Raw genomic sequence first — 123,050 nt, 5'->3', positions numbered from 1 at the left:
GCTTTTTAAAATTACTCGTTTGTTTTAGAAATGTGCTATTATTCTAATCAGCATCCTTGAGAAGTCAGACAAAGAATGCTGAGCTGATCTCGTTTGCTGCTCCTTCCTTCCTTCAGCCCTGCATCTATTTTTTATATTACTCTGAAATCAAGGACTTGAAATTCTTTTAAGTGGTCTCTCACAATAATTGCTCGAAGCTGCCCTCAAGTTCCTTAGCTAGAACTGGTTTCTCTCTGTCAGAAACCGCACGAGCAGCAGCACGTGGACGGCGTCGGAGCCCGTGCTCTGAGTTCACCGGAGTTGTTAAGACTTGCCAGGTGCTAAGAAGCCTTCTGATAACATGCGGGTTTTAACACTCGAAGCAAAAAGATCAAATTGGGTTTCTTAGAAAGTCGAAAGAAAAAAACAATTTTGGTAGTTAGCTTTAGAGTATGACAGAGCCACAATCCATTTCATCAACAACTTTTACTGTTACAGTGATATGGAGTGTCTTCCTCTGCCAAGATGGAAAGACCATTTGGAAGCGCCACACAGCAATGTTTATGCTCCAGCTCCCTAGTAGTTAAAGAAGTGCTAACTACTACTTGAAACAATTGTTTACAGATTAGTGACAGGCCTATGGTGGGCACCCCCAGAACACAGTCCCTGCTCTTCCTTACTCATGTCCAGCTGTGGGCTTTTGTGCCAACATGTCTCAGTAATCTGTGTTTTTATATGTGATTTCTACTTTTATAGGCTCATTTTAAAATAAAACACATTTTTATAAAATGAGTGCTTGAGTTACTTTGTATCTCTTCTTTCTGCAGTCAGTCATTAACTTTAGAAAGCATCCATTCGGGTTGCCAGTTGGGTGAGATACAGTAAATTTTCAGCCATGCGTGCTACCTGTCCACCTGTGCGCATTGTCACACTGAGTCCATAATGCCTCTGGGAACTGTTAAATACAGCCAACCCTAATGTCCTCTCAAGGATAATGACATTTATAAGATATTTGAATTTTACCAACTAGTGCAACGCTGGAAGAATCTACTGCATCAGCCCACTGATTCCTACGGCCGTGGTTTAGACAGCACATGCCAGAGCTGCCAATAGCTCAACCCATTTGAGCCTTTCTAGTCAAACGCCAGGCTGGGAGTTCTAAACCATCCAGGCTTACTGCTTCTTTTTAACAGTATCATAGTTCTAATGTTTGCTTTTAAATGATGGAAAATGTGAAATATGTACATAGGGGCCTCATCATCTCCCCGTCAGCATCCTAACTCCTGGCCAGACTCATTAGGCTGACTCATCCATTCCCTCATATGAAGACAATTTTAAAACAACGCAGACTTGTAATTTCATAGATACCTCAGTATACATATAAGACAGCGATTTGGCATTAGTTCTAAGCACTGAAGGCCAGGACGGGGCTGCAGAGCCGTCTCCCAAGTGTTTCCTTGTTCTTGCCACAAGCTCATCATGTATCTCACACTAAGTTCAAGATGGCTGTGCTGCACTAGATGGCCTTGAACTTAGGGTCCTCCGCCTGTCACGTGCGGGGATGACAGGTTTGTGCCACCATGCCCAGTTTAGTTTGATCAGTCTCCTTAGTGGCCCACATGTTGCATTCAGTAATTGTTTTAAAAGTTAAGCTTTGGCTTTTCTTTCATCCCTGGAAATGTATATATTAGAGATAAAATTTATACACTGAAGACACTGATTTATATAAAGATAGATGTATGTATTCTGTATTCCGCAATTGGTTTTAGTGATATCATCCTTGGGGGGGAAAAAAAAAACTGCTTAACAGGGTTAGCTGCCCCGGGCACACTGCTCAGCAGGGCTAGCTGCCCCGGGCACACTGCTCCGCAGGGCTAGCTGCCCCGGGCACACTGCTCAGCAGGGCTAGCTGCCCCGGGCACACTGCTCAACAAGGTAAGCTGCCCCGGGTACACTGCTCAGCAGGGCTAGCTGCCCCGGGCACACTGCTCAACAAGGTAAGCTGCCCCGGGTACACTGCTCAGCAGGGTTAGCTGCCCCAGGCACACTGCTCAGCAGGGTTAGCTGCCCAGGTACACTGCTCAGCGGGGCTAGCTGCCCCAGGCACACTGCTCAGCAGGGTTAGCTGTCCCAGGCACACTGCTCAGCAGGGCTAGCTGCCCCAGCACACTGCTCAGCAGGGTTAGCTGCCCCAGGCACACTGCTCAGCAGGGTTAGCTGCCCCAGGCACACTGCTCAGCAGGGTTAGCTGCCCCAGCACACTGCTCAGCAGGGCTAGCTGCCCCAGGCACACTGCTCAGCAGGGTTAGCTGCCCCAGGCACACTGCTCAGCAGGGCTAGCTGCCCCAGACACACTGCTCAGCAGGGCTAGCTGCCCCAGACACACTGCTCAGCAGGCTAAGCTGCCCCAGACACACTGCTCAGCAGGGCTAGCTGCCCCAGGCACACTGCTCAGCAGGGCTAGCTGCCCCAGGCACACTGCTCAGCAGGATTAGCTGCCCCAGACACACTGCTTAGCAGGCTAAGCTGCCCCAGGCACACTGCTCATTGTCATCAGCTGGCAATTAGATCTAACTCTGTGCAACAAGAGGCATTTGGTGGATAAGGTTTGATGTAGTGTTAAGCATCAGGCTCCACTGTGTGTGTATGTGTCTGTGTGTGTGCGTGTGTCCATCTGTCTGTCTGTCTGTGAATCTCTACAGGTAGCTGGAGGCCAGAGAGTAGGTCCCATGGATCTAGAGTTGCAGGCTGCAGGCCAAGAACCAAACATGGGTCCTCTTCAGGTATAGTACTTGCTTTATCTTTAGCTCCTTATCTACTCAGTGATTTTCTTTAAAATACCTTGAAGTCCACCTGTACAACGTAGCCTTCCCATTGTCTTATGCCCTCTAATCCCTCATACATAAAGTAAAAAATAAACAGCATTTAACGTAACTGAAACATTGTTTCGGAGGTTCATTTTTGTGACCAGATATATACATATTCCAGTCAGACTTTTAGCCCACAATTCTTACCCCACCTCCAGAGGGTTGGGATTACAGTTGGGCGGTGTATTTACTCTTATCCTCTCACCACTATAATGTCATCCTATTACTTATTTTATCCCCGGGGTGGTTTTAGTAGCCTGAAGTATAAAGATATAGATAAATAAACACCGTGGCTCCTAGAGATCTAAATTCTAAATTTGTATTATTCGTAGCCTGCCAGTCCGGCGTCCTTCCAAAGACTTTTTATCATTGTTCTGTGTGTGGTATACACGCAGGTGTGGTGGGTGCTGTGTGTGGTATACGCGCAGGTGTGGGTGGGTGCTGTGTGGTATATGCACAGGTGTGAGTGGGTGCTGTGTGGTATATGTGCAGGTGTGGGTGGGTGCTGTGTGGTATACGTAGAGGCGTGGGCGGGTGCTGTGTGGTATACGTAGAGGCGTGGGCGGGTGCTGTGTGGTATACATGCAGGTGTGGGCGGGTGCTGTGTGTGATATACGCTCAGGTGTGAGTGGGTGCTGTGTGGTATACATGCAGGTGTGGGCAGGTGCTGTGTGTGATATACGCTCAGGTGTGAGTGGGTGCTGTGTGGTATACATGCAGGTGTGGGCGGGTGCTGTGTGTGATATACGCTCAGGTGTGAGTGGGTGCTGTGTGGTATACATGCAGGTGTGGGTGGGTGCTGTGTGTGATATACGCTCAGGTGTGGGTGGGTGCCTCAGGAGGACATCAGGGGCGCTACTTTATCATTCTTTACCTTACTATTCTGAGGCAGTCTGTCACAGAACCTGCACCTAGACCAGCAGCCTGTAAACTCTAGGAATTCTTTCTCTGCCACAATGCCCTCCTCCCTGGCCCTCCAGCGCTGGTGCTACAGTTACCTTAATGTGGGCAAAGTGTCACCACAGCCACTTCTTTAGGTCTGGGGATTTGAACTCAGGTCTTCCTGTTTGTGCAACAAGAGTTCTTAAATGCTAAGCCATCTCTCCAGCACCTGTAGCCTTAATTTACTTGACACTTTCAGTCAAGTGAATATTTTATAATTATTTGTGTCATTCTATTTACATAAAAATTGTTTTATACAAGAAAACTATCCATTCAAGAACATAAAAACATAATGGAACATCAAAAATACTAAACTAGGTTGTATTAAAAAACGCGTTTTGAATTCAGCGTTTGCCCTCTGAATAAACAGATCATCATTCTGTCAAGGAAGGGTAGCGAGACAAGTCTACAGTGCAGATTACATGCCTGTGGGAGAACGTCTTGAAACACGGTGTTGGGGGAAACTTATTTTTTTGGGGTTTTTGTTTGTTTGTTTTTCTTTTGGAAACTTGGTTTTTATATAGTGATCTCATAATAATTTAGTAAATAAGAAACAAAGTAAAAAAGGAAGACAATGAATTAATTTTATTTGCATACATGGTTATTAAAGGTTAACCCATTCAAAAAGACATTTTTGCTATTCCAACATCGTCTGCCATTCATCTTTTACAGGCACATCCCTGCCTGCCACAGAGCAAAAGGGAGGTTGCAGGCGGAACAAAATGAGTAATTTCGGTACTTTTGCAGAATAGCTTATGAACAGTTCCACACAGCTGGTTACCTGTTAGCGGTACATGTTAATAGATCTGTGAAAAGTCGTGGACAACCAGATTTCCTAGATGTATTAAGGACGAGAGTGCCAAGGTTTTTTCTAACAAAGTATTTTAAGCCTTTTAGGGTAATTTCTATAGTGTGGAATTTAGCTTCCATATAAAGTGATATCTTAAGTGTATCATTTTTTTAAAAAGGTAAACCAGAAATTAGACTTGGCTCAGCAAATACTGCAGATGCTCAGGGAAAAGTGTTTAGGATAAACACCAAAACCTAGACAGATCTAGATCGCCTTGCACACTGACATTTACTTTCCTAATTGTTAAGAGCAGCATATTAAGTTTGGCAAAGCTAAGAGCACTTGATCAATCATGCATCTCAGCTTTCAGTTTTTACTTCTGAGCTCACTAGGCTCAAGTTCCATAAACAGTCTAGATTGTGATCGATGGCACAGAATGAGTCTTCAATAAATACTATGTCAATGAAAAAACAATCTCACCCACAAGTGAGAAATACACAACTCTGAATAACAGACATGAGAGGTTTATCTCATTAGTCAGCGATGGGAGCTTTCTGTGAAAACTAGTGACTTTGAAGATCAAATATTAAATGAAAATAGTTTCTTCCAAAAATACAGTGGCTTCCATACTTGGGAGAAGGTAAGCTCTGATGTTTTATCCTACAGAGCGAGTGTTTAAAATTTGGAATACAGTGAATAAAAACCACAATCCTAAAGTAAGGCAATTCCAAACTATGTCTTGGGTATTAATTTATTAAAGAGTCCATTCCCTTGCTGACAACCCTAATAACAAAGGAAGGCTTGTTTGAACATCTTCCTGAACTAACAGAACATACTCACTGGTTAGCCTTCTAACCTATGCATTTACATTCGAGATTTGAAAAAAGGAAAGGGGCTATTGGACTCAAGTTATCTTTCAAAAAAAAGTCTGAACAATAACTGCTATGGAAAATTAATGCAGCTACAAAGCATCATAGTTTGTCCCAATAAGTGTATTTCTTCTAGCATTGCTGACATTAACCAAAACGAGTCAGAATTCATGTACAAATAATTTTAAAAATGATTCCATTTTTTTCAATCAATGGTGATTTCATCATTGTTTCCTGGATTTAGAAAATTCTTAGCATATAGAAAACACATTTACCAACTTCAGTTAAGTCAACATCAGGATTTATCAAAATTCTCCATCATCAAAATTTTTAAAAATCTTTACTTTTACAAACTATAAAAATAATGTACTAATCAAATGATACACATGGCCAATTCCATAAAGTTAGGAAGAAAATAACACTTGTACAGTTAAGTTTCCAATCCTAGATACTTAACCCTTTACTTTCCCTGCCTCTCTAAAGAGTGTCGGTGGCCCTGGTTACCAACTGTAAGAGGACAGGAATTTCACCTACGTAATTCCAATCTACCCAGTCCACCCGCCTGTCACGCAGTGAACAGCATTTGTTTATGAGAGCGGAGCACAGCAGCAGGAGGGCCCGCTGCCACTTTGACTCTATGGGTAGCCAGTCAGTAAGAACCAGAGTAAGGTCGGTCTACGGCTGCTCATCTGTATCTGCAGGAAAAAAGCTGCCTTCTAGTGATCAAATCCATCATCTGAGGAAATCCTTCACTGCTCTAGAATCACAGTTCGAAGCTCATCTTCTTTATTGATCATCATCGAAGCAATTGCTCCGTCGTTAAACTCAAAAGACGTTCCTCCATCCACAACCATGCAGGCATCCCAACACCGAGACCGAACAGAGACTCTAAGCAGAAGGAGACAGCTCGTTAGGTATCAAGCACTCTTACCCGAAGTAATCCGCAGCTTATTTGGCCTTCATTTTAAGATTTTAGTTGCTCTCTGATTTGACAATCAATGACTTTAAACAATGTGGGTACACAACATCTCAAGTTCAAAATTCAAGAAATTCAAGAAAGAACATTCACTTCAGCATTTATCAGTGGAAATAAAGTTAGGCTCTGTGGGGTGGCCAGGCCACCTTCATGTCAGTCAATGCAGCGGCCTGGCTACCTTCATGGAACCTCCATTACAAGGATTTTAAGTACTGATCAAGAGTGCATTCTCATGGAAAATGTTCCTGACAGACTGTGGTGGAGGCAGAGGAGAGGCACATGTGCCTCAGTGGACACAGCACCTTTTTCCAACTGTTGCTCCTGCCCTTCTCAAGTACACCCACTCGCCATTGCTGTGGGCGATGTCCACTCTGGAACTTTATTTCAGCCACGCTGGTTGGGGGGAGGTCTTCATTCCCCAAATGAATAAGGTTAATCATTTCTTTAGATGTTTATTAAATGTGCCTTGTGAAATTTCAAACATCTTTGGCTTTTTATCTTTTAATGCATTGGCTGTCTTTTTCTGATTTGCAAGAATGTTTATAAGTAGGCTGAATAGCCCATAATCAAAATGCTTAGCAACAGAAATATTTTAGATATATATATATATATGAAATGAGGTATCTGGAGATGAAACTCAAATCTAAACAAAATTCCCATTTCATGTACACTGTGCATTCACGGTGCACACACCCTCAAGTAACTTACCACGCTTTGCAGCAGACCTGCATTTTGACTGTGACCACATGAATTCCACGTGTGGCGCTGTGTATATGCTCACCAAGTTTTGGCTTCTAGAACAGTCATTTCACATACTGTTCTCACACACCTCGAGATAAGCCAGGTGTCCATTGCAAATATCTTTCTGTGTGCCATGCTGCTTTGTGATATTCTTTGAGGTTCTTAATCCTGGTGTAGAGCAGCTTACCAACCTGGGATGTTTACAGGATCTTTTTCCAATCACCTATGCTATGAAGCCTTTCTCCTAATTATATTAGCTAACATTCTAACACAAAACATTTAAACATAATAATACAGACAAATGAGTTTAGATTTGTAAATCTAGTTAACTCTTAATTGAATAAAGCGAAGGCTACAATGTTTATTCCAGGGGAAGAATACATTTGTCCCAATAGTTCAAAAAGAAAAGGATGGTTTCTGTTTGTTTGCTGGGATGCAGGGAGTGACCAGGATGCTTACTTTGAGGAGAAACAACGCTGACGGCTGCTTGAGAAAACCCTGTTTGCTATTGGCTCTCGAATACTGAAAAGTATTTTTGGTTCTTCTGGACTGTAGAGCAGTGATTCATTATATTCATTTGTTACTAGAAGGGAAAAATAGCAGGTTTAATAAAGGATGGTCGCATCTGAGAAGCACGTGACAAACGTAAGCTTCCCGGCTTAAAGCACGTGGGAGCGCATCTCTTGGGAACTTGGATTGCATACTCTACCATAAGAGGCCTTAGAAATAAATGACTACTAGGTCCACAGAGAGCATTCATCACCCACAGCAGAGAAGAAATAGGTACAAGTGGGGGAAATAAGGAGAAACAAATACTACAGAGCTGGGAATGGAACAGTAGGATAAACTCAGAATTGAAATCCAGCTGTCAAGTTCCTTCACGGATCACAGGAGAGTCAGGAACAGCAGAGCACGCAGTCTCAGACCACAAAGGCAACCAACTTTCCAAGGTATCTGTAGGAACTTTTAGGATCCCTATGCTGGCTGACAGAGAAGCACCTGCGCTTGGCAAGCAGAACATAAGCTGACGGCAGCCATGCAAGCCCGGCGAGGCAGCACATGTCTACAGTCCCGCCACTTGAAGGCAGAAGGAGGACTTAAGCTGGAGAGGAATTTGAGGCCAGCCCGGGCACCCACAGATTATTGTCTCTTTAAAAGGAAAAGAAAAAAGAAAAGAAAAAAGGAAAAAACATTAAAAGACAACTGTACAGGAAAGTTAAAGTAAAAGTACCGCATTAAAAATAAGTAAGTATATTTCACTATGTGACTTATTTGTGTAACTATTTTTAGAATTTATATGTGTGTATGATCCTCAAGTTGCAATGAGGTTATTATCTCTTAAATCCATCATAATTTGAAAATATTTTAAGTTGAAAATGTATTTAGTACTCATAGCTCTGAGTGACACTGCAGCACAGTACACCAGAGAGTCCTGTGTGCTGTGTGCCTTCTACCCTGTGGCTGACGGGCCCCTTGCCCTGCCCAGGGGCCCAGGAATCACTTCACAGCAATCAGGGATAAGATCAACATTTAAGCTACATAGCTTCTACTAAAAGTGTCATTTTTAAAAATCCTTTTTAAGTTTGAGAAAGCATATTTGGTTCTTTTAAAAAAAATCTAAATGATAGTAGCTGTGAAAGAATCTCACAGGAGTGGTTCTAGAAATGACTGTGACAACAACTGCCTTCCAGTTTCTGTAGCTAGCTCAATAAAGAAGTATCCATTCAGTAAAGCCTTTACACGTTATTAAAGGGCCACGCCAGATCCTGGTGCAACTTCAGTAGAGATTATACACATTTCAGCTGTATTATGTTTACTGTGTTGAGGTTTGCGCCTGCCATAACATCAGTACATTATTGTACACAGCCTTGTACATAAGGCACAGACAAGGTGGTTATCTGAATCCTGCATGCCCCAAAGGGAAATCACCCAGGACACTCAGAACATGCACCATCTCTATTGAGTTCTCACGGTGTTTAAGCTAAGTTATATAACTAGAAATTACACGTGCCCATTTCCCTTTCCTTGATAGCAACTTAATGCTAATGCTAACTGACAAGCCATGGTTGAAATCTTTTAAGTCTCTAACTGAAAATAAACAGAATCAATTTGATAGTACAAATACCAGGAAAAGCAGGATCATAACTATGGAAAAACTTACTGGAGCAGAAGAAATGTAGATTTGCATTTCCTACTTAAAACACATAACCATTCTACCACCCAGGATGTATTTACAGTTGTAGTATATTGATACATGGGCTGTATTTCATGGTGAACACAAATGACAGTATAAAACTCCAGCTTGAGGACTGGCAAGATGGCTCACAGGTAAAGACGCTTGCCATCACATCTAATGACTTGAGTTCAAATCCCCAGGAGGCAGCCATCCTCCTGCCCCCAATAGGTAAAAAGAACCAACTCCTGTAAGCTGTGCTCTGACCTCCACAAGCACCAATGCTCATACATACACTCACACAAAGTAAATAAATAAATAAATATGTCACTTAAAAATGTTTTCTTCGAGGCCCTGCTACATTTAAAAAGATGGTGCTATAACATCTAATTAAGCAGATGCTTGTAAACTGTCCTTTCTGAAAGCCGACAGAAATAAGCTATCTGTGACTAATGCCATGTGATACCAACCTTTTTCTACCAATTCTTTGTTCAATGGAAGAGTCAGATTTCCTTGTTGTCTTGCTATTGACAAAGGAAAGACAGAAAAGGCTTCAATTACTGTCATACACCACACAATAGCAAACACACAACATGTACATCACATAGTGCGCAACAACTCTGTGATACACAATAGCTGTACTCACCAATATTTAAAACATCTTCAACGGCCTGAGCTGCAACCCTGTTAATATTGAATGACCTAGAACAAAAAAAAAAGCAAGCACATAATTCTTGTGTTGGTCCTAAAAGCACACAAACAATGGGAAATGGGTGACATGCTTAACATTCTTAAAATTAAGACAACTATAAATCAGTGGTTAAAAACAAAAAATATAAAGGCGTGAGTATGAGGAGAAAAGTACCCTTACATTTGATAGGAATACAGAAGACGCAACTGAAAAGCAATTAAACACTGCAAAGATTTGAAATTCACCTGTTTCTCAATTCTACAAAGACTCCTAATTTGGTACACTTGGTAAGAATCCAAGTGTATGTCCACACATATATATGCAGACCAGAAGCTGCTTAAGAGGCTAACTGCTGCAAGTCTGGGTGGCACAAACATGTATCACGTTAACCAGGACTGCTGAGAAGAGACACTGCACATGCTAAATTCTACAGTCCCCAAGTCCTCCTCCTGTGGGAAAATGTCTAGGTTTGCAAACACGAGCTCTCTTCAAACACTTTCTGCCCACACACTTTAGCCCCCTCAGGATGACGTCACTAAGTACCATTTAAGGGAATCCTCAAGCCTGGCTGACCTGCCCCCCCCCCCCCCCCCCGGGAACAGCCCATCTCTTCCTTCTTCTGCAGCTCAATACAGTGACCTTTGTCACCAAGGCAGCAAACAGCAGAGCACCAGGATGGCAGGAGCCTTCCTCCCCGAAAAGGTACTAAAGGACAGCCACCTGTCAATTAGGAATGCCCACACTGGCCTTTATGAGAATAAGAAATAAGCTTTTAATGTATTAAGCTTTTCCTCTTGCAGCCACCAGCTTACCCTGAGTCAGACATCTGCACACATTTCATATGCAAAACAAAAAGCGCTATCATATAATCTTTTTTTCCTCTATCAAGAAGCCTAAGAGCACATGAAATAGTATCTTGATCTTTCCCTTCATACGGCAAAGCTACTAAGTGGTTTGTGAAGCTATCCCGACTCCTGACCTGTACTGCAGCCCTGGCATTATGCCCTTTTGCCCTTTCTTATAGTGAACGCTGTGGAAGAGAAAGGACAGACTCCCAGGATGCACTTTTAATTCTCACTTTGAATTTCAACAGACATGCTCCCCATTTTCAGGTGAGAAGATGTTTCTCTGATCAATGAGAGCTGTTCACCGTCGCACCCCAATGATGTCACATATCAGATGATTACAATTATCCTTCAATGGGGTGGGATGGGAAGTACACACACACTGCCACACACATGGAAGTTGGTGTAATGTGTTTGGTGGCAAGTGCCTTTATCCACTGAGCCTGCCGCCAGCCTAGCTCATGAACAAAATGAGTGACGTGTGAGAATTACTACAGAAGAGTATGGAGGAGTTAGTTACTCAAGACCAGTGCACAAAGATGACACAGGGCATGGACTCATCCCTGAACGGAGTTCATGGGGATTTGTAGCACTAGGTTCTCTCTGTCTATGACTATAAACTCTACATTACACAAGCCCAACTTAAAAGTGACGTTTGATAGGGGACAGTATAAATGTTTTTGTGAGGCAGCACTATGTAGCCCCCGAGAGCTTCAAACTACCATCCTCTTGCCTCAGCTTCCCAAGTGCTGGGATTTTAGGCATGCTACCACATACAGCAAGGACCACAGTTTAGCAAACATTGTGTGTGCTGTTTTCGAGAGCATCCATTTATTGAAGAAAGATCCGAGTAGATATGTTCTAGGCACTATGCCTACTACATACAAAAACTGAACAGGATTAAAAACAAAAACACTAGTTACCCTCTCAAATCCCTCAAAATGCCAAACTCGCTGGGTACCATGAATACGTGAGACTATGGTTAGACTAGGTGCTACGCCAACACGCAGAGAAGGTGCTGCAGGGCAAAGGGCCTATTCACTGTGCTTATGAAAGAAACGGAGGTTCATGATGCCCTCCTACAGAGAATGGCATTGGAAAACTGGATGCTTTCACCAGTGGGCGGAAAGTAGAGTGCATTCAGAAACTCAAAGCAGGAAGATGAATTGAACAGAAACAGAAGGCTAACGGAGAGCAAGGTGTGTGCTGAGAATTACAAGCAGCCCATGTCTCCAGAACCCTGATGGGGAGGGAGAGGGAGCGATGGCCATGGCTGTGTTCTAGCAGGGTATTCGGGTCAGCCTAGGCAGGATATACACAGCGCCAGACAGGGTTAAAATAGAATGGGCATTCTCAACATGTATTTACAACTATCGATCTGCACTTCACAGCGATTTCTCTGCTGATGCTGTTTAGCTGACAGCCAGGAGAGAAAGAGGCTGGACACAAAGAATATCTACCAAAAACCTTGACCACGAGAGCAGCAGCCCAAGTTGAGAAAGTTGGCAAAGACCTGAGAAGGGCAAAGAACAGGATGGTTGTGTGGAGGGGAGAGCAAGGGATGTCAAGAATGAAAGGGTGATTTTAAACAGTGACGGAGGTAAACAGTGCACAGCAGAGAGGAAACTGAAGACAGCAGGTCAGCACTGGATGTGCTTAGCAGCAAGGTGCTGCCCCTGTTGATGAGAGGACTCAGGCGCGTCCATGTAGGATACCAAGCAAACTTTGTTCCTTATCGGAGCTCACACACCTTGACAGGCAGCACCCCGAGTTACTTACCAGGCCTTTGATCCTGTTCCAGTACATAAGTTGAGCCCTGAACTCTTCTGCTTTTCCCAAGGGCCGTCATCTACTGAAATCTCATAGTAGGAAGCCCTATGAATTGAAAACAGAAAACTGTCCGCTGATCTGTGTGAGGTACTCAAAGCTCATGAAATCTAAGTAAGTCAGCTTGACCCAGACACATCTGACTTAGAAGACAGACATCACTGTGCTAATTCCAGTACTGATTAAGTGAAAAAATTAGAAAGGAAAAAAACGTTTGCTTATTTGTGTGCCTTTCTGATCTTAGATGCCCCCTTCCTATCAATACATTAGTATTCAGACAAGGCGTACATTTTCTGTCACTGTTGCTTCCGCTCTTTTGGAATTGAAAACACACAGCGCTTCCTTTCAGAATTCAACCAATTTTATCCTTAGTTGGTGTCATTCTTGGCCTCTATTCCCTGACATAACATCATCTAATTCTTTGTGCAAAACTCTTATTTAAGCCATATGTTAGTATACCATTTTAAATGGTAGTGAGCTAACAGACAAAATCCATAAAGAAAAATTTCAACCAATTCTATACCAGCAGACAAAAAGCAAAATCAAAAGTGTAATGTGTGGAATAATTAACATGTTTTAGAATAGTCTATAAATATGAAATCAAATCAGTTTTTTGACACCAGCAAACATGACACTATTCTTAAACACCGAGTGGATGACAGAAATAACTTCTAAAATATGTAAAAACCTACTATATAAACTCTATCTTAAAACATTGGTGTCACTGGCAAACACGAGACTGTTTCTTCAGCAAATTAAGAAGTTGAAGTCTTAATAAAATATAGGTTTTTCAAAGTTAGTTACTGAACATCCCTGGGACACTGACACTGTGGAAATTTATTTCTCAGCCTAACTCCTTCAACTTCTCCAAGCTCCTAATCAGTTTTATGCGATGTAACTTCTTTTCACGTTTCTTTCACTACTGTTTTTATACAGAACAGCAGGCCTACTAATCACCTTTTATCTATTTCAGAGGTCAGTTATTTCTTCCTCGAAAGAGCACATTAGAAGCCTACTACGCACAGACAAGCCAGCCAAATCCCCAGCAATGTCTGCTACTGTGCTAGAAAGAAGCGGAAGTGAGGAGAGGATCAGACTGGAGAGGATCACGGTGAACGGGAGAAAATTATCGCCAGGTGAGAGATGTTGAGCCCAAAATGATGAGCAAATTTAGTGTCATTCTACATGCAGGTTTATTGGGGTTAGTTAATTCACACAGATTTTGTTTGGGGGAAATTATTTTTAAGGCAGCAATACAACTCACAGTCCCTTTAGATTGGGTATATTTCTTCTTAAATTGTCCACTGCTACAGCCCAACAATAAGGCATTCTAGGTTAGAACAGACAGAAAAGAAAAAAACATGGGCTTTTAACATGTTCTTCAATCTAAGAACATTGAAAGTGAGGCAGAGAAAACGTTGCTGCGTTTCATCCTTTCCAAGCAAAGCCTGTAAGGTTCCAGAGCACAGTAAAGCCTCACTCCCCACAGCTAGCGTCTGGGGTCCAGAACAATGAGCTCAGATAACAGTTTTGCTTCTACATAATTACGTGACCTATACAAATTATCTGACCCTCTGGATCTCTCAGCTCTCACTGACAAATAGAGCTCCCTTCCTCGGGAGGCTGCTACAGCACTAGGTAACAGACTACAAATCACACAGCTTGACACTTCATGTGTTCGTGTCCTGCCTAAGGGTCTAGCCAGAGTCTTTAAAGCCTCTCCAACAGTTACGCCTTGTTCAACCACCACAAAACTGAACCACTTCTTGCTGAGCCTTCTGAAGATCTAAGGAGACACAGCAAAGAACAAGCAGCAGCAGCAGCAGCAGCAGCAGCAGCAGCAGCAGACATCACCCTGAACAACTTCACTGACTCCCAGGCTGTTGTCTGGCCTCAGTTTCCCTCCTCTTCTACATTATCACTTTAGTGAATACAACATATGCAGCCACAGGTGACAGCTCGCTGCAGCTAGCCACACCTCCTCTAGAAAACACATAGTGAACATGGACTCCTAAGTCTTTTTAACTTAATGAATGCTCTCGGGCGCCTCTCTCATCCTCTATACATCACAAAATCTATTATCATCTCCATAGTGTGTGAAATTTGGCATGCAGTATGAGACAAAACGTTCCAAATAGATCACAGTCCTTACTATGTTAAAATAAATACATTTTACACTTAAGTATTTTATACATTTCCTGTAAATATTTTTTAAAATAATCAATATCCTGAAATTTTTTAAACTTATGTTTGTACCAACTTCCAAAATCTTAATGTGCCATTACCTTTTTAATACATATCATTGTATCCTTAGAGATTTACACATGATAGGTAACAGGCATATAATGTTTTTATTGGATAAATATTATATAAAATAAAATGACCAAAATAATTCTGCCTCATTAGCTATCACCATTTTAATGTAAACTGGATTTATAAGAAAGCTATTTACTCTGTATTAGCTGGAATGTGGGTGTCACTTTTGGTGATGGTGACCCTCTCTCATAAGCTCCTTGTTAAAGGGCAAGACTTGCAATCAGGAGAATTAGCAAAGGTCCATAAATTACAACTAGGGATTCAGTGACACGGTTCTCGGAGAGTTGTGTGCTTCTGGGAGCAACACAGTAAGACATGATTCAGCTCCTGTTTCTGCACCTAATCTACACAGTCGCCAAGACGGGGAAACTAAGCAGCCAGTGCTGCCAGGGAGCTGGCTGTACCCCACGGTGGCACTTCACAGGGACTGACCACACGTTTAAAGGTTGGAAAAAATGTTGGTGCTTCAAAGCTGTTCTATTTAGGTCTCAAAAAAAAACACATTGATCAGTCATAAACTATATTATATTAATTAATTAATTAATTAATTTTTGCAAACAATGGTGATATATACTTGTGTGCGTGCCTGCACTATTGGAACTTAAACCTGAAGAGCCCCACACGCCAGGCAAGCGCTCTGCCACTGAGATTATCTCCTGCCCTGAATAAAGACATTAGCCTTGAACTGTCAATACACTTGCCTTATGATCACACTAAACGCAGAGCAACTACCACATAGCAGGATCAAAAGTGCCTTATCTGAAGTTTCTGCAGTAAACGTCAAGCAGACATAACATAAGGGGTGTCCTGCAACCAACCAGCTCAGACTAGTCAAAAACATTAGTACCACAAATGACAACCGTGAGTTAAGACTACAGTTATTATTAACTTTATAAGCATTAGGCTGCAACAGTAAAATTCAGTGTGTGATTCATAATTGGATCCTATAGGAAAACAAGAAAACAAGCAAATCAGCCTTAAAAACACTTATAAGTGGAGACATGTTTCCCTCTACTGGAGCATGTGTGTATGTTTATGTGTATGAGACAAGGGGAGAAACACACGTGTGTTGTAAGAGAAAACTGTGTGTATGTGTGAGAGAGGAGAATGTGTAAGGGGTGTGTGTGTGAGTGTGTGTATGAGAGAGGATGTACACACGTGAGAGAGAGGGGGGCAGGGGAAAGGGGGAAGGAAGGGAAGATGGAGGTGGGAGAGAGCCAGGAGGATGCTAGGCTTTCGCTGTGTTGCCCAAGCCGTGGCCTGGAGCTCCTGGGGCTCTGCTGTTAGGAGGCCTCCTGTGCAGCTGGAGTTTAGGAATGGGCTACCATGCTCACATTTAGAAGAGACATTTAATACAGCCTAGCTGGGAAACATGTGGTCCCTACAGATGTAGCCTAGTAGTTCACTCTCTGGGCCTTTAGAGCATCTTTAAGATAAAGGCAGTGGGAAGCAGTGCAGTAGGGGCTCTGAGGAACCACTGACTGTGAGTTTCATAAACCTTTTCCTCAAAGAATACTGTACTCCCTTAGTTATCAGCATGTATGATGCTTTTGGAAAGAACTGTATTAAATAATTAACTACCATTCCTTATAGTATAACTTCTACAAGCCAGGTTGTAGAAACCACTGAATGCCACATTCAAAATCACAAGCTACAAGGTACCTGGATGACAGACTCTCCCCAATGAAGACTTCATTGAGTGCTCTCACTGGCAAAAGCTGAGGTCCCGAAGCCTCGGATCCTGCAGTAGAAGGTGAGAGAGCCAAGAGAGTTCCTTGAGTTTCAGAACTATTAAAGCAACAAGTTCATACAACTCCAAAGTTTTGAAAGCATCATATTCTTTACTGCTAACCAACACAGTCATCTTCAGTTTTTTGGAAGATAAAACCTAAGTCACCTTGCCTATGCCAACAAAACATGCTTCTGCCTCTCCAAAGCACACTTTAACTCAAGTACATATTAACTGAGTTTTACCTGGAAACCATCAGTGGAGGAACACACCCAGCAAGTGCAAAGAAGCACCATTTTAGACTCAGGTCACAATTTACCTGCATGGCTCACACCGGAAACCAACCCCGAAATACCCAGTAGTGTCAGAAGCCACACCTACAATGTCTCGCTAACATGTCTGTGACACAGGAGCTGAACAGGACAGCCACAGCCGCCTGAGCTGTGCAGGAGAAAGCCCACGGAGCCCAGCCTGGCAAAGAACCCCTGGCAACCAAGGCATGCTGGGAGCCAAGAAGCTGTCTTCTCCAGGGAAGAGCCCAGCAAGTGGCTATCCTATCCAATCCAATCCTATCCTATCCAATGGTCAGCCCTGAAAACATCCACACACGTAACATTATACAGACTGGGCAGGCTACATTTAAACATACATGTGCACATATATATATACCAGCCAATAATGGAAAATGAGGCCATGAATCTGGAAAAGAACAAGGAGAGGAACATGTGGAGGTTTGGAGTAAGGGAAGGGAAAGCACAGAGGGAGGGGAGAGGGAAGGGGGAAGGAGAGGGGAGAGGAGGGGGGAGGAGGAAAACAGTAGATTGTTTTTTCTATGAGAAAAATCTCACAAATGTTTTTAGGAATGTCAACATTAGAAAAACATTAGCACACCTTCCTTTGAGATCTGTAAAACCCCCCATCTTCTGTTTAATCTGTACCGTTTAAATAAGTGTCTTCATCACTACAACAGGAAAACCCTGCAGTATTTTCAGTATTGGGGGTGGGGGGAGGTAAACTTGATTTTGTCACCTTTAAAGAGTTCCCTTCACTTTTTGTCCTTTATCAATTTTCAACTGGAAATGCCAGCCACACCCCCTCCATGTCACTAGCAGCATACTGAAGTCCAGTGTCTCCCACCTAGGAAGCATTATGGAAAAGTTCACTGGTCCCTTCCTTCCACACTTTCCCCTAAGTCAACGCTATCAAGTCCCTCCCAGTTTATGGCAGGCAGCCCCCTGGGCTCTAGTTACCGCTGCCACCCCAGAGTCCCACCCTTCACATGTCCCATTACATCACAGCAGAGGTGGGGTAGACAGCCAACCGGATGCAACAACAACGCTCTCATCATGCACCTACTCCAGAGCCCAGGTCAGAAAAGACACTGTCCGTCTATCTTGCGCTCCCCCCATCTCCCCCTTCCTCTCCCTCCCTCCCCCTCTCCTCTCACTCACTATGGGGTGCGGCTGTGAGAAGCAGCAGGGAATTCTCCAGTCCTAGTTGTACCTTCAAGTTCTGTTATTCTGCTTGACAGCTCAAGTGTCACATCCTGAGGGAGTCTAAACCCAACTAACTGGTTAAGAGGTTCCTGGGCTCTGAGCTTCCCATCCTGTGAGGTGCTGAATGTGTGTGCCTAAAACACTCGAGACTGGAGTGACTTGTTATATAGCAATAGAGATCTGACTCACGTTTGAGAATGAACACACTAATGACCCACATCATCACCAACACGACCTCTCACCTCTGAACTGGCTTGTTGTGTCAGTCTGTGCACACGTTTATCACACCAAATGAGTACTTTTTCTCATTTCTTCTGTATTTTATCCTCCTACAGGGAACTAGCTATTCCTTCAGCTATAAAGGGTTTCTGTGACAATACAAGAGTTCTTTGAGCATTTGTTATTTGCCTGCTTTGTCAGCTCCACAGAACAAGCCTGATGCACCAGCACACCTGGCCCAAGAGCCACATTCAGAATATTCTGGCTTCACTAAATGTTACATATGCAAGACCATAATTCAGCTTACCTTTTGCTATTACCCCATTTTGATTCATAATGTACCCACAATCTCACTGGACATAATGTACCCACAATCTCACTGGACATAATGTACCCACAATCTCACTGGACATAATGTACCCACAATCTCACTGGACATAATGTACCCACAATCTCACTGGACATAATGTACCCACAATCTCACTGGACATAATGTACCCACAATCTCACTGGACATAATGTACCCACAATCTCACTGGACATAACATACCCACAATCTCACTGGACATAACATACCCACAATCTCACTGCACACAATGTACCCACAATCTCACTGCACATAACATACCCACAATCTCACTGCACATAACATACCCACAATCTCACTGGACATAATGTACCCACAATCTCACTGGACATAATGTACCCACAATCTCACTGGACATAATGTACCCACAATCTCACTGGACATAATGTACCCACAATCTCACTGGACATAATGTACCCACAATCTCACTGGACATAATGTACCCATAATCTCACTGGACATAACGTACCCACAATCTCACTGGACATAATATACCCACAATCTCACTGGACATAACATACCCACAATCTCACTACACATTATGTACCCACAATCTCACTACACATAATGTACCCACAATCTCACTGGATACAATGTACCCACAATCTCACTGGACAGTTTGACAAATGTACAATGCTTAAAAACGTGTTGTTTGGATCATTTTTCCTTAAATAAAATAATTATTAATGGATATTTTCCAGATCTCCTCTATGGATTCTCCACAAATGTTCAACTAACAGCAGATATTCAACAAATATTATTAGTAAATATGAACTCTTGCCATCCGTGTCGTTTTCTTTAATATGGACTTAACTTTCTATTTCAGTTTCTATTCTCTGTTCCATGGCATATTTGTTTGAAAGTTGGGTTTGTTTTGCTTTGGAGACAGGATGAGGTGGTTTGAATACGTGTGGCCCCATAGGCTCATGTGTTTGAATGCCTGGCCCATAGAGTGGCACCATTAAGAGGTGTGGCCTTGTGGGGGAAAGTCTGTCACTGTGGTGGAAGGCTTTGAGGTCCCTTTCTTAAGCTATGCCCAGTATGGCACACAGTCTCCTTCTGCTGCCTGCTGATCGAGATGTAGAGCTCTCGGCTCCCTCTCCAGCACCACGTCTGCCTGCACGCTGCCATGCTTCCCGCCATCACGGCAACGGACTAAACCTGTGAACTGTAAGCCAGCCCCAATGAAATGTTTCCTTTATAAAAGTTGCCAAGGTCAAAAAAAGGGCTGGGCAGGCATGGAAGCACACTCCTGTAATCCCAGCACATGGGAGGCAGAAGCAGGCAGGTCACTGTGAGTTCAAGGCCAGCCTGTCTACAAAGTGAATCCCGACAGCCAGGGCTACACAGAGAAACCCGGTCTCGAAAAACAAAAGCAAAAAAAAAGAAAAAAAGAAAAAAGAAAAAACGAACAAACAAACAGAGTTGCCCTGGTCATGATGTTTCTTCCTAGCAACAGCAAGCCTGACTGAGCCTCAGGGCCCTCAGGCTCTCTCCTTACAGCTTTGGCTAGCTTGGGATTCACCTTAAACAGAACTTAAGTTAGACATCAACTTGAAATGGCCCTCACCCCTAAAATAGTGCCTCAGCATAGTAGCTACCCTGCCCTAATCACAACAGTGATGCTACTAACTGCAGTGACGTCAGTGTCCGATGCGGCTCTGACAAACCTGAGACCACCCTGATTCCAGATCCTTTATAAGGCCCCAGCACCCCAACGCGCCCTTTGGGTCTGCAGAATGACGATCACTGCTTACAAAAAAGATATCGAGTTATTTCAATTCAGATTACTGCCTAAAAGTTTCAAGGTATTTTCTTGGATTCCTTTTTACTCAGGCCATTTCTTGTTCCTTTCCCAGCACTGCCATTAGGCAGATGTCCGTCTGGATAGCAAGCTCCAGCACACTGAGTGTGAAAAACTGGTTTCTAGGTATGAGCACTGGGTAGCTCTTTACACTCCCCTGAAGAGGTAACTACTGATGGGACGAGCTGATGCGCCATCTTCTGAAAATACTGGTGCTTTTCATGGTGTGGTGTGCTTACAAGTGTGTATCTCTGATGTGTGTGAGCAGGTGCTCGCACACACGTGTGCATTTGGATATGCATGTGGAGGCCTCAGTTTGGTCTCTCTCTACCTGGCTGACTGTGGTAAACTCTCTCAGCTGAAGCAGAGCACACTGATCCCAGGCAGGCTCGCTAGTGAGCCTGTGCTAGGATTCCCATCTGTACTTCTGAGGCTGGGATTAAGGGGGTGTCCCACCTGCCTAGCTTTTCAGTGGCTCCTGGGGACCCACACTCTACTCCTCACACGTGAACACACCCGCTTCCTCTCCTGGGCCATCTCCCTGATCCAGTTGTAGCTTCTTCAGTGAAGGATAAAACGGAATTTCTAGCTACAATTATTAAATCTTACCTAAACTACTAAAGCTTTTCAAAACTAGTAATAGAAATTCATGTACATCTAATATCTCAAAAGATTTATAAGAGCAAATGATTTTTTTTTAATGGAAAGAGAATCTTTCCAACAGACATAAACTCAGACTTCAGAAAGGGAGGGAACACAGGGGGAGGGAAGGGGAGAGGGAGGGAGGGACTGGGAGAAGAGGAGGGAGAGGAAGCGCCAATGGAGATGTAAAGTAAATTAATTAACTAATTAAAAGAAAATGAAACATGCTAATATAAAGCTATCAAACACAGTGACAAAGCAGAAAATTTGTGGGGTGGGGGTAAAAAGCTATTCCTGAAGTTTACCCAGAAATATTTCAAAAAGAAAAATATCTTTCTAACAGTCTATGAGCCGGGTGTTGTGGCACACTTCTTTAATCCCAGCACTCGGGAGGCAGAGGCAGGCAGATCGCTGTGAGTTTGAGGCCACCCTGGTCTACAAAGAGAGTCTAGGACAGCCAAGGAGAAACCCTGTCTTGAAAACAAACAAACAAACAAACAAAAACAGTCTATGAATATTTCTTTGGGAATTTTTATACCATTTAAGTTTTAAAGTTACTGAAAACAATAAAATTATGACAAAATAAAAATTCATCAGTTAGATCAAAACTGAATACTCACTTAAGCCCTCATACAGCACAGCTGCCAATTCCATCTGCCAGGGTTCTCTTTAGTCTACTTCAAACAGAAATCTCAAAGCTGGGATGCAACATTTTCCAAAAGAAAGGTTTTACTCATCAACTACAGTAAACATGGGTAAGCACACAGAGTGAGAGAGTCAAGTGTGTGTGTTAACACTTATGAGAGTCCCACAGCCAGCTCAGCCAATCTAAAGGTCTGTCCCTACATGTCAACTATCCTGCAGGGTATTTAATAATTCATCCCTACTCAACTAGTTTCACAACTGTCCTAGAGATAGCTCATCTTGAAACACGTTCTACTTCTTTAGACTTTAATTATAACAACAACAAAACTTAAAGCAGCAAAAGTATTTTCTTAACAGTTACTAGCGGCACTAAAAGCAAAGTAAAGGTAATTTATCATTTTTAAAACTTAGCAATTAAATAGTGCCCACTCAATGCTAAGTCCTGTCCACTTACTTTCGTCATCAACTCTTTTGATGTTAAAGGCTCGGCTGTGTTGATTCAGGCTCAGCTGCTGTTCATGAAGGTCCACGGGAGTGGGGTTTATGCCGGTCCCTTCCAGGTACAACCTGATGCGCTGCCTCCATAACCACCTGAAAGTGAGAAGACGGGAAGTTACACCAAGCCAAACGCACTGAAGTCAGGGTGAGACATTAAAGTGATCTCAGGAAATTCAAACTCGTACATCAGAAGCTAGTAACAGGTTGAGCACAGTGGTATATATATGTGTGTCTTTAATACCAGCTCTGGGGAGGCAGAGGCAGGCAGAACTCTGTGAGTTGGAGGCCAGTCTAGTCTACACAGCTAGTTCCAGGACAGCCAGACCTACATAGTGAGACCCTACCAAAAATGGCTAAAAGAAGGGGGGAAAGCAGCTAATTATTCCATAAATAAGTTACAGCAGAAACACCTAGAGCCCACAGATTCCTACTGAAGCACGTGTGTGGATGTTTACCTCTTTCCAGCTGCTGGTAATGTCTAATAAGCTTATGTAAGACCCACAAGGTAATCTGAATTAAAATCTTAGTAATAACCCATTAAAATCCGTGAGGGCTAGACATAAGCATGTGTTGGCTCAGCAAAATCTATCACAGAAGGCAAACAGTACCCCATTAGGGTGAATGTATTAGATGAAAGCCCCCCCAAATTCTCAAAATCATCATTGTTTTTAAATAATAACAGAAAAGGAGATTGCGAAGCAGCAAGTGTCAGCTAAGAATTCAAAACTTCCACAAGCAGCCCCAGCACCCACACCTACAGCTCTGAGAAACATGTTTCTAAAAATCCCATCCCACTTCTTAAAACACTTCATAGGCCGACGAAGACACTAGGAACCACAGCCTGCTTGGAATAAACATACAATCCTTCATTCCTTACTAGATATAAGTACAAATATAAAACTGAATCTTCAGTTTTACCAAACAGCTTGAATTACATCTCTCTACCAAATGCTGGGAACATGTATTAATAATAAGACTTTTAAAGCGGAGGTGACATCACTCTTGCTGAGGGAGTAAAATCTTCATTTGCAACTATTGGCCACGTAACATTTGCCACGGTTTCTCTACTTTGTCCTAACTGGACGAGGAGAAGGCGGTAGACAACATGACTGGTTCCTTGCACTTTTCGCGGCCACTTTTGTTAAAATGAAGTGTCCCAGTTTTCTGCTTGTCCTCTTTTTGAACTGCAAAAGTATGTATTTAATATTAAAGAATCAAATAAGAATGAGAAATTCCTACCTGAACTCACCACGAGAGAACTTGTGTAAGGCTTCAGGGAAGCAATGTGTGTACCGGACAGGCAGACATAAGTGACCTTCAGACCTGTGACGTGAAGGATGTTACAGTGCACAGAACAGAGGGAAATGGGTAGAGGAGAAAAATTCAGAGCATCACTAAACAATAAAAGTGAGAGACTGATTTTTCTAAATTTCAACCCTATATATCATTTCTGCCACAAATTTTATATCCACTCATTTTTTACACAATATTTACTATATAGTAGTACTTTCAACAACAACAACAAAAAGACAATTAACTTAATCAACTATACACTCACCCAGTGGTAGAACTTAAGTTAAAACTGCTTATCTTTTTTTCTTTCTTTCTTTTTTTTGGTTGTTTGAGACAGGGTTTCTCTGTGTAGCATTGGCTGTCCTGGACTCACTTTGTAGACCAGGCGGGCCTCGAACTCACAGCAATCCGCCTGCCTCTGCCTCCTGAGTGCTGGGATTAAAGGTGTGCGCCACCATGCATGTTCCCTCTAAGTCACTTAACTATTAACTTCAGCTAAGTCACCTTAGGATTGTTGCCTTTTTCTCAAACTGTGATAAACCACCAGCCATGCAGGGCTGTTCTGAAGACTCAAACTGTGAACTGTGTAAACTGTGAAAGCATGTCAAAGCAGCTAAGATACCCTTCAACAAAAGAAAAGGCTGGAGAACGCTCATCTCCAGATCGCCTGTCACTTACTGAAAAAAAACATGTAAAGATGAACTTCAAGAAAATTCCAGACTGATGTGGAGGAGAAGCTGGGATGAGCACTCATAGGCTGGAGGAATGGCTCTGGGGCTCATGGTGGGTACTGCTCTGTAAAGCACCAGAGTTTACGTCCCAGAACCACACGGCTCACAACCAGCTCACAACCAGCTGTGATTCCAGTTCCCGGGACCTGTAATTCCTGATGCAGATGGCCATGAACTCACATGAATATATCCCACACAGACACACATATGCATATACATAATTAAAAATAAAATCTGTAAAACAAAGAATTAAAGATTGAGGCTGGAGAGATGACTCAGTAGTTAAGAGCACTCACTGCTCTCCCAGAGGAGCTGGGTTCAATTCCCAGCACCCACACGGCAGCTCACAATTGTCTGTAACTCCAGCTCTGTGACACACAGACAAACATACAGGCAAAACACCAATGTACATAAAATAAATAAATAAATCGCCAAAAATTAAAAATTACAGAGTGGCAAGGTTCCTTTTAAGTTGCTACAGGACAGTGGCAAAGTATGATTCTTAACAATACCCAGAGAATGTCATTATCAGCATTGCTACGGGGCTCTAGTCCTGAAGGAGTGGCTGAGAGTAGACCTGGCAAAACAAAGTCTTGATAATAAATTAACAAACTGTAAAATGTAAATCAATGAGTAGAGAAAGTGTTTGCAAAGCACAGTTAACAAATTTCTCCACCTACAGGGGTCAGGATCAGGTGGGACCTCATCACCCACCCACCCACCCTTTTAGGCAAAGTATCACAGACTGCTTATAACTCTGGGTGCTGGGTCACAAGCCTAGGCCATTTAAAAATGTTGTAGCCACTAATACTTCATACAATATTTATTATATAAAAGGTCATTTGAGAGAAATTACCTCCTTAGGTCCAGTACAAGTCTAAACTACTGTCCACAGAAGGTGACACTCTCTCATGAGGTCAGATACCTAGGGCTGTAGGTATCTGAAGGCCTCACTTAGGCTATTAGATCCATTCCCAAGATTGCTCAAGGCTAAAGCCACTGCCAGCTGCAAACAGCAGGTCCCGGTCTCTCTGATGTGAGCTCTTCTTCACAGGGATATACAGTGAGCTCAGTATCGTGGTAACGGACCAGTTAAGGAGCAATCCGACAGAAGCTGCAATGTGTCCCACAGAAGACGCTTAGACTTTTCGGCGTCACACCAGTTCACCAGCCTCACTGGCCAGCCCTGACTGAAGCCACACAGGGTGGGAATGCTAGGATGCTAAGGGAGGCTGACTGCCAGAGCACTTGAAAGTGAATCATTTACCAGGCTCAGCAGACTCCATGCAGAAGACGGAAGACAACTCAATGATATTTTTAGTTCAGATGAAGCCATGTGAGCAAATCATCTTAAAGCAGTGTTCTGTCTCGCATGAAGCCCTCAGATGCCTGCAGTTCTCGATGGCCTCATAACAAGGAAGTAACACAGCCTTCCTTTCTTCTATTTTAAAACAAGAGATTTAGAAGTTCTCTGTTTTGTCTTCTGGACTCCATAGGGAGATCTAAGGCCTCATAGTTTGTTCAAAATCTGACAGGTTTATGACTTAAAAGCCAGTTGGGTATTTGTTGTTGTTTTGTTTTCTGTTTGTTTGTTTTTAGGGAAATACAGTTCAGCCATAAAAGTCACTTAAGTTAAAACTGCTTATCTTTTTTCTTTTTTTTTTTTTTTTTTTTTTTTGTTTTTTTTTGAGACAGGGTTTCTCTGTGAGGTGTTGGCTGTCCTGGACTCGCTTTGTAGACCAGGCTGGCCTCAAACTTATCCACCTGCCTCTGCCTCCTTAGTGCTGAGATTAAAGGCATGCACCACCATGCCCAGCTACAGCCTCCTATCTTGATACTATAAAAACAAGTTACTAAGGATTTCTAAAACCTACATGCATCAACACTGAAGAGAATCAAAGGTTAATTACTAACCTAACGGCCTCACTTCTTGAAACTCAGAGGACATGAATTCAGCCAGGCCTGCTCCCTACAATTTTTTAGTTGCATACATCACTCAGAAGTTTCCTGAACACTGTGTGTAAAGCCATGTTAATGTTAGAGAAAATAAGGTATAAGGTCCACACTCTAAGGAATTAACAGTGTGACAGAACAGACAAGGAGAGAAGACCAAGAAGATAGGCACTGAGTGGCGTGTGTGCGGGGCGTTTCGGAGGCCAGCAGAGGCAGCTGAGGCCTGCCTGATAAGAAGCACAGCACTGCATCTTTGCACTCCGTCTTGAGCTTGGCATGAGCACAAGCACACCCATGGCAGAAGAACAGGAAGTGGTGAAAATGGCACCGGCCTTCTGGAGAGCGGCCTCATGCCCTGGAAGCACCCACTACCTCCTATGTCACCTAAGCCTCCTGCCAGAGCCGCAGCTTCCTCAAGTGGGTCTCCAGCCACAGAGTGAACAGATGTCACGTGGCTGGAGGTCACACTTCTAGAGGCCTGGAACTATATGAGGAGAAGAGAAAAGCAGACAAGCAACAGTATATGATAGCTAAGACATTTGCAATGTGTCCTGAAGATCATAAGGAAATTATAAAAGATTGTAATGAAAGAGTAACTATAGTCAGACTTGCGCTTTAGAAAAAGACCGTGAGTTAGTTTGTGTAAAATGTCCCCCACAGGCTTCTATGTTTGAACTCTTGAGCCTATGAAGGCCTGAGCTGTGTTTAGTAGCAGTGAAAAGGGTAAAAGATGAACTCAACAGAGCCTTCTGGGCACAGCAGGTTGGGGACAAGGCCCAATCAGGAGTGGGAGAGGGTCGTAAGCCCTAGCTTTAACTCAAGAGCTATGGAGAGTTGACGGCTTCTGGGGAAAGCAGAGTCAGGTTTCTATTAGTGGCTCCTGGCGGATCAACTACACTTCAGTGGAGAGCCTCATACCAGGAAGTATATGATGAATAACAGATTGAATTGAATAAGGTATTTTTAAAAAAAGAAGCTGTTAAAGGGGCAAGGAAGTGAACGTGGATTTGGGGGGAGTTAAGGCAAATTTGATAAAAATTCACAGTATGAAATTCCCAAAGAATTTATTTAAATTTTTTGACGTAGAATCAAAGATAATTCCTAAAATTTATTACCAGTTGAGGGAATAAGGAAAATGTCACAACTTCATCACAGGTAATGGTTCCACTTATCAAGAAAGACACAGCAGAGAAAAGCAGTGATCATTTGCAGACATGCTGGGTTTTTTAATGCATCTGACAAGAGGCCAATTTGCTTAAACAGCATGAAAAAGGAAGAAAGTAACAGGAGATTAGGGCAGAAGACGCCAGATAACGAGTCTTGTGACTCAGTGAGGGTGACCGCCTGTGGACTAGTGTCCTGGAAAAAGGGGTCTAAGTGTTAAAACTAAAAACACCAGAGGAAAGGCAGGGCAGGTCGGCCATGCTAACCACAGTTAGCGTTAGAGTTCCTAGGGAGGGGTGGGTGTCACTGAAGGGCTTTGAGAGACAGTATGAAGCGTCATTGTCTGCAGCAGGCGCACTGAGGATGAAGACAGAAGCAGAGAGTGTTCTAGACAACAAAGGACAAAAGGACCCAAAATATGGTCTGTGACACCACCACTCTAGAACACTGATACGGTCTATGACACCACCACTCTAGAACAGTGACCAAAAATAAGTTCCTTTAAAAGAAACACAGATGTAGGAAAAACAGAAGCTTATAGATGCCAACAGACGAAGGGAGAGCTACTCTTAAACCTCCAAGTCAAGAGAGACAGAAACTACAGTGTCTGCTAGGGTCAGGATGTCACTGGCCTCAGAGGAGTGGGAAAGACAAATGCAGAAAAGGCCACAGATCTGTGGGCTCAATCGAGATGCAGTGCAGCAGGGAAGCACAAAGGAGTCTTGGAAAGGCACAGTCCTGCGTGAGCCTGCAGGCGAGAGGGAGGCCAGGGACAGGCAACAACTGACAGGAGATCCTGTCTTCATTTCGCCTGTGAACGTGGGGAGAGCTTACTCCAGGGAAGGGAGGATGCAGACGCATACAAGAGCAGGCAGCCCTGGCTGTGCACAAGCCCAGAGCCCCTGGCCTGGGAGAGTAAGCTGGAGGGACTTGCAAGCCCTTCCAAGCTTCTATGATTTTTTTTTTCTGGAAGATTTTTTTTTCAAGCATAATATAAGAATATAAAGGATAAACAGGCCAATCTAGAATTGAACAGAAAGATAATGACTTACAAATATTTAAGGAGCCATCAAAGAAATAAGTAATATGAAGAAAATAGAGGAGACCAGAGCGCGGCTGTGGGGGTGAGGGGAAAGACGGCACTGAGATAAGAGTGTGTGTTTCTCGAAATGAGACTATGACAATGGGAAAACTCCGCGTGGATTTTATAAAGTCTGGCTATGGCTATGGCTCTAAATGTCTGGAATAAAGAAAAGCGCAAATGTCAGTAAAGCTGGCCAAGAAAAGCCAAAGTTTCCACACAAAGGGAGCCAGCGCAGAAACTCCATCCAGGCCCAAGCTGTGAAAGGCAGAGGGAGGAAGGGTGGACGCCACCAGTCTTCCCGGGGCTTGGCAGTCACTTGCTCAACTGCCCATTCTCTACTAACTTGTTTTGGGAATATGTTCTGATGCTCCCGGTAGCCAGGGACAAAAATGCTTACACTTTAACATCATGCACTATGGTAAAATCCTTGAAGCAACAGAGCCCCACATAATGACTAATAGAGAAAACACAGAATAGCTTCAAAGGCTTAAGATTCATCAAAAATAGGCAGCAACACACAAAACAAAGTGGAAATGTCCACACGTAGAATACTTTTAAAAACTATTCTTACAAACCAGACACATATTCTCACTTACCGTTCCGGATCAGTGTTGACCCCAATGACAGGTTTAAGTCTGTCCAGAACTTTACTCGCAGCCAGAAGCATCGTGCCGTCACCTAATGCAGAGCACAAGACACACCCAGACCTGTCTCATAAAGTAGCTTTGACGTCATTTTCAAAACTAGTAATTTTCCTTTAAGACCATACCCTCCGAGCTGACTGCCACAGCTTCCCCTCCACCTATGCCTGTTGTGATGCCAAGCCTCGTGTACAGTGCTGCACCCCTTATACTGTGCTGTGGCTGTTATGTTGTGTTGTGCCTGTTATATTGTGCTGTGCCTCTTGTACTGTGTTGTGCTCATTGTACTGTGCTGTGCCTGTTGTACTGTGCTGTGCCTGTTGTATTGTGCTGTGCCTGTTGTATGTGTTGTGCCTGTTGTATGTGTTGTGCCTGTTGTACTATGCGGTGCCTGTTGTATTGTGCTGTGTCTGTTGTACTGTGCTGTGCCTGTTGTACTGTGCTGTGCCTGTTGTACTGTGCTGTGCCTGTTGTATTGTGCTGTGCCTGTTGTACTGTGCTGTGCCTGTTGTATGTGTTGTGCCTGTTGTACTATGCGGTGCCTGTTGTATTGTGCTGTGCCTGTTGTACTGTGCTGTGCCTGTTGTACTGTGCTGTGCCTGTTGTACTGTGCTGTGCCTGTTGTACTGTGCTGTGCCTGTTGTACTGTGCTGTGCCTGTTGTATTGTGCTGTGCCTGTTGTACTGTGCTGTGCCTGTTGTATGTGTTGTGCTTGTTGTACTATGCGGTGCCTGTTGTATTGTGCTGTGTCTGTTGTACTGTGCTGTGCCTGTTGTACTGTGCTGTGCCTGTTGTACTGTGCTGTGCCTGTTGTATTGTGCTGTGCCTGTTGTACTGTGCTGTGCCTGTTGTACTGTGCTGTGCCTGTTGTACTGTGCTGTGCCTGTTGTACTGTGCTGTGCCTGTTGTATTGTGCTGTGCCTGTTGTATTGTGCTGTGCCTGTTGTACTGTGCTGTGCCTGTTGTACTGTGCTGTGCCTGTTGTATGTGTTGTGCCTGTTGTACTGTGTTGTGCCTGTTGTACTGTGCTGTGCCTGTTGTACTGTGCTGTGCCTGTTGTACTGTGCTGTGCCTGTTGTATTGTGCTGTGCCTGTTGTACTGTGCTGTGCCTGTTGTATGTGTTGTGCCTGTTGTACTATGCGGTGCCTGTTGTATTTTGCTGTGCCTGTTGTACTGTGCTGTGCCTGTTGTACTGTGATGTGCCTGTTGTACTGTGCAGTGCCTGTTGTATTGTGCTGTGCCTGTTGTACTGTGCTGTGCCTGTTGTATGTGTTGTGCCTGTTGTACTATGCGGTGCCTGTTGTATTGTGCTGTGCCTGTTGTACTGTGCTGTGCCTGTTGTACTGTGCTGTGCCTGTTGTACTGTGCTGTGCCTGTTGTACTATGCGGTGCCTGTTGTACTGTGCTGCGCCTCTTGTACTGTGCTGTGCCTGTTGTATTGTGCTGTGCCTGTTGTACTGTGCTGTGCCTGTTGTATGTGTTGTGCCTGTTGTACTATGCGGTGCCTGTTGTATTGTGCTGTGCCTGTTGTACTGTGCTGTGCCTGTTGTATGTGTTGTGCCTGTTGTACTATGCGGTGCCTGTTGTATTGTGCTGTGCCTGTTGTACTGTGCTGTGCCTGTTGTACTGTGCTGTGCCTGTTGTATTGTGCTGTGCTTGTTGTACTGTGCTGTGCCTGTTGTATGTGTTGTGCCTGTTGTACTATGCGGTGCCTGTTGTATTGTGCTGTGCCTGTTGTACTGTGCTGTGCCTGTTGTACTGTGCTGTGCCTGTTGTACTGTGCTGTGCCTGTTGTACTGTGCTGTGCCTGTTGTACTGTGCTGTGCCTGTTGTATTGTGCTGTGCCTGTTGTACTGTGCTGTGCCTGTTGTATGTGTTGTGCCTGTTGTACTATGCGGTGCCTGTTGTATTGTGCTGTGTCTGTTGTACTGTGCTGTGCCTGTTGTACTGTGCTGTGCCTGTTGTACTGTGCTGTGCCTGTTGTACTGTGCTGTGCCTGTTGTATTGTGCTGTGCCTGTTGTACTGTGCTGTGCCTGTTGTATGTGTTGTGCCTGTTGTACTATGCGGTGCCTGTTGTATTGTGCTGTGCCTGTTGTACTGTGCTGTGCCTGTTGTACTGTGCTGTGCCTGTTGTATGTGTTGTGCCTGTTGTACTATGCGGTGCCTGTTGTATTGTGCTGTGTCTGTTGTACTGTGCTGTGCCTGTTGTACTGTGCTGTGCCTGTTGTACTGTGCTGCACCTTTTGTACTGTGCTGCGCCTCTTGTGCTGTGTTGTGCCTGTTACGCTGATTCAAGATGTCAAGAGCAACAGGACTGGCAGAAAAATGTTTACATAAGAAGACTGTCCACAGGCTATCCTGCATATTAGAACAGTTGGCAGAATTTCTCACCTCAACAACCCTTTCAATGACAATAATGCCACTCACCTAGACACCATTGTCCAGGACTGGGCTCTAATCCCAAACATCTCCTTCCCTTTGAGCTATAAACCAGTCCAAAGACTTATGATATTATACTAAAAACATACCCAGCCATGCCCAAATTTAGTATGTTCTCACCAACAACCACTTTCAATTTAAAGCTGGAAAAATGGTCACTAATAAAATTTAAGAAAACGTACATTTTGGCATATTGGAGCCAAATAATGGTAACTTCAATAAATTATTACCAGTGGCTCTTTATTAAGACACCATAATTAAACCAAAATACACTAACAAATCACCTTTTGAATTTAAAGACTAAACACACAGAGAATCTCACAGCATCGATAATTATAAATTAATATTAACCAAAAAATACAACAAAAGACAAAAAAAAAAAAAACCTGTCTCGAAGGATTTGAAGAATTCAGAATAGCTGGACTCCAAGAACCCAGAAATGACAGCACTGGAAAGCACCCCGTCCCCAGCACCCTGTCTGGAGGCAGCATTACCTCCTGCAGCGATGACGGCATCCGCCCATCGCACAGTCTCCTCGTCGTACTCCCTCCGCTTTACCAGGCGAACCTCAATCGCTGCATCCCTAGGGTAAGAAGTTACACATGTTGCTCCATTGGTGACACAGCTAAGACACACACATTTTCTAAGAGGCAGATTATTACCAAAATCAAAATAAAATAAAAGTCTTTGTTGTAGAAGCAAATCTAGGTGTAGTTTGTAAAGTTAGCATATAAAGCCAATTAACTACAACAAGTCAGGAAGCAAATAAAGGTGACAACCAACTCTCCATGTGCCTTAAACAAATTTTAAAACCACTGATGATATTGATCAGAATTTCACTTTCCTGTTTCTGATGCTGAAATTTAATATAAAAATATTTTATATTCATTATATAACACAATGTATATCCATTATAAAACCAAACAGCTGCTACCTAAAGCTCAACTACCATGCACCGAGTGGCAGGCACTCCAAGCACTTGGTGATTAGCGCTCTCCGATCCCTCTTTGAGAGCCCTTCAACGTGTTCAGTTGCCAACTGAAGAAGAGTCTACAACGGTCATTCTTAGACACACAACACTTAATGAACAGCCGTATTTGTCACTCTGCTCTGAGGAAATAAGCCTGTTGCGTACTGAATTAACGGCAGAAAGGGCACTTGCCAAGAAATATTTGAATCTTAAGAATAAGACAAGAGGATCCAAGATGGCGGCGAGCAGTGTGGACCGCGTTTGGAGGCTCCAGTGAACAATTCAGGGAATTGCACAGATTTCTGAGCCAGGAACACCGAGGTCCGAACATCACGGCAGCGGGAGTGCTCCACGGTTCGGAGGGACCAGGGTGCGGAGGACCTGTGTGCCCCTGCACACGGGAGGAGTGTGGTTTTTCTCTGATCGGAGCGGCAGCGGCAGAGGCAGCAGCACCAGCGGCACCAGCAGCGGCGGCTGAGGTTTGCAGCTCATAGCCTTCCGGTGGAGGCGATTGGTGTGGTGGCTGGTGGGAATTGCTGCGGGAGAGGGGACTCGGGGCAGGATTTGGGTCGCGTGGAGCCTTTGGACCCAGATTGGACTCGGCGGACAGTTCGGCCCCAGAGTCCCGGGTATTGGCCCGGCCCAGCAAACAATTCTGCCTGAGGCACTAACTCAGCGTGGCCATAGCTCCCCTGCTGTGGCGCAGGCTTAGTTGAGCACGCTGCCCCACACTAGGCACTACCTCAGCTCAGCAGCAGCTCCCCTGCGGTGACACAGTCTGGGCGGAGCACTTGGTTTCACCACAGGCGCTAACTCAGAGCAGCCGCAGTTCTCCTGCTGTGACGCAGGCTTGGTGACGTGCTCGGTTCCATCCTAGGCACCACCTCAGCTCAGCGGCAGCTCCCCTGCGGGGACACAGTCTGGGCGGAGCACTTGGTTTCACCACAGGCGCTAACTCAGAGCAGCCACAGTTCTCCTGCTGTGGCGCAGGCTTGGTGACGCGCTCGGTTCCATCCTAGGCACCACCTCAGCTCAGCAGCAGCTCCCCTGCAGGGACACAGTCCGGGCGGAGCACTTGTTCCACCACTGGCGCTAACTCAGAGCAGCCACAGTTCTCCTGCTGTGGCGCAGGCTTGGTGACCTGCTCGGTTCCATCCTAGGCACCACCTCAGCTCAGCGGCAGCTCCCCTGCGGGGACACAGTGCGGGCGGAGCACTTGTTCCACCACTGGCGCTAACTCAGAGCAGCCGCAGTTCTCCTGCTGTGGCACAGGCTGGACAGAGCTCTCGGTTCCACCAGCTCTAAGACTCTGGTTGGACACAGTGTACAGTTTGAATCCAGAATTCCTGGCTGAGATTGGTGGTCAGTTCGGGCCCTGAGTCAATAACTGACCACAGCACGCACTTTGGGCCAAAGGCCCTAGTGGAGCTTGGTGCGTAGTCCCAGCCCAAAATTCTGGCTGGGCCCTGTGTGCATTTTGGGCCCAAATCCCTAGCTGAGCTTGGCAGACGGTTCTGGCCCTGAGAATCTAGCTGAGTTCTGCCCGTGGTTCGGTCCCAGTGCTCCTGGCTGGACTTGGCAGGGAACACAGAAGGCTGTGGATACCTTGGCCTGACCCAACGCTCATTCAGAGACCCAGAACAATTGCAGAATCCACAGCAGAGAGGGACTGAGGATCACTGGCTGTGAGAGACCAGAACAACAGGGCTAAACCTCCTAACATCCACACCAGTGAAGCTTTGAGCTCGCAGCCTAGGGAAATCGTAAGAAAACAAGTGAATCTATCATCAGACACCCTCCATTCAACTCTGGAAGCTACCCAACAAAAACAAAGACGGCAAGATGTCTAAAGGACAACGAAAAAGCATACGCAAAAAACCCCAAAACAACATGGCGTCTCCAGTTCCAGCTATCCCAAAGAAAACCACCCAGAGAACTCAAATACAACGGAAATACAAGAAAATGACCTCAAATCCTTAGTAATGAGGATGATAATGGAGGAAACAAATAAAATTCGTAATCAAATGCAGGAAGACGCAGACAAACAGGTGAGAGACATAAAAGAAGCACATAGAGTGGAACTGGAAAAAATTGCAGAAAAATGCAAACAACCAGATGAAAAAAATAGATAAAACGGTTCAAGCTCTGAAGAACTATAAAGAGGCAATGGAAGAAACTCAGGAATATACAAAAAATCAGATGAAAGAAATCAAAAAATCAGTTCAAGATCTGAAAATGAAAATGGATTCAATGATAAACACACAGACAGAAGAAAAACGAGAACGTGAGACCTCAGAGAAGAAGGCGAGCAACACAGAGGTGAGCTTTTCTAACAGAATCCAAGAGATGGAAGAACGAATCTCAGGGCTAGAAGATACAATCACAGATATGAATCAACCATTAAAGAAAATGCCAAATCTGGAAAACTCCTGACACAAAACATCCAAGAAATTAAGGACACCATGAAAAGAAGAAATTTGCGGATAATAGGCATTGAAGAAAGAGAAGACATCAGACTCCAGGGCCCAGAAAACTATTCTCAACAAAATCATAGAAGAAAATTTCCCCAATCTAAAGAAAGAGATGCCTATAAACATACAAGAGGCCTACAGAACACCAAATAGAATTGACCAGAAAAGAAAAAACTGCCCGCCACATAATAATCAAAACACAAAACATGCAGAACAAAGAAAAAATATTAAAAGCTGCAAGGGAAAAGGGCCAAATAACATTTAATGGTAAACCTATCAGAATTACACCTGACTTCTCAGCAGAGACCATAAAAGCCAGAAGGGCCTGGACAGAGATCCTGCAAACCCTAAGAGAACACAGATGCCAGGCCAGACTACTTTACCCAGCAAAATTATCAATAACCATTGATGGAGAAAACAAATATTCCATGACAAAAACAAATTCAAACAGTACCTATCCACAAACCCAGCTTTACAGAAGGTACTAGAAGGAAAACTCCATCCCAAAGGGTCAAGCTACAACCAAAACTACCCAGGAAATAGATAACTATCCCATGGCAAAAACACAACTACACAAACGCTCGACTGGAAACAACATCAAAATTAAGACTCTTAACAGTCACTGGTCATTAATATCTCTCAACATCAATGGCCTCAATTCTCCAATAAAAAGACACAGACTAACCGAATGGGTACATAAACAAGACCCAACATTCTTCTGCATCCAAGAAACACATCTCACCCATAATGAAAGGCATTACCTCAGGGTAAAAGGGTGGAAAAAATATTCCAAGCAAATGGTCACAAGAAGCAAGCAGGTGTAGCCATTTTAGTATCGAACAAAATAGACTTTCAACCAAAATTAATCAAAAGGGATGAGGAAGGACACTTCATACTCATCAAAGGTAAAGTCAACCAAGATGACATCACAATTCTGAACATCTATGCTCCCAATACAAGGGCACCCACATATGTAAAAGATCTCCTAAAAAAGCTTAAACCACACATCGATCCCCACACAATAATAGTGGGAGACTTCAACACCCCACTCTCACTGAAGGATAAGTCATTGAAACAGAAACTAAGCCGAGAAATAACATCATTAACCAATGCCATGGGTCAAATGGATCTAACAGATATCTATAGAACCTTTCACCCAAACAAGAAAGAATACACCTTCTTCTCTGCACCCCATGGAACCTTCTCCAAAATTGATCACATCGTAGGTCACAAAGCAAGCCTCAACAGATACAAGAGGATTGAAACAATACCTTGTATCCTATCAGATCACCATGCTCTTAGGCTGCAATTCAACAACAACAGAAATAACAAAAAGCCTACACGTTTGTGGAAACTAAACAACTCTCTGCTAAATGACACCTGGGTCAGGGAAGAAATAAAGAAAGAAATCAAGGAGTTTCTGAAATTCAATGAAAATGAAGAAACAACATACCCAAATTTGTGGGATACATTGAAAGCAGTGCTAAGAGGAAAATTCATAGCACTAAGTGCCTTTAAAAAGAAATTGGAAACATCGCACATAAGCATCTTAACAACACAACTGGAAGCCCTAGAAAAAAAAGAAGCAGAAACACCCAAGAGGAGTAGACGCCTGGAAATTATCAAACTCAGGGCTGAAATTAACAAATTAGAAACTAAGAAAACAGTCCAAAGAATCAACAAAACCAAAAGCTGGTTCTTTGAGAAAATCAACAAGATAGACAGACCATTAGCCAAACTAACTAAAAGGCAGAGAGACAGTATTGAAATCAACAAAATCAGAAATGAAAAGGGAGACATAACAACAGACACTGAAGAAATTCAAAGAATCATAAGATCCTACTTTGAAGGCATATACGCCACAAAATTTGAAAATCTAAGGGAAATGGACGATTTTCTTGATCAAGTTCACTTGCCAAAGTTGAGTGAAGAACAGATAAACAAGTTAAATAGTCCCATTTCCCCTACAGAAATAGAAGCAATCATCGATGGTCTCCCAACCAAAAAAAGCCCAGGGCCAGATGGTTTCAGTGCAGAATTCTACCAGACCTTTAAGGGCGAGCTAATACCGATACTCTTCAAGCTACTCCAAAAGATAGAAATGGATGGAAAATTACCAAATTCATTCTATGAGGCCATAGTCTCATTGATACCTAAACCTCACAAAGACTCAACAAAGAAAGAGAATTTCAGACCAATTTCTCTTATGAACATAGACGCAAAAATACTAAATAAAATACTTGCAAAACGAATACAGGAGCACATCAAAGATATCATTCATCATGACCAAGTAGGCTTCATTCCAGGCATGCAGGGATGGTTTAATATACGGAAATCCATCAATGTAATCCATCATATAAACAAACTGAAAATAAAAAACCACATGATTATCTCCTTGGATGCAGAGAAAGCATTTGATAAAATTCAACACCCATTCATGTTTAAAGTTTTAGAGAGATCAGGGATACAAGGCACTTTCCTCAACATAATAAAGGCTATATACAGCAAGCCAATAGCCAAAATCAAAGTAAATGGTGAGATACTCAAGGAAATTCCTCTAAAATCGGGAACAAGGCAAGGCTGCCCACTCTCTCCATATCTCTTCAATATAGTACTCGAAGTTCTAGCCAGAGCAATAAGACAACAAAAGGAGATCAAGGGTATCCAAATGGGAAAGGAGGAAGTCAAATTATCCCTCTTTGCAGATGATATGATAGTGTACATAAGTGACCCTCAAAACTCCACCAGAGAACTCCTAAAGCTGATAAACACCTTCAGCAAATTGGCTGGATACAAAATTAACTCAAAAAAGTCTGTAGCCTTCCTATACACAAATGACAAGCTTGCAGAGGAAGAAATTAGGAAAACCACACCCTTCACATTAGCCACAAGCAATATAAAATATCTAGGAGTTACCCTAACTAAGCAAGTGAAGGACTTGTATGAAAAAAATTTCAAAACTCTGAAGAAAGAGATTGAAGATGACCTGAGAAGATGGCGTGATCTTCCTTGCTCATGGATCGGGAGAATTAACATAGTAAAAATGGCCATCCTACCAAAAGCAATCTACAGATTCAATGCAATCCCTATCAAAATAACTACACAATTTTTTAAAGACATTGAAAGTTCAATTCTGAACTTCATATGGAAAAACAAAAAACCCAGAATAGCTAAAACAATCTTGTACAATAAAAGATGCTCCGGAGGAATCTCCATACCTGATCTCAAACTGTACTATAAAGCAATAGTAATTAAAACAGCATGGTACTGGCACAGCAACAGGCTGGTTGATCAGTGGAATCGAATCGAAGACCCAGATATGAATCCACACACATATGGTCACTTGATTTTGACAAAGAAGCCAAATCCATTCAATGGAAAAAGGATAGCATCTTCAACAAATGGTGCTGGTCTAACTGGAGGTCTATGTGTAAAAAAATGAAACTGGACCCATATTTGTCACCTTGCACAAAACTCAAATCCAAGTGGATTAAAGACCTCAACATAAAACCAGAGATACTAACTCACTTAGAAGAAAAAGTGGGAAAGAGCCTGGAACATATTGGCACAGGAGACAACTTCCTGAACAGAACACCAACGGCCCAGGCCTTAATGTCAACCATTAATAAATGGGACCTCATGAGGCTGAGAAGCTTCTGTAAGGCAGGAGACACTGTCAAGAGAACAAAGCGACAGCCTACAGACTGGGAAAAAATCTTCACCAACCCTACATCTGACAAAGGTCTAATATCCAAAATATATAAAGAACTCAAGAAATTAAACACCACCAAACCGAATAACCCAATTGAGAAATGGGGCTTGGAACTAAACAGAGAATTCTCAACAGAGGAGTATCAAATGGCTGAGAAACACTTAAAGAAATGCTCAACCTCCTTAGTCATCAGGGAAATGCAAATCAAAACAACTCTGAGATTCCATCTTACACCCATCAGAATGGCTAAGATCAAAAATTCAAGCGACACCACATGCTGGCGAGGATGTGGGGAGAGAGGAACACTCCTTCATTGCTGGTGGGAATGCAAACTAGTACAGCCACTTTGGAAATCTATCTGGTGCTATCTCAGAAAAATGGGAATAGGGCTTCCTCAAGACCCAGCTATTCCACTCCTTGGAATATACCCAGAAGATGCTCCAGCACACAACAAGAAAATTTGCTCAACCATGTTCATAGCAGCCTTATTCATAATAGCCAGAACATGGAAACAGCCTAAGTGTCCCTCAGTAGAAGAGTGGATAAAGAAACTGTGGTACATATACACTATGGAATACTACTCAGCTATTAAAAACAAGGAATTCCCGAAATTTGTGGATAAATGGATTGAGCTAGAAATGATCATAATGAGTGAGTTAACCCAGAAGCAGAAAGAATCAAATGGTATATACTCACTTATATCTGCATACTAGCCCAAGGGGCATGTCCCACGAAAGCCTTCACTTACCAGGAACTGGGACAGAGGGGAAGGCATCCTATTGGGACTCTAAATGAGAGACGCATGGGAGAACAGCAAAATAAAAGGATCCAGAGGGTCCTAGAAATCTACAAGTAGAACAATATGATAGGCAGATTTGGGCCCAGGGGTCCCGCTCAAACTAAGGCACCAGCCAAGGACAATACAGGAGGTAAACTTTAAACCCCTTCCCAGATCTAGCCAATGGTCAGAATATTCTCCACAGTTGAGTGGAGAGTGTGATACGACTTTCTCACATACTCTGGTGCCTCACATTTGACCATGTCCCCTGGAGGGGGAGACCTGGTGGCACTCAGAGGAAGGACAGCAAGTAGCCAAGAAGAGACTTGATACCCTATGAGAATATATAGGGGGACGTAATCCCCCTCAGGAACAGTCATAGGGGAGGGGAATAATGGGAAAATGGGGGGGGGGAGGAATGGGAGGATACAAGGGATGGGATAAACATTGAGATGTAACAAGAATAAATTAATAAAAAAAAAAAAAAAAAAAAAAAGAATAAGACAAAAGCTTCCTCAGAAAATAATAAAAATCGGGTCTTTTAACTTCAGTATAATTTTCTGGAAGTGTGGTATTTTTAACTAAGATTCTAAGAATTAGCTGCCAGTACAGACAAGATCACAAATCCTGAATATAAAATCCCCTCACAGCTCCCCCCACAGACTTACCGCAAACTATCGACGATATGCTCTACGTTTCTGGTGTGGATATGATGTCGCTCAAGGAGCCCGCTATAGCTGGAACCTTTCAGTGCAAGCTGCCGAAACAAAGGAGACGCCAGTTTACATCAAACGCTGCATATAACAGAATGCCATCTAAGGATCTATTTATTTATTATTATGTGTACAGTGCTCTGCCTGCAAGTGCACCTGCACACCAGAAATGGGCATCAGATCACATTATAGATGGTTGTCACCCACCATGTGGTTGCTGGGAATTGAACTCAGGACCTCTGGAAGAGCAGTCAGTGCTCTTAACCACTGAGCTGGGCGGTGGTGGCGCACGCCTTTAATGCCAGCACTCGGGAGGCAGAGGCAGGCAGATCATTGTGAGTTCAAGGCTAGCCTGGTCTATAAACCGAGTCCAGGATAGCCAAGGCTACACAGAGAGACCCTGTCTCTGAAAAATCAACAACAACAATAACAACAACAACAGAAAACAAAATAGAATGTCATTTAAAAGGTCTACATAAAATAAACAATTGTAAAGGTACATTTTAGTAACTGTCTATGAATTCAGCTGTCTATGAAACTAAAGGCCAGGTTTCAGAGCATCGTCATTTGATTTTAGTAACAAACACAGCATTAGGTTTTTTGAATCATGCAGCCGGCAGTTTCCAAATGGCACCTTCTATATGGCTTTTTAAATGGCTTTACCAGACTACATGTGGCTATCCAGAGGCCACAGACAAGCTGTCACTGCTGAAGGCCGTTGGCTGACCTTTAGTCCACTTGGATCCGCTGCTCCTGTGTTCGCATTTATGGACCCTATCTGGAATTTGCCCTGTGTCGTGTAAACAAAGGTCTAGAAAGGTCTCTGCAGAAGGGTACCTTCCAGCCCGATGGTCTTCAGGCATTATTCTTCCTAGTTGTCTGGAATTATATTTTATATCCATCTTACCATTAATGCTCTAAAGACTTAAATAATCAAAAAATAAATAAAACATAAAGTATGTGTCCAGTATAAAATCTAAACAGTACCATTACTTAATTACAGAGTAAAGCTAACTACTAAAAAACGTAATATGCATTTTTACTTTTGGGACTGGCTGAATCATGATCTCACTGTGTAGCAGAGGCTTGCCTCAACGTTAAATTTTTTACTCAGCCTCCAAGTATTTATAGTGCAGTGTGTGCCTCCAAGCCCAGCTTGTATTTCTCTTTTATAACTGTATTTTGCTTTTGCAAGATTACAAACATACCACTAATGTGGAAGGCACTTATAAAAAATAAAATCAAATACCTTATTTCTTAAGAATGATTACTGGTCATATTTTGATGCCTACCATACCAGTCTTTACAAATACAGGGTTAAGAAATTTTTAACGCGCTTTTCTTTTCTTTTTACCATTTAAAGAGTACTGTATGGACCCCAAAAGAAAGAGTACAGGAAAACATTTGGTCATTGTGAACATTAATAGATGGGTGCTAAATTATATCAGATAGCCATACAAGCTGAATTGCTATCCACTAAAATCATTATATCCAGGCCAAGTTAGTAACCTGAAAAACTCTTCACTGACTTTAACCAAATGACCAGAATTGCTTGTTTCTGGTTAAGGAAAATCACAGTGCTCACCTTTAGGTTTCTATCCCTCATTACTCAGATCTAAAACTTCACTCAACCACCTTTCAAGCCGTGTGAACAAAGGCCTCTCTTCTCTACCCTTTCCCTCCATGGCTTTAAAGGAAGTCTGTGTATGAACAAGGATTCCCAATTGCTTCCTAGGCTCTAAGGAGTTTGGGCTCCACACGAATTGGCCCACATGCCTACTTAGCATCTTTCTTTAGATGGCTCACAGGCATCTTTTCATACGTTCCAGTGAAGCCCTGATTTTCCACTCTACGGACTCCCCAGCTAGAGCCTAAGTGGAGACTAGAGTCACACTTGAGACCCCTCTTCCCCATCCTCATGTCCCATTACTAAGTCACAGGCATCATCAGTGCATGGCTTTACACTCATCACTTGCACACCTTGACGCTCATCACTTGCACGCCTTGACGCTCATCACTTGCACGCCTTTACACTCATCACTTGCACACCTTGACGCTCATCACTTGCACACCTTTACACTCATCACTTGCACACCTTGACGCTCATCACTTGCACACCTTGACGCTCATCACTTGCACACCTTGACGCTCATCACTTGCACACCTTTACGCTCATCATTTGCACACTTTTACACTCATCACTTGCACACCTTGACACTCATCACTTGCACGCCTTTACGCTCATCACTTGCACGCCTTTACGCTCATCACTTGCACACCTTTACGCTCATCACTTGCACACCTTGACGCTCATCACTTGCACACCTTGACGCTCATCACTTGCACACCTTTACACTCATCACTTGCACACCTTGACGCTCATCACTTGCACACCTTGACGCTCATCACTTGCACGCCTTTACACTCATCACTTGCACACCTTGATGCTCATCACTTGCACACCTTTATGCTCATCACTTGCACGCCTTTACTTTTGACACCTTGACGCTCATCACTTGCACACTTTTACACTCATCACTTGCACACCTTTACACTCATCACTTGCACGCCTTGACGCTCATCACTTGCACGCCTTGACGCTCATCACTTGCACGCCTTGACGCTCATCACTTGCACGCCTTTACGCTCATTACTTGCACGCCTTGACGCTCATCACCACCACTATGGAGACAGATGCACGGACCTCTGTCTGGCCCCCTAGTTCAGCTCCCCACACAGACATCCACTCACTCTGACACATCTGTAAGCGCACAGCTGTAACCAGCACCGAGTCACCCACTCTTTTCTTGGCACTTGCAGGAATGCTCTCCCCCTGCAACCTAACCCTGGCTCTCCTCAGCCTTGATGTGTGATGACAGCCTAACCCCAACATAGCTGAGACCTGGAAATGCTTATCACTCACCAGTTATTTTTGGGGGAATAGAGCCAATTAGTCCATCCCAAAATCTGTTAGTTTCCTTCACTGATTTTGCCATGAGTGTATGTTTTTAAAACCTGTTTGCGTCCCCTGACTAGAACATACCTAACACAGGGCAGTGGTCTTCTCTTGCTCACCAGTGTACCCTCAGGACCAGGCTACTACAAGCGTCCATTCATTTGTTCATTCATTCATTCATTCATGTTTTGGCCTTTGGGGGAGCACTAGGAGGGGGAGGAGGGGCTGCTGAGGTTGCATGTCTCAGAAAAGCAACCACCGTGCATAAGCTGATGCCAAAGACGTCAACTTGCCTGCAAAGCACTCTCTACCTGTTTAGGACCGAGAAGAGGCCAAGAAATAGAGGGAATATATTATTTTGTTCCAGAAACACCACACACATGACTTCACTGTAGGAGCAAACATTCTGCAAAGCTAGAAATTACAATTTTAAATAATGTTTGCAAATATCTGAGCACACAACTATTATTTGTTTAAATAGTAGTTGAGCCCAATCAAACTTATTAAATGGAGACTACAAATAGCCCAGGAAGATGAGATGACAAGTATTTAGAATGTACAATAAATCTTTCAGAATACTGTCATCAAATGTATTGTTTCTTATTTGCTAGAAATAAATTAAGGGTATCTAACGCAGACTTCAATAACCTGTCCAAATATTGGCTCTTCTGATACAATTTTTGGGTTGGACCATATGAACACACACTCTTGAACAAAAGACATAAACAGGCTAAGAAACTTATGTTCTTACTTCCTGGTTCTCAGCAGGCTGCAGGAAATTAAGATAAAGATTAGCAACAAAGTCTTTATCTCAAATTTCACCCTTGTGAAAACACTCCCTCTACCTTAGGGTCAACATTTACTTAATTTAGAAACATCAACTAGACTATCCTGAGCCACCATGTAAGGAGCACTCACTCACACCAGTGTAAAACACGAACTGTGATAGCTATATCCCTGAAAATAACATGGCTGCAAACACCTACAAACTCACCTTAATCAGAAGAAAATCAAGCGTAGTGAATTATTGTAAAATGGTTTACAATTAAAAAGTTAGGAAAATTTAGAATTCATTCTCAACTTTGCAATGTTCCATATTACAACTTTTTAAAGCTTGCTTTACCAGTCAGTCAAGTGTTATTACAGTGAACTCTTCAATTTCCATGAAAGGTCAATAATTACATTTCAGCACATATGAAGTGCACAATCTTGGGAGGTAATAGAAGTCAGTAGGTATAACTCAACAATCCTTTTACACACTTAACTAGGTGACTTCTTACCCAAATTTGCCTGGAAATTGTGTGTGGCACCTTTTCAGGCCCCCAGCACCACCTTGCGCAGACGTGTCTGGTTGGACGTGACTGACCCTGCCTTTCCTCTTAGGTCCTCACAGCCCTTCCCCACAGACGCCTAGTGCAAGGGCGGTTCTGTTCATGCTGCTTATGTCCTCCCTGTCTGCTGGTACCGTGACGACTCCACCTTTGGATTCCTTAATCAGCTCTTACTTCCTTACACTGAGTCATCTCCAACCCAGGCTCCTGGCTTCCAGAGTAAGGGTGAGGAATGAAATCTGTCCTGTCACAGATAGACTCAAGTTTTCAAACGCCTTCCCCTGCACTCCGCCCAGTTCTAGTTCTCACCCTAAATATCTAAACAACTCCATCGTCCCACTCTCACATGTGCTCTGAGAGTCACATGCCCGTTAATAAAAGCATCCGTTCTTTAGTTACCTGAACAAACCCAGATGCCACCCTGAATTCTTCTCTCACTTTCATCTCCATAGCCAGCTTATATATTCCTGTGCAAAAACTTTTTCCAAGCTGTGTCATGCCCTGCCACACCGCCAGCTTCAGCTCTGCACACCATCAACTCTCACAGAGCTGAAGGTGAAAGCCTGCGTCTGGGTTTTCTAAACTAATGCCTTACAAGTCTGATACACTCTCGCCCCCATCCTAGCCATCAAGACCAGAGCAGCCATCTTCATCCTATTCCCAAATACTCAAATAAAATCACACCTTTATCCACTTCACTCACTCCACTGCTATGAAGACAGCCAGGCCGAGTGCATTCTACTGCCAAAAAAGGTCTGGAAAGCATTAGCAGAGAATGTCAACTCTTAGGATTACACTTAATAATATCTGTCACATCCAGTGTACCTGGGTGGCCTCAATAAGTTTATGGCTGAGCACTGACCATGCCCTGCTACCTTATAGTGAAACAGCCAAAATGCCAATTAAAGAGAAAATAAAACACAGTATACTTAATTAGATTAAACTGTTTCTGCTAACATCTTACTACAATTAGTACTGAGTCACGATGTAAAGTTTTTGACTGAATCAAAGTCTCAGTTTTTGTTAGCTGTAAGGTGAACGTCAGGGCTGGAGAGATGGCTCAGAGGTTAAGAGCACTGGCTGCGCTTCCAGAGGTCCAGACTTCAATTCCCAGCAACCACATGGTGGCTCACAGCCATCTATAATGTGATCTGATGCCCTCTTCTGGTGTGAAGGTGTCCATACCAGCAGAGCACTGTATACATAATAATAAATAAAATCTTTAAGATGAACTTAATTCTTTGTTCTCTTCTCTTCACACAAATTCTTCCATCTGTCACTTAATTAGTAACATCTTAAAAACAAAAGGTTATCATTTCACTCTATAATTTGGCAAAGTAAGTGTTAAGACTTGCTAAGTGCCTGGAGTGATGGCACACGCCTGTAATCCCAGTGCTTAGGGAGGCAGAGGCAGGCAGATCACTGTGAGTTCAAGGGCAGCGTGGTCTACAAAGTGAGTCCAGGAGCCAAAAAGCCTTGCTAACTGCTGGTACTAATTTTTAGATTAGGGGACTCATTCATTGAATGCATGTGAAAAACTTATTTTTACTTAGAATTGTCCTTACTAGTATGAGAAGTGGACTAGCAGGATGGCGAACCACGCAACGACAGCTATCTGTCAAGGCTGAGGACCTGAGTTCCATTCCCGGACCACATGAAAAGATGGAGGGAGGGACCCAGCTCCACCGAGCTGTCCTCTCACCTTCACCTATATGCTGTGACACACGTACCCACACACACACACACACACACACACTAGTCAGACTTTTGAAAGTAAAATAGAGCAACTGCAAACGACCTACAATTATCCCCAAGAGGAGTGCTGCATAGCAACTATTGCATATTGAATTCATTTGTATCACTACAGACAACTTTTTAAAACAACAGCAAATAAGAAATGCAAATTTGTAAAGACCAGGTGCATATCCTAAAGCCTACATCATTACTGCAGCATCTTAAAGATGCATAAGATTGTCATATCTATCTGTGGAGAGTCTTATCAATATAAAACCATTGGCCTGATAATGGTATATACCCAACACCTTCAAACTGGCAGAGATCACCCTTGGAAAGACACTAGCTAAGTGGGCAGGGCCATGCTTCCAATAGTTACCATTCTTACAAAAAAACAAACCAACAAATCTCAAGCAGGGCAGGGACCGATCATTTGGAAAAGCATTTGCTACATACACCAGCATGAGCACCGAATTCAATCCTACCCTGAGCGCGCTGGTCCTCACTTAGGACCCCAGAGCTGGGGAGCAGAGGCCGGCAAAGGATCGCTGGCCTTCCCACCACCCAGTGTGGCCTAACGGATGAGCTCCAAGCCAGGAGACACCTCCTCTGAGAAGGAGCTGGGAGGTGTTCCTCAAGTTAATCTCCCAAGGTATCTTCTGGCCCAACTCCTCGTCCCTTTAAAATGTTCTAGAGCAAATATGGAAAAGCTGTATCTACACATGGCTCTTGCTACTGTGAAACTCTCCTACAGGCATGAAATACTTCATAACTGAAGACCGTAACACTGAACACGGCACCCAAAAAAGTTTATTTAAAAGTTGCAAAATAATGGAGGCACTCAGAGGAAGGACAGCATAAGGCTACCAAGAAGACACTTGATACCCTATGAGCATATACAGGGGGATGAAATCCCCCTCAGTCACAGTCATAGGGGAGGGGAGAAGGGGGAAAATGGGAGGGAGGGAGGACTGGGAGGATACAAGGGATGGGATAACAATTGAGATGTAATATGAATAAATCAATAAAATATATTTAAAAAAATAAAACTAAAAGTTGCAAAATAAAATAAATCAAGGGTCTTTCCCCTGCTTATCCCCATCCTTCCCAGTGAGTCTCCTCCTTTTCTGATGTCCACGGACCACTTTGTCTTCAGGGTTAGAAGACCATGGAATATATTTCCCCCAAACACTGGATACTGGTTTTTGGTGCCTGGTTCAGTACAGGCCTGGTAAATAGCTACTAATCAAACAAATTAAGTCAGGCTGCTGGGCCGCTGGGCCGCTTAGAGGGTAAAGACATCTGACTCAGCCTGACGACCTGAGCTTGACACCCTGGACCATATGATGGAAGGAGAGAACATTCTGCCAACTGTCCTCGGACTGTCACGCCTGTGCCACACCACTAAATAAATAACATATGCACTAATAAAAAATATGTAGAGAACAAATTAAGTCAACTGTAAGGCCTTCTGGATGCTGGCGTCTCTGCATAACAACTACACCTAGCATGTTTCTATAAATAGAAACAATGGTTACAGCTGCATTTACTGGTCGTGTGCCACCAATGCATGCGGAAGTAGAGGACAGCTTGAGGAAGCTGGTTCTCTTCTTCCACTGTGTACCTTGGACATCACCCTTGGGTCCTCAGTCTTGCTTTCCCCACTGAGCCATCTGGAAGCTCTGGCAAGTACTTATTACATAGACTTTTACAAACATGCTTGGTGAAAGAGGCAGCACTTCAGACCTATAGCTGCCTCAACCCAATTACTTTAAAAGAAAAAACAAACAAAAGCCACTCCGTGTGGCTGCGGGTGGCTGTGGAGTGTAGCTTAGCGGCAGAGCACTACACAGCATAGACGAGGCCTGGGTTTGATGGCAGCAATAGAAATTTAACCAATGACCACTTCACAAGTGTTAAACACAACTCGACTTAGTTCATCTCAGTGATCTTAGAAAGGCAACTTCCTTTGGAATGACCAAACCATTCTCACTTCTTCAAGTATAAAACTTTCAGCTGGGTGACCTGTCCTTGCTAGAATACAAATACGTTGTAAAACTTGGTCTAATTTCCTAGACAATGCATATCTGGTTCATCACAAGGAAAAAACAAAATATAATTTCTCTAAAGCATGAAGTAACTGTCACACTGGCTAGTATTTAAAATTATGTGCTTCTGTTACATAAAGTCAACTTCAACTTTTCTGGTTATGACACAAACATGCATCAATAAACAAAACATCTGCATCTACGCAGAACTTCCTTCCCACACTTCAGAGCACAGAAGAGCAACCAGGGTTTGGAAAGCAAAGCCAATGGCACCTGTGTGGTTGGCCACAGGCTTGTAGTTAACATGTTCCCAGGCAACTCCGCTAACAGTGGAGACTGAAAAACATCAGGGCATGTCAGCTACTGTGACATTCAATCTTTCTCTTTTTGAAAGCTCAGGGACAATCTTGTTTCAGTTTAGCTGACAACCCACAGGGCAGGCAAGGTGCAAATCATGGCCGCGACCCAGGGGACAAAGATGGAGAAGAGGAAAGTAGACTGTTTGTCAGTCTTTTTTTTCATGCAAATATTTATGGAATGAAATATACTCTCAGCCTCTCTTTTCAAAATTATGTTCCACAGAGCTTAAAATCTTTTCTGACCCAAAGTCATCATTTGTTTAATTTGTTCCTCAAACACTGTAGCCTGAAACTCCCTTAAAGATCCCATGTTGGCAATCACTCGCTGGCTTACAAGCTAATATAGAATACTGACAGATGGTGATAAGCCCAGGATGGGGGGGGGGGGGCTGGTACCACCCTCAGGAAGAAACGTGAAAAGTCATTCTGGAGGATGTGAGAATCACTTCCCCAAGATCCCAATGGCAGTTGGAGGGTAAGGAGAACACCTGCCCCTAAACAGCTGACAGTCTGCAGAAACAATCACAGACGCCATTTTTCATCAGAGCATCCTAATATTTAATAATGGTAGGCAGAGATATAGCAAATTCAAGGGTTTCTGAAAGGGTTATGTCTGAACTTGACCTCAAAGGATGAACAGAAATTGGAGGACAGAAAAAAACAAACAAAAAACGAACTTACCAAAACAACAACAACAAAACAAAGAGGGCTGCAAACTTAAAAGACACCAACAGATGATGCAGATTCAACCAAGTGAGCAAAGACACAAATGTTTGATAAACTATGGATGAAAAAGTAGGTACTCTCATACACTACTGTGGAAAATAAACATTGTGTGTAATGACAAATAAATAAATAAATAACTTGAGTAAGGAATGGTTCATTCTAGATGAAGGTTTAAAGGGACACAGTCCGTTCCGGTGGGACAGAGGTGGCAGCTGGAGTGTAAGCTGCTGCTCCCTTCGTGTCCACTACCCAGAAGCAGTAAGCGATGAGTGCAGTGTTCAGCTCAGCTTCTACTCTCTCCCTTCTGACTCAGCCTGGGACATTAGTTGATGGCATGATGCTACCCATGTTCCTCGGTTAACCAACTCAGGGTACATACGCCCTGGTACACATTCTCAGAAGAGTGTCTCCAGAAGATTCTAAGTCCAGTCAGTCAGGATAGAGACGGAGCGGGCCATCATGTATGGGTGCAGTCTCTGAGAGGCGACATGAGAGGTCTATGAGAGAGACCTATATACATGCCTTTCGGTTCTTCCACTTTCAGGTCTCTGTTCTAGAACACGTTCTCATATATACGAACACAGGATTATTAATGCAGTAGTTGTATTTGACAGACAATTTAACCAACCCAGGAGCTAAGTAAGACATTTGCACAAAATGAAATGATACAGCTGTGCCGTTAAATGACAGATTGAGAACGCTCAGTGTGAGAATCTGAGAAATACCGCTACGCGAAAGAGAAGCTTCAGGTGAGGCACAGTAAAAGCCCTTCTCTGTTCTGTTGCAAACAGAGGTGATTACCAAAGGGAAACATAAGAAACAAACAAGTTACTTGCAGGGGCCAAAACTGAGTAAGAGGTGACAGGAAGAAGGAAAGACTGTTACAGCATGGCCAGCACAGCTAATGGACATTAAAGTTGTTTAAGACTGGCAAAATGCGGAGTTCTACAAATACTAAGGAATAAGCCCTTGTTTAGGAAAAGTACTGAAATGTGTTTCTTGGGGTATCACCTGGGAACCACTCAAAAACACAGGCAACGGGTGACGGAGACAGACAGACAGACAAGATCTCTGGGCTTCATTCATAGTAATTTTAGGAAGCCCTTGACAACACAGGGAACTGGTAATAAACACACACACACAGATATATGTAGGTCTTTGGGGTTGATCCAGTAATTTTAGGCATATGGTTCCAAGAAGCAAAGTATAGGAATTCTTTACACTGAGCAGGAAGGCTCAGGAATTTGTATGTCAGTAAGTCTCCCGGGTGAATAACGGCACCTCTGGGTGCTGACACACAGACGAGCCAAGAGCCAGATGGTCTCCCCTAGATAGAGCACGCTGGTGCCTGTGGCGGGGAGATCTGACAGCACCAGGCTCAGCGTAGCAGGCCCTGGCAGCACAGCAGATCACATCCTTTAATCCGGTAACTACTTACACAGCCGACTGCCCATATGTGGGAAAGAATTATCTGCCCAGGAGCTACTTACAACGTAAGCCACACCATATTATTTTTTTCAAACAAAAGGGAACAAAAGCAAGGCATTACATCTCCACCTAAGAACCAGCTATGAAGACAATAAACAGAAATACTGTAATCAAAAAGACATGTCATTAAGTGAACTTACTTTACCCTACTGCATGTAAAAAGGGAAGCCATTAAAAACGGTCCCTCTGAGGCAAGAACAGAACCCGTGAAAGCATCTCTTAGCTGAATTCATACAATTATGTGTTTTAAATAAAGCCTTTACTTTGGCTAACAAAGTATGGTTTTGGCAAGAATACCCTACCCTAGCCAAATCAGTTTTGTTGCATCTAAAGTCTACTGTGCGACTGTCCAGGAGTCTGGTCACTAGCTCTGCCTCTCCCACCAGCTTCACCTCTTATGGCACAAATAGGTTTTAATAGAGGTTGATGTCTTTGCAAGATCAAGAGACTTGAGAACAAAACCCTCAGCTGAAGTCTTCCATTCCCAAGGTAAGTCACTAACCAATCAACAGGAAGAAAGACGAGACTCCAGGATAATGCATTGCTACCAGGGAGAGTAATTAACTGAAAGTCAAACTTTCGCCCCAGGCTGAAGGATCTAACCGTGTTCTTGTACATGCTTCTTCAGCTAAAAAGATACTTCATGTAACTCTTTACCTTTCTACAAAATCAGAAAGCCAGAGGCTCCCCGATAGAAAACTTCACTGCATTGTTACTTGTTAAAGTACCCCAAATAGAGAACTATTTTGCACACACACACACAAAAAAGCAACCAATGTAATAAAAGAGAACGTTTTCATATAAAATCATGTTATCATGATGTTACGGACATAGTAGTCAAAGTACCAGTGACATGAAGCAAACACTTGGTCATTTTCTTTTATAACCAATTCATATAGCTTAGTAAGTTTTACCCCAACAAAATATGTGTGTGTGTGTGTGTGTGTGCGCGCGCGCGCATGCGCGCCCCTGTGCTATCTATCTATCTATCTATCTATCTATCTATCTATCTATCTATATATATATATATATATATATATCAAGCAATGTCAAACTCTTTCCATTCCTACCTTCTACAATTTCATGGTAGAACTTCACACAGCCTGGCATCCCTCAGCTGTTCCTATCCAAGCTATCCCTAACGCAATCTCACTGCAAATATTGTCTTTGACATCAATGCAAAACCAGCTCCCATCAGTAAGGAAGGAATTGCAGCGACAAAATCTATTCCGTCTCTGACTCTTGGTGAATCCGGTCCAGCAGTTATATTTCAGAGCTGTCCCGTTCTAACAGCGTCACCAGGTGACAGACAAATACTAAGAGATTTCCCTCCACTCAAAGACACCAGTGACCTCTACATCTTATGAGATTTCCTTGGCGGCGACCCAGTTCAGAAACGCAAGCGTTAACCTCAGTTCGGATGCCACCCGTTTTCCAGAGTCCTTGAGATAATTTCAAAAACGCCGACTCCAGAAAGGGCCTTGGAAGCGATTTAGCCCAACCCATCAAGAACTGGGTGAATGAACTTTTGAAAGCTAATATTACAGTTCAAAAGTTTGATTTCACTCAGGAAGTCCAGAGAAGTTTAAAAAAGAAAATAAAGAAAGAAAAAGAAAAGGGGGGGGAGGGTCAGGGCCTTGCGCTCCCAGGCGACAACCCCACCCTCTGCATTGAGCACTTGAGTAGCAATCCACCTTAGCTGTTTTTCTTTTTCTTGAGTGTACTATTTTAAGTCCAGAAGGCTTAGACCAAAATTGTGTGGGGCTATGCATACATGGTATTTCACAATTTCTAAACGGTGAACCTTGCAAAGTTGGGCATATAACCACAAAGACACACCTCTTTTTCCAAAATAGAAACGAAGTACTCGCCCTGGCCAACGGGTCCCCCACCTCACTGCATTCATTTCACCCTAGGACACAAACCACCCAGGCAAACTGCGGATTGTCTCTAGTACTGCAAGAGTTTTCTACAAATACTTTCACACACTTGGGGGAAAGAGAAAACTGTGCGCACTGCCTTCTTCTACCAAGTGACCCCTCCTCTTTAATTTGTCAGTCAATCAAGACTGACAAGATGCAGTAGCTAAGCAAAACATTGACAACTTGTTTCCCGTATGTCTAAAAAGAGTAAAGATAGGCATCACCAGGTTTTTAGAATAGGCAGTCTACCTATTCTTGTACATGAATAGTGGTTATATACTAGTGACTCTAATGCCTTAGACGTCTAGAGTCAATAATTACACATAATGGTTTGGTTTTGTTTGGGTTTTTTTCCCCCTAGATAAATTGCTAACAATTTCCCTAAAGTTACTGGGTAGCACAAAATCAAAAATTTCAAAAACGGGAAAGCTCAAACGCACACACACATACACGCATGGTTTTGCACACCTGGCAAGGCGATCAGGAAACACAGCAAATACGGTGTATCTCGGCGGCCCTGATACTTCAGAGGCAAGGGCTCATCCCTCCATCCTTCTTACCTACCCCTTATTCGACCTTCCTACTCATCTCAGGTCAACTTTCCTCCCTCCCTGTCCAGGGACCCTAGACCGGCGACCCCATTCCAGCAAGGCTTTCCCCGGCCAGGCCTCGGTCCCCGGGCGTGAAGGGGGTGTGACCGCGGCACCTCGGCCCGCTCTCCGCCGCTAGTCACGACGCATGAGACTTTTCTTTCTCCCGGCGGCCTAGGGAGAGGACCCCAGGGCAAACAGGGCGAACAACTTTCACCTTCTCAGCGGTCAGGGTCTGTATTCCCGGATCGAGGGAGAAGGGACACGTGGCTTCCCAAGTCCCGGTCCCAGAGGCCCCTCCAAGGCAGGCTCGGGGCGCCCCACTCCCACGCTCGAGGGGGGGCCCACAGGCAATCGGAAGGAGGATGTCGGGCTCTGAGGGTGCCCGGTGGCCCGCGGGGTTCAGTCGCACCCCCACCCCCACCCGTCCCCGCCAGGACCCACCAGCTGCTTCAGGTCCTCCTCCGAGAGCTCGGCATAGCGGTACCGCTGCTGCTCGAACTCGTAGCGGGTGGTTTTCGCCACCACCACCACCCGTGAGGGGCGGAAGCCGCCATCGGCCGGGCTCCCGCCGCCCGCCAGCTCGCGCGGCTGCCCGTGCCCCAGGTGCCGCCGCCCATCCGCGCGCGTGCCCCGCAGAGCCGCCCGGCCACCCGCCACGCGCCGACAGCTGCCCAGCAGGAAGCCCCGATAGCAAGTCATGGTCGGCCGGGCTACGGCTGCACGATCGCGCTCCCCGCCGCCTGCACCGCGCCGGGCGCGCAGAGGTTAAGTGCGGGGACGTGCGCGCGACGCGCCACTCGCGGGGACGTGCCCGGACGCTGGCGCGGGCTGGGAGCCCAGGGGGGGACCGGGGAGGCGGGGGGACGGGGCCGGGCTGCGGGTGGTGGGTTTTATTTGTTTGTTTATCCGTTTCCTTTGGCGCCTGCGCAGTGGCCTCCCGGTCCGGCCCCCGCCACCTCCTTCCCCCACCTCTCCACGGAGGCCTCTCTGCTCCCGCCCCCAGATCAGATCTGTCAGCTAATCGGAGTACGAGAAGGTTCGGGAGCCCGAGAGGCTGAGGGGATTGGCTGTGGCCGGAAAAGGGGAGGAATTCTATTTGGCGTTTGAGCTGCCAGAAGAAATCCAGCTGCAACCGGTCTGAGGCGGCGTAGCGGGTGCGGGCGGAGTTTTGAGCGCCTGGCGGGAAAGCGAGTTCCTTGCGCATCTTCCCGTGGGTGCTTTCTGAGCAGTTGCCATGCTTGTCTTGGGTAAATTTTAACCAGTGTCTGCTGGATGGCTGATGTGCCCACCGCTGGAGTAAGAGCTGAGGGCGCTGACCTTGTTCGAAGGGCCATTGTTGGCGGGTCTATTGGCAAACGAAGATGCCGAGCCCTTTCTTGAAAAGGAGTTACAGATGCCAAGAAGGATCACAGCGCGTTAGCCGGAGCTCGGAGGCCCAGGCTGCACGTCCTTGGGACCGCCAAAGACCACCAGCCTAGAGAGGCAGTGCTGTCAGTGAGAAACGTGGAGGATAAAGAGGGAAAGAGGCATGTCTGGTGGCGCATGTCCATCTAGACGAGGAGATGTTAAAGTTGGAAAGTTGGGGAGAGCCCAGACTGAATGGCTAAGAGCGTTCGCACTTTGCACTTTGTCCTTTGCGGCCCGCAAAGAAGCAGGTTCAAAACTGTTTGATTATTATTGATTTGGCTTTGGAATGTCGGGTAGTCTTGGAAGCCAGAGCCCGCGGGGGCGGGGAGGGGGGGCTGCCAGAGTCTGTGGGAACAGTTACACAACCTTAGAGATCTTGGCTGATTAAGCATAGAAAGGGACGATATTCTGGAGGAAAAATCATAAGAACGCACATCCTAGTGCGCGGCTCATGCCCCTGAGGCCCTTGCTGTGGCACCGGCTTTCCTCCTGGCACTCCAAGTAAATGGTCTCTAGATTCCAGGCACGCTTTTTTTCAGATACCTGTGAGCCGTCTGTCGGACCTATTTTCTCTCCACATCACAGAAAACTACAGTTTTGACTCCCACTTCCAGCTAGAAACATCTCAGTGGGATAACCTTGTCAAGCCTTATTTTAGATCCTTCATTGCTTCATTAGGCCATCCAGATTTATCTTGAATTCTCTCTCCCCCTGCTGGATTTCCACTTCAGTTCTTAAACATACCCATGTCTATGACATTTAAAACTTAAAAGAACCTTCCAGGTCCCAGCTGTTTCCTTGTTCCCTGTCTCCCCTTTCAGAGGTTCTCAATCTGTGGGACGAGACCCCTTTGGAGGGTCACAAAACATATCTTACATATCAGATGTTTACATTCACTATTCATAAAAATAGCCACATTACAGTTATGAGGCAGCAACAAGATGGCTTTCTGGTTGGAGGTCACCACAACATGAGGAGCTGTGTTAAAGGGTTGCAGCATTAGGAAGGTTGAGAGCACTGATACAGATTCTGGACAGAGTAATCTGTTGATCAGTCACCAGTACATTCATGCCACCAACATTTTCTCTTTTTTTTGTAGGGAATGGGGCTTGGAGGCGTTTAGTTGTAATCCATCAGTGACCAACATTTTATTTTCTCCCTGTGTTTACTACTGTTTCCAAAGTTACCAAACGAGCAGATGGAAGCTAAGAAGATACCGTTCAGTCCTTAAATCACTTGGTTTTGTGAGTCAGTAAAGTGGCTGCTGTTTCTCAGCACACCAGTGCCCAGCGGTGGTCCTTCCACCTCTCGGTCCCCATCTGGGTTCTTCCTAGGCCCGTCTCTGGATTGTAGCTGCTGCCCTTGACTCTTCTGTCAGTCCTCCTCTACTTCCTCCCCAATTCCACTGTCCTTGGTGAATCCATCACTCTGTGTAATGAAGAATTTGGGCCTTGAAAGACTGACTCTAATCCCAGTTTAAGTGGGTGTTTACTTTGTGGAACCTTGAACTAGTTGCTTAACCTTTCTGAGACTGTTTTCTCATGTATAAAGCAGCTGCCCTGTGAAGTTCATCGATGAATACCTAACACCCTGTCCGCTGTGAATTAGACCCTACACATGTTAGCCCCCTTTGCCTTAAATGACCTCAGCTGCGACCAGCATCGTTAGCCCCCTATCTCGGTCTCTTGAACTTCAAATCCTTATTTGTAGCTTCTTACAGGATGATGTCTCTTCATCCTATGTACAACATGTGACCAGTGGACACTAAATGATACTTGAATCGAACACCCTAGCAGTGCTGGAACCTGAATGATAAAGAGTCTTTGTTCTTGAAGTGCCTAAAGAGTATGCAGTGGTAGAATTGTACAGACTGCTTTATAAGAATTAAGAGGAACGGGTTTGGAAAAAGATGTCCTGGAAATGTCTTGAATTAAAACATAGTAAAATATTACTGTCATCAAGAAGGAAAAAGGAAGAAAGGGCATGAATAAATGTGTGGAGACCCAGTGGAGCAGCAATTCTGAGTTCCTTGTCAATTGTGAGCAGTTGACAACACTGGGAGGCAATACAATGGGTACAGGCAGGGGAAAGCCCATGGCAAGCGTTACAGCCACACTAAGAAACTTGACTCTTTTGCTGTCTACTAGAAAGCAACAAAAAGGATAGGAGGCATATTTAGATGTGCAAAATCAAAAATCCCAAAAGAAACACATGAAATAAACCCCTGAAAAGAATGTTCAGTCATATTAAAAACGAGAAAGATACAAATTAAGGTCAGAGTAAAATTGTTTTTATCCTCTAGTTAAATAGAAATTTAAAAGTCCTAGAAACATTCTAGTTAGAAGACTGTCAAACCGTCAAGACCTTATTAGGTTAAACCATTCATCAATCATTTCAATAATTCCACCATTACTACAGTTTACACACACTGTCTTAGAAGTTCTAATATAAGGCCAAGGGGCATGTGCTATGAAAGCCTTCACTTACCAGGAAAGTGGGACAGAGGGGAGGACATCCTATTGGGACTCTAGGTGAGAGAAGCATGGGAGAATGGCAAAGTAGAAGGATCCAGAGGGTCCTAGAAACCTACAAGAAGAACATTATGATGGGCGGATCTGGGCCCAGGGGTCCTGCTCAAACTATGGCACCAGCCAAGGACAATACGTCCAGTAAACTTCAAACCCCTACCCAGATCTATCTAGCCAATGGACAGGACATTCTCCACAGTTGAGTAGAGAGTGGGGTCTGACTTTCACATGATCTCTGGTGCCCCATATTTGACCATGTCCCCTGGATGGGGAGACCTGGTGGCACTCAGAGGAAGGATAACAGGCTACCAAGAAGAGACTTGATACCCTATGAGCATATACAGGGGGAGGAGGTCTCCCTCAGTCACAGTCATAGGGGAGAGGAGTAAGGGGAAAATGGGAGAGAGGGAGGAATGGGAGGATACAAGAGATGGGATAACAATTGAGATGTAATATGAATAAATTAATAAAATATTTTTTTAAAGTTCTAATATATTCCATGATAACTACAAGTCTGACATTTTTAAAAAAATCAGTATAATACAGCATATATGGTAGGCACAATCTGACAAATGAAAAGCACAAAACTGCTGCCATTCATTGGATGGGGTATCAGTTTCATACACTCTCAGACAAAAAGGAAATTTTAAAGTTGCTGAATTTCAAATTCTAACCTCAGTGGTATAACATGGCAAAGCCAATGTGGTTTTCTAACGAATGACCCAGGCAACTACATGATACCCACACCTCAAGCAAATATTACTGTTTCTAACATTTTATGAAAACACTGTCACTAATATCTATGGTTTGGAGAATTCTAGAGGTCTTAAGATGCACTCTTTCTAATGTCTACAACACTCATGTATTTGCAATTCAGGAGAAGATACATACCCTCTCTATAGCATTCATATAGTCTAGGACTTGTATAGATGTTTCCATGGGGCGAAGGGGACTTTGCTTTGGAAATAATGGATGTGTGTGATGGTTTGAGAAATGTTCAGAATTTGCACACTTAGTCTCTGCTTGCTGACACTGGGATAGGTTACAGAACCTTTAGGAAGTATGTCCCTGGGGTTGGGCTTTGCAGGTTTATAGCCGGGTCCTACTTCCTGTTTACTTTTCTGCATGTGGTTGGAGATGTGGCCTCTCAGCTTCCTGCTCTGGCTGCCTGCTGCAGTGCTTCCCCACCACTGTGAATTCTCCCTCCCTAGGGAACTGTAAACCCAAGTAGACTCTTCCGACTGTAAGTCCCCTTGGTTCTTATACCTTATCTAAGCAATGAAAAGTAATTAACAAAGGATGTAAAATAATGTTTTGTAACAGAACATTTAATGATTCATAATTAAGCTAAACAATTGGAATAAATACTATTGACAAAGAACGCTTAGATTATCTAAATAAAATTATATAATCGGTTATAAAATTAGATACATATGTTATATATTTGGAGACTATCATCAGATTTTAATAAAAATAGCTTATATGGAAACTCAGAATGTAAGGTTAGCAATCACCTGTTTGAATAACATGAAAATAAGTATTATTGTATAATTGATTACTTCACACTGAAAGGAGACAGAGGATGTAGAAAACCCAAAAGAGGTGGGGGCTAGATGAAGATATAAGAGAAAGAAAAACTAGAAAATGTTTCTTTTAATCACAATGGAGGCGTCGTGCACTGTGTATCGTGTTTCTGCTCTTTGTCTCTGTCCCATGATCCAGAACTTTCTTGGGGGTCTCCTGGTATTTCTACATAGGTCACAAGTCTGTTTCTCCTTCGCCATCTGTACAGAAGACCAAAGGAAATCAACCAATTCAACTTATATTAAAATAGTTGGGACACGGAAAAAAAAATGTTGCTCCGTTTCCTTTCCAGTATGGGAACAAGAAGGAGCAAGCGTAGAGATAGAGAAGGCCTGGTCTCTGCTCGCTTCTCAAGTCAATGTACGCCGCACAAGTCAACGTACAGCCGCACAAGTCAACGTACAGCCGCACAAGTCAACGTACAGCCGCACAAGTCAACGTACAGCCGCACAAGTCAACGTACAGCCGCACAAGTCAACGTACAGCCGCACAAGTCAACGTACAGCCGCACAAGTCAACGTACAGCCGCACAAGTCAACGTACAGCCGCACAAGTCAACGTACAGTTGCACAAGTCAACGTACAGCCGCACAAGTCAACGTACAGCCGCACAAGTCAACGTACAGTTGCACAAGTCAATGTACAGTCGCAGCGTTCCCACAAAGGTCGTACAGGCTAACCGGTACCTCCGTGTCTCCTTCAAATGCTTTCCTGATTATGACATTTTTCTAGTACAAACTCTCCACTAATTTGTATTCTGCACCTGAGTTACATTTATGAACGAGAGTAGGGAGAGAAAAAGTTTACTCTATCCCTTGATGCTGCCTTTTTCTCTTCCCTGACTTTTTTTCTCTTTCTCTGAACATATTAATTAAATCCTTTTCTAAAAGACCTTATTCAGCTGATGTATGCTAAACTTTCAGAATCGAGCTGAGGTTTGATGAGTAAATATGTACATGTGGATGCTTTTGTTGTTGTGAAGGCAATAAAACAATGTTAGCTTTTAAAATATATATTCACATGTATACTTCCAAAGAATCTTTTCTTCAGTGGACCAGTTTGTAACATTACACCTTTATTACAAATGTATCAGGGTTCAGAACATGTTCAAAAACCATGTAGGATCGTGACTCTTTTTCATGTAATGAGATTGTTTATAGCTACTAATAACTAAGACATGGCCCTAAGAACTGAGTCTGATTTTCATTTATGATTCATAAAGTATCTCTGTAATATCAAAAGGGCATAAAAACATCTGCTAAAACTTATTGAAATTACTATACCATAATGATGGAATTTGAGATACTCATTTGGCTGTATGTAATGCATTGATTATAAAAGGGCTCCTATGTAGCCATACTTACTAGACTATTAGTGACAATCACATGAATAAAGCAAGCACGTTGGTATTTGACTTTTGTATATTTTTGACACATAGGTAATATATTACATTTTGTTCAATTATTCAACAACTCTTGTGAGCTCACTTTGAGTCAAATACATAAGATGCAATGGATACAAGTCTACAAATGGACACTTTTGTAAAGGAATTCTTACTTGAATATATATTAGAAAATTCAAAGCATAAGTGAAATGTTTCTCAGAAGATAAACATAATTTAATAAAGTGACTTGCAGTGATAGTAATTTTAAAGATATGGCTGTAAATTTAGTAAAATATTTGTTCTGTAATCAGATAATGCATAACTAAAATAAATACTTTGGTTAGATATTTATCAAGGACAAATTTTACTTTTAATTACTATTTCATCAATGTGATGAGTAGTCCAAATTAGTTATCAAATCCTATTATAGATTAATCCACAAAATGACGTTTTTTTAATCTTCTGAAGTTCATTTCTCAAATTCTGCCCACAATAATCAAAATGCAAAACATAAACCCTGTAATTACAAGAAATTGTATTTCTTTAATTGAAGAAACCTCTTCAAGGTCTGGGTAGAGTCTTGTCAGTTGGAATGGTCTGGCCTTGCAGTAGAGTGGCTGTTCTTTCTGTAGATAGCATGTTGACTGTAGAGCATGCTTATGAACAGACGACTGACTGTCTGTGGCTCCACCTAGAAGAATCTGTGATTAAAATATTTTATTACATGACATTATATTTAGACTTAAGCCACACAGCAGGGCAAGCAGTAAAACCTAAACATCTGTTTACTCCCAGTTCTGCTTCAGCCTTAGTTCATTTGTGAATGCTGACACAATTTTAAAGGGCAGCAATTTTTTTGTCTTACTCAAAAGAAGACCGTGCTGTTACTGCTTATACTATTTAGGTGTTTCTCAAGCAATCAAATTCCAAAAGGAGAATAAATAAGATTCTCAGGACTCAAACTAGACTTGCCTGCATCCCTAGTGCATACGGCTTTAATTCCAACCACTACAGCCAAGAATAGACGGGAGCAAGAGGGTGGCAATGTAATACCTTAAATTGTGAATATAGTTTTTTGTGGAATTTACAGGCAAATGACTTATGAGTGTTGCAGGCAGGCTAACTTGAAGTCAATTTGTAAAACACAGGTTTTCCCAACCCACTCCTGGATCCAAACAGACAAGCTCCGAACACCACCCACTTAAAACAACCAGTTTTACTACCAAGGAGCCCAGTAAGCGTACCAAGCTATGCCTGCAGTGAGGCTCCCAGGCTTCTGGCCTAACAGCGCAGGAAGTATTTACCTGATCCATTCTTTGTGACTTGTATTAGGTCATCGTCATCTTCATCACAGCTCTCACAGCTGAACTGCGGGAGGACCACATCCGACTGGCTTTCAGGTGGATGACCACCATCACCCTGCTTGCTGAGGCTTCGAAGAGCAACAAGACGGTGGTGTACTGCTGCGTACAGATAGCCTATGTCTTTGGCCCTAGCCTTCACAAGAAAAAGTAAGTTGTTAAGACTATAAGTAATGAATAGGTGTAGCCGTGTTTACATATTTGTGATCTCTCTCTGTTTATAAAGGAAGGAATTCTACGTAAATCTGGAAGATAAAGAAATGCCTATAGCCCAGCGTGTTAAAAAGTAAAGCAGATTCATTTTATACCAAACCATATCCCAAAGTGAGTAACATTTTGAGAGTTCAACCTGTACATTGTAAATTGAGAAAATACAGTTTTGTAATTTAAGAACCTTGTTTGAATTTAAATCTTTAAGACGGGCCTTCCTCTGTTGCCTTACACTGTAGAACCCTGTGGGTTTAAGAACTTCTGTTTCCTTCCATCACTTTACCCATCCCTCCAACCCACCTAGCTTCGTGGAGAAGCACATCTGAGGAATCGGTGACACTATCAGACCCCATACTTCTCAAAACCCTTCCAAGCTAACTTTCGATTGCCACTAATATAAAATTGATGGCAACAGTAGCTCAATATTGGTAGAACATTAGCTGTTGTATTTTTATTACATTACATTAGCCCAAGCAAGTACTACAGATATGTTCAGCCCTTTCCCCTTTACAAATGAGAAAACTGGCTGAGGGGGAAAAAAAAAAAAGGACATGTCTAAGTTACAGCATCAAAGCACTCGTTTACATGGAGAAAAATTGATGTTTTGACCTTATTTTAGCTGTTTAATCTCTGCAGCTTTATTAAGTATATTGTTGCTGCCTTCATTTTGCATGTGAGTCAGCTAAATAATCATCTGGAGGTCACATAGTCTGTACAGTGCGACGTATGTGTGGAAATGTATGTTTCTTTCCTGATTTCATAATATTTACACATACGCAATTTTGTGATGGACTGCAAGCCTAACCATAGTATTTATTTATGGCTCATATACACCTCACATACGTAACCTGTAGGAAATTCTCTACAATATTTTTAGTGTGCCTGTGTGTTGGCTGGGACCCATCACACAAGGTCAGGTGTGGAAATTTCCATGTTGAAGCTCAAAAAATTTTGGAGTTGGGAGCATTTTGGATTTCAAAATTTTAAGTCAGAGATGCTTAACCTATTAGTATAATACAAAAAGTGTTGATTTTGATCACAACAAATGATTTTGTTTGGTTAGGTTGTCTCTTGTGAATATGCCACAGTTTAAAAGCCAGCATGAGTCAAGAGTTGAGCAGCAGTCTGGTGATGGTGGGCAGAGGCAGTCTCAGCTACTGCTGTAACGCTTTATTTACCCTCTGAAAACCAATGAGAAGGAGTGTTAGGTCCGAAAGTGATTGATAAAGAGGGGTTGTTGCCTTATTCTAACTCCTTTGCACTGCTGCCGGTTAATACTCAAAAAATCACTAATACCTGACAAAGTACTTTAAGCTAATGCAATATTTAGGTTTTGTCACATCCCAATTTTTTCCTCTGTCAGCCTATCCACATAGATTATTACCTACTCCAATATCATTTGGGTACTCATATTTTTCAGGTCTTTCAGATCTCAGGACATGAGGAAAACCCAGCTAGACGTAGGAGGTTGGGGTTGGCAGGAGGAAGGCTTTGTTCTTGGCAGCGCTCTTGTATCTGTATCTTGTATTTGAGGCCAGGCATTCCTGCCGCAGGGAACAGCTCAGCTGTGTTTCCATCCCGTTACCCTGGAGATTTACTCATGTTCAGAATTGGAATTTGCTGTTGGACTGGTTGTAACGTGCTGTTCCTGTGCTTTTCCATTCCTCGCTGGCTCCTTTGCAGTGCTCACAAAAGGCTGCCTCCTCTAGTTGGGCAGCCTTGTACGTGGCAGGTTACAACCCTTCGGAGCAACTTCCGACACTGTAGTCTTTGGAAACTTAGATCTTATTGACATAATTTTAGCAGTAAAGGAAATGATTGGAAAAGACATCCAAATGCCTTAGAATGAGGACCAATTGATTAACTGTGGGTAGATGTTAGCCCATGTTAGATTGTCAGTAACCATAGCAAGTGACTGGTCTCTTTGTCAGCCATCCAGATTATCATAACAAAATGGAAAATTTAATTAGGAATTGCAAGAGGCTGATGATTATATTTGTAGGATAGCCACTCATCACTGAAATCTGTAACTTACCTGAATTAAAAATACTTTTATACCATTGGCTTCTAAATCAGTAGCAGTTATTCTCACATTTTTGTGGTTCGCTCTTTGAATCTTCATTTGAGCCCAGAGTCTGCTGTTTAGGACCAGCCTCAGATTGCCTTGGTTGCGCATGACTGTGAAGAAACAAGTAACAAGTCAGATCCAAACTTATATTTGTCTTAACCTAAAAAAAAAAAAAAAAAAAAAAAAAGAAAAGAAAAGAAACATGTTGAAGGAAAAGTTAATCCTGTAGTAGGTTTTCAAGCTGTGCTTCCACTTGTAAATGGTAATTTAACTAAATCTAATTACTTTCGTTTCAGTGTTAGATTTTTTTTCTAGAATATTTAAAGTATTAAATTTAATGGGCTTCTTTTAAGATTTGTTGACGCAAAGATTTTCTGAGAAATGTTTACGATGAAAAGAAAAAGAGAAACAAAATGTTTGAAGTGTTTAGAACATTAAATCAGATAAATTACAACTCGGCCATTAGAAAGAATAGTACAAGTCCATTAACATTACTGGAGAGAGATGCTCCTGTGGGAAAGTGATTATGCAATACTATGTAAAATCCCCCAGGTCAGTATAGCACCAGGAACCACAGACTGCACAGTCTACATCATAGGAGGGTGCGGAGAGTGCCGTCACAGGATGCAGTCTGTTAACAGACTGTTTCTAGAAAGTAGACCCTAATGGTATTTTATCTACTCTTTGGTTGATTAATTTTCTGCTTTCTATAGTGAGCCCATATTGCCCACATAGCAACAACAACAAAAGGTATTTGGGAATTTGGGAGGGGGGATTTGTTTGTTTATTTGTTTGTGTTTTCTGGCAAACAGCAGAATTAAATCGGAGCAGAGAACAATCAATATTGCCTGGCAAATGTCACTTAATTGCGTTATTTAGCAGCCTGTTTGTCATTACAAGATTAAAAATCCTGTTCTTGTTCTTTTGTTGGAAATTCTATTTCTTCCCACTTGTTTAGCTTGACATATGAAACTCAACAGATCCTCATCTGCCCAGGTCCAGATTCCACTGGAATTTCCTTCAAAATATTGACCTCTCAGAATTGACCGGCAAGAGAATTCATCGCACCAGCCCTCTAGCTGTGCTCACCTGAAGTCTGGCCTCTGAACGAAGCCCAGTGTGCCATTTTGGATGCCAGACATCTGAAATCTTTCCCCAGCTTCTGGTCACCCATCTGCTGCAGGATTCAGTAGTTACACACTTGGTTCCACAGAAACTGCCCCCTCACCCCAGCTCATGGCACCCCAGGATGCCAAGTATACATGATGTGTCAGGCATTTCTCTCCCCTTGCCAAATTATTTGCTTCACACACCTTCCAACACCAATGATGTCACTCCTCAGGGGTGCTTAGCTTTGACACAGGGCCTCCCCACACAGCATCTCTTCCAAATTTCAGTTGCTCAAAAGGACTTCAGTTATAGAATCTTGGTGAATTCTCACAAACACTAAGAAAGCCCCCTGCTGCAGTTATTTACAGTTTGAATTCATATGATCAAGCCATTGCTTTGGGGTCGCTAGTCACTGGTGGAGAGAAAACTGGGACCCGTGCTGTCTCCTAGGTTAACCTCCTTGAAACACGAGGCTCCTAGAACACATTCAAAATATTGTTTTCTATCACCAGATTTGTTGGTGTGTTTTATAATGCGTCTACAGGAAGCGGTTTGCATTGGCGTGAAACCCTTTCCCCTGAGAAGCCACGGCTTACTTTACAAAGCTGTTCCTTACTTAGTCTTGACTGCAGTGTTCCACAGTCACTGTTTGCTGTGTCATTCAGTCTCAGAATTCCTCTGCCTCTTTCAGTCCAGGAGTGCGTTGCTTTGTTGAGTATAAAGATCTTGCAGTTGATCTAAATGACAGTTTCTTTTAAATGTCCGATAATACATTAAACTCTTTTCAGGTTAAATTCTCTCCTGTGCATGAACACTATTATATCTGGCTTATCTTGCTCTGAATTATTCTTTGTTAACGATTAATAAAATAGATTTTGAGGTTTATTTAACTTTCAAGAACATGCTATCTCCAGATAGTTCAAATTGCAAAATCATAAAAGTCAGAGCACAGAGTGAAATTAAAAGGGTTCCCAGTCTTTGCTCTCCACCTCCCACATCTGTAACAGGTGGCCACAGTTGCATTTTATTTATCCTTTCAGAGATGTTTGTAGGCATATATGTGCATATATGTGTATATATATGTGTATATATATTCTCATTTTTCTAAAACTATAGGATACCACATATACTTGTTGCTTTCTTACTTAATTTGCCTCTGTATGTCAACATCTTCATTAAAATTGATATTATTTTGGCCACATAATGTTATTGAAAAGAAATGAATCATGAAATGATTTGCATGCTAAATGTTTTAAACACAGCACACGGACATAACTGTGTCATGATAACACAGGGTCACTTGTGGGAATTTAATGGTTGCCTGTTCTCAACTGTTCCCACGCAGAAGGAGCCACCTGTACATCCGATGAAAACAGTCTGCCAGGCATTGCTCACTAGTAGTCACGTCAGTGAAGCCAGAACTATACCTAGAGACGTGCTTACTTAGATTATAAGTATCCTAGGGTCATAGTGGCAATGTTGGGGAGCAGAGAGTGGGGGAGAACATGGAGAATGGTAAAGGGGACTTGGTGCCTTTAAGCAAACAGTGAGGTTACAATTAGTACCCTGACACCACTCAGACTCGTCCAAAAGTCTACACCTTAACAAACAAACTCAAACCTGTTTATCTTAAGCAGAAATCAAGTCATCTTTCAGCATTAGTAGAGTTGACTATAGCAACGGCACTGGTTGTGATAGCAGACATGAGAAGAAGAAAGTGGAGACCTGAAATCATTTTAGGACAGGATCCTACCTCACTATGTGTACACGGCCCCCAAACTCGGGATGCTGAAGCAAGAGACGCCTAAATTTAGGATCCTTGCCTCTTTCTTCTTAGAGGACTAGAATGAATGTTTGTAAAAGTAAATGCACACACACACAGCACGAACACATGCATACACACACACACACAGCATGAACACGTGCATACACACACACACAGCATGAACACATGCATACACACACACACAGCATGAAACACATGCACACACACACACAGCATGAACACATGCATACACACACACAGCATGAACACATGCATACACACACACACAGCATGAACACATGCATACACACACACAGCATGAACACATGCATACACACACACACAGCATGAACACGTGCATACACACACACACATACAGCATGAACACATGCATACACACACACAGCATGAACACGTGCATACACACACACACAGCATGAACACATGCATACACACACACACAGCATGAACACGTGCATACACACACACACATACAGCATGAACACATGCATACACACACACAGCATGAACACATGCATACACACACACACACAGCATGAACACATGCATACACACACACACAGAGTATAAGAAGATAACACTATCTTAGTTTAACAATGAAGTTTTACAAGCCTCAGACTCTTTTTATTCAAGTGACTTTGCCTTTGTGAAACCATTTCTCTTTCTAGCTATTTTTTGAGGGTGTCTCTGCCTCTGCTGATGTTGGCTTTAGTCTATATAATACTAGAAAAAGCAATTCACAGAACACAAACCTTTAACACATTATGTTCCATTTCCTCTCCTGTTAGGACCTCAGTTTTTTCGAGCAAGCATTTTTGTGATGGTTTGGAAGAAAAAGCGGCAGCTGACTCAACTAGAGACATGTTCTTAACAGAGTCTGTTCAAAAAGAGCACAGGAGGAAGACGTGAGGATGTTTCTCTCTGCCATGAAAGCTCCTCACTGCATCTTCCTACCTTACACTGTAAAGGTCAAACTGTTTGACTGAGCTAGAGTCACTTAATTTACTCTTCCATAGTAGTAAGTCAATAATTTTAAAATATATTTTTTAACCTATTGTACGTTTTAGTCCTTGCCAAAAAAAATTAAATACTGGACTGTATGCTTTCTAATTTTGTGAATACTAAGTGTCATTAAAAATAAGAGACTAGGGGCTGAAGAGAGGCCGCAGTGTTAAGAGCACTGGCTGCTGTTCCAGGGCACCCAGCTTCAATTCTCAGCTCCCACGTGGTGGCCCTTGAGATGCCAGCGCAAAACATATGACGCCCTCTTCTGGCCTTTTTGGGTACTACACACACATGCATGTAAGACACACAGATTAAAAAACAGCAACAATACGGGACAGCGACATTAAATGTTTTATAAACAAAAGAAATTCTTACTTGAATTTGAAGCAGTACTGGGATATTTCAGAACAGATCTGAATGTTTTTTCCTTGGCATATGAAAGACTTTGAAGTGGAGACTGGGCGAGCTTTTGAGTGCCCTGAGTGGGGGAAAATATGCACTCTTTTAATCTTATGCCTAGATGTTTTTAGTAAGCCAAAAGATCAATTTTATTTTCAACACAGCACAGGCTCCCTCTGAGCTCCATAGAGAGAACTGGGTTACTGTCACAAAGCGTTGGTTCTAACCTCAAAACCTACAACCACTTATCCCAGCCTGTCCAACTGGGTCTGGTTTCAGAGAAAGAAGAAGAAAAGCTCGAGTAGCAGGGAAGCAGGTGGCTGTCACTTTGTGTCCCATTGTCACCATTCACTTCTCTTTCAGTGTTTTTCAGGGGCCCCAGAGATTCACTGCTTTTGTCTCCTTTCCAGGAAAGAAAACTGCACTAGCTGTCTCAGAGAACAGGAATCCTTAGTTTTCCTCCCACAGTGTTTGCCAACAGGTGTGTATGTGTGTGTGTGTGTGTGTGTGTGTGTGTGTGTGTGTGTGTGTGTGTGTGTGAGCACGCACATGCCCCGGCACATGTGTGAAAGTCAGAGAACAACTTGCTGGAATCGGTTTTCTTCTGCCACCATGTGGATTCCTCAGATCAACCCCAGGTCACCGGGCTAGGTAGCAAGTCCTTTACCACTGCGCCATCTCCCTAGTCCTCCGACAGCCACTTTCAAGGCTCTGTGTATCTGCTGTGATAAAACGCTGTATGAAAAAGACTAGCAACTGTGCTAGTCACCACTGTGTGTGTAACCCCTGCAGGGCAGTGACTGGCTGTGGAACGGTACTACTTAAGAACACATTCAAATCCTGCCTCTATGAACTCAAGATCCTTCCGTGTCACGTAATAGGGAACCAGTAGAGTCCCTAAACCTAGATAATAATGGTGGGATATAATCATTTTCACGTTAAGAAAATAGAAACACTGGCCCTGAAAGATTAATGACTCATTCTAAAAGCACATAGTCAACCAACAAGTCAAGAATGCACCTTGGCTCCCATATGACAAGGCTATGGGGTCACAAGATTAATTAGAGGCGGGAAACACCTCTGAATTGTTCCAGTATCCTTGGGACATCCTGTCTGAGAGAAATCTCCTGTCCTTTCATAAGCCACATCCAAAATATCCATGGGGTATATTGGCAATTGCTCCCTCAGACCAAACCTCTGTGGTCCCAGCTGTAGCTTGTTCTCATAGGTCTCTCTGTCTCCCTTGCTAACACTGTAAGCCTCTCTAGAGTTGGCTTTGCATGACCACTTAGCTGGACTCCAAACCTAGAAAGGAAAAGGCAAAATGAACAAATTTGCCTAAACAGTACGTGGACTTGTCCCTGGAGCTCACTTGCCTAAACAGTGCGTGGACTCGCCTCTGAAGCTCACTTGGCTCATTCTAGTTCTGATCCAAAGACGTGATCAGTGTCTCCAACACTGGTGGAGTTGCCCAGTTTGTCGTTTGTTTGTTTTTGGTGTTCTTGGTGTTTGAGATGGTCACAGAAGTTAGTACAGCCTAGCCTCAAACTATCTCCTTCTACCTCAGCCCCCTAGTGCTAGGATGAGAGGCATGGACCAGCACCTCCAAGGGGAACTATCCTTCTTGGGAGTGGCTAAAGGGGACTTTAAGCTAAAAAGCCACAAAACCATCCTTGAATTGAGAATTATCCTGAGTGGTGTCTACAACAAGCAAGATCTGAGAAACAACAGGCTCAGGAAAAGCCCTGAAAATCTTGGAATCAAATGGCTTTGAGATGTTTTTTTCTTTTCATTTTTATTAGCATATGCTAATTGTACAAAATAATGCATTTTTGTGGCATTCTCTCTCTCTCTCTCTCTCTCTCTCTCTCTCTCTCTCTGTGTGTGTGTGTGTGTGTGCGTGCTCAGGCACACACTCACAAGTGCACATTACACATTTGTAGTATATGTGCATTTGTGAGTATTCATCCACGGGGTGCAGGCATGCAGCAACCAGAGGGGAAGTCATGAGGTGTTTTCCCCTGTGGCTCTCCACCTTTTTCTCAGGAGACAGCACCTCTCCCTAAACCAGAAGCTTGTCATTTTAGCGAGGCTGGTTTGGGCACAGGCGCTGAAGGTGAAAACACAGGCTCCTGTGCTTTCACAACAAGTGCTCACACCCGCCGAGTGGTCTCCCCGCCCCTCGTTATGACATTGTGACATTTTCAGACACACTTACCATGTTCTTTGATCATATACAGCTCTGCCACTTCATTAACCTCCCTCGTGGAACAGTGTCCCTAAGACAAGCCCCCTTACCCCAAGCTCAGACATCTTCCTAGTTTAAATAAGGCTGGAAAAACCTCGTGAGTCATAAGAGTATGCAGGCACCCCACAGCATTCACCTTTCTGTTCCTTGCCTGCAGTGATGCTATCTTAGAAATCAAAGCTTTGGGCAAGGCCCAACAGCAGCAGCAGAGGAATTAGATAAAAATGATAGCAATAGCACTCAGGAGGCAGAGGCAGGCAGATCTCCGTGAGTTCGAGGCCAGCCTGGTCTACAGAGGGCGTTCCAGGACAGCCAGGGCGACATGGAGAAACCCTGTCTCAAACAAAGGAGTGACAGCAATAGCACTTAGGAGTTTTCCCTTGACAAGTGGATTTCATAGACAAGTAAAGCACCCAGACTTTTCTCTTAAAATGCAAAAGGTTATAATAAGGCTTTCAAAGTAAAGGTTAAGCTGTGCTTAATCAGAACATATTGATTCATTATTTTAAACACGCTGACATTTATTCAGTGGTGTAGCCACTAAAAAGCTACCCTTGCTTCAGTAAATAACCTCCCACTCACGATCAGGAAAGAAACTCTAAATTCAGCAGGGCCTGGCGGCGGGGAAAGGAAGACATGAACGTAGGAGGGGCTGTGACTTGTTGGGAACAACTCCAGCAGGAGACAGAGGAAGAGGGGAGTGGGGGAGGGGGTGTGAAAGTGACAAAACTTCACAGCATAAACATATGAAGCTGTCCAACAGTTTTTAAAAATTAATGACAAAAACACAGCCGAGACCGCTATATTAAAACATTACTAATTGAGCTTGTCCAACTGCTGCGTGTTTCTGAGAGTTCCATGGGTACCTTGGGCTTAACATGCGGCACAGAACTTCGACACTTCCCATCCGTAATAAAGAAAAAGGATTCTACAGTTGCCTTCCTCTATGGCAGTGGTTCTCAACCTGAGGGTGGCGACCCCTTTGCAAGGGGAGGGGCGTGTCAAAGGACCCTTTCACAGGGCTCACCTGCAACCACCCTGCATGTGAGATATTTACATAACAATTTATAACAGTAGCAAGATTGCAGTTATGAAGTTTTATGTCTGGGGGTCACTGCACCCTGAGGAACCGTATGAAAGGGCTGCAGCTTCAGGGTTCACATCTGCTGCTCAAACAGCTGGACATGTTTCCCAGAAGCCTTTGCATTCAAAAAAGAAATTGTGGCTTTTAACCCAAAAGTAAGAAGTGCTCTTGAACTGAACACTAATTAATTTGCCTTCAGATATGTGAATGACTGTTCTTCTAAGATGCTTTCCCCAAAGCTTACCAAAACTCTTTCTAGCATGTTTTCTCCGAAAACAAAGTCAGAAGTGCAGCTTCTAAAAGAACGTTTGTCTTCCTTGGGTCGGCATCTGTGAAAAAGAAATACGCAGTTGGTGTTTTAAATTTGTGAATGAAGCTACTTTAAGCCTTAGCTGGCAAAAGAATCAGGTAGTTTAATATGTTTATATAAAACATAAACAGACCACTTTGTTCATGTGAAATGAATGAGAAAAGTGACCCGCAGGGGTACAATTCAGAATATTGTTGCTGACTGTTACGGATGACCTTGTGGCGTTCACTGTGCGGGCTACATGTTCAACAGGAGGGCTGCGTGGCCCTCACCTTGCTAAGTGGCCAGTGATGCTTTTAGCAGTCCGAGATCTTCAGAGTGCCTCACCAATTACTCTTGAGTGTGCATTGTCTTGTTTCTTCCACTCCAAGAAACTTTATTTTTATGTTAAAATTGTTTTGCATGATCAGAAAATCAGACATGTAGCGCCCTCTTTGTAGGTGGATGCACTAAAGGTTCTGAGCGCATTCCCAAGACCTCATGGCTCTTAGGCTGGATGCGGCCTGCTGGCGTGAGCCAGCCTTTGTCCGCCGCCACCTTCAGTGATCTCAGATAAAACATTCCATCATCACCAGTGATTCTAAGTAACGTTAACTTTTCACTTAACAGATGCATACTGCTTTCCTTTTAGCTATACAATCAATGCCAATTAATCATGGTAGTTAGGAAGAGGGGAAAAGGACATCAAAGAAAAAGGAAGGTCAATAACAAGGTAGCTTGGGCCTGAGGTTTAGTCATATCCTTTTGAAATATTCCGCCCTAGGCCCATGAGGTAATTAATGCAGCACGGTATCGTTACGATGAGGGTCATTATGATACCTCAGTGAACTAGTCGAGGGATGGTGAAGAGCCTTCTAGACTAACACTCTTATAAAACGTGCTTTCACGTGAGAATCTTGTCAATGCACTCGTACACTGTCAGAAAATCCCAGGGTATGAGCAGTTGAAATGGCCACGGAAAAGAAAGAATAAAGCGAAACACCTAGGCTTTCTCACTGGGTTGAACATCCCTAATTAGAGAATCGGACATACAGAATCCTCCCAACTCTGAGACGTACTGAGCACTGATGGGATGTCGGGAGGGACCAATTCCTGGCCTCCAAGAATGGGCCAGAGTCAAAACCCGTTCAGAGATACTGTAGACATTTACATTCAGATTACGTACCCAAGACGCATGTAAATCTGTGTGCATGAATCTTATTTAGATTTGGTCCCATCGCCAAGATTCTTACTTACATTATATGCCTGCAAATATTACAAAAATCTAAACAAGAAATCGGAAACACTTCTAGTCCCAGACACTTTGGCAAAGTAACGCACAAGCTATATTTGTTCTTTTACCCTTGGGTTGTTGCTGAGCTGTGCAGATCAGGAGACAGCTGGACTGAACTTCCGGCATTTGGTAAATTTTCACTTAGTAAACTAGAGTTCGCTTCAGAAATCTGAAAAAGAAAGAAAGAAAGAAAGAAGAGAAGAGAAGAGAAGAGAAGAGAAGAGAAGAGAAGAGAAGAGAAGAGAAGAGAAGAGAAACTCATCTGAAAATTCACTGGCATCTCCCAGTCTGTAGCCACAAGGGTTAGGCTTCCTGTGGCCAGATGCCCCTCCCCCAGCCCTGCACTGTGCCTGGGCTCCCACACTCTTCAGTGCTCAGGACACTTTGAACTTCTGCCGCCCACAGTTTCCAGGTAAGCTGACTGACAGAACTGAGAGAACTCACCCAAGTCTTAACGACCAAACGGACGGGACGTTCTGTACAATTTCCGATTCCGGAGACTATGGACTTCATTACAACATACACACTTTACTTATTTTATCCATCTGTGCTGTTTATTTTTGTATTACTAAGGGGTTCTTTTCAGGACTATTTAGTCTCTAGAAATATACGAAGAACTCCACTGTCACAGTGTAAGAGGAAACTCGGCTCATGTCTTCTTTGCGGTGTTTTCCTCGAGTAACGGAGCCAGTTGAAACTGGTTTTGTGTGTGTACATCATGTGCACGGCCTATCTCAGTTCTCAGAGCTGGAGTGAGTGCAGCTATAGAGAGCTCATCTGGCCCAGTGCACTAAGGTTTTTCGACACCTCTCTTTCCCAGTTGGGATTTGCAAATGTGTTCTGGCCGTGGGCTCATATTTTCAAAGACAGGCAAGTTCTGTTTCCACTTGAATATGTATTCAACAAAAGTATCAATATTTCCCTCTTATAGCTGAAACTTAAAAGCTGACAAATGTCAACAAGAGAAAGTGTGTTTCGGTTTTGTAAGGTAGAGGTATATGCCAACGGCCTTGTTACTCAAAAAATGTATGTTTCAGTCTACATGATAGTTTTCGCTCTTTGTTGTATAGTTTTGTTATAGTATATTTGGTTTGATTTATACACAATAAGTGGATACTGTCTGTAGGATGTAAGTGTGTCTTTAAATATGTGTCAGGAAAGCAGAGGGAACACTGTTTGGGAGAGGAAAGGGACCAACAGGAAAGGAGGAGGGAGGAGGGGAAAGCGAGATGCTGTGCGTGCATGGAGACTCCATGCGTCCCAGTATCCTGTATGCCAAACAGGAGGAATTTACTTTTTAGGAGCCAGTGATCAAACCCAGGGCCTTATGCTTCCAAGGGAAGCACTCTGCTACTGGGCTAAATCCTCAACCTTGTAAAAGGCAAATTTTAAAATATTTCTTTTACTTTTGAGATGAGAATATAATCACATCCCCTCCCCCACTCCCTCTCCTCCCGTCACATCCTCCCATATGCTGTTCTTTGCTCTCCTTCAAATCCACAGCTTCTCTTTTCTCTAGCTGTTGTTACACACACACACACACACACACACGTATGTATGAACATATGCAGATTCCCAAATGTATCACTACAACCTGCTCACTCTGTATAATGTTGCTTCCATGTGTATGTCTTCCGTCTCACCAACATGACTGCCTAAACATTAGCTGAACAAAGACATCAGCGATACGTCACACTGAACTGGACCAGCACAGGGGAAGTGAGGGGAGAAAGCAATGAGACCTACACAGAGAACTCCAGACAACTGAGAAATGCTGGGAGTGGAAGAAATAGCCCTCCTTGGGGAAGAACACGCCAATTACTTATCTAGTGTCAAAAGGAAAAAAATTTTAAAGACTTTAAGAAACAGGGCTACCAAAGTTTATATTTTCATTAAACTTTTACATTAAGATGATAACCTATCTTGGTTTGTAGTTTTTTTTTTTTTTAATTCTAGAGTTATTTATTTGGAACTTGTTCTTTCTTGATGAAGGGTGGTTTCTCAGTATGAAAATTATAAAGTCAGTTAGGGAGGGCTGGCTCAGGAAACATGTTCCAAATGCACAGCTAATGTCAACTTTACTCTGTTGCACACCTGCATGCCATATGGACTTACTGAATGTATTCTTTTTTAATATTTTATTAATTTATTCATATTACATCTCAATAGTTATCCCATCCCTTGTATCCTCCCATTCCCCCCTCCCTCCCGCTTCCCACCTACTCCCCTCCCCTATGACTGTGATTGAGGGGGGCTTCCTCCCCCTGTATATGCTCATAGGGTATCAAGTCTCTTCTTGGTAACCTGCTGTCCTTCCTCTGAGTGCCACCAGGTCTCCTCATCCAGGGGATGTGGTCAAATATGGGTTTGTATTTCTTTAGTTATGAAGGACAGTGAATATTTTTGCCAAAAATTAACAGGGTGGACACGAGTTGATCTAGTTTTGATATGTGTCAATAAGGAATATATGATAATGATTCTAGGTCAGGCGCAGTGGCGCACGCCTCTAATGCCAGCACTCGGGAGGCAGAGGCAAGCGGACCTCTGTGAGTTCGAGGCCAGCCTGGTCTACAAAGTGAGTCCAGAACAGCCAAGGCTACACAGAGAAAGCCAGTAACCAAAAACCAAACCAAACCAAACCAACCAACCAACCAAGGAAACAAAAAACGATAATGATTCTATAAAATTCACTTAGGGTTAATTTTTACATTATCTACAAGTTACATCCATTTAGTCAAGCTTGAGCCATAAATTTTAATAAATTATGTGTCTCGGGAACTTCAAAGTTCATCATAAAACAGAAAACTCAACAAGAGACACATCCAGTTGGGCTTCTCAATAACTAGACATAATCTCTCTTCATTAGACATTTAAATTATGAAGTAGTTGCTAACCAGAACTGGAGATTTTCTGTTTCATAATTTAGGCAGAAAATACAAAATAAAAGCAATAAATAATGAAATGCAGTCATGAGGACCTGCGTTCCCCAGAAATCCAGGTGCAGTGGCAAACGTTTATAATCCCAGGGCTGATGTCAGCCAGGTAGCCTACTTGTCAAACTCTGGGCCAATGTGGGACCCTGTCTCAAAAAGCAAGGTTGGGGGGGGACACTTATGGGGGCCACACTCAAGGTTGGGGGGACACTTATGGGGGCCACACTCAGGGTTCTTCTCTGGCCTGAAAGTGAACCCATGTACCCACATAGATGAGATTTGTAAAGGTATGAAAAGGAGAAATATCACTATACTTTGGATGTCATAACATATGATAAAAATTTGGTCTATACTTACAGTGTATGAACACCATTGTAAAATGATGTGTGATGTTTCAAAAATTAGTCAACTTTTCCTTACAAAATTTAAGACTAGTTTAATACCATTCTCCTCAACGTTCCTAAAAGTTATTATAGATAATATTTAATGAAAATTTTTAGTAATATGCTAATCTAAAATTAATACCGCATCTTACTTTATTAACCACTTGTATCAGCCATGCATAATAGATTAAATTATTATTAAACTTCACAGTGGGCCTCACAAAGTCATATCTGACAAGAAGAGAGTTTAGTGGCCTAACAATTTTAGAAGATGCTGACCAAGTTCCACTCCCTTTTTTCATTGGTAGGTTTCTGATTTGGATAAGCTGGGCAAAAGCAAGCCAGTTGAAAAAAACCTCAAGAGTTTGAAACAAATGGCTGATGGAATAACTCAAATTCCAAGCGCCTAGGTTGTATCTCATTCCTTGTGGGTACCAGCCACAGCTGCAGCCACAGAGCATTCTGGAATCCTGCGTCTGCCCCAGGATGCCCCAACAGAAAGACCATCACCTTAGAAGAGCTTGCGGCAAGAGACTCAGACTTTCCTTCCCGTGTTTAGAACCTGTCAAGCTCCTGTCCCGCACACACTGTTACTCTGTGTATGGAGTCTTGGCTGCTGTTATCCATGGAGGTGCGTCGGCTGTGACCTGAACTGGCAATGCCTCACGAGGATGATGTTAGACAGCTGGGGATGCAGACCCCCTTCATTATCTGACTACGGATTCTGGCCCTGCCCATCTCAGAGCTTCTCCGAGATTGGCATTGTCAGCATCCTGGCGTTTGTTGGCGAGTTCCTATGGCCTGCTGCACAGTTTTTCCACCTGAGTAACAGCAACCGTAAAATCCGGTCCAGGGAACCCTCTTCGATTTAATAAGATCACCAAGAGCATTTGAGTGTAGCTCCTACCTCAGGGGATTTTCTTACCCTGTATGTGGTATTTTCTTTAATTTTGCAGGATTTCAACGCACTGGGCCCAAATGCTGTGCCTGCTTTTTCGCAGCTTTGAGCTTGAGGTGGTTGCAGAATGGCGGGTCTTAAAACATGATCCGAATGTCTCCCAGGGGGACCTCGAAAGAGCAGAACGGCAAGATCGGTTCATTTTAGTGAAATACCCCCTTGTCCCTGTTTCTAACATGATACTTTTAAAACTATCACAACTAAGTTTTTAGCGACTAACAAAAGTCAGCATAGCCTGTGAACTGACTGCTATTCACTTTTTGCCTAGCTTTTGAAAATTAAGTGTTTTTTTTTAAATATAACTTGTCTAACCAAATATTTTTATCCTTCATGTTTTGTCACTTTGTCCTACATACCCCCGACACCACATACACACACATAGAAACACAGACACAGACATCACATGCACACATGTGTGTGCACAGAGGCTAAATCTGTCTATTTTCCTGAGCTATTTAGAAAAACAACATTCTGTATATGTAAATTCTATCTCTTTTCTAAATGTGCCTCCCTTGACACTTTTGGTTTCCACCGATGTTCTGAGCTTCCTTGCTCTTTCCTAAAGTGTCCCTCCTCTCCACGAGGCTACTCAGCCCCATGTGCCTGACCTTCAGGCCAGCCTCAATGGCGTGGCTTTTTCCTCTCCTCTTCTCCAGGAAACTTGCTGAGGTTATACAGATTTCCTGTCTTGATGTTCTTCTAAGGTCTAACACAATTTCCCTTATACCTCAGTAAGTGACTGAGTGACTTAGTGACTGAGTGAGTGAGTGACTGAGTGACTGAGTGAGTGAGTGAGTGACTGAGTGAGTGAGTGACTGAGTGACTGAGTGACTGAGTGAGTGAGTGACTGAGTGAGTGAGTGACTTAGTGACTGAGTGAGTGACTGAGTGAGTGAGTGACTGAGTGACTGAGTGAGTGAGTGACTGAGTGAGTGAGTGACTGAGTGACTCAGTGAGTGAGTGAGTGACTGAGTGAGTGAGTGAGTGACTGAGTGAGTGAGTGAGTGAGTGACTGAGTGAGTGAGTGACTGAGTGACTGAGTGACTGAGTGACTGAGTGAGTGAGTGACTGAGTGAGTGAGTGAGTGAGTGAGTGAGTGAGTGAGTGAGTGAGTGAGTGAGTGACTAAGTGACTGAGTGAGTGAGTGAGTGAGTGAGTGACTGACTGAGTGAGTGAGTGAGTGACTGAGTGAGTGAGTGAGTGAGTGAGTGACTGAGTGAGTGAGTGACTGAGTGACTGAGTGAGTGAGTGACTGAGTGAGTGACTGAGTGAGTGAGTGACTGAGTGACTGAGTGAGTGAGTGAGTGACTGAGTGACTGAGTGACTGAGTGAGTGACTGAGTGAGTGAGTGAGTGACTGAATGAGTGAGTGAGTGAGTGACTGAGTGAGTGAGTGACTGAGTGAGTGAGTGACTGAGTGACTGAGTGAGTGAGTGAGTGAGTGAGTGACTGAGTGAGTGAGTGAGTGAACAAATAAATAATAGATGGTGAGATTTAGAGTTTCTGGAACTCTTGAAACTTAAAATTCATACCTTGCTCCATGCTGTTCATGCCATCATTCCTTTGAAGCAGATGTGACGTCATAAAAACATTGTTTTTCCTCACTATAAGAAAAATAAAAAATAAAAACCTTTAAAGTCTGTGTCAAAGCTTACATTTTGTGGGAAAGGCGTGCTCTGAGATCACCAGTAGATGTCGCTATTGACACTAACACTGCTAGAAAATAGTGCTCATTGGAGGCCTGGTCCTACTGAATGGGATTGAACTGTTTCTGTTCAGTTCTCAGAAGCCTAAAATTATTGATAGAAGGGGCAATCTTATTTATAATCATGGAATAGTATGCCCTAATAAATTTTGCAGATTTCAACGACTGACGTGATCATAAATCCTGTGTACTTATGTATACCGCTTATGGAATGCTACAGAGATATTAACTAACTCTTCACACCCTTTACAATGATTAGAAGATGGCAATTATGCCAATTCGTTTGCTTTTTGTTTTCTGTCCTCTTAGCTAGAGCCACTTTGGAAAAGGGAATTCCAATTGAAAAACTACCTAGATAAGATAGCCTTTAGGCAAGTCTGTGGAGGGGCATTTTCTTGATTAGTGACTGATACGGGAGGGTCCAAAACACTATGGGCAGTGCCACCCTTCGGCAGGTGATCTGGGTTCTGGAAGAATCAAGCTGAGCATGCCGTAGAGAGTCAGCCAGGAAGCAGCGGGCCTCCATGGTCTCTGCTTCGGCTCCTGCCGTCAGGTTCCTGCCCCGACTTCCCTTCGTGGTGGACTATAAACTGCAAGGAGAAATAAGCCCCTTCCTATGCTAAGTTGGCATCTCTCATTGTTTTGTCACAGTAACAGGCACTAAACGAGGACAACAGTGATGCCAGACTGTTTTCCTCTAGGTGTGCTGCTGGGTACGATTGGTCATGGCTGCAAACAGAGGATTTCTGTACCTTCCAAAGGGAAGGAGTTGCCTTCATATTGCAGCGGTCAGGCATCTAACTAATGGAGATGACAAGAGAATAAGCATCAGTTCTTTAGGGCTTTCTTCACTACGTCGTCTCCTGAATGTTGGGATGGAATTGCTGCTCTAGCCAAAGTTGGGTTTAGTAGTCATCATCTTTATTACTTGAAACAAACAACAATTTATATACGTAATCATAAACATGTATATAAATGGGACCATTTCCCCATTTCCAACACCATTTATGATCCTGCACATCATAAAGTAGAAATGCTGCTTACTGGTTTGTGTCCTCTGATTTGTTCATCCTTTGTGTAATCTGGATTTTTAAGATGACGTAGTGATCTAGATGAAGTAAAGCTATCCCTTTGCTTTATGCAGGAATGTAGTGAAATAGAATGTCCTTACCACCATTTCTCTTATACAGCTTGCCATGTGGGTTTGGAGAGTCTGCGGAGCTAAGAAGTGTCTCTTCTGTGACTGGAAAGTGTCTGATGCACTGTTGCTCAGTTGTGATTGTAATTATTGCTCTTAATATGGGTTCATTGGTTTGAAAGCTCTGCAGCTCTTGGGTAGAGGACAACCAAACAGAAAGAAATAAGATAAAAGACAGATGATAGGTAGATAGATGATAGATAGACAGACCGACAGACAGGCAGACAGACAGACAGAAAGATAGAAAATAGAATTTCATAGTCATAAACACTGGAAAATGCAGTTGATTATTCAGAACAAATAAAAGCACCCAAGAATATAAGGCATTATTTAATGTGGAGATAGTGCCAATCATTTTAGTGCGATAAACATTTCATAATGATAAAATCATCTTACTTGGCAAAGTATTATGAATTCCAAGTAAAGAAAAACAATATTTTCATTAGTGAAATCTCTAACAGAATCAGAGCCTAAGCCTTAGAAGATGACTCAAAAGCAGAGTTATATTTTGAGTATTGTGTAGGCAATACTAAATAAAAAATGAACCAAGCCATTTTTTTCTGTAGATCTGCCTCCCATAAAGTAATGCTTATGGAATAAGGGCTGTAAGACCTATTATGAAGAGAATTCCTGAAGAGCTACAATGTAAAAACAAGGCAAACTAAATCCCCAACTGACTCAGCATACGGTGCCATAACAGAATTCTTCCTTCAATATAGGCATCTGTTTATTTCATATATGAAGTCCCAAAACATGCCAAATTGAAACTTTCTGTCAAAAATAAATAACACTGCCTGGAATTGTGGAATCTTGCATACTTAACTACAGTTTATCTCTCATCTATTAGCATCTTATGATGTCTGAGAAAGAAAATTCATCAGTGATCAGAGTGATTTCTGGGACATCAGGTATCAGGATTGAGGTTTCAGGAGTCCATAATTACCTGGCCCGGAGGGAGGAAAGGTTGGGACATCAGTAAGTGATGAAGACCTCAGGCGTGTCTGGGATGAGGCTGGTACTAAAAGCAGATTGCAAACGCAGGTCATTACGGAAGTGGGTCTTTTGTCTAGTTTGACTGGGATTCTATTGTTCGGAGGAAAATTTAGATCTCCAACTGAAACAAAACTATTTTTTGTGTGTTTTTATCAATCAAAACAAAGATTGCCTCTGATGATCATAAATTAACTTTATTTCCATTCAACTCAGTAAATATTCCTTGAATGCTGGCTATGTATTAGACAAAAATGCCACCCGTGAACTCATAGTCAGTTGAGATGTGTGTGCATACATTGCATATAATCTCTGCCAAGCCCAAAAAGTAGTAAAAGCCCATTAGGCAGAGGAGCTACGGGATGTGTTGATGTACAGATGGGCAAACTGTGTTTCAATCGACTCAGAATATAGCGTATAATAGAATTATTTTTAACATACCAGCATGTCTCTGTGTTGTAGGTGCTTACCTTTAAATGGCCAGTTGGAAAGGGATTTAAAAAAAATAATTTCAAATTCAAAATAGTAGTAAAAACTATAAAAACTATACCCACCTCCTAGAGACTGAGCATCTGTGGTATGAAGTGTGACGGATAAAGAGCGCACACGCTTTCTGGAGGAACCACTGAATTCTGAAAGAAATTCAACAGAAATGGTAACGTTGTTAACAATAACACACAGTATGGAGGGAGGCTCAACCCTTTGTGTATGTAGGCCGTCATGTCGCAGCATGCTGACTCTAGAAGGCCCCGGTGTTAAATACTAAGGGTGGCTGGGTGACTATAGACCTGCAGATATATCCTATTAGAGCGGAACAGGTAGAAATGAGTCTTCTGCAGGGAACCGTATACACAGTCTGAAGTTCTGCAGAAAATCACGGAGCCTATTCGTTCATGTCACTGTTCTCGGGTAACTGCCTGTCATCTTTCATACCAAAGGCCAATCCACGTGCACACTTTAAAACAAGGAAAATCATTAAGTGTCACAGAGTCGGTGCCACAAGCCCAGATGCTCATGCTTGCTTCCCTTGTATAAAGGCTGGGGCTTGGGGTTTGCAACGCAGAATGCTTTACCATGCTCAGCTGCTTCACCCAGGCTGTCTTCCGCAGGTCTCTGAAAAGACACAAAACTCTCAGTGAAAGCTGAGTATTTGCTGTCTCTGCACCAATTTTCCACCCTGCCAGCGTATAAGAGAATTTTCAGGGACCAGAGCTAGCTCTTCAGCTCACAAGGACAAAGCAACACCACAGTTTAACTAAGAGCATGTTAGCAGAGAAGGCTAGCCCAGTGGTCACAGATCTCAATTACTATGAAATCATTTCTGAAAACTTGTTTAAAATACAGATTCTTTCTGAGGCATCTGCTCTCAGGATTCTGCAGTGGTTGATCTGGAGTTTCCTTTTCTTTCCTTTCCTTTCCGTTTCTTTTCCAAGAGAGGGTTCCTGTGTGTTGCCTTGGCTGTCCTGGACTTGCTTTGTAGACCAGGCTGGCCTCGAACTCACAGAGATCCGCCTGCCTCTGCCTCCCGAGTGCTGGAGTTACTTCAAATAAGCACATTATCTTAGGTAAAACATTTTACTCACACTTTCTGCCAGTGGAAAAGAACAAGATGAGCTCATGTAGCTCCCACAGCTTAGTATAACTGCCCCCTTAACTATTATTTGTCAAAGCCAAAATAGCTTTATCTTACCTTAAAACTGTGTTCTCTTTTCTCGAACACAAATATTGGTTGAGCAATGACGTATTTTTCTGTAACAGAAAAGAAAAGAACAGTCAAGCAATCAAAGCACACTGACATCTCTATTGCCATCTGACAACACTTGAAGAGATCTTTTTTGATTGTGCATGTTTCCTTGCTGTAGTGATTTGAATGTCAGTAGTCCCCATAGACTCACATATTTGAGTATTTGGTTGTAGTTGGTGGAAATCTTTGGAAGGGTTAGGAGATGTGGCCTTGTTAGAGGAAATGCGTCACAGGGGGCTGGGCTTTGAGGTTTCAAAAGCCCATGTCAGCTCAGTCTCTCTCTCTCCCTCCCTCCCCCCCTCTCCTCTCTCTACCTGCTACCTGCCAATCAGTATATGAGTTCTCAACAACTGCTACAACGTTTGCCTGCCTGCCACCATGGCCCCAACTGTAATGATCATGTCTAACTTCCTGGAACTGGAAACAAGCCCCCAATTAAATGCTTTCCTTTGTAACTTCCCTTAGTCATGGGGTCTCCTCACAGCAATAGGAACTCTAACCAAGACAGTGGGCGTTGAGGTTTCAAGAGCGTAGTGCCATTCCTAGCCCTCCCTCCCTCCCACCCTCCCTCCCTCCCTCCTGCCCCCCCTCTCTCTCTGCTTTGGGGTTGTGGACCAAGGTGTGAGCTCTCAGGTATTCTTTGTCCTATCATCATGGCCTCTAACCTGAAACCATTAGCCAAATGAAATGCTTTCTTTTATAAATTGCCGTGATCATGATGTTTCATCGCAGCAACAGAAAAGTAGCTACTACACTTACCTTTGGGTAAAGTCCAAACTATTTCCAATGTATACATTTAATAACAGAAATAATATTTGAGGAAACTGTTATTAGTATTATGTAAGGAGGAAGAGAATCTTTTTAAAGACACATGCTTGGGTTGTAGGTTCAAGTCAGAGTACTGTAAAGCAACAACAAAGCTGTGCTGTGAGAGTTTAAAACTATGTAATTGCCTGCCTTTAGAATCTCATCAAGACAGCACTTAACAAAGCTTCGAGAATAAAGATTCTAATGGGTAATGAATATCATCTGAGAATAGTTTGATTTGCATTGTATCTTAAAGTATAAGCAGCTGAGCACAGAGACACTTGCTTATATCTCACCTTGTAGGAGGCAGAGGCAAGAGGCCTATGAAGTCATTATCAGCATATTGCCTTGGCATGCAGTTAGTATGGCTAGATGCACAAATTCATATCTCTGAGCCTAACAAAGCTCCATCTGAGGGACCTGGAGAATGGAGACCCTGTTTCAAAGCAAACCAACCGGCCAACAAGCAGAAGAGGCAGACACATACTACACCCACCCAAGAAAAGACCACCCAAGCTCACATTCTCTTCACTGGGATTGTCATGTACTAACTTGTGTGTGCAATATTTAGGTTAAAGATCAGTCTTTCACAATATTACAAAGTACATAAAACTCTGCATGCCTTATTCGTCTTTCCTCTTATTCTTTTCTCCATCCTTCTTCCTTCCTTCCTTCCCCCTTTTAGTACTGGCAACTCCTGAACCCAAGGTCTTGTGCAGTCTGGGCAAGCACTTAGCCACTTACCCGTTTTTACATTTTATTTTGAGACAGAGTCTCAATATGTTGCCTGGGATGGCCTTGAGTTTGCCTTTTCATTACTCTGCTCTCTAGCAGCCAGGAGTAAATCCTGCAGGAACTGACCTGGCTTTTTAAAATTTTTCCATCTTAAGCAAAAGTTAAAGGAAGAGACAAAGGAGAAGAGAGCCATTCTTCTAAAATACACCTGAATGAAAACAATTTTAAAAGGATGCAGAGGTGCCTCAGAGATTAAGAGCACTGGCTGCTCTTACAAAGGTCCTGAGTTCAATTTCCAACAATCACATGGTGACTCACAACCATCTATAATGAGATCTGGTGCCCTCATCTGGCATGCAAGTGTACACGCAGGCAGAACACTGTATACATAATAAATAAATAAATAAATCTGAAAAGTCTATTTAAAAAAGAAGAAGAAGAAGAAGAAAGAAGAAAGAAAGAAAACAATTTAAAATATCAGCACTCCATAAATATTAGGAAGTATTGTATAGGAGTTACAACTTGGCCCTGGGCATAAGGAGCATAGAGCTACAGTGTAGCTACTGGCATCTGGAAGTGTTCAAAGGTTTGATGGCCATGTCTTCTGTGGAACTTTTTCCCTCTGCTTTGGTTTCCTCATCTAAACAAACATGAAGATTATAGCAGCACTTATCTCATAGATATTATGTGAAAGTTAAATAAGACTTATAGACAGGATTACCTAGATTTTTAATATGACAAAGAGAAGTCTTAAAAAAAGAAATCTGGCATAGAGGTGCATGCCTGTAAATCCAGCATGTGGTAAACTAAAATAGGAGAATCATACATTTAAGACCAGCCTGGCTTCAGAACAGGCTGGAACCACATGATGAGAAATTGCCTCAAAGGGGAGGAAATCAGAGGGAGAGAGAAGAAAGAAGGGAAGGAAGAAGAAAGGAGGAAAGTTAAATATCTGCCACAGCCTAGATGGACACCCTAAAACCCAGAGCTGGCCTTGAAAACATCTTAGTCAGTGTTCTATTGCTGTGAAGAGTCAGCATGGCCACACAACTCTTACAAAAGAAAGCTTTTATTTGGGGCTTCCTTACAGTTTCAGAGATATAATCCATTACTGTCATGGCAAGAAGCATGGTGCCCTGCAGACAGACATGGTACCGGAGAGGTAGCAGAGTCTGGATCTGAAGACAGCAGGAAGCAACAGACACTGGACCTACCTTGGGCTTTTGAAACATCAAAGCCCACCCCCAGTGACGCACTTCCTCTAGCACAGCCACACCTCCTAGTCCTTTCAAGTAGCAGCACTCCCTGGTGACCAGATAGATCTAGGGGCCTGTAGGAGCCGTTTACATTCCAACCACCACACTAACTGATGACAATACACTGTTAAGGAGCCTAAGTCAAACATCAGTACACATCAATCTCCTTTGGGCAGTCATTATGGATGTGCTGTCAGTGGTGTGCTCTGGTGCACTAATTTACATCCCTGAGCCAAATAAAGAAAGCTCCAGGTGAAGAAATTTGAGAAACTGTCACACAATCACACTGTACCCACTCCAAAAAAAAAAAAAAAGAAACTCCATTCCCCATGATCACATCCTGCAAGACAAGTGTCTAAAAGTCCACCACACCAACTTTAGTAATTCCCAAGGAGCCCATCGATCCAGAATAACTTCTTCTTCCATCCCACTGGATACACTGTTCAGTTCTTATGTACAGGCTTTTCCTACCATCTTCCCTGAGAACCAAATGACTCTCCACCATGGGGGGAGTGTCATTCAGTCACGTCAGTTACACAGTACTGTCAGTATTATCACATGAAACTTATGTTAATCCTTTATTCTTTTACAAAATAAATCCCTTCTCAGACATTGCATTAGATTTGAGCTATGAGATTCCTTGGTGATTGAAGAGAAATAGTTTCAGAGAATATGCTGTCAACATTTAAAAATCAGAATAATAAATAGCCTTATGACATTTGTCATCAAAACAGTATGATTTCCTCCAATCCTAGAAAAACAAAACATTGACTTCCCCTCTATCAAAACATACAGCTGAAGATAAGTGATAATCTCAAATTGTAGCATTAAAGACATTGCTACAAAGAGTGCTTGAGTTTGGAGGGAATGTTGTAAAAATAAAATGGTCACAATATTTGTTAATTCAGCAAACAATGGCCAGGATTGTGCTAGGAGCTAGAGATTTGTGGCCTTTAAAAAGCCGTCCTAGTGTTGGTGCAGCCATCTTCCTTACTTGACACCACCTAGCACATGGATTTTAACACAGACTGTCTTCACACTACCTAGCACATGGATTTTAACACAGACTGTCTTCACACTACCTAGCACATGGATTTTAACACAGACTGTCTTCACACTACCTAGTACATGGATTTTAACACAGACTGTCTACACACTACCTAGTACATGGATTTTAACACAGACTGTCTTCACACTACCTAGTACATGGATTTTAACACAGACTGTCTTCACACTTTTCCCTCCAACTATGGTCTTTCCTGGTCTAAGCAATTCAATTGGTTCCATGAGAGACTCTATGCATTTAGCAACCCAATGGCTTTGAAGTAGGATGACCCAGTAGGAGGATTTGCAACTAAAAAATAGCTTTAAAATCATATTTTAAAAACTTAGTGTTTACTTTCTGATAATAGCATTAAAGAACCCACTTATCCTGCTGAGTTGTATTGAGCGATGACGATATATAAGGCATTTTTAAGACACGCAGCTTGTGGTGAAGCACTTCATCAAAATGGGAATGGCAAAGCCAATCTGCTCATCACATGTCCTGAGAGAAACAGAAATCATGTAGTTGGAGTCCCACGACCCCCATAAGGGGTGAACCTCATCACCTCTGTCCATTCATTAGACCTTACCTCTAAGGTTCCCATAATAGTGCATCCCAGACCAAGCAACTGACCTATCTGCAATAGGAAATAGCCAAGATCCAAGCATTGGCATGTATCCAGGACAGGTCTGCCACCTTTAATTATGTTCTGAATGGATACTATGCACAATCCAGCCCATGCCAAGAAAAAGAATTTGTATAAAATAACATCTTTTTTAATGTTGTTGATTGAGCATATGTACATGCACACTTCTACTCCCTTTGGAAGTCAGAACTCACTCACACTTCATTTAAGAGCTTCAAGTAGGGCTGGAGAGATGGCTCAGAGGTTAAGGGTACTGGCTGTTCTTCCAGAGTTCTGAGTTCAATTCCCAGCAACCACATGATGGCTCACAACCATCTATAATGTGATCTGGTGCCCTCTTCTGGCCTGCAGGTGTACATGCAGGCAGAGCACTTGCATGCAAAACAAACAAACAAACAAGAGCTTCAAGTAGTTGTGGGGTGGCATGGGGGCCACAGAGTCAAGGGAAACTGAAAAGGAATATTTGGAAGCTGGGAAATAGAAAGACAAATGGTATCTGATTTAGCAGACCAGGGAAGCTGAACTGCAAGTTCAGGATAGCAGTGGGGATGTGGAAAGCGGCCTGGTGTGCTGTGCCCAAGTATTCTATCAAATACTGATAGAAACAAGGGCTCCTAGAAGAAGTGTGGTGTGGCTCAAGATAGTTAGATCTTGTGTGTGTTGGCAGCAAAGAAACTCAGTTTTCCTACTCATAGCCCTTCAGAATCCCGCAGCCTTCACCTTGACTTGGGACACCCATCCAAATCCCCAGGTTAGAGTTCAGCTCAGTGCTACGTGCACATGCGTTGGCACAGCTTTCCAGGGTCTTCGTGTGCTTGTGGCAGTGTTTACAACAAATACACAGCTTTTCTGTTATTTTAATACATTCTGTAATTTCCCTATTTCAAAAAAAATTAGGGTGAGTTATAAAGGTTTTGCCTCTACTTTCAGTTTCCATATATTTAGTTGACACCCAATCTGTCAAATACACCTATTTCAACTAAAAAAAAAGTAGCTAGGGAGTTTGTAATTGAGTCATCTTAGAGAAAGGGACTTTGAAGGTATCCACTGTAAGCAAAGCAAGAGACCAAGAGTGAGTCAACTTTAGGCCTGACTGAGAGCCTGGAGACCCTCAGGTCCCTGCTGCTTAGCCACCCCACCTAGAAACAGCACTCTGCCTGCTGCAGCCTGGTAGTTGAAAGAATATAGAAACTGAGTTCTTTGTACCAGCCAGAACCAAGCTACCCTAGCCAGGGCTGTGAAACCACGCATGCGCAAGCCTTGGGGTTGGGGTGGGGTGGGGTGGTGACAGCCACAGACTCCGGAGAGGGACAGCCCTGCCAAATGGGTCCCTTCTAATTGGCACCAGGGTTGGAATTCTCCCCCTGGAGATTGCGTCCCTGGTAGGCTCTGCGTTTCTTCTCCCTTTCCTCTGGCGTCTCCCAAGTGTCGTGCCACATTTTCTTCTCTGATTTCTTCTCCTTGGGCATTCTCTGTTCTCTAGCACTTTCCTTTGTGCCCCTGTTCTCTTCTGTCAGTGGCAAAGCTTGAGGACAGTCCAAGACCTGTTGTCTTGGTTGGCTGGTTGTTTTTTAATTCTTCCACCTCTTTTTAAAACAAGCAGAATCTCTGTGTCTAACACTGATCTCCCTGTCCTCATCCTCCGTGTATGCACAGATCTCCCTGCACACCCAGACATGACATCAAGTGATAAGTTGCACGGGTGACACTCATTTGAACTCGGACTCCTCTCCCCCTCCTCTGGGTCCTGAGCTATCGGCGGTGGCCACGCTAATTTGTGGTAGTTCTGGTGAAAGCAGATCACTGCTCCCCAAAATAGGACTGTCTTTTCACTCACCTCCTTATTCTTATCCTGAGCTTTCTTCTGCCTTCTCCCCCTTCTTTTAAAGCAGTCTAATATCAATATGGTTCTGTATTCAAGCTGTGGCAAGAAATACTCTTAGAAATTCTTGCTCCTCGAAATGTGGTCCTTTGGCTCGTGAGATGGCTTAGTGAGTTGATGCTTGCCGCTCAAAGGTCTGAGTTTGGATCCTGAGGACTCAAAGCCACTTATGATCCCCTCCACTCCTCTAACAAGATGAGAGAGTGAGAGAGAGAGAGAGAGAGAGAGAGAGAGAGAGAGAGAGAGAGAGAGAGAAGATAGTTCTTGGATGTCTGTGGGCCAGCTAGCAGGATGTATGCAACAGTGAACCACAAAAGACCCGATGGGAAGCAAGGATCAACACTTGAGCCCTTCTTCTGACCCCCATGTGCACACACATGCATGTGCACACTCTACAAAAGCATCATACACTCGTGCACACACATTAAAAGATGTGGTGGAGACAAGCCGCCAGCAATGACCTGAGTATAGTAATTGCAGACTATGAGTTAAAATCTATACTTTACATACTCCCTTGCTGAGCAAGCCATTCAAGAAGTCTTGAAGAACACCAGATTTCTTTCACTCAAGGTCAGATCCTGGGGACAGTGAGTAACTCTGCAGGACATGCTGAGAACGCTGGCAATTAGTGGCGAAATGATGCCATTCATACCATCTACTGTGATTGATTAGGATTCAGTATAAATTCACAGGCCTCTCTAATAGTCATTCAGATTTGCAGGATGTCCTCTGACATGTAGAAGTTTGTTTGCTGCTTTAAAAGCATGCTTGGAATCTACCCATTTTTATGAAAAAAAATTGCCATAGCATGAAATTATTAAACGTTAATTAAAATGTTTCTGCAAAATTAGCCTGGAGGCACACATTTCACCAAAAGCATTTGTCACTGTTCTAAGATTCTTCAAAAGGAATTCAAAACATTTTAATTCTCAAGTGTGAAAAAGGATCACATCTTTAGGGAAAAAAAATAGACAAATCGTAGCAACTGACCTCAATTACTGCATGGAACCCTGGAAAATGTTTTTCCATTTGTTCGTTCATTTGATTTTAGAAAGAATGAAATAAACAAAATCCAGAACTTTATTTAAATCTCCTGAAGGCGTTCTGAGAATGAAGCCCCAGAAGATGGAATCGGTGCCAACTCACACGTGACTCGTGAATCACAAACATGAGACATTCTGCCGTGTTTCTAGCCATGCAAGGAGGAAGACTGACATGTACACAGAGTGAACTAAGCAGCAACGTGCCTGTGACAGCGTTTTAAAAAATCCCTCCATAGATGAAGATGGCGGGGCCACAGAGTCTCATACCGCTATTTTGTACGACTGCAGAGGCTCGTTTCTGTTTTCCGGCATGCTGTGCTATGTCTTGAACGCAGAAGGACGGGACCCTAGAGTGAGCCAGGCAGTCTGCACAGCGGCTTTCCAGGCTGACTCACAAATCGGCAGCTTGGTGAAGGGCCAGGCTTCAGCCTGCTCATCCCTGCTGACGCATGAGCTATCCGTGTATTGTAAATACCAGCTGATTGTAAGACATACGCAAATATGATAAATAAAGGGAGGAAACCCTTTCTCCTGTTTAATTCTCCAACTTTAAACACCACTTTCCATTTTTATTAGAAAAGGAGTTGTCAGTTGCCAACTGTAGGAAACGTAGCATTCTTAGTTCGAATGCATGTCTGAGAAGTGTACATACTGGAGAAAAGCGGGTGAGGAGCACTGTTTCCCTTCTTTAGCGACTAAGTCATTGTTAGAAAATGACTCATTTCACAGTAGGAAACTGGACAGGAGACAACTCTGTGTCACATTGAATACAACCAGCACCACTCCAGGCCAGCCTAGCTCATCCTATTGGCAAACTTGTTTGCTTTTCATGCTGACAGGGTTCAAAAGAGCCATCCATGTAAGTTCTGGAGATCCACAGCCCCTTCCTCGTTGGTTTGTACTTGGGTTTAGATAGAGACAGAGGCCAATTTTGAAAAACAGCCCCACGGGAACAGGGAGATGTCTTATTTGTATAAGAAGCATCAGATGGTGTCCAGTGCAGAGCTGGTCGTGGGTCTGGAAGTAGCCCATACCCTTGCAAGCTCCTCCATGTTGTGAGTGCCTTCACCCCAGCCACGACTCCAAATTGTGCAGCTCGGCTACAACAAGCCATCTGTGCCCACGGCTGCAGTCAGTGACTTAGCTGCACTTTACAACCTGAAAATCTGAAACAGCAATGATCCAATGATTGGCCAGGGACTGGGAGAAACCAAATGTTACTGTTCTATTAAAGAAACGTAGGGATAAAATGACTCCTAAAGGTAGTTTCAAGATGACAGTGCCCAGCAAGCACTGTATCTGATCTACTGCATGGAGACCAGGGACTTGAATAGAGCCACAGACTGCTAAATCCAGAGCACTTTAGGTGAGTAGGGTCTCGCACAGCGCAGACCACCGCCGGGCCTGACCCTGGGTCAAGTAACAGACCACGGAGGTCCTGAACCCACTCTCTGGACGCTCAAACGGAACTCACCTGCGGGCTGCAGCTGGCAGATAAAGGCCAAATTCAGTGTGTGGCCGGAGCCCCTGGCCTGTGGAAGTCTCAGGGAAACAGGGGAAGCTGCCTGTGGCCCCATCCACCCACCCCATGCAAATTTGCTGAGGACCCCACACAGCGTGGAAACACAGGCAACTGGGTCCACCTACCTCAGAAAGAGCATGCGCAAACCGCAGGTTGGAGAGGCCCAAGTTGGAACTGAACACAGGGTACTGAGCTGCTTGGGTCCACCTAGCTCAGAGTGAGCAGCGTGCATCCCGTGGGGCCCAAACCAGGCCCACATTGGAACAGAGCACAGGGGACAGAGCCTGCAGATCTGAGCAGTTAGAACCCAGCTTGGACACTTCACACAGCCTTGGCAGGATTTCCCACAGGCTGGGTCCACCTAGCTCAGAGAGAGCATGCGCAACCTGTGGGAGCCAAACCAGGCCCACATTGGATCAGAGCGCAGGGGACAGAGCCTGGAGATCCCAGCAGTTAGAACCCAACTTGAACACTCCACACAGCCCCAGAAGGACCTTCAACACTCTCGGGAGAGGCCGGACACCCCTGAGGTGTCTATACGCTGGGCTAAAAGGCGCCCATAGCTCAGTAGGTCTGAGCTGGGTGAGGTGTGGTCTACAGGTCCACAGGAAGTGCAGGCAACTGGGATCAACTTGCCCAGCTAGAGCTTTACAGTATCTATGTGAGACGCCATAACACCTGGCCTGAATCACAACACTAACATGAAAGTGACCAGTCAGAATGCTACCTCTGCTGACCAGCCCGGAGCATAAGGTGTAAAGCAAAGTCTCTAGCAATAGAAACTAGGTCACCTACCTGTTTAAGGGGAAAAACTCCCTAATCCCCAGAGGCAAGAGCATGCAACCTATAATCATTCACCAAGTATCCACTCTCAGCAACCAATGAAGGACACCAGAAGCCACATCCCATTAACAGAAACAGCAAAATGTCTAAAGGACAGCATAAGAACACAAACAACAAAAACAAAACAGCTCAGTGCCTCCAGATCCCAGCTATCCCAAAGAAAACAACCTGGAAAACCCAAACACAATTGAAATACAAGTCCTTAGTAAGGAAGATGATAATGGAAGAAATTATTGAAATCTGTAAACAACTTTAGGAGGATGCAACCAAGTGGGTTGAAGACATAAAAGAGTCATATAGAGAGGCACTGGAAGAATTTCAGGAACATACAAACAGACAGATGAAGGAAATCAATGAAAAATTTCAAGATCTGAAGACAAAAGTGGAATCTATGATAAAGGAACACACAGAAGAAAAACATGATTGAGAGGTCTTAGAGAAGAAAGCAACCAACAAGGAGATGACCTTCTCTAACAGAATCCAAGAAATGGAGGAACAAATTTCGGGACTTGAAGATATAATCATAGAACTCGAAACAACCATCAAAAAAAAAATGCTAAATCCAAAAAGTTCTTGATACAGAACATCCAAGAAATCAAGGACACCATGAAAAGATGAAATCTGAGAATAATAGGCATTGAGGGAAGAGAAGACATCTGACTCCAGGGCCCAGAAAATATCTTCAACAAAATCATAGAAGAAAAATTTCCCAATCTGAAGAAGGAGATGCATATGAACGTACAAGAGGCCTACAGAATACCAAATAGAATAGACCAGAAAAGAAAATCTTCCTGCACGTAATAATAAAAACACAAACTATACAGAACAAAGAAAAATATTAAAAGCTGCAAGGGAAAAAAGGCAGAGTAACAAACCTTTCAGAATTACTCCCGACTTCTCAGCTGAGACCATGAAAGCCAGAAGTACCTGGACAGAGGTCCTGCGAAACCTAAGAGACCACAGATGCCAGGGTAGAATACTATACCCAGCAAAACTATCAATAACCATTGATGGAGAAAACAAAATATTCCATGACAGAAAGAAATTCAAACAATATCTATCCATGAATCCAGCATTACAGAAGGTACTAGAAGGAAAACTCCACTGCACAGGGATGAGTTACAATCAAAACTACACAGGAAATTGATAAATATACCATGGCAAAATCACAACCTCACAAATTCTCGCTGTAACAAACATCAAAATGAAGGGACTTAACAGTCACTGGTCATTAATATCTTTCAACATCAATGGACTAAATTCACCAATAAAAAGACACAGACTAACTGAATCGATGCACAAACAAGACCCAACATTCTTCTGCATCCAAGAAACACATCTCACCCACAAGGACAGCCGTTACCTCAGGGTAAAAGTCTGGAAAAATATTTCAAACAAATCGTCACAAGAAGCTAGCTGCTGTAGCCATTCTAATATCCAACAAAATAGAATTTCAACCAAAATTAATCAAAAGGGTCGGGGAAGGACACTTCTTACTCATCAAGGGTAAAATCAACCAAGATGACATCACAATTCTGAACATCTATGCTCCCAATACAAGAGCACGCACATTTGTAAAAGAACTATTAACAAAGCTTAAACCATACATCGATCCACACACATTAATAGTGGGTGACTTCAGCACCTCACTTGCACTGAAGGATAGGTCATTGAAGCAGAAACTAAGCCGAGAAATAACATCACTAACCAACACCAGGAATCAAATGGATCTAACAGATGTTTACAGAACTTTCCACCCAAACACAAAGAACTATACTTTCTTCTCAGCACCCCATGGAACCTTCTCCAAAACTGATGACATAGTAGGTTACAAAGCAAGCCTCAACAGATACAAGAAGATTAAAATAATACCTTGTATCTTATCAGATCACCATGGTCTAAGGCTGGACTTCAACAATAACAGAAATAACAAAAAGCCTACTCACACGTGGAAACTAAACAACTTTCTACTTAATGACACCTGGGTCAGGGAAGAAATAAAGAACTTTTTGAAATTCAATGAAAAGGAAGGAACAATATACCCAAATTTGTAGGACACATTGAAAACAGTGCTAAAAGAAAAATTCATAGCACTCAGTGCCTTGAAAAAGAAATTGGAAACATCCCACATAAGCAACTTAATGATACATCTGGAAGCCCTAGAAAAAAAGAAACAGAAACACCCAAGAGGAGTAGATTTCTGGAAATAATCAAACTCAGGGCTGCAATCAATAAATTAGAAACAAAAAGAACAATTCAAAGAATCAACAAAACCAGGAGCTGTTTTTTTTTTTTTTTTTTTTTTTTTTGAGAAAATCAACAAGATAGACAAACCATTAGCCAAACTAACTAAAAGGCAGAGAGACACTATCTAAATCAACAAAATCAGAAAGGAAAAGGGAGACATAACAACAGACACAGAAGAAATAAAAAGAATCATAAGATCCTACTTTAAAGGCATATATGCCACAAAATTTGAAAATCTAAGGGAAATGGACAATTTTCTTGATTGATTCCACTTGAATTAAGATCAGATAAACAAATTAAATAGTCCTATTTCTCCTATAGAAATAGATGCAACCACTGATAGTCTCCCAACCAAAAAAAGCCCAGGGCTAGATGGTTGCAGCGCAGAATTCTATCAGACCTTCAAAGAGAAGCTAATACTGATACTCTTCAAGCTACTCCAAAAGATAGAAATGGATGGAACATTACCAAATTCTTTCTATGAGGCCACAGTCACGTTGATACCTAAACCCCACAAAGACCCAACAAAAAAGGAGAACTTCAGACCAATTTCTCTTATGAACATAGATGCAAAGATACTCAATAAAATACTTGCAAAATGAATACAAGGGCATATCAAAGATATCATTCATCATGACCAGGTAGGCTTCATTCCAGGCATTCAGGGATGGTTTAATATACAGAAATCCATCAATGTAATCCACCACATAAACAAACTAAAAGAAAAAAACCACATGATCATCTCCTTCGATGCAGAAAAAGCATTTGACAAAATCCAACACCCATTCATGTTTAAAGTGTTGGAGAGATTGGGGATACAAGGCTCATACCTAAACATAATAAAGGCTATATACAGCAAGCCAATAGCTAACATCAAATTAAACAGAGAGATACTCAAGGAAATTCCTCTAAAATCGGAGACCAGACAAGGCTGCCCACTTTCTCCATATCGCTTCAATATAGTTCTTGAGATTCTAGCCAGAGCAATAAGACAACACAATGAAATCAAGGGGATTCAAATGAGAACGGAAGAAGCCAAATTATCCCTATTTGCAGATGACATGATAGTTTACATAAGTGATTCCCAAAATTACACCAGAAACTCCTACAATTTATAAACACATTCAGCAAATTGGCTAGATACAAAATTAACTCAAAAGAAATCAGTAACTTTCCTTTATACAAATGACAATCATGCAGAGGAAGAAATTAGGAAATCTACACCCTTCACCTTAGTCACAAGCAATATAAATTATCTAGGAGTTACTCTAACCAAGCAAGTGAAGGACTTGTTTGAAAAAAACTTTAAGTTCCTGAAGAAAGAGATTGAAGACGACTTGAGAAGATGGAGGGTTCTCCATTCTTCATGGATTGGGACAATTATCATAATAAAAATGGCCATCTTACCAAAAGCAATTGAATTACAGATTCAGTGCAATCCCTATCAAAATACCTACACAGTTTTTTAAAAGACATTGAAAGGTCAATTCTCAACTTTATATGGAAAGATAAAAAACCCAAAATAGCTAAAACGATCTTATACAATAAAAGATCCTCAGGAGGAATCTCCATTCCTGATCTCAAGCTGTACTATAGAGCAATAGTAATTAAAACAGCATGGTACTGGCACAGCGATAAGCCAGTGGATCAGTGGATTCGAATTGAAGACCCATATATGAATCCACACACATATAGTCAACTGCTTTTTGACAAAGAGGCCAAATCTATTCAATGGAAAAAGGATAGCATCTTCAACAAATGGTGCTGGTCTAACTGGATGTCTACATGTAGAAAAATTCAATTAGACCCATATTTGTCACCATGCACAAAACTCAAGTCCAAGTGGATTAAAGACCTCAACATAAAACCAGAGATGCTAAATTGGTTAGAAGAAAAAGTGGGGAAGAGCCTGGAACACATTGGCACAGGAGACAACTTCCTGAACAGAACACCAACAGCCCAGGCCTTAAGGTCAACAATTAATAAATGGGACCTCATGAGGCTGAGAAGCTTCTGCAAGGCAGGAGACACTGTCAATAGAACAAAGTGACAGCCTACAGACTGGGAAAAGATCTTCACCAACCCTTCATCTGACAAAGGTCTAATATCTAAACTATATAAAGAACTCAAGAAATTAAACACCACCAAACCAAATAACCTAAGTGAGAAATGGATCTCAGAACTAAAGAAAGACTTCGCAACAGAGGAATATCAAATGGCTGAGAAACACTTAAAGAAATGCTCGACATCGTTAGTCATCAGAGAACCTCAAATCAAAACGACTCTGAGATTCCATCTTACACCCATCAGAATGGCTAAGATCAAAAATTCAAGTGACACCACATGCTGGTGAGAATGTGGAGAAAGAGGAATATTCCTTCATCGCTGGTGGAAATGCAAACTAGTACAACCACTTTGGAAATCTACCTGGTGCTATCTCAGAAAAGTGGGAATAGGGCTTCCTCAAGACCCAGCTATTCCACTCCTTGGAATATACCCAGAAAATGTTCTACCATACAACAGGGACATATGCTCAACCATGTTCATGGTGGCCTTATTCATAATATCCAGAACATGGAAACAGCCTAAGTGTCCCTCAGTAGAAGAATGGATAAAGAAACTGTGGTACATTTACACTATGGAATACTACTCAGCTATTAAAAACAAGGAATTCCCTAAATTTGTGGACAAATGTATTGAACTAGAAATGATCATAATGAGTGAGTTAACCCAGGAGCAGAGAGAGTCAAATGGTATATACTCACTTATATCTGGACACTAGCCCAAATGGCATGTCCCATGAAAGTCTTCACTTATCAGGAAAGTGGGACAGAGGGGAGGACATCCTATTGGGACTTTAGGTGAGAGAAGCATGGGAGAAAGGAGAAATAGAAGGATCCAGAGGGTCCTAGAAACCTACAAGAAGAACATTATGATGGGCAGATCTGGGCCCCGGGGTCCTGCTCAAACAATGGCACCAGCCAAGGAATATACGTGCAGTAAACATTGAACCCCGACCCAGATCTAGCCAATGGACAGGATATTCTCCACAGTTGAGTGGAGAGTGGGTTTCTGACTTTCACACCATCTTTGGGGCCCCATATTTGACCACGTCCCCTTGATGAGGAGGCCTGGTGGCACTCAGTGTAAGGATAGCAGGCTACCAAGAAGAGACTTGATACCCTATGAGCGTATACAGGGGGAGGAAGTCCCCCTCAGTCACAGTCATAGGGGAGCAGAATAGGGGTAAAGCAGGAGGGAGGGAGGAGTGGGAGGATACAAAGGATGGGATAACTATTGAGATGTAAAATGAACGAATGAATTTTAAAAAGTGTAAAAAATTAAAAGAATAAAATAAAAAACACAAAAAGAGAAAAAAATGACTTCTAACAGCATCCTGATATATCCATAGGTCGGTGTCTCTCTCAGCAATCAAAAGAGAAGCTTCTCCTCTGTGTCTGGTTTTAATGAAATGTTTCAACAAGGCTTTTGTTATATTTGCATTAATCACTAAAGACTGAGGAATTGTTTTGAGACTTTTTGAACCTTGAAGAAATGTCTCTTTAGAGGATCTGTACTTGGCGCTAGGTGAGGGTTTGCAGCTGCACAGACTTTGGTCCTAAGACGGTTCTGGCAAACCTGGAGTTCTTACTTTTGATTATGGCTAGCCATGGTCAAAAGGGACTGAGATTTGTGTGGGTTGTCTGCTCTTTTGGGCAGCAAGAGCAAGGTAACTTTAGTAGTTGGAACCTTTCCCAGCCCCATTTAACCTTGTATGGCATTTGAATTAAATAACTGGAGTGAGCTAGCTGGGTGTCAGTCTTTCACAACGAGGCTGGCCGCTCTGCTCCTTCGGAAAATGAAGACTTAGCATCTTGGTGAGATTCTCCCTGCTGTAGAAGGGAGTAAATAAATACAGAGACCCAGAGCCACATCGGGACAACACACAGAGTAGGAGCCCTTGGAAAACTTGTTCCTAAATGAAGTGTCTCCATCAAATCCCTCCATTCAAGGCTCAGGGAACCATGTAGAAAACGAGGTGGAAAGAGTGTAAGAGCCAGAGGGGGTGGGGGGAATCCTAAGGAAACAAGGCATTCTAAAAAAAAAAATAGCAGGACTCACAGAGACTGTGGCAGCATGCACAGGGCCTCCACAGGTCTGGGCCTGATGAGTCCCAGTCCTGAAGAGGCAAGTAGACACAAATCCACATCCCTAACCCAGAAGCTATCTCCAGTCGATAACTGCTTGCAAATGAAAACTTAGTTCTCTCTGATGGAGTCCAACTGGGTAGACAAACCACTCCTAAGGCCAGCCATCAAGCCCAGGAGTAAGAGTCAGCACAAAGTGAACTCAATGGCATTTTGGAGGTTCTTTGCCTCATAATGCCTTGTCGGGGCTTTGTATTTTTCCCTTATTGGCCCTTTGCATATATATTATGGTTTCTATATTTCTCTGTGTGTCAACGTGCATCTCTGTATCTGTATGTGTTTCTTGAGCTTCCTCTTTGCTTTTGTGTGTGTGTGTGTGTGTGTGTGTGTTTGTGTGTGTGTCCTTTTATGGTTTGTTTGTTTTTGTTTTATCTAATTTTATTTTATAGTTATTATTTATTTAGATGCCTGTTTGTATCCTACTGAAAGATGTAAGAAAGATTTGGGTGGATGGGGAGAACCTGGGAGGACCTGGAGGAGAGGAAATCATATCAGAATATATTATATTTTGTATTTTAAAATCTGTTCTCAATAAAAAGTAAAAAAGCAAAATATCCAGCAATGAATCAATAAGAATGAAAAAGTATCCTCATTTCTTTACATTTATTTCCTAATGCTGCTTTTAAAAATATTTATTTTCAATAAATAGATACATTGTATTTTTCATGGATATAGCAACACCTTGCACTGCATGTTTCAATGTCCAGAGACTGTTCTTTGGAAAATTGCCTTTCTTCCTTCCCTCTTCAAGGCAGTAACTGACACATGAAATGATTCACCCACTCGCCTTTGGAATGTTTAACTGAATGTGACCCCAACAAGCACTGTGAACATTAGACCTGGCTGAGTTCGGCCGTCTGCTTTTATATGCTGGCATGATACAAAGACTTCCATGTTTCCATCCTGCTGCAGCTACTGGGAAACATATTTCAATCTGGCAAATAAATAAATGACTACCAGGAGCCAGAATATACAAATTTTAGAAGCTTATGCTTTGAGAAGGTAGAGTCCAAGTTTGCCTTCCTTAATTTGCACCTGTGAGACACGGTCACAAAATCTCGCTGAGTAGTAACGACTAGGGAAGGCTACTACGGTAACACTGAGCACAGAGCCTGGCTTGTGAGAAATATGTCCCAGCTCTTACTATATGATATTCTCTTTGGGGGGGGGATTATTACACCCTTTATCCATAAAGGAACTAAGACTTTAAATCATATCATGTGCCGACGTCATTCAGAGCATACCTAAAGATCTAAGTACTCATAGCTGATTCCAAATCTCCTAGCTTTCGTGTCAGTCCAGCCTCCATCTGGGCTTCGGCTGTAAGCTCTATGATGATTTGACGGTTGTTTCTGAAGGGTGCCAAGGCTCAGGTAGAATGGCTCTTTCCTGCTCCCATGGACCTGGACAGGCCTCAGGAGATGTGACTCAATGTTTCATGCGAGTTTCTGCTCACTGACTCTTGCCATTTGAGTTATGCAAAAGGAGTCTTTTATTTTTACTGTAACTCATTCATATTCTGACGCTAAAGAGGTTTGTGTCTACGGGTAAATGACATGATGATCCCAGCAACCTTAGGTCTCACGTCGATGTGAACAGACACTGGCAAAACAGTAACAAAAGAGTGTATTGCCTTTGACAAGAATAAACCCATTTCCCCACAGTTTGAAGGTGCTCTTCTGTTGTTAACAAGACCACTGTGTGCTTCTGTGAGAAGGGTACCTCTGGTCTTAAGTATGTTTATCGGAGCATCTGTGGCCTTCTGGAGTGGTAATCTCAACATGATCTGCTTGCTCTTTCTGTACAGCCATCCCTTGTTTGGGCCCGAGGTCTAATAAAGATGTAGGATATGTCTCAGGATGCGCTTGGTCAACCAGTACCATGTGGCAATCCATATTTCATTTGACAGCATTTGTAAGTCACATATTTTCTCCTCAGAATAGCTCTGGGTGTGAAAAGGCTTCCATGTGCTGGAGATGGATCCTCACTTTGCTGGGAGAGAGGGGGGAGCAGAAATACAGTCCCGGTTTCACAGGACACTGAAGATGTGTCCTGAGCAGGCACCAGCTTCAAAGCACCTTGCTCTTAACAGTAACCTCAGCTAACTACTCATCAGTGTTTGCTGTTAAAACAAAGCAGGTCATTTTGATACGAAAATATCTTCTTCATAAGAATTAATTCACTATTCTAAAAGGCTTTGTTGTTATTTCTTCACAATCAAAATAGTTACCCTCCTTAACTAATTTTAGCTTAGTTCCGTTCTTAAAAAGAAAAACAGTGAAAAATACCTTAACTCGTCCCATATGTGAGCACAGAGCCCCTTATAAACAAAATTGTCTTGCTAAATAAACAGAATTCACAGTCAGTAGTGCGAATATATGTCTTGCATGAATGCATGCATGCGCATCTATCTACAGTCACACTTCTCTGCTGGTGAGTAAAGGGTAACACAGATAACCCCAAGCCAAAATGGTCTATTAGTAACATTTCTGCCTTTTCCCCCCTTTCACTCTTTTTTTGGGGGTGGGGGGAGGTTTTGAGGTAGGATTTCTCTGTGTAGCCTTGGCTGTCCTGTACTCATTTTGTAGACCAGGCTGGCCTCAAAGTCTCAGCGATCTACCTGCCTCTGCCTCCTGAGTGCTGGGATTAAAGGCATGCACCACCACGACCTGGCTTTCACTTTTTTTTTTTTCTTTAGATGGCAATGCCCCTACCTATTTTAAAACTTGTGTACTTTAACAATTATTTATTTATTATTTATTCACTTTACATCCCAATCATAGCCCCTCCTTGCCCTACCCTCCCTGCCTCTTCTCCCTATCCCCCTCTAATACTACTCAGAAAAGGGGGGCTCCTCTCCACCAAACCACCCCAGCACAGCAAGTCACATGAGGACTGAACGCATCCTCTTCCCCTGTGGCCTGGTGAGACAGCCTTTCATAGGGGAAGTGATTTAAAAAAACCAGACAACAAAGTCCATGTCAGAGACAGCCTCCCCTCCCTCCCCTTACTAAGAGATCCACATGAAGCCCAAGCTGCCCACTGGCTACATCTGTGTTGAGGGCCTAGATCCAGTCCATGCATGGTCCTTGGTTGGAGCTTCAGTCTCTGCAAGCCCCTCTGGGTCCTGGTCAGTTGGCTCTGTCCATCTTCTTGTGGAGATCTTGACCTCTCCGGGTCCTTCTATCCTTCCTCCCCACCCCCACTCTTCCACAAGACTCCCTTCACTCTGTGCCATGTCTGGTTGTGAGTCTCAGCGTCTGCTTCCATCTGCTGCTGGGTGCAGAACCTATGCACTTTTTTGTTGACCATTCTGTGCATTGAACTTAGGCCTTAATGCTTGGTAGATAAGTATTCTATCACTTAGATCTCTTTCCTTTTTTTTTTTTTAACTTTGAGATAAGATCCCACTAAGTTACTTGGGATGCTCTTCACAGAATTTCCTCTTAGGCCAGGCCAACTTTGTGCTTGGTGTCTCCTTTGAGACAGTCTCAGGAGCAGCTAGGATTATAATAAGCATGTGTCACAATGCCTAGTATATCCCAACTTCTTATGAATTATATCGGAACACAAGAGGATCTAGTGCCAATTACTTCAGCAGTTCATTGTACAGACCACTTCAGATCATTGTTGAAAGTCTAAATTATATTCCTATGACCGTTTGGCTGTCTGCGGCCATCCCGGGCACTGGGTAGAAGGAATTGTAACTTTACAGTGAATCAAGTTTCAGTACATTTTAAATCCTGGCTTTGGGTATTTTGCTAGATTTGCTCATTGACTTCATTAAAAAGCAACTCAGGTGTGAAACTTCCTTTGCCAAAATGTTGATTAAAATTTCAGGTCAAGTTAATGATTCAATAGAATAGCTGACCCAACGTTCGAAACATAGTGTCCTGTTTACATTAAAAAAAAAAAAAAATTCAGGCCTGGGGCTACAGCTCTGTAGTAGAGCACTTACCTAGCATGTATGAGGCCCTGGGCTCAATCTTTAGCACTGTCAAAGACAAAAGGTGGATTATAGTAGTGCCCATTGTTTATTTGTAGCTTTGGAGATTGATAGTTTGTTTAACCAAAAACTCAAACCATTTCTCTAAATCCCAGTTTTTTTTAATGGTGCATATTTTATACAATGTACAAGTGTACAATGTTCTCAGCATTAAACAACGTATTAGCCTGGCCAGCAAGTTACTGGTCGGAAGCCCATAGGTTTACAATAACACAACTGCATTTCTTACTGGCTATGCTTAGATTAAAAACCTCCCTCCTGATGTCCGTTGTATGTGGTCCAGACTCCATTTAGAACTTACTTGGTGACTTAGTAACAGTCTATTTGAAACAACCAAACCACAAGTTTACTTCAAGGGCACCAGCCACCGGGCCAGCTCTTTTAAAAGTTTACGTAAGTGTCTAATAGGCAGTAAACATGGCTCAGTCAATCCACAAACATGATGTGTTTATAATGATGTGGTGTGGTCTAGGATACAAGCTTACTTTTCTGCTCTCAAAAAGATTATAAAACACTAGTTGCTTCATTCATGTGTGTGCTGGCTCCTCAAACCACAGGACTGTGGTTTTAAGTGAGGCCCTGTTGGACAGTGTCACCCTCACATCACACAGAACAGAAACTAAGGATTGAAGTTAGATTAGTTCCACACTCCACATTCCCTAGCTCACTGGTGGCAGCACACAGGTGTGAGGGCTTTACATATGCCAAGGTCTTGTCTCTTCATGCCATGGAGTGCTGAGTACACGAGAATGCAGTTTTCCTTATGACAGCTTCAGAAGACATCAGCAAAGGTTTATGACTTGCACATGAGAGACAGCCTAAGTTCACTACCTTTGGTGGTATCTGATGACTTACTTAGGGATTTGTACCCTGCAAGGGGGGGGGGCACATTTTCAACACCAGGAAACTCTCAAGACTAGCTCCTCACTTATCTACCTCAGTATCAGAAATTGTTAAGAGCTACTGCAGTGAGTGAGCATCACAAATAAAGTGTTACTGAAATTAGGAGCACCTCCCGGTCTTGCTAAATGGATGGAAGGGTCTGACAAGACACACAGTCTGTACCCACGTTCAGTATCCAGTGGTTTTTACTGAAAGACCCAGTTTCCATTAGTGACCAGAGGGACTCCTGGCCGGTGTCTGACTACACAGAACACTGTCTGAGGCGTGGTGTTTGGTCTGAGCAAACTTGGTAGGCAAGAGGTAGGTGGATTACTTAAAGAAAGTTTGAACCATCATACGAATTGCTTCATGTTTGTTTGCACGTAATCTATAATCGTTTGCTTGATAAGTTCCTGTCTGTTCAAAAGAGCTCGGCCTAAGGCTTACTTTCTTTGTTTTTATTTATTTATTTTTATTTTTTATTTTTTTACTATTAATTTATTCATATTAAATCTCAATGGTTATCCCATCCCTTGTATCCTCCCATTCCTCCCTCCCTCCCATTTTCCCCTTATTCCCCTCCTCTATGACTGTTCCTGAGGGGGACCTCCTCCCCTGTATATGCTCATAGGGTATCAGGTCTCTTCTTGGTAGCCTGCTATCCTTCCTCTGACTGCTACCAGGTCTCCCCATTCAGGGGACATTGTCAAATATGGGGCACCCAAGTTCGTGTGAAAGTCAGACGCCACCCTCCCCTCAGCTGTGGAGAGTGTCCTGGCTTGCTTTCTTTTACCATGACGGTGCAGTTGTTGAGGAGTAACTTAATGTCACCTCTAGGTTTTTGGTGGTTACCGCACCACAAGAATGTAAAAGCTGTAAATGACCAAATGGCCCAAAATAGTATGTAGCTGCTCCCAGCTCGTCTGCAGTCAAGGGTCACTGTGTTATTAATATAGGAGCTCTCCGTTTCAGGGACAATTTAAACAAAGCAGCGTTAATTCCTCAGCTCATCTGTGGTAATGACTCACATTTCATCCTGAAGACTTGGTATTTCCTGAGCTAAGCTGTGGCTGCCTAGGACACCGTAATGTGCTTGCTTCTTGGGCAAGTAGTTAAAATTCACCAAGACCCTCTTGTTCCTTCATTATTCACTGGAGTTGCTAATAGAAACCTCCAGGCAACTTTGGAGCGCAAAGCTTCCCAGACAATCTCATGGCAAATGAAAATTAGAAGGAAAATCACATACAATAAGATGCATGGGTAAGTTCTGACAAATCTGTGTCCTCACATAATCAAACCTTTGTGTCCTCTCCCTAGGAAGTTCCTTCATGGCCTGTTTGAATGCTTCCCCTATCTTGCAAACAACTGTTGTGATTTCTGTCTCTGTGGCCTAGTTTTGTTTTAGAATGTCATGAAATCAGAATAATACATCACATGCTTTTTGGGGTTGACTCAAAGTAGCATTCCCTGAGACTCACCTTGACCACTGTACATTGCAGTGGTTCATTTCTCCCTCCTGGATGGCAGCCCAGCCCATGCACGCACACAATGTGCTTATCTACGCAAGGCTATTTATGAATACAATCTGCATTCACTCATCCGCACTTCCCAATGGAAGTGAGGGATCATCCCCGGTCAAGTGTTTGGAAGACTGCCAATCCAGTTTTCAAACTGGTTAAGCCACTTCGCAAGAGCTCTCCCTATCTTTCAAACATCATACCATCGATAGTTTAAAATTTAATCACAATGGTTGCATCTTTCCATGGCTGTGACAAAACATCCCCAGTAGCCCGCTTAGGAGGAGGAAACATGCATCCTGGCTTCACAGTTTGAGAAGTTTAAGTCCATGATTAGTTTCTGCATCGGCCTGGGCCTGTGTTGGCACATCAGTGTAGGAGAGCATAGGGTACAAAGCTGCTCACGCCATGGTCAGAAAGTTTAAAGAGAAGAGAAGAAGGCAGGAGATTCACTCCACCCCTCCAGGGCGTGCAAGTCACAGCCATTAGGCCTCCCCTCAGAGGGCTCCCACACCTCCCAGTAATGCCACAGCAGCTTAGTAGCCTCTAACACATGGAACTGAAGCGATGTCCCAAATTCAAACTATGCCACTCGCTATTGCACTGTGATGCCTTGTGGTATGTTTATTTTGTAAGGCTTAAAGAAAGAACTATGCAGGAATTTTTTAATGTATTTACTGGCAATTTTATTTTAGAAGGCTGTGTCAAACTATTGGCTCACATTTGAAATCCAATTATTTTCCTTGAGTTGTGGGAGTGCTCACTTGTTCTGGCTACAAGCTGTGTATATAAATGTGAGACAATTATTTTCTCTCACTTTCCTTCATAGTATCTTTTGAAGAACAGACAGACTTAGTGCTCAAAGTTTAACTTTATAATTTTATAACTTAGTGGTTTTCATGCCTGTTATTAAAACCTATCTGTTCCACTGGTGGGAATATTTTCTTAACAGTTTCATCTAGAAATTTCATATGCTCAGCTTTTGTATTTCAGTCGTATCCCATCTTAAACTAGTTTTTATAGAAAGTGTGTTTTGAAATTCATTTTTAGTAATATGCTTTATATTTGTTATAAAATCATTTCAGACAAAATTACCTTTTTCTCTATTAGAATTATTTGGGGCTTTGTCAAAAACTGTGTGTGGGCTGGTGAGATGGCACAACAGGCAAAGGCACTTGCTGCCGAGCCTGATGACCTGAGTTCAATTCCAACCACACAGTGGAAGAAGAGGAGTGGCGCCAGCACTTGTCCTTTGACTTTCACATGAGAGCCATGGCACATGCATGCCTATACACATGCACACACGCACACACACACACACACACACACACACACACACACACACATGCTAAACAAATATATAATTTTAAGATACCAATTATGTCCTAATAGCTGATTTTTCTATTCTTAGAATTCAGTGAGCTATTGCTACCAACACCAGTGTTTACATGCACAGGTTTTATACATATTTTGTTGGTGTAATTTGTACATATATCATATTTTAAGCATTTATTAAACATATATATTAATATATCATATTTTAAACATATATATTAAATTTTAGTTTTCTATGTTGACTTGATATTCTTGATTTCCTTCGTTTCTTCGGTTGGTTTTTGTTTTGGTTTTTTGGGACAGGGTTTCTCTGTGTAATAGCCCTGCCTGTCCTGGAACGCTCTCTGTAGACCAGGCTGGCCTCAAACTCACAGAGATCTGCTTGCCTCTGCCTCCTGAGTGCTAGGACTAAAGGTGTATGCTCAGCTCTCTTTGGAGTTTTTCTATAAGTCATCTCTAAGTAAAGGCACTTTGAATTCTTTCTAATGTGTGAATTGAATCTTTTTTTCAATTTTCAATTATTAATTTATTAGAGTTGTCATAACCTTCATTTTCTTTTTTTACCTTTATTAATTTTATTTATTTTTAAACCTTTTCTTTTATACATATTCATTTATATTTTACAGTAAACTACATACAGCAAGATTATGTGTGAAATTTTCATTTCTCCTAAAAATACTTAGTACACTGGCTGGGGTCTGCAACATCATCTTAACTAGAAGTGGTCCTAGTGAGAGCCCTCAGTTCTTCAGAAGCCACACCTTTTATCTTCTACTATCCAATAACATTAGCTGCTGCTTTTCTTATAACTGTTCTGCTACCAGCAAGTTAAGAAATCTCACTCCTATTCTAAATATTTTGATTTTATCAATTAGTGTTGAGGAGAGTATCCATTTCAAAGAAATAGCATCTGAGAACCGAGGATGAACAGCCTAAATACTTGGAGCTTTATTCTTGAGACTAGAAAAACAAACATTTCTTTCTTCCTTTTTCTGTTTTGTTTTTTTCAAGACAGGTTTTCTTTGTGTGGCCTTGGCTGTCCTGGACTTTCTTTGTAGACCAGGCTGGCCTCGAACTCACAGAGATCCACCTGCCTCTGCCTCCCAGAGTCCTGGGATTACAGGGCCTGCACCACTGGGCCTGGCTACATTTTTTCTTTAGTTTTCTTAAATACGTATTCAAACATGTAATAAATATGGCTTTGGAAAAGTGTGGCCTTTTGTTTTAATGTGGTAAAATATACTTGCTATAAAGTCTATCCTTGTGGCAATCATTTAGAAGAGTTGATGGTATGAGCTTGCTGTTTAGCCCACCTCCAGAACTCTCTTTATCTTACAGAACTGAACCTGTGTCACTAAGCCGTCACCTACAGCCACCACCCATCAGGGAAGCTTATTAAAATACGGATTCCTATACTAGGTACAAGCTTGAACACAAGAGTCAAACAGTTTTGAGGCATGAAGTGTCTCCCCAACTCTTTAAAAGTAAACTGTATCTATCGCTATCAATTTGTGAAATAAATGCAGTTAATACTTCACGGCTAGAACAAAAGCCATTCGAGCCTCTGCAAGGCTTCTCTTTGTCTACAGAAAACCGGAAATGAGTGTAGACCCTTGACCTTCAGTCTGAGTCCATTTTGACTGTGTGTCACTCATGTGACGTCACTGCGTGTGACTGCACCAGTGCTACAGGACCACAAAGGAAAGTACAAGTCCATTTGGAGAACCATAACACTGCCACATGATAACCACACCTAAAGGAATTGCATATTTATAACTATTCCCTTCCCTCTTCCTGCAGTACGCTTATTTCATTTATTCTCTAAATTCCCTGGGTAATAAATGAAGCTCTTTCATACATAGCTATAAAAGGAACACTTGAAGAAAACAGTATATTCACAACAATCCAAATGTAATGTGTATTTTGTGGTTAACAGTCTATCCAAAGGGTTGAGAAATATCAGCTTAGTTCTGAATATTTAATTCCTCAGAAACCCCACATTTGAAATCAACCTTGAGAGAAAAACAGGCTTGCATTCTCAGTGTCTGACATCCATCTACTTCATGGTAGGTATTCATTAAAATGTGTTGCTTATAAATTGAAGGGTGATGGTGTTGGTCTGTATTTCTGTCTCTCTCTCTCTCTCTCTGTCTCTCTCTCTCTCTCTATTTTTTTTTCTTTTATTGAAAACAGATTTTTTTCAAACAGTATATTCTGGTTCTGTTTTCCTCTCCCCCAGCATCCCCCAGCTCCTCCACATGGTCCCACCCATAGGACTCTATACCTTTTTCTGTTTCTCATTAGAAAACAAACAGGCATCTTAGGGTGTCTTTATAGTCCTGACTTTTAGGAAATTGCCTTGAGAAAAATATGTTGAAAATGAAGCACATACAAAAATTACCAAATAAATATAATTGAATATATGTGTTTTATAATAATTGAAAATATGTGTCCCTATTTCTTTCTCAGAACTTCACAAGCTCTGAATTTCCTGAGTGACAGGTGTATTTTTGTTATGTGAATGAAGTGGCCAGTTAGACCCTTAGATATTTTTACTGTAGGGCAGGCTACATCTAGAAGACTATGCCTATGGTTGGAGGCTGAACCGTTCAGCTCCTGTCCACCCAAGGCCTGTAGAGAAAGGCTGGGAACCGAGCTCCATCACGTGGTCATGGCCATCGTCAATCGCGCCTACACAATGCAACTCATATAAAACCTTCAGATGCTGATGAAAGGAGTCTCCTGGCTGGTGAATCTATCAACACATGGGAGGAGGTCACAAAGTGACTCCATGGAAACCATCTGTGCTCATAATCTTCCCAGACCTTTTCATTTTTTAAGATTTATTTATTTATTTAGTGTGTGTGTGTGTGTGTGTGTGTGTGTGTGTGTGTATGTGTGTGTGTGTGTGCTCTGTCTTCATTCATACCAGAAGAGGCAATCAGATCCTATTATAGAGGGTTGTGAGCCACCATGTGGTTGCTGGGAATTGAACTCAGGAACTCTGGAAGAGTAGTCAATTGCTATTAACCACTGAGCCATGTCTCCAGCCCCTCCTCCCAGACTTTTAATCTGCACCTCTTACCTGGCTAACAGTCAGCATCCTCTGTAAGGAGCAGTGATCACAAGCAGAATGACAGGATTCTGTGAGCCACCCCAGTGAATTGTCAAGTCTGGGAGAGTGTTGGGACATTTGAATTTGTGGTTGAACTTCCTGGGCCACAGGCAGCTTGTGGACTCTGAAATTAGTGATGGGTGTCTGAGACGGGGCATCCTTGTGAGACTATGTGACCGATTTGTGGAGTCTTTGCTAACTCTCGGTAGTGTAGTTGAATTGGATACACTCACAGGATCCTCAAAGAATTCATCTCAGAATACCAGAATCAAAACACACAAAGAAAATCAAGAGGCATTCCAAGGCATTTTGCATGCTTGTGGAACAGTTTCTTTGATATAAACCTATGAAAAAAAAATCAAATATTGTAACACTGAGATCTACACTTTGTAAGACAGTTAAATAGAACAGAACTAACATTTAAATTAGCCCTTAATTATTATATAACCTTGGGAAAGTCATTTAACCCCAAAGAGTCTTTCTATGCATTTTTAAAATGAGGTAATTGTACTGTGTCTCAGGAGATCCTCTTATATGTCAATTTGCCTGGGCCTCAGTACCAAGATAGTTGGTCAACATTAATGACACTGAGTGATATTAAAATGTATGGTTAAGTAAATAGTCTTCCACCATATGAGCAGGCTTCCCTCAGGCAGCTTTGGGCCTGACTAAATCAAAAGATTGCCCTCCCCTGAGAAACCAGGAACAGGCATCAACTGGAATATCATCATCAGTCTCTGCTTTGGCTCAGGCTCATATTTGGACTTGCCAGTATCCATAACTGTCCTACCTCTCACCCTGACTTGTGCCCTATTTTATATGTGTGTTGCATGCACTGGATGAGAAGATAGATGAAGCCATTTGTAAATTTAAAAGCACTAGAAAACACAAGGATGGTTCTTTGCTTGATATATGAAACGTATAACGAACCTCACAGACACAAGCAATATTTACCAGTGTGGTCAGTGTTACAGATAAATGGATTCAACATGCAAGGAAGAAGCTGTAAGATAAGAGGAAGAAGGAAGGTGCTAAACTTCTGTTTTGGACAAACATAGTCTCTGTTCCATTGAGAGTGAACTCAGCGTGGGCCGAAAACGGTAGCTTAAATGGCTTAGCTTGTCTATCCACCCAGAGTCTGACACAATACTGTGCACAGTTGTTGCCCGAGTGGTCAAGAATTAAATAACTTTGATCCTACTCCATCAACCAAAATAGTACATTTTCATGACTGACTAGACAGAAAGACTCAAATACCAGAGTTAAAATAAAAACACATTAGCACACTGTATGGAGGGCTGGAAATAAGAACGTATGCTAAAGCTGCCCGCGCTGCAGCAGAGTCCACACGGTAGATGAGAGCTAGAAGATCAGCCCGGCTGAAGTGAGGCCAAAGGCATGAACGCGGCACGCTGCTGTACACATCCGTAGCCCGCATGAATCACTTTCTAAGGTGATGAATGGCTTGGCTTCCTGGGGCCTTTGTTGAACTTTACGTAATAGCGGGGTGCCAATATAGCATTGGGAATAGCCATTGCTACCACACTGAATGAGCACTTTTAGACCTTAGGACTGCAAAAACAAACAAACAAACAAACAAACCCGTAAGCTTATCGATTCTAGGACATGTCACTGGTCAGTTCAGACCTCTAGATGACATTTCTGTGGCACCCGGTGGCCAGTCCCGACTCCATTAGCATGCCTCACGACTCTATGGATTGTGGTTTTGTGTGCAGATATTTTGAGAAATGGCCGCAGAAGAATGTGATTGCTTTCAAAACATTCTAAGTCAAGAGTTTGAGGCTGGGGAAACAGGAGCAGGCTGCTGGCCTTCTGGGTATTTTAGGAAGTGTGTCATCAGAATGATCTTTCCAGGCTTCTTTGGATATAGCCAGTAAAGAAGAAGCCATCAAGGCAGCCTTCCTTAAATTAAAACAACAGTGGGATATTATTTTCTACTTATAAAATTGGAAAGAAAATTTAAAACTAATGTCCAATATTACTGAGATCATATCCTTTCGAATTTATTACTGGGGGGTGAAGGAAAAAAGTATTAAAATTGCATAATCTTTAGAACATTTCATTCTCTAAGAATTTATCTCATGAAAATAATCATCTGTGCACAGATATATCTGTTAATTTATATATAAAATTAACAGTGTTAATTTTAGTGAAAAAATTTCTAACATTGATCACTACAACTAACGTTACGAAACACATACAACGATATGAGGATTTGGTCATCATATGTTGTTATTTAAAATGCAATTATGAAAAATAAATAAAAAATAAAACGCAGTTATGTGCCAAGTAAGTCTAGTCTTTATTTTTAAAAGCAACCAAAATAATAACCCAGGCATGAACTTGGAAGAAAAGGCTAGACTGCCTATTAAAATATTCACTGCAGCTGTCTTTAGGTAGTAAGTTACAGGCATTTAAAAATTCACTTCTTTAAGCTCCTGTCACCAAATTTTCTATTATAAATATTTCATCTGACTGAGGGCTGAGGTCTTAAACACTTTAAAAAAAAAGAACAGCAAATAAACATGTAGACAAAACTATGGCAAACTTTTTCTAGCAACACGCGAGCAATGAGTACAGTACTACGTCTAAGTCTATTGGTTCAAAACTATTTATTTTAACCTGGATGGTGCAGCTCGCTCTGAAAGGCTTATGTTCTAGTCATTTTGCAGGAATCCTCTCCTATCTTTGCTATGCTAAGCCCTGTGTGGCAAGAGATCGCTGGGCTCAGCTCAGGGTTCTTGCCTGGAGGTGTCATGAGACAGTCACCAAATGTTAGCACACAGCTGCCGCCTTGAATGTGGGAGGTTCCAGGTCATTAGCTGTTACTCATGGTCAGAGGAAAATCCAAAGCTAAGTCTACAGGGAAATAAAAGAGGCGCTCACATGCTGCCTGCCGCATATCCTAAAGGGTGAGGCGGTGGGGGTTGGGGTCGGGGAGTGCTTTCCTAAGGGGTGGGGTGGTGGGGGGGGGGTGGGGGAGTGCAGATGTCATCAGCGTGCAGCCTTTCCCAGGAGTGTCCTCTGCTGTCTTGAGCAGTGGACTGGTGTGACAGCGGGTTTACTAGTGTCGTTCACCTGCTGGCTGGGTAAGCAATCTGAAATGCCTTTAAAGATTACTCATGGAAAGCTGTGAGGTGTGGAGCTTAGGTGTCCATCAAGTAAAATGCCACACTGTCTGTCCCAGATCTTTTTGGACTATAAAAAAGAGCGTCAAAATATGTGTGTATTTTCTGCCAATGAACAAGTCAGAAGTCCTCACCAAGGTAGATTTACACGAAGCCCCTACTAGTCATAGGACCTAGGCTAGCAAAGCTGCTCTCTGCTGAAGTTCTTCAGTAGCCAAGTCAGCCCTGCCTCAGTGAGTGTTTTCAGTTGTACGCACTCCAGCACACTCTGCACAACTGACAATGGCTAAACATTTAGTACATGTCTCCAAGGAATGTGTATTCTCGAAAGCCTTCTAACTATTGATGATCTTTTCAAATCACCACAGAGTCCATCTTAACCCACTGTCCAGCCTCACTATTATTCTTCTTCTCCGAGTTTAAAAAGCATTTTACAATCAGAGCTTTCCAGGTGCTTCACCAGCCCACGCTTTTCCCAGACGAAAGGTCAGAAAGTCACAGAACACAGGCCTTAGCTCTCTAGACCCACCTTGCTGGTGCTGGTCCTCCTGCGCCTTCAGCTGGCACGCGCACAAACTGGTGGGCATGTGGCTGCCGTCTTTTCTTTGTGTTGTAGACATGGTTCCAAAAACCTGGCTATGGCTCGGGGATCACTAGGGCATTTTGTCTTAGCCAGTCATCCGAGACTCGTCTTCAGAAGTCTCTGGGAAAGATCCCAGAGGCACACGGAGATCTTGCCTTGCATGTAAAATATTTACTTGTCGGAGAACAAGCCAGAGCGTCTCCCGGTTAAGAATCCTGCAGTCAATATTTACCAGTGTCGCCCCTCCTGCCTGCTTTGTTTCAAAGCACTCTGAAACTTTCTGCTTTTAGATTGTAAAATCCTACAAAAACAAACAAACAAACAAACAAAAAACTACCCCTTTCAGTCAGTTTTAGCTATTTTCAATTCCTTCTCCGATGTGACATCCAGCCCCTTTAGTATAGAAAGGGCTGAAGAGAAACGTACAGACAGAGGCAAAGAGCTGCAGGATTAAATCAGGGTTTCTCTGCCTGGTTGGAGTTTACCCCTGCAAGAGCTGGCTGCGTACAGTTCTTAAGGGAGGCCGGAGGGGGAGGAGTCAAGTGAACTAGCTGATTAGCATAAAGAGGCAGGCTAGAAAGGACTGATTGCTTTAAAGTAGTGATGGAAGCAGGCATTGTAAGGATGCCCTGACAGCACGGTAATTAACCACCTTACTTCTGCTGTGCTGTCATTAAAGCACAAGCCCACAGCAGGGCTTGAGCTGCGGAGGTACTCTGGAGCACGTGTAAGACTGAAAAGGTGCTGCCAGGGTTCGCCATGAGCTCACAGAAATGTACTGCTGGAATTCCCACACTCTGTAAACAGCTCTGAGGCTCCAGGAGAGGACAGTTACGGGGCCAAAGCAACTATTCAGAGTTCTGCAAGAAAAATAAACACACAAAGCACCACTTAGAAATTTACCTTTGCTTCCCAGTAGAGTCTCCCACTGCTGCCTCTGGGTTGTAAGAAAAGGCTGCTTGCCAGTCCATTACTATTGGAAACGAAACTTTTGCTTCAACAGAGTCTTAATGAGTACTATAGGTCCTGCCCTGCAGCCTTCGCTTCTTGCAGTCTGAATGTAGGTAATAGGTTGAATTAAGGAGGCCGGGGCTATCTGGAGCCTGAGGCTCTCTGCTCATATTTGGAAACTGGTATTAAACACCCTAATAAGGTTACCTCCTTGTGCTATCTGGGAGAGGGGCGGAGGTGAGGGGGCGGTAGCAGGGTTGTGTCTCTTGTTATTGTTTTGTTTTTTTCATGCTGAGGCATTTTGCAATTTCCCAAACATTTTTTGGTTTCTGAAAATTCATGAAATGTTTGTATGATGTCTCTTTTTTAATTTCTGTGACTAAAACAGTTTGGTTTTTATTTCATAAGGTTAAGTATGGACTACACACACATCCTCACACACATGCACAAATGCACACTCATATCTTTGTATGCACGCACACACATATGCACATTCACATGTGTGTATTTCTTCTCTGTTCTAGACAAAGAAGCAAAGGCTTTTTACGCAAAGCTGACCTCACTTTCTGACTGACTGCTTTCCTATAGACCTGTCTCAAGTGCTACAATGTTAGGGAATAGAGCTGATGCCTGAGAATCCTTATGGGTCTACTTTGGGTACCACTGTGACATCCCGGGTATGGTCTTGTGATACATCATCTGCACTAAGGGCACACCTGAGCTTGTCCCTTGAGTATTGTTTCATTTCCACTCTTGTACGATTGGGTTTTCTGGGTTCCACTGGATTCAGTGTCACGGAATTCTGCATGTCACAGGAGTAAATAAGGCATACCAGAGGTGAGGATGGGCATTTTCTTCACAGCCACCTTTTATGTGTGTGTGTGTGTGTGTGTGTGTGTGTGTGTGTGCGTGTGTGTGTGTGTTGGACATGTGAGTGCGCATGCCCATGCATGCATGTGTACAAACCAGAACTTGATTTCAAGTATCTTCTCTAGTCACTGTCCAGCTGATATTTTGAGACAGGATCTCACACTGAACCTTTCGCTCATTGCATTGGCCAGACTAGCTGGCCAGCAAGCCACAGGGTTCCGTCTATCTCTGATACTAGAGGTATGTTTGGGCAGGACCAGGTGGAGATCCAATCTCAAACTGAAATGTTTATACAGCAAGCACTTTACGTGCCGAGTAGTCTCCCAGACTCCCACAGACTTTCTTAGGTGGACTCTTCCTTCTGGATCCTACCCTTCCTTCCTTTCTGGAAACCTGCATCTCTGTGCTCTCCGAAGGGCAGAGCGGAATGGTCTGTTGTCACAGAGAAGCAGTCTGTCAGATGCCATTCTTAGGGGAATGCTTGGGAATTTGGTGCCTTGTGATTAGAGTTGAGAATTCGGTTGAACGATCTAAGTTGTACTGAGCTCACCGGAGAACACTCTCTTCTCATTTGAACCATATTTACAAAACAGAAAGGCAGGCATTTGCTGTTAGTCCTTAACCAAGTTACTTGCTTAATTCACAGCTCACCTTGTTTCCAATGTATTTGTAATGTCAAGTCTATGGATAATTATTTTTAGTCTTAGTTTAGTCCTGAGAATATCTACAGTGAGTTTGGACATATCTACCCCTTCCCTACTCAGAAAACTTGCTGACCTCTTTTTTTATTTCTTAACCCATCAAATCCTATTTGTGCTGTTATACGTTCTGTGGGGAAATGTGGCTTTTCCAACGCAGTATGGGTCACCCTAGTGGTGGTGACACTCTTGATAAAAAACGGATTCTCTCTCTCCCAGCAGCCATCAACTGCAGTAGGTCATTTGCTGTGACTAGAACTGCATGCCCATCTTCCCCTACCAGTGCTGGGATTCGGTCCAGCTTGAGGCTCTTCGGCTGTGAGTTCCTGTGCGCACCTGCCCTGTTCTGTCCCAAAGACACTTCCTTACTATTCCCTCACCAACTCTAGCTCTTACAGTCTTTCATGAAAGGTGTTACATGGGCCAAAAGTGGCGGTACGGCATTTCTCATTTTCATCCTCAAAGGAAAGGATAAAAAAGACCCTAACAGATTGAAAGGATAAAAGCTGCAGAGCCTGATCTGGTCTCAATATGATCTCAAAACTATAAAAAAAATGTAGAAGGCTATTATAGTTTAGGAAGAATGAATTACAGCTGAGACTTTATGCTTCCTCTTGATTTCAAGTAACAGAACCCTGTTCCTTTATGTAAGCTAGTAGTGTATACACACACACACATGGGGGGGGGGGCAGGGGAGGCATCCATCCTTAACACATTAAGCAAAGACATTGTGGATGATAATTCTGAGTTTCAAGATCTTAGAGTGGCAAATACTATATAATTAAGCAGCCATAAAAGTGGGATGTGCCATCTGGGCAGTTGGGGTGGGTTGGCGCACTCCCTTTAATCCCAGAACTCAGGAGGCAGAGGCAAGCAGATCTTTATGAGTTCCAGGACAGCCAGGTCGACAGAGTGAGTTCCAGGACAGCCAGGTCGACACAGAGAAATCTTGTCTTGAAAAACAAAACAAGACAAAACAACAAAAGTGCTGTGTCCAGCTGGAGTCATGTTATTCTAAGGCATTGTAACATTTTAGCAGACAGAGCTTTCTGAGTAATACAGGTGGCTAGATTGCCACTGTTGTCACCTGTGGAAACACGGCTTTACTAGACACTGTTTTGCTTGAATAGCTATTATCCAGGCTTCACATGGAACTGCAGCGTTAAGTCCTGGGTATCAAAAGCCTCCATCACTGGCAGTTCAGAGTCATGTCTGCTCTTTAGCTGGTGAGCAATAGATCTGGTTGCTGCAAGGCTCCCTCTGGAGGTCAGCAGAGCCAAGGCTGATGAGCTAAATCATCTCACCTGCAGCTTACCTGAGAGCCACAGGATCGCAAATCTAGTGTTTTAGGAGATGCCTATAATCTGCATCCGCAGCAGTGGGGAAGTTCCCTGGTCATTCAATCTCTTGCAGGTGAGATTTGGTTGCTGTGCAGTGGGATTTACATTTTGTCTTTATTGAAATATTTTGTTCAAAGTCGAAATGAAACAAAGTAAAACCGGAGGTCAGAAGGCGGGGGGGGGGGGGGTGTTTTGTTTTGATTGATTTAGGGGAAAATATACCCACGGTGTATTGCTTCTCGTTCCATAATGTCCACCATCCAGGAAAGCTAAGCTGGACCCTGGAGTCACACTATTGTCTACAGACGCTGGAGTCCAATGACACAAAGGTGAATGAATGGCTCATGATGGACCAGAACTCCTTAAAGGTAAATGTGCAAATAAACCTTCATAAAACCAAACTTTTGTTACTTCATTCAAGTTTACATTAATAGGAATAAATGCTAATCAAGCAATGCCTCCCCTCCTTTCAAACCTACTTTCCTTATTGGGTAATTTGACTTTTGGGGGGTCCATGTACTTTTTCTTCCTTTTCTATCTCTATTTCTCCTCAAAATCAGCTTTTTTATGACAACTATGTTGAGTTTAGAATGATTTTAATGTATCAAAAATGAAATCATTTTGCATTTCTCTGGTGGCTAGTGTGGTCTTTCATATCCACATTGGTCATCGTTGATAACCGTTTCATCAGCTCATTTATTGACTGAGTTGTTTCATATTTTGAGTTATTTATTTGTTCTAGATATTAATCCTCTATCAGATGTACCGCTAGCAAAGATTTTTCTCCTATTCTTTAGGTTGCCTCTTGATTCAATTAACTGTTTACTTTGCTGTGCAAAATGAAAATTATGTTAAGATTTTGTCTCCAGTCAGAATGGCAGTGTTGAAGAAAGCAAACAGCACATGCTGGCAAGGGAATGGACAAAAGGAGCCAGGATATATTGCTGGTGGGAAGGTAAACTGGTTCAGCCACTGTGAATATGCAAGTTCCTCAAAACACTGAAAGTAGATCTACTGTATGGCCCAGTTCTTCCACTCCTAGGTGTTTACCCAAAGGATGCCAAGCCAACATGTCTCTGAAATACTTGTACACTGGTATTTATAGTAATGTTATTCACAATAACTAAGTGATGGAAACAGGCTATGTGTCCAACAGCAAAAGAATGGATAAGGAAAATATGAAATATAATATATATTAATTAGGTAACCTTAACTAAGGCATTTATGTGTGTGCCTCAGAAGTCTTCAAGGTTTTGACCATAGTCATTTATTTAGTTTTCCTAAATGTGGGGAGACACATACATGTGTACGTGTATATGTATACATATATGTATATATATATATATATATATATATATATATATATATATAAGTTAGTATACATATATATTAGTACACATACACACACATATTAGTTAGGGTTACCATTGCTGTGATGAAACACTGACCAAAAAGCAAGTTGGGGAAGAAAGGGTTTATTCACCTTACACTTCCCCATTGTGTTCATCACTGAAGGAAATCAGTACAGAAACTCAAACAGGGCAGGATTCAGGAGGGAGGAGCTGACACAGAGGCCACGGAAGGGTGCAGCTTACTGGCTTACTTCACATGGGTTGCTCAGCCTGCTTTCTTATTGAATCTAGGATTACCAGCCCAGGAGGCACCACTCACAATGGCTGGGCCCTCCCCATTGATCAAGAGTTGAGAAACTGCCCTAGAGCTCTCATGGAGGAATTTGCTCAACTGAGACTCCTTCCTCTCTGATGACTCTAGTTTGTTTCAATTTGACACACAAAACCAGCCAGTACAATATATAGCATACATGATAGAAATTTGTTCATCTATTTTTTTTAAAAGTTGCATCATTTGCAGGAAAATGGATATAATTGGAGATAATCATAGTAAATGACTTAAGCCAGTCATAAAAAGCAAATGTCATATATGTACATAGGACATAAGTACAGAAGCAGAGCTGTCCAGGGACAAAAGGACAAAGAGGAAGGTACAGAGACATGGAGGCATGTGCTCAGCATATGATGTATGCTTGTGTGAAAGTGTCTTTATGCAACACGGAGCCAAGCACGATGAACGTGTACTATGAACATTTCTAAATGAAATCACTTCTATCTGGGCCCTGCTTCAAGATAGTATAGATAATAGGTGAGACGCAATCGGCCATTAATTGACAATTATTAAATCTTAACGATGACTTCATAGGGATCTATTAGATGCCCACTCCACACAGAAATAGGTAAATGTCAACAAACTTAAGAAAACTAAATGAATGACTACGGCCAAAACCTAGAAGGACTCTGAGGTACATTCAAGAGCCCTAACCTAACCGTGCACAGAAAACAAGGAGATGGGATGGAGCACAAAAGCATGAGAAGCTTATTCTGTGAAATTATAGAAGAAAATTCTCTAACCTTAAAAAGGGGGGGGACTGTGCAATTGTCTTATAATTTCAAAATATTATTTTAAAAACTTAACGCCCAAAACCAAGAAGCCTTTAGGAACCAAACAGACGTGAGCAGAGAAGAGCTGCTCCATGATACACCACGATCAAAATGTCAAAAACACAAAGTAAAGAAACAATATTAAAGGCTCTAGAGAAAGTGTCAATTTGCCTATAAAAGCCAATGTAGTAGGATAATGTCACATTGCTTGTTGGCATGCTAGAAGCCAGGAAAGTACAAAATAATATATGTTAAGCCTTGGGAGGAAATAACAGCCCAAACTACTCATACCCAGCAGAGCTAGCTCTCTAAATTGATGGAGAAAGCTGGGCATAGTGGCGCACACCTTTAATCCCAGACCTTGGCAGGCAGAGGCAGGTGGATCTCTGTGAGTTTAAGGCCAGCCTAATCTACAGAGCAAGTTCCAGGACAGGAAAAAACAAACAATGCAAAGCAAAACAAAACGGATGAATTGATGAGGAAATAAGAACGTTTCAAAACAATAAAAAACGAAGACAATTCATGACAACCAGGCCAGCTCCATGAAAAACACTTAAAGGAATTGTATGCAGTGGGTGGGGCAGAAAGGAGCCACATTCACACGTGTATGAGAATATGCTTCATAAGAAGGATGGATAAACAGGAGATAGTTGGGAGGGAATACGTCATGTCCAGCACAGCAAACCATAAAATTCCTAGTATAAATGGAGGAAGAAGAACACTAACCGACAGTGTAACCAAGTCAAGCCAATAATACTGCATAAATTAGCAGTAGCAATTGGACTTAATGGAGAGGGAGAGAGAGAGGGAGGGAGAGAGAGAGAGAGGGAGGGAGAGAGGGAGGAAGGGAGGGAGAGAGAGAGAGGGAGAGAGGGAGGGAGGGAGAGAGAGAGAAGGAAGTTGGGTGGTTAGGGAAGGGGGATGGATCTGGGAGGATTTGAGGGAGGGAGAAAGTCTGATCAAAACACATTGTACAAAATTCTCAAAGAATAAATACAATTTAAGACAAAAGTAAATAAATAAAAATTTCCTCAAAACGCACTCACATTTTATATCAATTATATTCACATTTTAATCTTTAGTCTCCCTCTACTTCCCAAGTTCTGGGATTATAAGTATTTACCAAGCTTAAATTCAATCATCTTTGATATTTGGCTTCGTGTAATTTTTAAAAAATTAACACTCTTAAGATACATTGTGAAGTTGACAGACTGGGCTCCTTTCATTTAGCTGCTTGTTAGCTTGGTTTAACGCAATTAATGCAGGGCTGGTTGTGGCTCAGTGGTAGAATGCTTGTCTAGCACACAAGGAGTCGTATGTTTGATCCTCACCCCTAAGTGGAGGGAGGGGGAGAACCACTTAAATATATAGACTTAAGACAGATGTCCTCGCTGTTCCAAACCTCATACAGTTTGGATAAACATGAGAGAACTCCACAAGCAGAGGTTCAGGATAGACACCCACCACCCCGAAAATGGATAAAGCAGAGGCTGTCCCCAGGATGCTCGAGGCATCAGAGGGATTCTGAGCTGGAATGAAGACACCCACAGAGCAGACGGGATGACATTCGCAGACGGAGGCAGCCGAGACTCTTCGAAGGCCAGGTGATCCAATTTCTCCTGCTCACTGACCTTCTGTTGTCGGTCAGCTTGTTCTTATTTTCTCCCTCAAATATTATACTGCATCCCTTGAAATCCAGGGACGCTTGAAAAGAGAGTCTTGAAACAGATAGTCATTGAATGGAAATTTCATCGCACTTATACGAAATTAGGCCAATGCTAAGCAAATTAAAGTGAGCTTTAATTTTTTCAGCCGGATAGCAAGAACAGAGCTTGCAAAAGAGAACTGAAAAACCATAGCAAAACAAAAACATAGCCTTTTATTCACCTCTTATTTGGGTTTGTCTGATGCACACTACTTTTTGACAGCCCCTTTTTGGTAGAAAATAGGGCACTTTGAATCAGATATCAGCAAGGGGAGAAAGACAGAGGTTAATGTTGTGTTAGCTTGAACGAAGGCAGAGATTAGTATTTCATTAGCTCAAAGCACTGATATATGATTTTTGTACAACTAGATTGCCTAAGGGCTTTGAAATATCTGGGTGTTTTTTTTTTTTTTTTTTTTTTTTGTTTGTTTGTTTGTTTTACCCACATTCAGATTGAGTCTGAAGTCTGGCATGTAGCTTAGCAACCATATTTTACAGTAACCCAGGTGACCCTAATGGGCATCCATAGTTTCAGCCCATGGGGTAGGGCATCTGGTCAGTCCGTTCATTGACAGTGCTGTGCCTGTGTTCTCTGCTTTGGCAATACTCCCTCCCCCTTTATTCTGCTGGTTAGGCCTTTGGCCCCAGGTGCTTTGCATACAAGCTGCTTCTTCTTCTTCTTCTTCTTCTTCTTCTTCTTCTTCTTCTTCTTCTTCTTCTTCTTCTTCTTCTTCTTCTTTCTTCTTCTTTTCTTCTTCTTCTTCTTCTTCTTCTTCTTCTTCTTCTTCTTCTTCTTTTTCTGAAGAGTCTGTGTGTAACAGCCACATCAGTGACCTAGGAAAATAACCTGTGTCAAAGCCAATTAGTTTCACTGCTTCCATTTTAATGAAGCAGCTCAGTTATGGGAGGAGGGCTATGCTGGAAAATTCCTGAGCCTGCCAGCCCAGCAGCCTTAGGCTATTAAATGGTTAGGTACAAATTTCACTCATTCTTTCACCAAACATGTATTAGGCACCAAAT

The 123,050-nt window shown here is 42.7% G+C and overlaps 2 protein-coding genes across 3 annotated transcripts; both read right to left on the bottom strand.

The window, feature by feature from the left end:
- Positions 1–5,318: 5,318 nt before the first annotated feature.
- Positions 5,319–54,331, bottom strand: Nadk2 (NAD kinase 2, mitochondrial). Of its 2 annotated transcripts, XM_051150944.1 has the most exons (13): positions 53,966–54,331; positions 40,323–40,411; positions 32,218–32,306; positions 29,238–29,319; positions 23,656–23,739; positions 22,373–22,509; positions 16,679–16,757; positions 13,965–14,030; positions 12,653–12,748; positions 9,984–10,039; positions 9,808–9,861; positions 7,624–7,747; positions 5,319–6,335 (listed from the first exon to the last, which is right to left on the bottom strand). In XM_051150944.1, exons 1-13 carry the CDS (start codon positions 54,221–54,223, stop codon positions 6,197–6,199), a joined length of 1,353 nt encoding a protein of 450 aa, XP_051006901.1. In that variant the 5' UTR covers positions 54,224–54,331; the 3' UTR covers positions 5,319–6,196. The 2 variants fall into 2 exon arrangements, with proteins under 2 accessions (XP_051006901.1, XP_051006902.1); XM_051150945.1 differs by lacking the exon at positions 13,965–14,030.
- A 7,369-nt stretch (positions 54,332–61,700) lies between these two features.
- Ranbp3l (RAN binding protein 3 like) lies at positions 61,701–114,047 on the bottom strand. Its single transcript, XM_051150839.1, has 14 exons — positions 113,957–114,047; positions 83,136–83,194; positions 82,519–82,558; positions 82,000–82,077; positions 81,399–81,473; positions 79,085–79,156; positions 77,522–77,664; positions 73,349–73,449; positions 71,942–72,026; positions 68,342–68,444; positions 67,714–67,844; positions 65,792–65,912; positions 64,033–64,175; positions 61,701–61,923 (listed from the first exon to the last, which is right to left on the bottom strand). The coding sequence occupies exons 1-14, from the start codon at positions 114,045–114,047 to the stop codon at positions 61,708–61,710; spliced, it is 1,458 nt and encodes a 485-aa protein (XP_051006796.1). The 3' UTR covers positions 61,701–61,707.
- Between the last annotated feature and the right edge of the window lie 9,003 nt (positions 114,048–123,050).

The sequence above is a fragment of the Acomys russatus genome, chromosome 9 (genome assembly GCF_903995435.1).
Source record: "Acomys russatus chromosome 9, mAcoRus1.1, whole genome shotgun sequence".
NCBI classification, from domain to species: domain Eukaryota; kingdom Metazoa; phylum Chordata; class Mammalia; order Rodentia; family Muridae; genus Acomys; species Acomys russatus.
The sequence above is the reverse complement of the archived record's forward strand: the minus strand, read 5'-3'. Positions and strand labels throughout refer to the sequence as shown.

What these genes read in the sequence shown, in the direction of transcription:
- Ranbp3l (XM_051150839.1), bottom strand. Translation starts at nt 114,047, where the DNA reads ATGTCTACAACACAAAGAAAAGACGGCAGCCACATGCCCACCAGTTTG. An exon ending in GGAGGACCAGCACCAGCAAG is followed by an intron (nt 83,195 to 113,956) that starts GTGGGTCTAGAG and finishes TTTCTGTTACAG; the next exon opens with AAAAATACGTCATTGCTCAA. An exon ending in AGCTCAGCAACAACCCAAGG is followed by an intron (nt 72,027 to 73,348) that starts GTAAAAGAACAA and finishes TCTTTTTCACAG; the next exon opens with ATGCCGACCCAAGGAAGACA.
- Nadk2 (XM_051150944.1), bottom strand. Translation starts at nt 54,223, where the DNA reads ATGACTTGCTATCGGGGCTTCCTGCTGGGCAGCTGTCGGCGCGTGGCG. An exon ending in AGGAGGACCTGAAGCAGCTG is followed by an intron (nt 40,412 to 53,965) that starts GTGGGTCCTGGC and finishes TTGTTTCGGCAG; the next exon opens with CTTGCACTGAAAGGTTCCAG. An exon ending in GTCAACACTGATCCGGAACG is followed by an intron (nt 23,740 to 29,237) that starts GTAAGTGAGAAT and finishes TTCACGTCACAG; the next exon opens with GTCTGAAGGTCACTTATGTC.